Genomic DNA, 144,179 nt, shown 5'->3' with positions numbered 1-144,179 from the left:
CGCATGTGTTCAAAGACCGAAAATGCGCAAAAAATAATGCAAGAACGCACCATTTATTATTATTATCCATAAAAATAACTTTTCAGGGAAGTATTCCAGACAGCTGTTGTATGTTTGAAATTGAAAATGTCTTTATGTAGCCTATTCTCCGCGTGCGTACATTAACTCTCGATTACCAGTAGGAGGTTGACTGAACTATCTGGTGTTTTGGAACCGACATGATTAGGGTTTCGCTGATGGTAGGTTAACCACGCTTTCTGTAATACACCCATGGTGAGATACGTACGCAAACTAGACTTATCCTTCGTGAATCTAATTTTCTATATCACCTTCATTTATAAAAAAACAAGTTTCGGTCATAAAAGTTTGCACAGGGCGCGTCCTTGCATTCAGTCTGTTTCAACCTGTTTAACTTGACCCATGATGTGCAAAACGCGTCCATCAGACGCATGTGTACAAAGACCAAAAAATGCGCAAAACTAATGCGCAAGAACGCACTCAGACGGCACACTTTCCACAGATATTACCCACTTCTTGTTTTACACAAACGTCACTTTTTATCAAGTACAGTCAGTTTTTAAGTGTTAAGTGGTCGTGATTTGTAATGTTGTGTTTGTCTTTCTTCCGCGCACGCAGGGGAGGAAACACGATAGAGGAGGACAACGAGCCGCTCTCCAAACGCCACTCGGACGGGGTTTTCACGGACAGCTACAGCCGCTATCGGAAGCAAATGGCAGTAAAGAAGTATCTGTCCGCAGTCCTGGGCCAAAGGTATAGACAGAGATATAGAGGCAAAGGACGGCGGCTTGCCTGTTTGTAGCGCTTATCAAATAACTCCCTATATTATAATAACCCCCCTGTATGTACAGCACCTGCTGCAGAACAAATCAGTCAGATCAAATCGCACCTGTGTCCTTTAAACATGTATTTATGTATGATGAAGATATTAAAACGAATATTTTGATAATGATATTGTTTTTCTTTTGTACTGAAGCACCTGAACAACACAATACAGTCTGCTTTGTGGACCATGCAGTCCACAGTTTAGTTTGACCAAACGATACTTACCTGTTTGTTTGTTTGTGTGCTTGCTTGCTTGCTTATTTATTTTAATAAAGGAATTGATTGTACCCAGTAGGCTTTGATACCTTCTCTTTTAAAAACACATCAGTCTAAATAAATAGATGGAAATAAATTGAATGTTACTCTCATTCCTCAACTCTTGACATTAAGAGTGTAGTGTTTTTATTTACAACAGCCCTGAAGACTTAGATTTGCATCAATTTCTACAAGACATAGACTTTGGTGCACTCCCGGATGGGGATGACATTGAGGGATTTTTGTTGGAATGGCTGAAGAAGTTCCCTTCTGAATTCTCGGTGAGTTTACACGGCTCCGAGGGACTCTCGATCTTCCCACTGTCATCTTACAAGCCGCTTTATACGTTGATCTCTCTTGCACAAACCTTCACTACTTTCATATCTCCTAAAAAATCTCAGCCTTACACTGTTAATGTGTGAATTTCTGTTTTCCCAAACTCTGTCCTGATGACGATGAACACATCTTGTCTGATTGAAACACTGCTGTGTCCTACTGAGCATGCACCTTTTCCTACTTCTCAAATCTCAAGTTCATGTCTGTGTTATGTTTATCAGAACTTATTAAAATCGTTTGGCACAAATCCATATGGCATTCAATCTGTTTCTATCAAAAATGTCTTTCGTAGCCTTTCTCTTTTTGTAGGAAGTATAGATTTTCTTTTCATAATAATGCTTGTTGTTTTTGACCATACAGCTGTTAATATAACACTATCATGACATCCATTAGTGTTCATAAAACATATTCAGAGGTATGACTGTTATAATCCATAATAGGTCTATTAAAAGTGTTGTTGTATGGTGCACATAACTAGGCTTTAAAAAAGAAAGAAGTGTGTGATAAATAACTTATAAGCGTAGTGAAAGCATGCTTAAAACGTACAAGATATATATGCATTTTGTGGTGTGTGCAAGTGTGTGTGTGTTAAAGGGTTGTGAAATCAATCTGTTTAATTCTGCATTCTCCTGCAGGCTTTGTGACACAAGAGGACGGCTTGGGTGCCTTTTCCTCGTCTTTAAAATGGCCACCAAATTCAGATGGTACATTAGTGGCCCTTCAATGCTGCAATCACCTGCTCACACGTCTCCTATTTCATTGAATCATTAGCGTTGCATATCTTTGCTGCCCCTGTTATTTGAAATCGACTCCCTGCATCATTTTCTGTGTTCTGGTTATCTGTATGGCATTCATTAAAGATGCTCGCCTTTGAAATTCATGTTGTGTGTAGAGACTGACAGTGCCCAAAGCCTTACTTAACCGTTGAGATAAATCTTTAGATGAATAAATCTGTGTCTTGTGTTAATCATTAATACAATAACGTACTGCACATAAATGTCAAAAAACACAGTGTTGTAAGATTTGTCTGAATAAATTTTTGTAAACAACACAATTTTGTCTAATTTTTGAAACTGTACTCAGTCACAAAGAAACCAATGTGCCAAATGAAAATTAAATGAAAAATGTAAAATAGTCCCAAAGTTACAAGAAACTTAATAAAATACAGCCACAAGTAATGTAGTCAATAGGGAGGAGACAGCAATGGCAAAGTCATGGGTTCAAATCTCAGAGAATCCATGAATGAATAAAATGTACTAATACATCAAATGTACATTCAAGTCACTTGCTCATTAAATAAATGCAAATAAAGGTGCTTTATATAAATATATATAATAAATGAGAACTGTAGGAAAGATTACTATACAAAAATAATAATATGAAAAAAGACAATAAACTATAATCACACACAAATACATAAACACACACTCTCTGAAAAAAGGTACAAGTGTTGTACCTTTATGTCACTGGGACGGGACCTTTGAAAATCTTCCCTTCAGATGGGCGTGAATTCAAAATAGCTATGTGTGCGGCGTGTCGTGTGTGTTGCTTTTCATGTCAAGATATGTTTTTGTTGCATCATGCGAACCATTTGCATCAAGCATCATGTCAAAATACGTGCCTGCTGCACACACGTCAAAACGGTTTATGATAAAAGAGACGCTCATGTTCACAAAATACTCGCAAGACACTAACTTAACACTAAACTCATGAAATTAAACAAGGATCTGGCAAAAGCGAGCGTCTCTTTTATCATAAACCCCATTAAAGGGTCTGTATTTCGACATGACGAGCTTTGCATCGTGCAACCTCAAAAAAGAAGTCACCGGTCACCACTGGGTCCTAGTATAACATTTAGGTACAGATATACCTATAAGGTAAGAGTACATGTACCATTGAAGGAACAATATACACATTTTAGATACAAAAGTGTACTTTTTGAAAAGGTACCACCAGAGCGACAACTTTAATTCTGAGAGTGCAGCCTGTCTGTGTATATCAATCTGTCTGTCTATCAGTATGCTAATGTTTGGAATGAAGTGAAATATTAGCGAGTATTGTCTGTGTGTAATCTGATATCAGGCTGTGACTGTGACAGAGAGGACAAGAGGAACCTTTAAGTGTCCGTCAGAAGAGATCAGAGCTAATAACCTCACACCGGACCCCTACATCACTGAAGCATAGCAGGAGAAAACACTGACCTTTATTAACACACACAAACACACGCACACAAACACATGCACACACGACTTATCTCATCTACTCATGATGTTACTCTTAGATGTGGTTATCATATATCTGTTAAACTATGTGTTCAGACTAAATATTCAACACACTGCTTGGACACACAAGTGCTGCAGGTTTGCTGTTGAGGTCAATACGACGTTTATCTGCACAAATAAAAGCATTGCTACAAACTTTGTGACAGATTGATATCCATATCAAGTTTTGATTTCATTAAATGTATTTTTCTCGTAAACCAGAATGTAGAAATGATGCTAAATAAAATCCCTCAAGTTCTGCCTGTACATCCGAAGCATACGCACACAAGTACTGACCTCACTCAAGATGTGACTTGAATAAATTAAGCAAACACTTCTGAACAGTTTATTGTGAATGATATTGAATCTCATTTTCCTCACACACTGCTAGAGAAACTCCTATCACATCAGACTGACCTACAGTATCTCCAAGCTGTGCTTGTGTGCTAAAATTAACATAAAACTTTTCTGAAAGGTGCGTACTGTATGAAAATGACTCATTGCCACACAGCTATCACATTAAAATACTAAATAATAAATAAAGCTGGCACCACAAAACCCCATGGACTTCCTCAGATTGACTGTCTGTCTGTTGTGCCATCGTACATGGCCACAAACATTGATCATCAAGTCAATAAACAAGCTTGAACACAAATATTCAGTCATCACAAACATGACAAAAATGGCCAAAGAATATCAAAGATTTTCTAATTTTATATTTGTGCTTTATGAAATTATAACACTAAATTCTGGTTTAATTAAGCAGACATTTTACATTGTTTTATGTAATATAATTATAATCCTCTAATTAAAATATTAAAAATTAATTAAACCAAAGCAAGTCTTTCTAGAGGATTTATCAAGTTGTAGACCACTGTGAAAGGTCCAAATAATCTCTCATTGAAATAAAGCAGTCATTACCTTGTGATGTGATAAATACTAACTAAAACATTTGCACTTTGACAGACCATTACAAACTTCACACTCGATTTGTTAATGAATAGAAACTAAATTGATTTAAACATTTTCAGGTGTTGTGAAATGTGAAAAAGATCAACCTAGTAACTTAGTTTTTATAACTCATTTTTTGGTAAACCCAAAAAATAAGTGATTGAAATCTGGCTCCCCTTGTGATGTCCCAGGAAGTAAACTGTTGCCTACAATCCGAGTGTTTTTTGTAGTCCTCGAACGTTAGAGACGATAACTCTCGTCATCGTTTTCTTTGAGGTATGTACTTTTTGAATATCGTTAGCATGTACTAATACACACTTACACACAAAAGGATGTTTAAAAACGTGTATCCCATAATAGGTGCTCTTTAAAAGATTAGCTTTACCTTTAGTGCTAGCTTGCGCTGTCTCGAGCAAACATGTTATCATCTGTGCTCTGCTATAAGTTCCCAAACTCCCTTAAAGCAATGAAAAACATCCACAGGTTGAGAATCAGAGACACCATAACAGTTTTTTCCTGTACGTTTGTGGCGGAACATTCCAACGAGCATGTCAAGCATTATATATGCTTAAATGCAACTTCAATGAGGCTCAGTGGAGTGTGTTAACTACTGACGCCACGGGTGTTTAAACCAAGTCATGTGAGATAGAGGTAACGTTAGTGATAAACGCGATGTGCAAACATCTATATTTGTGTTGGCCAATTTTAATTTTGTGGCGTACTGAGAAATAAATAAATGTATGGGAATGTATAAGGACGCTCTCACTTGTATGATGTCACAGCAGTAGACAGCGCAAATATAACGACACGCCTATAATCCCTCCCACTGCGAAGTGATACCAAACTCGATGGAAAAGCTAACCATGCCAAAGTGAGGTGAGCTGACCTGACCCAAAACTAAACTAAACCGCGGGGTACTATGCAATGGAAAAGCGCCATTAGTCTGCCTTTAAAATGTTCACCTCCACTCAATTTATTATTTTAAATTAGATGCACCTGTTTGAGTTTGTTAGCTGCATAAAGACACATGTCCACCCCATACAATCAGTAAGAATCCAACTACTAACATGGCCAAGACCAAAGAGCTATCTAAAGACACTAGAGACAAAATTGTACACCTGGAAAGGGCTACGGGGAAATTGTCAAGCAGCTTGGTGAAAAAGGGTCCACTGTTGGAGCAATCATTAGAAAAAGAAAGAAGCTAAACATGACTGTCAACCTCCCTCGGACTGGTGCTCCATGCAAGATCTCACCTCGTGGGGTCTCAATGATCCTAAGAAAGGTGCAGTGGTGTAGTCTACGTGATACACAGGTATACGCCGTATACCCACTAGAAATTGTCAAGGATTTCCGTATACCTACTAAAAATAGCGCGAGGATGCGTAACAGCATGGTTTTGTGACATTTTTAAACTTTTAGTCATAATATAGATGTGAAGCACTGACCATTAGAATGCCACACTTGCTACCTTAGCGGGTTGAAATACATATTAAGCAATATACTTCCTGCCGAACTGCGCGATCCGATCGGCGTATGAATTTCTATGAAATCAAATTACTATAGTGACGCGAAAGTGACTGGGGAGCAGACTGGTGTTGCGCCACAAGCGAGTGATAGCAAAGTACCGCGAGAGAGACTCCAGTTATCACATGAAGAAATCTGCTTTGAATCGCTCTCGCGGTACTTTGACATCACCATGAGGTCTGCTTAGCGCCAAATGAAGTCGAACCTGCAGTGTAGCTGCTCACGCGACACTGTAAACAAACAGTCCACGTGGAGAAGAGAACGACGAGTGGAGCAGTGCACAACATAAAATCCATAGAGTTTACAACGCACATGTGAGTAAACAACATTTAAATAATCAGTCCAGTTTATTACTTTATCTGGAGGTAAGGCTCCAAATACAATAAAATAAGCCCGTAATTATATCCTGATGGTTTTAGCTTTCAGTATGTTTGCTTGTGCTTCACAGTGTTAAACTTTCTTTCTCTGTGTTAATTTATATATCTACGTTCAAGATGTATATGATCTTAAACTTCTGTGAGGAAATTCATGTCTGCGTTGATGTTCAGTTCAGACTTGCAAATTAAAGATCATTTTCTTCACTTTGGTTTGGGTGTCTAATATGCTACATTATGGTCTTGTAATAATAAAGTAAAAGCCTATTTTCATTTTTAAACAATGCTTATATTATATGCAAAAAAAGCTTTTATATCAATGACTATGCAAATGAGAGTAACTTCATGGTCATCTTAAATGTGTATTATGGTAATTAAAAACATTTACACCATTAAATTAAACATGGTAATGTTATCAATAGTTGTCAGATAATAGCTATTGAAAGAGTGGATATTTTTCTCCTTCAATCCAAGTGTTTGCCACGGATTGAAGATTGTAAACAGTTTATTTAATTTTAATTAACAGTTGAGTAACTTTTGGCCCTGGGTTAGATGTTGATTAACACTAAACCAGTCTAAAAATCAGTCCAGTTTCCCCAGCTGTAAACCCATTGGCTGTTAAAGTCTTTTTTTTTCTTATAATAAACTGACATGTTGATAACACATTCAGTTTATGTGTTTATGAGTACACTTTCAGAATGCTCTTAGTTACATGAATATCTATACTGTATGCATCTGTGAGTGTGGTGGTGCTTATGGGCTAGGACGAGTGAGCATAAGGGTGAGAGGGAAAAATCACAGTATACTCACTACAAAAATCTAGACTACACCACTGGAAAGGTGAGAAATCAGCCAAGAACTACACGGAGGAACTGGTCAATGAGCTGGGACCACCGTTTTCAAGGTTACTGTTGGTAATACACTAAGACGTCGTGGTTTGAAATCATGCATGGCATGGAAGGTTCCCCTGCTTAAACCAGCACATGTTCAGGCCCGTCTTAAGTTTGCCAATGACCATTTGGATGATCCAGAAGAGTCATGGGAGAAAGTCATGTGGTCCAGACCTACACCCAAAAGAGAATCTTTGGAGGGAGCTCAAACTTTGTGTTTCTCAGTGACAGCCCAGAAACCTGACTGATCAAGAGAAGATCTGTGTGGAGGAGTGGGTGCAAACCTGGTGAAAAACTACAGGAAACGTTTGACCTCTGTAATTGCAAGGAAAGGCTACTGTACCAAATATTAACATTGACTTTCTCAGGTGTTCAAATACTTATTTCCAGCTGTATCATACAAATAAATAGTTAAAAAAAAAAATATATTGTGATTTCTGGATCCCTCCATGATATCTAAGTGGAAGAACTTGCAAAGCAGGGTGTTCAAATACTTATTTTCCTCACTGTATCTATATGCTATTTTAAGCTAAAACCTCACAGGTACTCTGGGGACACCAAAGATTTATTTGACATATTAAAAGTATTTAATTTAAGGTGATTGCTTTATAGTTTTCCTCTCTGAACATCAATGTTCGCAGGTCCTCTGTATGTCTAAAGGTTTCTCTTTAAAGCATCATCTATTCCCATCTCTCTCTCAATTCTGAATTTCAATTTTTAATTTAAGTGTGCTTTATTAGCATGAGAAAAACTGCACATTTGTAATGCCAAAGCATTTGCAGCTGGGCTGCATACAAATAGTGCAAATAAAAGTAAAAATAAAGAACTACATTGTGCAAACATAAAAGTGAAATAGTACATTTTATTAAAATAAAATAAAAGAATGGGAACATGGCAGGCAAACTATAATTTATTATCTCTCTCATCCTCTTTGTCTTCCTCTCTTCTGCCATTATCTCATCTCTTCTAATCACCAGTTTAATGAGAATTTTAATATTTAATGTCCACAGTCAGTCTGTGTGTTTGTGGGTGCTGGTGGGTCTTGAGCACTACACTATAATATTAGGTACAAGTGTAAGTGTATGAGATGTCACTCGCGGTCAAACTCTTCACTTTGTATTTTAATCGAGCTGTTTTGGGTATACGAGAGCAGTTCATTCAGACCTGCGGTGTTCACATCTCTTTAATGACAGTTATGTGGTTTTACTTCACTTTGTGTTGGTCAGACACAACCAATCAGTGTTATTTATTCATATCGGCTAATGCACTTGATTTGCCTGATATCAATTTAAGCACTAATATTTAATGCATTGAAATATTTATTTTTAAGTGTCTATAGCATCGGTCCTTGAGAGCCGCAGTCCTGCAGAGTTTAGCTCCAACCCTGATTAAACCTCACCTGTCTGTAACTTTTTATCAGGTGTGTTTGATTAGAGCTGGAGCTAAACTCTGCAGGACTGTAGAGTGGTACCCCTGGTCTATAGTAAGACAAAAAAAGCAACCATTTAAAGTCACAGAAGTTATTTGTGCGGTGGACAATGTGTGTCAATGAAAACTAAAAACTCTTGTTCATAGTTTAGAGTTTTGTAAGCTTGCTTCTGTCTGCACATGAAAGTCATCAACATTTGTTATTTAAACAAGCATACATTTATCATTTTATTTAAGTACACATTGGAAAACTGTATTAACAAAAGGTAAAGATGAGCGATTTAAATATGCATTCCGTTTGCTCGTCCCGGAGATTGCGGCTCATGGTTGCTTAACTACAAAAGACGCCATGCGTTTTATAGGAAAGCCTTTATCTGCTTTCATGCGTTTTTACACGTGACATTTGAGCGGCCACGAGACGCCGTAATGTCTCTATCTATCGAAATACCAGAAATGCGTTTAGAAACCATATCACCATTATAGAAAAATATTATACCGTGAGATATATTCATTGAATTATTGTCCAGCTCTAGATGCACTCAAAAAAAGTATTAATTGGATTAACTCAATACAATTGTGGGCAGGATTTCCATCCAATATGAATGTGTACCCTTAACTCATAAAAAACTGCTTTACACAATAAAAATATATTGAGTTAGCCCAACTCAATTTAAAGTAAATGGCAATACTCAATTAGTTGCCTCAACTCAATTTAGTGTGGTTTGAATAACTCAATTCTATTATTTTATGTAAATCATTTTTATATCATACTAATTAGCTTAAGCACATGTTAGCATGCTAATAATAATAACATATGATACTTTGCCAAACAGGCATTAACACAGTTAGTGCTCATTGAGAGAAAAACGTCACATCCACAACCAAACCACAAGCGGCACTTTTCTGCACGATGGTAACCAAACAGTTTGAAAAAATATAACACAAACGCTTCTAAATCAATAAGATAAACGGACATTAAACACTATTAAGTCTTTCTCTTTACCTAAAAATGCATAAAACTATAAAAAAAAACTATAAAAAAAATAGCACTTAATTAAGAAAATTACTCTCAAAAGCAGTTGCAACTCCAACTAATTGTGTTAACGCAATCGAAGATTTGAGATCTCTCAGATTAAAATTACAAATTTTCTTCCCATTACATGCAAGTAGTTTGTGTGTGCGTGTGTGTGTGTGTGTGTGTGTGTGTGTGTGTGTGTGTGTGTGTGTGTGTGTGCGTGTGTGTGTGTGTGTAGGTAGATGTGGATGGTGTTATAGCACAGCTGTCAGTCTCCTTGTAGATTTCATTGGTTCTGAGCAGGTGGTCAGACACAACACCTGTTATAGTGTCATGTACCTGAACATATACTCCTTTATTTCCTTCATCTTCTTCTCATCTTCAAACAATAATTTTGATAAAGACAGGACTCTGCTTTTCTTGAACAGTACTGTACTTACAAAGTTAAGTAATCTTGGCCAAAATGTAGCTTTTTGTATCCATAAGTTAACTATCTTTGTTCATTTAACTTATTGAGTCCTATTTTACCCAATATATGAGTCTGAAGGCTTTGAGAAAGGTTTAGACTGAGAGGATTTGTGTTGAAGAGATCAAAGGGGTTGAATGCATGTCAACAGCCCCACCTGAGGGTTAAATGCAGATGAATGGCACCAACCAAAGTTTTATTGTTTCTCCTTTGTTTTTTATTTGTCTCTCCGTAAACAAAATCTAAGTTGACTGTTTAACCTTCTGTCTTACAGGAGACCCATTACTTAATTCAATTTAGAGAACGAGTTTACTTAATCAAATGGGTTCGGTCAACTTCTTAGGGTTTTTGTGAGTTCACAAAGCTAATTTCATATGAACTAATTTACATTTACATGTATTTATTTGGCTTTACCCAAAGCAACTTAGAAATGAGCGAACAACATTTTGTCTTAATACTCAACAATAAACATATACAGAAAGCTGTTTTAGGAATATTAGGAATAGTAATGAGGCAATTGGAAAAGAGAAAGACATTAATTGCTCTATTTACAGATGTGTGATACATTTGCTGGTTCCCTTGTGCAGCATTGTGGGTCCTGAAGTCCACCATCATACATCAATGCTTTCAAAGGTCCTTTACGAGCTGCAAAAACAATACACACATACACACAACAGTTAGTCTGCACAATAATATTTGTGTTATTTTAATGAGGACACATCTCACAGGAATGCTGATATTGATTCAGTAAGATATTTTAATTGACACTTTCGCAGATCATATCATCACTACAAACAACAACGATCTTTGAATGAGTTTAAAAACAAGCTGATGGGATCATCAAACAACAATCAAGCTACAAAACAACACAGTTCACAACTAATAAGACACGTCCTGTAGTGTATATATGTACTTAAATTGTTTTTATAAACACTTGTAGCGTCTCTAATGTTCATGTTTAATGAGGTGAAGGGATCAAATAAAAGTGGTGATGCTGTTTACCAAAACAAAATAGCTTTTCCAAAAAACAATTAGGCATCATATCAGTTGACTCAGAGTTGTGTGTTATGGCCTGAGTGAGATACTGACACACTGGCACGATTTTTTTGTCATTCTTCATGTACCAAAGAGCCAACAGATGGTAGTGTAGAGCATTGCCTAGCAACAACATCTCAAACTTAACAGTACAACGAGACGACTCTGTCCAGAGTCAAATAAAGTTCATATTAAGAAATGTACAGAAGACAAATGCTCTCCATATAACACAAATAAACACCACTGCCATAAGGAAAGAGGCTGTGTCCAAAACAAAACTGAGATGAAAATCGTTGTTCGCGTCGACATGCAATTACGCATGCAGATCACTGAAATGTCCACGGCATGTTACAGTATCAAGTACAGTATCTTGTCATGTACATTGTTGGAGAGGTATCAGCAGTGATGGAGGTAAACTTTCATTTGGATTTAGCATTTTACTTTTGTATATTTCTAAGTTTGGTTATACTGTTGGTTAGTGTAATCTACATCAGCGTGTCATATGTTCTGGAAAAAAAATAAAAAAACTGGTTCCATATTTATTTTAAAAAGTTAGAAGACTGAGTCTGCATCCTCTGAAGGATCCATCCTTCGAAATGGGACACAGCTTGTGTGTCCATCACTGTGATATGAATTTATTTAACTGTATTTTATTTTAAGAACATCATTTTGTGCTCCTTATTATCTTTTCCAAAACACTCTCAACACAAAAAAGTCATCTGCATTCGACAATCCACAATGGAGATTATGATACCATGCTAAATGGTCCGCTATGCTACCAAAACAAAACATTCGGGTGCGCAGACTGCGCACACATGTCTCTGCATGTGTAAGCGTAGAAGTAAATTTTACTGATGTAAGTTGAATCCTTGTAATAGTTTCATGATTGGTTACTACCCCCATCAATCAAAACTTTGCTGGATAGGCAATGGCTGGTTTCATTTTGGCTTCATCTAGTCAAAAGCGAAGGTGTGCAAAATGACACCTCGCTTACCCAATGTGCGCTTCCAGGACATTTTAAGTTCTCAAACCTTATCTGATGGGCAAAACAGAAAAATAAGGCAGAATATTCATCGGAGCAGTCTAACGAAGCAGAAAGAGATGCATTTTCAGTGATCGTGAAACATGATCTTAAGCGCACACGTAAACAAAGGAGGATCTGGCGGGATTTTTTTGTTGTCTTGGATTAAAATGTGGGATAAATTTTGAAGAGTGGACAGTTACATTGCAATGTAGGCTGAAGTTTTTTGGGTATGTCAGGAATGATCAGAATCATATGGCAAGATATGTGAGTACAGACATTCGTATTAAAATGCGTTCCATCTGCATTTCATTTAACCCTTTGTACTCCAGTGTTTTGATAGCAAAACCAAGCTCAGAACATGAATCGTGAGTTTTTTAGCTTTCAAATAATGCAAAGTTTATGATTGAAAATTTGATGTAAAACAAAGTACAGAAACAAACACATTAGGTGTGTTCGACTTCATGCGCCGCTGCGCAGACCGATCGGCGGCTGACTTGAAGCAGTGCATTCCGGTTAGTAATCTTTTCCGACTTCAGCTGGCGCTGCAGGCACGTGACTGTGTCATATGGTTTTTAAGTACCGCGAGAGCGTTTCGAGAGTAGCCGGCTAGCTCAGCCGGTGCAGCTTCTCCAGAGCGGCTGCACGGAGTTGTGATGACGTAACAGCTTTACGTGATTGGTCGCCTCACTGATGACAACGATCACGTGCGTTTCAAGTTTAATCCAACCTTTAGTTCCACTAATAAACATTATAAATTCATGTTTTAAAACAGGAAAAAACACTTTAATATGCTTAAATATGTTATATTGTGTCGTGTAATAAAATAAAAATGAAAATAACAAACTCTATTGGTATTTTAATAATATAGGCTTGTTTCCCGTTATTTTCGGGTATACAGTATAAGCAGCAATTAAAATATTCGATATAAAATGTTTCTGGTTGCAACTTTTTATTAAAAGGTTTGTTTTTATCAAATTCAGCATCTAATTCACTTCATTTGCGATTACAAACAAGGAAACACGGCGCACACTTCACTACGGCAAGCAGCAGGTGTCCGGCTTGACAGCTCTGTCTTCAGTTCCTCCCTCGACTGCAAGCGGCAAACCTCGCCGATCGGTCTGCGCAGCGCCGGATGATCTCGAACACACCTATAGACTGACGTATCGATCTTGCCGAATCAGGTACTCAAGATGGCGGCAGACGAGTTTGAGAAGTGAGTGAGGTATGCTGTTGACGTCATCTGATATTCATGTATATTGATGATCGTGCTGCTACTGTGGTTACACGCGTGGATATTGTATACCAGCGGTCTCTGCATGTGTGTTTGCATGTCGATGCAATGACGACACAGAAGTATATATGAAAACTTATCCTACGCCGTAGGACGTATGCACAACTATAATGAGCCCTTTAGAATCAAGAGGAACCTCCCAGGATGACACATAAAAGCAAAATGAGGTAATGGTTACATTTCTATACATACTAAATTTTATTTCAACCGTTAGAAGAAATAGCTTAATTCCCTGGAAAATCAACATAACCACGTTGTTCATAATTTATTTTAAATAAATAAAAATATTTGAAAAACATCCCCTTCTGATTTTTTCACAAATCGCACTATATATTATATATATTAGAGAGAGAGAAAGAGAGAGAGAGAGAGAGAGAGAGAGAGAGAGAGGGAGAGACAGACATGTAAAATGAGAGACTGCAGACTGAATGAAAAATGGAAGTCTGTAAGTGTCAGGAGTAAACAACATGACGTCTGCGCAGACAGGGAAACAGAGTTAATTAGCACTCCAAATATAGAGCAGGGTGTTCACACTGTGTGTGTGTGTGTGTGTGTGTGTGTGCGTGCGTGCGTGCGGCCGGGTAATTATCACGTTGGGGGGACCAATTGTCCCCACAAAGATAGGAATACCAGTGTTTTTGTGACCTTGTGGGGACATTTTGATGTCCCCATGAGGAAACAAGCTAATAAATCAAACAGAATGATGTTTCTTGAAAATCTAAGGTATCAGACAGTTTCCTGTGATGGTTGGGGTTAGGGAATGGGGCAGGTAAGGGGAATAGAATATACAGTTTGTACAGAATAAAATGCATTACGTCTATGGAATGTCCCCAAAAAACATGGAAACCAGAATGTGCGTGCGTGCGTGTGTGTGTGTGTGTGTGTGCGTTCACAAAACATCAAGTATAATAAAGTTTCAAAGGAATGGCAATGTCAGAATTCTACAAGTGGGTGGACTTCTGCTTGCTCTGTGCCGACTTACTAATTTTATTGTGAATATATAAAATTAAATAATGAATGTAAGCTTTAATGAGACAAATGCATAATTTACAGTTAACTATGACACTCAATTAAATCTATATAATATTCTTCATTGAGAGGTTCTCGGTCTGTAAAAGGTCAGAAAAATCCCTGGGTAACAATGATGGTGATGAGGGCAGGGTTCCTGTTCCCAGCATGCACTGCGGTATTAATAAATGATGGGAACTTCTGCTCTATTGTTCATTATTTCAGTGTTTATGCACTAGTGTAGATGTGTTTGGTGCTCTTTCAAATAATGTTGCATCTCTGTCTTTAAATTTTTTATTGTTGAGTGTCAAACACAAAAGTGGTTTGTGTAAAAGTACCATGCTTGATCTCATCTTTTTAACAGAGACTGTAAAGGTTTTACTTTTTTTTTAAAGTAAAATGCATTATTGTAATGTCATAAACAGTGGTGTGGGTAGATACCATAGGTAGATACTAGATTGGGTAATCATTGCTATCTGTCTGGGTTCATCACAGTTGATGGTATATTGCAAATGTAAGGTTTACATATGTAAGGGTGGATTCACTACAGTGGTTCAGTCTGTAGGAACGCCGAAATGACTGAGAAATGTTAACAGCAAGATATTATAAAACTGTGTATTTCTGGTCAATTTTCACCCTTCTGCAACCTATACCAACGACGGAAATAAGTGCAGTTATAATAGCAAAATATGTGGGAGAGCATTGCTAGAATATAAATATATTGAATTGCAATATGTAGCGTTTAAGTATTAACACTAAATCAAAACTAAACAACAGATTTGTTAATTAAAAGGTTTAATAACAGTACTGACTTAGTTACAATTGAAATTGTTACACTATAAATGCATTAAAATGGTACTTAATACAAACAATTAACTGTTTCCAATGTATGTGAGATATTACCTGATAAGATAGAGAACAGAGAAAGAAATAAAGTTTAGAAGAAAGAGAATCACCATTAAGAACTGGAATCTTGGCCTAAAGGCCTAAACCCAAGAACTCAGGTAAAGAAGAAAAGCAGAGGGCAGAAAGCAAATGGCAAATGCCAAAAGGCAAAAGCCCAGAGCTCATGAAAACCAAGACCTTTATTCTCTATCCATTGACCATGTGACTAAACCTAACATGATACATTCAACTGACCAATCAGAAGACCACACCTTAAACCCCCACTGTATTGAACAAACAGCTGTAACAATAGTCTTTGTAAGCACAGGAATGCAGATGGTACAGTATGGAAATGGGGGTTGTGACAAATTGTAACGAAGTAATAAATTCCTATATTTTTAATCCTACACATAATAAGAATAAAATGAATAATTAGACGCTGTTGTTAATTTTGGTTTTGAATATGGCGATGTCATCGGTGACGTATCACAGCAACGAGCCAAAGCTGTAAATGCGGCGCCTGTTTTCTGCCACTCAACAGGTCAGTAATCATTAAACATCAGATTATTTGTGCAATGATATACTAAGAATAGACAATACATTCTGAAAAAGTTGATATTATTAAATGACGATGTGTACTCGCGGGACTTATGTCTAACACTGAAAGAAGAGGATTAAGTAAGTTTACTCACGGGGTGGAGTACAGGTGTGCTTGCGTCACAGTTTTCCCTTAGCCATAAAATATACTGTATGTTCATATATTTCCAAATAATGTTATGTAAACTTTAAAATAAAACAGCATAATAAATGCAAACGTTGATGTTGTTGAAGCAGTTGAAGCTCCAAGGGCCGTGACTCGTGTCTACACAAGCACTCTCTTAAAGGTGCAAATGTAAAAATACTAGTGATCGAACGCTGCTGAGTTTTTATAAAAATACTTAATATTTGGATGCTTAGGTGTTCAATAACCGATATGCTAAACTGCTTTTATTTACATTTATACTTCTGTTTTTGACACAACTACAACTCTACTGAACAAACCCTCATAATAATAACAACAATCACTCCCTATTTGCATACAAAGTAATAAATAGAGGGGTCTGAAAGAGTAAAGAATAATATTAATTTAATGAATAATATCGCTGGAATAAAACATGGAAAGTAACAAACAAAACAGCTAGTATATCATTTTGGTATTTTATGTCAGTATAATTCATATTTTGTTGATATTGCTGTTGACAAAGTGCTGTTTATCTATGGAGGTATTTTGAATTTTTTTTTTTCAAAAACACCAAACATGTCTAGTCTAGTCACATGACTAGACAAAACAGGCATTCCCATTTACAAAGATACCTGGATTTTAAAAATCCGTTGAGGATTGAGAAGTTATGATATTTTTAAGATTAGAAATCAGAGGAAAAGTTATATATAGATGTCAATGGAAGGTGTGTGACCAAAAATGCTGCTTATATTTACATATTTTTGCTTGTAACTTTCTCATTTCATCAGATATTTGCATGAAATTTTAACAGACAGTAGACTTTTGTTAGTTCTTTTTTAAATTAAAACATTTACTATTTTAGTTGGAATGGGCAATTTAGTTGGAATCAGTTTGTCATATTCAGACTCAGACCCATGGTTTTTAAAAGGATGCCTGCAGTTCTGATGTTCTGACAGGAGGTTCGCTAATCTACCACCACAAACGTGACTACCAAATTTCCACAATCTCGATGAAATTTTGTCTGAACCAAGATAAAAGAGATATATTTTTTCACCCCTACCTTTCACTAATGCCCAGTCTAGCGGGAGCACGCTGACCGGTTGAAAGTGACACAAATTTTCAAACAGTTGCTGTAAAATAAAAACGCCTCAGGACTGAAAGCTCAAAATATCAAACGCTTCTGGTGGTTCTTCTTCACATATTTATTGTAGTATTTAGTGGCCTCAAAAGTATTTAGTTGCCCAAAAATTGCAACGTATCATAAATGTTCCTGAACACACCTCGTTGTTAGACCAAAACGCCCATGGGCGCAAAAATGTATTTGCTATTTAAACAACGTGGCGCTGAACATAAAAATGACAAAGGCGCTGGGCTGAAACTTGCGTTGCGTTTTGCGCTGCATTGCACCGGGTGTATGATAGAGCCCAATTTCTTTAGTGAATCGGGTACTAAAACCACTCATACTGCCTATAATTATTTGTTCTTACCGAATTTAGCCCAGAAATAAACATGTCACCACCCAGATTTGATATGTATCTGGATATAAATGCCAACTTTATAAACATAGTTGTTCCTTTGTCTTAATTTTGTAAACCTTTCCCATATTTTGCGAAAATGTCCTGTCAAAGCCCTCAATGAAATATTGTCCCCATTAAACAAGTGTTTATTTGTGTTTTGATCATGTTCCATTGCATAAACCTGTCATGCTTCATCTTTCTGCTGTTCATTCTTTCATCACAGAGTAACATGAGCATCAAAGAGCAGCTTCATACTCCAGAGATCTCTGACGGATGGATGGTGAGTGCACAGAATGTAAATTGTTTCATCTCAAGCCCTATTAGTGTGAGTTTGCAGTTGGCATTTATAAAATTGCAGATAAAATTGCAAAAACATTTCAACACTTATTTTTCAGTCATTACTTGCAGTGTGATTAGAGGAAGATCAGAATGTTCAGAAGGTTTTCTGATAATGAAAGCAGGACATTAATGCCGAGATGTTTACTTTTGGTCTGTAACAGTGGATCAGTTTATATCATGAACCATAAGGTTGCTCCACAGATTGGTTCATCTTGGCTTCATGTGATCCAAAACCACCCTGAGCATCACATCAGACCCAACACGATACCGGTAATGAAACTTCATTAGTCTACTGATGAAGCAAAAGCTGCTTGTTCGCAGATTTGTTTTTGTGATGGACTATGCAGCTAATAGGAGATTCTTTATTAGTCTTTGTCCCATTATATACTTCATTCTTTGCCTGTTGTTGTTTTGTATCATTTTCAGAGTTCTTTTGTAGGTATTTTAGTATTGACTTGTAATCGGCACCATTTACTGGTGGAACAATCGGCCATTGGCAAAAAATCCATGGCGATAGTTTTTCCTAGTGCATCGGTTGCTTCATATCATCATGAAGTAATTATGAAGTAATTATGAAGTAATGTAGGCACGTGTTGACATGCACTGTGCATTAACAAATATTTTTTTCTTTAAATGATAATATTAATTGGCCATAAATCCTTCGGTTAACCGGTCAATATGAAAATCCCTACAAAAGTTAGATCTCAAAAATGATCTGCAAGAACCAAAAGATGAGAACTTAAATTTGTGAAAATCTTAAAATGATACAAAACACAACCGTCAACTCAATGAAAAATTAATATATGGTTAATATTCGTTAACAAGCTGCGGTTGTTGGTAAGGAAAATTAACTGAAATAAACATCTCTAGATCTAAGATATGAAACATTTAGAAGCTCTATCTCTGAGGTCACCTGAGAAAACACATCAATCAATAAGATTCAAGTGAAACGTACATATTAGTGCTCAAATTAAACTAGAAACGCAATTGTTTTTTTTTTGTTTTTTGAGGGCGAGAGAGAGAGAGAGAGTTAATACATTTAAGAATTGGCTTCTTTTACTTTGCTTATTTGCTTTGAAAAAGGCAGAAACTGTTTGCATTTCATTGAAAATGCCTTTTTATCTTCAATATTTATGAAAGTGGGTAACCACATCTTTATTGTCCAATTTCTCTTTCTTTGGTCTCATTCTTGTTTTATGTTACTGATGGTTTGTTTCTTGAAGTCTATGTGTATGATTTTCACTATTTGTACAGACAAATTTTAAAATGTAAGTGACTTCTAAGTAAAAATGAGTAAAAATCTTTAGCAAATCATTTGATGGATAGATGATGAGGGTTTTGATACAGGTCACTTAGTTCAGTACTCATATCAGAAATCCTAATATTTAGATCAAATTGGTTTACACAATGAAATCTTAATGGAAGTAATGAAAGTAAATTTACTTAAACTCTTTGTATTGCTGAATTCAATGATCAAACAAGTAGTGAAACACTGTGACATTGTGTATGGTTTATTGCACGTATATGAAACTATTAATGTCACATTGACTAAATGGGAAACTACTAAAGAAGCACTATGACATTTTTACTCTCTTCACACCTCATTTATCATCAGCAGCACTTGTATTTTTATCTTTCAATGTGATTAATCAAGTGAATTAATGTTGTAAACAGACTATCTTTGTAAAAAGGGCAGTGAAAACCACATTGTCGTGACTGGAGTAATGAATGGATGTAATACGTATATGCTGCTTTACATAAAAAAAGAAAAGGGCAACACAAACACGCATACTAAAGTTTCCTTTAAGGTGTAGCTGCCTAAATGTCTTATAAATAAATGGATTCAGTAAGTAAGGATTATTAAACATTCTTCTCTCTAAACTTGTACATAAATATTTGTTTTAGAAGCTCTGAATTTATTTTTTATTGTTTTCAGCAATGTTTATCCACATACAAACAAATGTGTGTAGTGTGTATAGGACAGTGTTAATGAATAAATGAGATAAATGAGACACACAAACCTATCATACAGTACTGATGACTTGTTCTGTAGCATATAGAATCACATTATAACTTCATGGTGCATTTATGTCCTGTTTGAACATTAACATTAAAGGTGCCAAAGAATGCATTGTAATAATCTGTTAAATTGTTCTCTGATAGAAGGTTTGTGGCTTTATTAAGTGCAAAAATGATCCAGAGTCAGTTTTACATGTCTATTTACAACCCTAGGATTTGCCTTAGAATGAAATGATCTATTATTACCTTATTTGAAAGGGTCATGAATAATAATGTTGAGCTCTGCTCTGATTGGCTGTTTCTTCCTTCAGTAGCTCTGTGTGTGTGTGTAAACAGATCTTATGTTTGAGTCTGTATCAGATGAAGATACAGATTTTAAGGAATAATCAATTGTTTTGAGATTGATAATGGACGCTTCTGTGTTGTAAGTTTGTGTTTTTTCAGTATGGAAAATGTAACGTCAATAGTAGAATTTCAGTCTAAACGTTAGCATATAGCATTAACTCAGCAGTCACAGCTTTGTTTTTAGCATTGTAACAACATTATACTTAATTTAATGTGTAATTTAGTGTTGGGGCGTACAACAAGTAACGTCACAGTTGGTGCCTGTTTTCCAGCGGTCTTTTGCATGCACAAGGTTTACATAAGAAAGAGGAAACAATCGTGTTTGAGGCTCACAATATGTCATTACCATGTACACAACTCTTATTATTCACCTATGCTTAGATAAATACAGTTTTACATTCTACAGCACCTTTAATATTCTTGGAATTGGAAGATAGTTTTATACAAAGCAACTTGCAACAATGCATTCAAGCTTTACATTTTATTGGTACATCATTTTTACACATCAACAATAACAACATACAGGTTTATTAGTATAAATAAAGAATTTTTATTTGTTTCTTAAAATGTCTTTATTTTTTTATCGGCAGTCTTTCTCACTGTCATCTGTCAGCAGGTGACATTATTAAAGTTATGACACATATTTGAAATAGTGATGTGCATTTAATCCAGTCGGCCTCAAGGTTCTCTGAAAATTCCCACATTTTAAAACATATGAGGATTTTAATGTGCTAATAAGTTTCCAATTACATCAAATAAGTCATATCAGAGATGTGTGAGAGAGAGAGAGAGAGAGAGAGAGAGAGAGAGAGAGAGAGAGAGAGAGAGAGAGAGAGAGAGAGAGAGAGAGAGTATTAACCTTCAAGGACGGAGAATTCTGCTACTATTATTAGAAAGTGCTGAATGATGCAAGATTTTAAATGATCACATTTACCACAGGCTATTGCGTTATACTGTCTATGACAATATAAATAAAAGTGAATGATAAAATGGTCGAGGACAGCACCGGAAAATGTTTCATTTAATCACATTTAAAATATTATAATATTTCAAAAGATGAACAGTACATATCAATAATAAACTTTATAGCATCTATAACTGGCTATTCATGTGTACACAGCAAAGTTACACTCGGTCTCAGTGTACACACAGAGTTTTTGAATATATCTAAATGTAATATCCTGTTGTAAGAGACATTGCGTTCTTTATGAGTTCAATAAAAATCTCTGAATCAAAGCTGGTCTTTATAAAGAGTAAACACAAGATATTGATGCATGCATGGACTACACACATAAACACTGAGTCTAATTGCACAGTGGTTTCATAAACGTACATGCAAAACAAGTGAGCTAGCAAAGGTTTGGTGCATAACAGAGATGTTTACAGCGCAAGTGTTTGGTAGCATTTCATTGAATCAAGTAATTTGGCCGATAATATTATACAGCAGATCATTCATAGGTGTGCAGAGAGACGTCACTGAAGCTTTGTTATAAAAAGACAGTTGATTCAGGAAATTTAGGGGGAAGATTTGAGACTCAATGGACTAGTTAACCTTTAAAAGGTCATTATAAGTGAATAAAGACTCATTCAACTGGAAATGTCAATGCAATGAAACATTGAAAGCACAGAAGCAGAACTCTAATGACCAAGACTGTACGCTGTAAAAACTATTCTCTCTTTCTCTCTCTCTTTCAGCTAAATGTTTAGCTTTCTATTAATACTTTAAAATATAAAGCCTAAACATGAGATAGGTTATTGAAGAATTTGCAGTGTTTTACTTCACAATCATTAATCTAATAGGAGGCTGATATTTGTGACGCTTTCTGTGAATGAAAGTCTTGTAATGTATGATGAGATTTAGAGCATCAAAGTCTGATTGCACTTATTGAATCTTTCACATGATCTCAGTCAATATTAAAGATGTCAAGATTATGCGCCCTATTTTAACGATCTAAAAACGCAAGTGTGAAGCGCAAAGCGCAAGTGACTTTGTGGGCGGATCTTGGGCGCTGTTGCTATTTTCCCGGCGGGAGAAATAACTCTTGCGCCAGGCGCAAATCAATAAGGGGTTGGTCTGAAGTAGGTTCATTATTCATAGGTGTGGTTTGGGCGTAACGTCAAATAAACCAATCAGAACGCTATCCAACATTCCCTTTAAACGCAAGGGCGCAAGTTCCATGGCGGGTTGCTATTATTATGACCAGTGCCGGCGCCAGCCGAACGCTGATGAGGGGGCGTCTAAAATACCAGAGGGGGCGATCAAATGAATGCATATAATTCCCCCAGCTAGAAAATACATAGGTTTGGTACATTAAGTTTTAAAGTGTTATAAACAAACATCTCTGTATACAACCACAAAAACTACAGCTATAGTGAGCAACGTACAGAGCTCTGAACAATACAACAACAACAAAAAAACGCATACCTAACGTTACATATTAGCACAACACTACTCATTTGAAGTTCAGACCCAGAGGTAGAAATAAATTTTACGTAATGGTGGGGGGCAGTGTTGGCAAATAGAGTTGATGGTTTTCAGCCCAAAAACAGTCCAAACGCAACATTTGATCAACATTTTGGTTCAATTTGATCATATAACGTAGTTATTTTAACTGCCACAAGTAATGCACCATAAGCTAGCGATTAAGGAGCTACAGAACCACAATAGCAAAATGACAATAACTCGTTTACATATACAGCTATGCTGTAGGATAGGCTAATTCAAATTTGTTAATTATAAATTTAACAATGTCTGTTTTTTATCTATTTACTCCTGATAAACAGGTGTGTGTGAGAGAGAGATCGAACAGGCTTACCTTTAACGTTAAATGCAGAACAATAATAGGCTGTTGGTTGTATGTTGACTTGCAAGGATGCTGAAGAACATGAACATCTGAACTTTTCAAAACTATGTACAGTCTGGCTGAAGTTCATGGTGCCCGAATTGACTTAATGACAGCCGAATATTTGGATCTTTGCACCTGAAATGCTCCGATAATTCATCCACGCCACGGCATTAATTGATGTGTGACAATCCGGAGTCCGGTTTGTAGAACTTCCAATGCTATTTTCCATATATCAATTGCTACAGGGCAGGCCCAGGTCACTCTCACACTCCTGTCTGTAAATTTTTATATAATTTCCCACTTCGACATCTTGATTTCCCTCTGAGACTCAGAACGCGGGCTCATTGTCGGCGTGCCTCAAGCCGTCAACACAAACTTGTTCAACTTCAGGCGCGGCTGCAAGAACCAACAACCACATGACGTCAAAGTACCGCGAGAACGATTCGAGAAATCATACTAAGTGTCGTTTCGTCTCGCTCTCGCGGCATTTTGACGTCTTCGCCTGAAGAATTCGAACAAGCCTATAGGCTACACATGAGTGGGCGTGTGTCACGGTAGAATACATGCACACTTGTTTTTTTGTTTTGTTAAATAATTAGACTTTAAAATTCACTTTAGGAAGACAATACACAAGGCAAACGTGATTTTTAAATAGCACATTTTATCATTAAAATCCCATTCAACATTAATGGTGATCTAAGGGGGCGGGATAGTGCCAGTGAGGGGGCGACGCCCCCTCACGCCCCCTCGTGGCGCCGGCCCTGATTATGACAGATTTACCAGGCGTACGCCAGGAGCGGTTCACAGCCGAGGAGACCGACGTTCTTGTAAGAGCAGTCAAAGACAGAGAAGTTGTTTTGTATGGGGATGGGAGAAACCCGCTCAAATCAGTGTCGATAAATAAAAACTATCACCACAATGATTTCCCTTATCTCATGTGTTAATATTTTTTATTGTAACCATTTATGATTTGCAAAAATAACTGTTGCATCTGTGTAGATTAGATAAGCAAAGTGTGTGCGCGTTGTGCACGCTATACATTATGGTCAAGCATGCGCCCTTAAAATAGCATAATGAACCACGCGCAACGCGCCACTGACTTTAGACTAGTTTTTTTTGGTCAGTGGCGCAATTGTTTTTTGAAACTGCAAAATAGCATCAGGGATGGTTTGCGCCGCAACACGCCTTCTTTTTTGCGCTGAACCGCCCAGGGAACGCAAGTTCATTCCCTAGTTTGCCAACGTGCGTCTGTGGAGGGAAAAACCCGCTTTGCGCCGGTGCAAAATACGAATGATACATGCGTCACTGACAAAGTCAATTGCGCTGGGTGCAAGATAGGGCCCATTATTTTTACAGAAGGTTCTTTACATTATGTATGGTGATTTTATTCATACTTTGTATGTACTTTGTTTAGCAATTTTTTGTTTTGGAGAAACTGTTGTCTGTGTGATAAAAATAAGAGAAGTAGGGTTGAAAATGTAAATCATCATCTACTGTCGGAGGTCTGTGGTTATGAGAGAACGGATGCATGCACGCACACACACACACACACACACACACACACACACACACACACACACACACACACACACACACACACACACAAACCTCATCTGACTGACAGCCTGGAAGTGCAGAGCTGTCAGCCTAACAAATCCTGCAAGAGGTCATACTTTATAGTGAAACTATTTAGAAACATTTATTTATCAAATGAATCATCCTGCATGCTGAGCGCTCGACAAAACAGTGCTATAATGTGCTAAGAGAGGTCTGGCAGCCGGTTTGTATACCTTATAGTACACATTTTTTACACAGCAACATTATCTCAGTGTCGTTTTTTATACGCTTTAGCTATGGTCTAAAGCGCACGGCCTTTGTGCCTTTAAGGCGTGTCCGAATCCACTATTGCTAGTATAACGACGGGAAAAACGGTTTATGCGCCTGGTGCACAGTCTAAAAGGGTTGTTCTTATTCTTATAATGAGCAATGGGTGTAAAGTGTAAAATAAACCAATTAAAGTTTCATCTCTCATCCCCTTTAAAAGCCAACTGTGCTAGCACCAAGGCAGTTTGCCTATTTACATGGTGGAGTTTGTAAATAATAAAAATTAATAAAATTGTCCTGTCATTTTGAAATACAATAAATTTATTGAAATTGTTATTCTTGTAATTAAAGCTTTGGTTCTCTTTAAATGTATATACAATAAATTTATGGGGCAGCATTTAAAAAAAATTCTAAATGAATACAATATTTGCACTTTAAAAAAAAAAAAAAAATCTGCCTACAAGGATACATGCGAAGCAGCTCTTTAAGCCTTCTAAAGTCCTATAATCGGTCCTCATTTATGTCCAAGAGATTCAATAATAATTTTGCAACATGATCTCATAAAGTTCCGTGGAATAGTCACGGAATTTTTTGCTCATTTTTCCGTGGCATTCTCATGGATCTCCTCAGTTTTCCATGACCCTGCCACAGATTTTCTTTTCCGTGGCATTCTCACGGATTGGTTACTCAACTGTTTTGTCCTATTTTCTTACCATTGTCGCTTTGGTTTAGGGTTAGATTTGGTGTTTGCGTTAGGATGTCACTTTAAGTATTGGTTTACACTATTTTTTCTGATGTATTCTTTTATATTTTCTAAACTTTAACCAATTGTCGCCTGGCGTTGGGGTTAGAATTTGGTTTGGGTAGGGATGTCATTTTATGTAAATTTATGAGATTTTTCACATTTAAAAACTTTTATGTGCTGCTGCGCATCCATGTGTATAATAAACAAACGCATGTTGTCATCTTGTTTATAGGTGCATATTACTAACGTGCTATTTAAATAACAAAAACAATATTGTGCCATTAACTTTAGACTTTACACCAGGTTTTAGTTGATCAAAGGCGTAGTCTATTTCACACAACAATGTGCCTGAACACCTCATTTTCAGACCATGGGTGCAAATGCATTTGCTATTTAAACAATGTGACGCTGGACGTGAAAATGATATCTGCGCCGGGTTGAAACTAGCAAAAACATTTGCATTGTGCTTTGCGCTGCCACTTTTTAACTTGACATATTTAAGAGTCAATGCTTTATATGTAGATTCTGTCGTAAACATTAATGTAACATATGCATATTTTTTGTCTTCATGTCAGGACTCTAATAATAATTTTTTTTAAATATTATTTTAAACTTGCACTATTGAATCTAAGCCATAAAGCCATGGGATCTGACTTTTGTAATGTTGTAATGAATGTGATAATACTCACACAGCACAAACTCAAACACACACTGCTGTAATTCATCCAGCTTTGACACAACTGTTCAATAAATTCCCTTAGATGTGAGAAGATCATTCTTGATCTTTGTATGAACCAAGAAAAGGATTAGCAGGTCAATGATAAAGATGTTTTGCTCTCTCAGTTGACTACAGTAGCAGTTTATTCTAGACTTACAGCATGCAATTCCCAGCATGCTCTGCTGCTGATGTCACATTTTGTTTTTCAGTATCCCACAGTGCATTGTGTTCATCAGCTCATTGTGAACAGTGTGTTAAATGTCATTAGCCAATTAGCCTCCCATGGGCAGATCTTGCCGCAGTTACCCAGTGTGAGGTTATAACAACACAATCGCACACTCGTGTCATTCATCGAGTTAAAACACAGACTTACACCTCATTTAATGAGCCGGGGCAGGAAAGGGCGAAATGTAACATAGCAGGGTGAAGACAGACTCATTATTTTAAAGAAGAGTTGAAAGGTCACCATAACTCAAGAGTACCTATGCATCACCTCAATGTGAGTGACTTTAAAAAAAAAAAAATATTAAAATCATTTTAAGACAATTTTATTAAAATTACAAGAATAAACTGCTTATTAAAACAAAGCAAACTAACTGTTTTTAAAATAGACTTAAAATGACATTTTTAACAAAACGAACTGTAAAAATAAAGTATTATTTGCTGTAATTTAAATGTTTTTGTTATGGTGATATATAAAAATAATTTTCATATAGGCCTCATTATTCAGTATATTATTAATAATATTGAATACTACAAATAATATTGACACAGAAAATAGACAAAAAAAACAAGTAAGGTTGCATTATTTAACATTAGTAAATGCATTATCTAACATAAACTAAAAATGGACAATAGCCTGTCGATTTAAATTTGTTTTATTTTAAATTTATTAATGGTAGTTAATATCAGTACAGTTGTTCATGTTAGTTCATTTTATTAAAATTACAAGAATAAACTGCTTATTAAAACAAGCAAACTAACTGTTTTTAAAATAGACTTAAAATGACATTTTTAACAAAACGAATTGTAAAAATAATAAAGTATTATTTGCTGTCATTTAAATGTTTTTGTTATGGTGATATATAAAAATAATTTTCATATAGGCCTCATTATTCAGTATATTATTAATAATATTGAACACTACAAATAATATGGACACAGAAAATAGACAAGAAAAAAAAAACAAGTAAGGTTGCATTCGTTAACATTAGTAAATGCATTATCTAACATAAACTAAAAATGGACAATAGCCTGTAGTTTTAAATTTGTTTTATTTAAAATGTATTAATGGTAGTTAATATCAGTACAGTTGTTCATGTTAGTTCATTGTTCATTAACTAATGTTACTAAGAGTTATAACTTATTGTTTTAAAAACTTATTGTTGGCTGATTAACAAATGTTAACAAATACAACCTTACTGCAAAGTGTTACCATTTTTCTTTCGTTAAAAAATAAACTTTTGATTTTAAATAAATCAACTTAAAAACTTTATCATGTGTTGATTCAACTTAAAAAAATTATTTATATTAAAGAGAATAAACTGTGTTTCATGCAGATTGATTGGTGTATGACATCAATGTAAACCCAAGAAAACATACCAGAATGTCCGGCCTGATCTCACAAGAATTTGTACATATTTTACAAGTTTGCATATTCGTATGAATTACATACAATTAATATAAAAAAACTTAATAACGAAACTTTGCCCCTAACCCCAACGTCACAGGGGATCAATGCAAATCGTACAAAAACTTAACGAATACAGTATGGTCATAAATGAATACAAATTAGCCACTTCGTGAAAATAAGTACGAATTGAGATAGTGTTGGAATGTCTTATAAAGATACCTGAGTTTTTTTTTTTCTTTTGACCTGGGCCATGTAAGCAAACACTTATTGTATGCCAACATTGCACTTTGTGCCAGGCATAACACATTGAATCAACCAGTGTCAGATACTGTGAGATATGAAGAATTATAGACGGCTGTCTGCTTCACTGTTTCTCTCTTGTTGATGAAGTTTTTTCTTGCTGTAATATCTCAGACAGCAGTCTTCATCTTAGGTGGTGTTTGCAGTCCTGCTGGTTATTTTGGCATTTGATTTGTGACTCATTTCCTACGTCCCGTGATCATACAGCTGTCTGTCCTACAGGAGGAGAAATATTACTGCTAAAAGTATTTTTAGTCGCTTTTTAGTGATTACCAGTCGTGTATTTACGCTCGAAGCATATGTTCAGTGTTAGACTCGGCTGTTTGTGCTATGTGTTTTGTTAGTTGTATAGCTGCTTTATTCATCTGGAGATCTGTTTTCTACAAGTCTATAACATAATGGACATTAGTAATGACACATACTGTATATTCAGGCATGTAGTGTGAAGTATTGCATCAGAGATTTATTACAGGGAGGTTTAATAAATAAAGAAAAATGTCAGCTTAATCGCAAATTCAAACTTATTTTTCGAGTAGGCTAGTTCTAATTTGTATGTAAAAAAAAAAAAAGATTATCATTAATAAAACAATAACAAAACCCCAACCCCAATGTCACTGGGGCAAAATAAATCGTACAAAAATGTTAGAATGTGGTCGTATGAATTTATACAAATTAGCCACCTCGTAAAATACAAACAAATTACCATGTGTTTATGGTTCTTTTGCAGTTTATTTTTGTTCATGATAAACTGTCGTCAAATGAGAGGAGCTAAATGAGATGCTTCAAACATTTTTACAATAACATACGTGTCTGGAATGATGTAAGGGTCAATATGCGTATGGCAAAAAATGGTCCAAAAAATATATTTGCTGAAATTTATTTTTAAATATGTTTACAAAAGTGTATTTTTTACCAATATATTTTTGTATATTTTAAAATATATTTTCTGTAAAGAAATGCAGCATGAGGTTAAGACAACTTCTATTCAATTCAACCTATTTTAAGTTTGGTTAAAAAAGTTGACATAACTTATAAATTCAAGTTGAAATTGTTTAACTTATTTTTTAGTTAAAGTAACATAACAATATGTGTTAATTTGACAAAAATGCTGTAAATTGTTCACAGTGTAGATATTTTAAAGCATTTATATTTACATTGCATTGGAAGAAAACTTTAACATAACGGGGTGGTTTCGCGGACAGGGATTAGTTTAAGCCAGGACTAGGCCTTAATTTAATTAGGAAATATAACTAGTTTTAACAAACATGCCTTACTAAAAACATTACTTGTGTGCATTTTGAGGCAAAACAAAGGGCACTGATGTATTTTAATATTTCAGTGCAAGTTGTTTTCAGTTTGGAAAGCTCTTATATTTATTTGAGTCTAGGACTAGTCTAATCCCTTTCCGGGAAACTGCCCAAACAAGTTTAAAAAGATTAAAATTAAAAATATTTTGCAATTGCAAAAATATACTTATAATTTTATATTTTATATATACTTATACATTTTATACTTATACTTTATAAATTTTGTACAAACTTTTTGCCGTATGTTGTAAAATTAGAAATGTATTTGTTGCCCCTGAAATATATGTTTAAGCTTTACTTTCTACAAAATGTATTTAGCATATATTTAAAAACATATTTTTGGCCAAAGAAATTTATTTTTCACTATATATAAACAAAATCCTTTTTTTTGGCAGTCTGAAAAAATAGTGTGTATTTCTGTATGATACACTTAGGTTTTTGAAGTAGGATAAAACTCACGTACGCAACCGTCACAAATCATATCAACTAGGGGTTGTGAGAAAAGCAAGAAAAGATGGCAGAATGGGATGAATGGTGGAGGTTTGATGTTATTTTGCAGGTGAATGTTGAGTTTATTGGATATGGAGCAGATGGTGGATGAAGAATGAATGATTACAGCCCAACATCACTCCATCAAACCTCTACAAACACAAACATACACACAATCTTACATGGTTTTATAGTATGTGCCTTTAAATTACAGTAGGGAAATCAAAGCTCTACAGCACACACAAACATGTTTTTCTTTATTCATGTTTCATTCTGTGATGTCAAACACTATTTGCTTATTTTTATATCTTGGTGAATTTTTGATCTCATCAAGTGGAAACACTTTTGTAAACGCCCGCATGACATATGAACTATTATATGGTATATTTATTGTGCTTTTTGGCATTTTGTAGCTTAACAGTCCCAGATCTCGTTCACACATGGTAAGGTATTGATACAGTCAATCTTCAAATGAGATGTTTCTATCTACCTTCATGAGTAACACCAACTTAGTTTTTCCCGAATCCCAGTACGATGTTCTCATGACCTGGTGTATAAATCTCAGATGCTGTGTAGGGTTTGACTATAAAGCAAAGGTCACACAGCCTGCAGCTAAGATCCAACAGAGATTTGATATTTCTCCTTGAGACCTTAACAATATCATGAGCTCCTTCAGGCTGTCAGATAAGTATGCCAGACACTCGTAAGTCAGACACATTAAATATAACAACCAGTAATGAAAAATAAATCATACAGAAATATAGATAAACTGTTTTCTTTAAGTTCAATATGTCACTCAAATACTATTCAGCCTTAAAAGGGACATATGAAAATGTGACTTTTTTCAAGTTTAAGTGCTTTAATTTGGTCCCCAGTCCTTCTAGAAAATGTGAAAAAGATCAACCCAGTAACTTAGTTTTGGTAAACCATTCTCTGTAAGCATAAAAACTAAGCATATGAAATGTAGCTCCCCTTGTGATGTCAGAAGAGGATCTTATTATAATAATACCGCCCCTTAATCTGCACTGTCCAACCACGGCACTGCCATTTAGTGCAGAGAGAAAGAGAGAAAATAATGGACAGCACAATTGAATTTTTCAATTTCAACAAACAACCATTATGGTGATCAGTGTTTGCATTTTCCCAGTTTATTTGCATTTTAAAAGAAACACCCAAAATGGCACAATTTTGCTCGCACCTACAAAGTGGCAATTTTAACATGCTATAATAAATTATCTGTGGGGTATTTTGAGCTAAAACTTCACATATGTACTCTGGGGAGACCAAAGAGATATTTTACATCTTTAAAAAAATCTCATAATATGACCCCTTTAAATTCTAAACTTTGATACACTTTCACTTAGACTTATAGAAATTAGACCATTGCACCATGACCTTTAAGAATAGTTGTGTTATGTGTGGTTCCTAATTTCAAAAGTTTGAAATGATGCTGATCCATAGACTTGTTTCAGTGTTTTATCATCTATGGCGGAATATTTAAAGTCTGATTGTTTAATAAAAGTAAATGAAAGTATTCAAAAACCACATGACTTGATGATATTTCATTTATATTCATCCATTGCCCAGACACTGCATGGTAAATTACGTGCTGAAAGTTTCACAGTAAGAGACTTGTTCATGTGTTTTTCTGTTGAAGTGGGTGGTAAGAGTTTGGAAATCTTTGAAGAGAGATGAAGTTGAGAGGCTAACTGGAGTTTAACTTTCTTTCCTGTGGGAGTTGAACGATGTCTGTTCTATTTTTAAACGTTTGCTGGTTTGTTTGATTTTCTGTCGGGCAAAGCGATCAATATGAAACCAAAACACTCACCTCAGGAATACTAACAACACCGAGAAACACTTTGAGAAATCAAAAATGAAACACAGAAAAGGACAAGTTTGGAGAAAGTTCAGGGTCTTGATTTAAGTGCATCATCAGAGAATCATCAGTTTTCTAGTCATCATGATTCTTGGAAAATACATCCATTCCTCTTTTTTGCATTAAAGGGGACATATCATTAAAATCTGTCTCCAGTGCTTCTATCAACCTAGAAAATGTGTAAAAGATCAACCCAGTAACTTAGTTTTGGTAAACTATTCTCTGCAAGCCTGTGAAAAAATTGCTCATTGTAATTTGGCTCCCATTGTGATGTCAGAAGGGGTCAGTACCACCCCTTAATCTGCACTATCCAACCACGGCACTGCCATTAAGTGAAGAGATCAGCTAATTTGCATTTATAAGGACACACCCAAAACTGTGTCAATTTTAACATGTTATAATAAATGATCTATATGGTATTTTGAGCTAAAACTTCACATATGTACTCGTGACACCAAATTTTTATCTTAAAAAAGTCTTGTGAACTGTCCCCTTTAATAAAGTAAGTCTGTTTATAACTTCTGAGGCAACGTCTCCTGGACGTCTCCTTTCAGTCATCCGAGACTAAATTCCTATCTACTTGAATGGGGAAAGACAGATATATGTGTTAAAGTTACTAAAAAAAACACATATTTATGACCAACATTTAATCTTTTGTTCCCCTTCGAGGGAACTCGAGCTGCGTCGCCGAAGCTACGCTATGGGAACGCCCTCTGCGTGATTGCGTCTGAAGCACGTATGTCAAATCAGTCCAATGGTCAAGTGACACGTCATAGGCGGGTGACGTGGGAACCAGGAAGCTATAAAAAGAGCACCCAGCAAGCCAACTTCAGCTCTTTGTGCCTCAGCAAGCGAGTGTGTGTCATTATCATGTCTAAGTCCAAACAAAGTTTTAAGGAGTGTGCTTCCCCGTGTCCTCGTTTCATTACGAGCGAGGACTCGCATCATCTCTGTGTTATGTGCCTCGGGGCACAACACGCACGATCATCTCTTGAGAGGGGTGGTTGTGCACATTGTGATAGGATGCCGCTCCGTACGTTGCGCTCGCGGCTCGCACTCTTCGAGGAGGGTGGGGAGCCGCGTGTTCCCCACGGTTCTGGCCCCGCTGCTGCCGAGGCAGAGCGGAAGCTGCGATCGTGGGGATCACAACTAGATCTCGCGGACGAGCTTGAGACGGGTCTCCCCCTTTCTCAGCCTTCACCCGCGGGATCTAGTGCCCCGTCTCTGGATTCGGAAGCACGCGCTGCGGTTTCTTCCGCCCAGGGTGGGAGCCCAGATTTGCATTTATCGTCGTCCGAGGAAGTCGATATTATGTCTGTCGACGTGGTGGACGCTGAGGAGCCTTCTCATTCGTCCCCCGCGTTCGATGATTTGATGGAGGTTGTTACTAATGCCGTGGCTCGCTTAAAATTAGACTGGCCGGCGGAGACTCAGAGCGCGCGTCCTCAGAGTATGTTAGATGAGCGCTTTTTAAAACAGAAACCTCAACCTTCGCGGCGCAACATGCCTTTCTTTCCTGATCTCCACAGCGAGCTGTCGAGATCATGGAAAGCTCCGTATTCAGCCCGTGTTCATACCCCTCACGCCACCATGTATTCCAACATTGTGGGGATGGGTGAGCACGGATATTTAACGATGCCCCGGGTGGAGCAGACGCTTGCGAGCTATCTCTCCCCCGCTGCGGCGTCATCATTAAAATCGCCTTCGCTTCCCACGAAACCGGTTAGGTTAACCTCATCTTTAGTGGGTAAAGCTTATAAGTCTGCAGGGCAGGCTGGGGCTTCACTGCATACCTTAGCTGTCTTACAGGCGTACCAAGCAGAACTACTTAAAGATTTGGATACCGAGGCGGGGGGTACGTCTGATGTTTTTAAAGAGCTTCGTCGAGTCACTGATGTGTCACTCAGAGGGCAGAGTGAAGTTAGGCCAGTCACACACTGTAAAACAATTTCAGAGGTTGTTGGGCCTCATGGCAGCAGCATCCAATGTGATACCCCTTGGGCTGCTTCACATGAGACCGCTACAGTGGTGGCTCAAAACCAAAGGGTTTTCCCCGAGGGGCAACCCGTTCCGTCTGATCAAGGTCACGCGCAGATGTCTTCGTGCCTTAGATCTTTGGAAGAGACCATGGTTTCTCTCCCAAGGACTGATGTTGGGGGCTCAGTTCCGTCGAGTTACGCTGACAACGGATGCTTCCCTCACAGGCTGGGGAGCAACTATGGGGAGCCATCTGGCTCATGGATTATGGGGGGCCAGACAGCTCAGCTGGCACATAAATTGCCTAGAGATGATGGCAGTGTTCTACGCCCTGAGATGTTTCATCCCTCACCTGCGGGGCCATCACGTGTTAGTCCGGACAGACAACACGTCGGTAGTCGCGTACATCAACCACCAGGGGGGTTTGCGTTCACGCCCTTTGTACAAATTGGCGCGCCATATCCTTCTGTGGACACAGGGGAAGTTGCTGTCCCTCAGAGCAGTGTACATTCCCGGGTGTCTGAATCAGGGAGCAGACGTCCTGTCGAGACAGGGGCTGAGGCCCGGGGAGTGGAGGCTCCACCCTCAGGTGGTGGAGTCCATCTGGGCGAGATTTTACCAGGCGGAAGTGGATCTGTTTGCGTCCAGAGAGACGACACACTGTCCGCTATGGTTTTCTCTCACACTTCCAGCACCGCTGGGACTGGATGCCATGGTTCAGCCGTGGCCGAGGCTACGGCTGTACGCTTTTCCCCCGATCGCTCTGCTCCCGGGAGTTCTGGAGAGGGTTCGTCGCAACAACGTCCGCTTGTTGTTGGTAGCCCCACTCTGGCCGAACCGGATATGGTTCTCGGACCTGGTGGCCCTCCTCGACGGCTCACCTTGGGAAATACCCGTCAGGAGGGATCTCCTCTCTCTGGCGGGTGGCTCGATTCTTCACCCCCGCCCAGAGTTATGGAAACTGTGGGTCTGGCCACTGAGGGGGCCAGACTCATAGAATCTGGTCTCTCAGCTGAGGCTGCTGAGACCATTCTTCACTCCAGAGCTCCCTCCACGAGGAAGCTTTATGCCTTTAAATGGAGAGTCTTTACTTCCTGGTGCAGCAAACACCTGCATGACCCTGTGAACTGCCCAATTGGTACAGTCTTGGAGTTTCTGCAGGAAAAGTTCACCGCAGGGTTATCTCCTTCTACACTGAAGGTGTATGTGGCGGCCATCTCGGCTTACCATGTTCCTTTGGTCGGGCAATCCCTTGGGAGAGACCCGCTGGTGGTTCGCTTCCTTCGTGGCACTCGGAGGCTGAGGCCTGTAGTCCGACCCAGGGTCCCAGCTTGGGACCTGGCCGTTGTGCTGGAAGGTCTGTCCATGGCTCCGTTTGAGCCCATTGAGACCGTTCCAGTCAAGTTTGTGGCACTTAAGACAGTACTTCTGTTGGCAGTCACTTCTCTGAGGAGAGTGGGTGACCTTCAGGCCCTGTCGGTTTCCCCTACGTGCCTTGAATTTGCGCCGGGGATGGTTAAGGCTTTCTTGTACCCAAGGCCCAGCTATGTGCCTAAGGTACCGACTAATGTGCCACGACCTGTCGTACTTCAGGCCCTCTGTCCTCCCCCATTTAGGGATAGGAATCAGGAAAAGCTTAACTTGGTGTGTCCAGTGCGAGCACTGGATGCCTATGTTCACAGATCTTCTTTGTGGAGGAGGTCTGAGCAACTGTTTGTGTGCTTTGGCTCGCCCAAGAAAGGCCTGCCGGCGACCAAGCAGACACTCAGTAAGTGGATAGTTGAGACTATCTCTCTGGCTTATGAGACCACTGGACGGCCTTCACCTATCGCCGTCAGGGCTCATTCTACCCGGGGTATGGCAGCCTCTAAGGCCTTGTGGCTAGGGGCTTCAATGCAGGATGTCTGTGATGCGGCAGGCTGGTCCTCTCCGCTCACATTCGTTCGGTTTTACGAGTTAGATGTTGGTGCTACGCCTGGAGCCCAGGTGCTCATGTCTTAAGCTGTGCGCGTTTTTACACACAGACAGGCATTTGGTAGTATGGTGTTTTGGTACATCGTTCCCATAGCGTAGCTTCGGCGACGCAGCTCGAGTTCCCTCGAAGGGGAACGTCTCGGGTTACGAATGTAACCATTGTTCCCCGAGAAGGGAACGAGACGCTGCGTCTCCCTGCCATACTCCCTGCATCCCTGTCTCGCCTTGCTTCGGCACAATTTAGCTGAAGTTGGCTTGCTGGGTGCTCTTTTTATAGCTTCCTGGTTCCCACGTCACCCGCCTATGACGTGTCACTTGACCATTGGACTGATTTGACATACGTGCTTCAGACGCAATCACGCAGAGGGCGTTCCCATAGCGTAGCTTCGGCGACGCAGCGTCTCGTTCCCTTCTCGGGGAACAATGGTTACATTCGTAACCCGAGACGTTTCTTAAACACCTTAATAAAAACACCTTTATTCACAGTCCTTTAAGTTACTGCGTATGCCCACAGGTTGTGAAGCGCCTCACGTGTCTCTGTACAGAGCTCCTCCCACAGAAAAATCTTCATCAGTCTTTATCGATGAATGATTGGTTCTTCTAACTGGAAGGCAGGACTTCCCATCGCCAAAGTGGCCATATTGAGCCTTGCATTCCCCCCTCAGTAATAGCAGTCCCCAATCTTGTTATATCTATTATCTTTGGTTATACTTAAGGTTATTGAGCTGTTCGTGCAATTGTAATGATGTTTTAAACATCAGTATTTAGATGGCTAATTTGGGTAGATACTGAGCTGCATGTGTGTTTGCATTTGCTTGCATGCCTTTCCACTGTGAGAGGGTGGAAACATGAAGTGATTAAAGCAAATCCCAGCAGATTTGTCTGTGTGTATCAGATCCGGATCTTCTGTTGTACAAATGTGGATGAAACGTTTACAGTAGCTCTCTCTCCTCACTTGGAGGCGTCCCAGCGGAAACCACATGTCCTGAATCGCCACACCCGACCTCATGACAGTTTAATGTGTTTGTGTGAATCATTTCATTGGAGTTGTAACATACAGTCAGTGAAGATTTGTCTGAATTTGCATGATAAATGAGTTTATTAAAAGCGCAAGAAAGGAATACTAAAATCTGAAGATGTGTGCGTCAAGATTTGTATGCTTTGATTTGTTTTAAACACTGACGGCTGACAAATATGTAAGGAATAATTGACGGCGGGCCATTGAATTATAAGAAAATAATGCACACCCAAGGTGGTAATGCGTCGTGCCGTTACACCGCGGGTGTGCATTATTCCGCTTATACCACTGTTACCACAAACATTGTTCTGGTGCCTATTTTTAAGAGATTTGAAAAGTTAGGTGTGCAGTTATCAAAAAATAATGCATACACGTGGAACATTTCTCAACCAATCCGAATAGACCCGTGGTATTAGCCGAAATAAACGTCTGTGGTATTAATGTCAATGTCTCAGGCTGAATTACTGTGATCCTTAATGTTTGTTATAAACAATTTTATAAACAATGCAAACAAATTCACCCTGCTTGCACTGTGTTAACTATTTCAAACTATAAATGAAGCTTTATCACACATCAGTGACAATACTAAATATCAATATTAATATTTTTCCGCTGTAGGTCGATGTTCTGTATGACCCCATGGGTAAGGTTTATGTATCACTATTATATTAAGGACCATTTTCAAAAAAAAAACCCACTGAAAGTCACTGATGTTGAATAGAAGAACCATAAGAAAATCATGGGAGGATCAAGATGATGATGATGATGATAGAATCCATGAACTCAAATTCCCCCAAAAACCAATTAACACTGAATGTGATGCCAAGTCTTAACAGAAAGTGTGCGTGTGCATGTGTGCATGCGTGTGTGCGCGTGTGTGCATGTATGCATGCGTGTTGTGATTCTTTGTGGATTAAAGATGACAGTTACTTACAGTATAGTATTGTTTTGTACATTAATGCACATGTTGTACATCAGCAGATTCAATGTTCTGACAGGATTATATTAAAACTAAATGAGAAAACATTTCTTCACTCCGGCCGTTGAGTTTTAACTCTCGCCATCAACACTCACCAATTAATGACTTTGTCAACACACAAACATTCACAGTTTCACACAGATGGCATCAGAAACATTTCATCTGTCATCTTGCAACCAAAAAGCCTGGATAGATCAGAAGAAGAGTTTGACATGTCAAAGATTTAGGCTAAAATAAAATATACATTGTCTGACATAACCTACTGGTTTAATGCATTTATTTTTCATTGCATCCTTTTGTCATCTTAATGTATGCATTTTTATTTCTATTTTGTGTAAAATGTCCCATTCAAACAAAAGGAAAAAATTATAACTTAATGAACTGTAAGTTGCTGAGGATAAAAGTGTCTGCAAGATGCATACATTCTTAAATGTAAAATATTGATGGCTTTAGTAAGATCTCTGGAATACTTGATTCTGATTGGTCAATTCAATGTTATTCTCCATTCAAATATTTTTGTAAATTGAGCATTAAATTGACTGCTGTGCTTGTTTCTTATCTCTCATATAACTCTTTGCTCTTTTTCTTTCTTTGTGGAAATGTGAAACAGGACCACAGCCCGTCAGATCTTCAGTGCTGTGTTAGAAGAACATGATGATGTCATGCTACACGTAGATGTAAGATTCAGTCCAGTCTTAAATGCCAAGACTGAGTCTGAGGTCTGTCTGTGTATCTGTTTGTCTTAATATCTTTAATTGGACAGGTTAACCGTCTCAGTGAGACTCAAAGAGATTATAATGAGACAGAACATGAACAAATGACATTCAGGAACATGATGAAAATGAAGAGGGAATATACAGTATAAGTTTAGTGACTTTGAGATTCTTCCTAAACTTTAAAAAATGCTGGGTCAAAAAGGACATACCTAGCAATTGTATTAAATTAAAGGGACAGTAAGTAGGATTTTAAGTGTTTTATTAATCAAAATCAATGTCTTTATTCATAAATATGTCCTTGTTGGTATCAAATGACCTCTGCCAATGATCTGACTTTTCTTTGTAAGCTTAGAATTTCTTCTCTTTATTTACATTGAACGGTTAAGTCCAAGTCGTTCCGCCATATTGATAAACTATAATAGCAGAGAGGGACAAAAAGCACTAGCCTACCAACACGTTTCCAGCTGAAAAGGACAAGGAGATCAGTGAGTTCATAACGGCTACCATAGTTGCAACACGCATTTGGAAAAGCGAGGCGCTAGAGAGCACTGTTCGTTTGAATGCAAAATACAATTTCACACCTAGATGGGGGTAAATCCTACTTATTGTCCCTTTAAAGAGTAACTAAACCCTAAACCAACTTTTTTTAGTTAATGATCTGTAAGAATGATGGTTTATTAGTGCTGTTCATTGATTTTAGTAATTTTTTTGACATTTGGATATAAAGTGTTTCAATACTACAATATATGGTGTAAAAACGGCTGAGTGCTGCCCTCTTCAGGTTGAACGGTGGCTACTGCAGTTGAATTTTCCCATTGGATGTTGGGTCCAAAAAATGACTCGTGACGTAAGCAGGTTCAAGCTCACCACGCCCTTGTTACAATCTCACCACACACTTGATACGAGCTTAGTTCGTCCCCTCTATCTCTGTTGGGATCTGCCCACTTTTCTTGCATTTTTCAAATATTGCCAGTGGGTGGAGTCAGGCTCTGACCAGGGGTTTAGTTACTCTTTAACCCAAAAATGTTTATTTTAATAATGGTTATAGACCAGGGGTCTTCAACATGGTGCCCGGAGGCTGTGACTTGCCTCCCAAAGTAAATTCTATTAATAGTCTCAATTTTAATATTTATTTAGTACATAATTTTCATATTGGCTTGGATTCTTTTATGTATAATAACATTTTAAACAATGATAAAACATATCAACAACTAAAAGTTAATATAATCAACAAGTAAAACAAACAATTTTGAGTAGACTATATGGAAAAAAGCCCTCCAGATTGTTGCTCACAAAATGTTGAAAACCCCTGGGTTAGACCAACCCAGCATTTTGGGGTGAAGCAACCCAGCATAGGTAGATAGGCAGTGCTGACACATGTTTATCTACATACTGTAAACTACAAAAACACCGGTTTTGTTTTCAGATCTTGCGACTATGCCTGTAAAAACCCACATTTTGTAAACCCAAACCAAGGGCATTGATTTGTGTACACTGTTAATGATTTCCCTGTATTTTTACAGTACGGTACTGGAAGTGCAGTTGCCAGTAATTTACTGTATTTTGGTTTAACATTACTGTACTGTACTACAGCTTTTTAGGACACAAATTATTACTATATACCTACAAAGCAGTACTTTACTGTATTTTTACTAAATCTATTTTTATTTGTCTAGTTCTACTGTATCTTTACTATACTGTAATTTACTGTAATACCTATATTGACACAAGTACTATTTATTAGCCTACTTAATAATATATATAATTACAAATAATATATTCTAGCTATATCATGTCAAAGATTGAAATCAATGATTGAAATCAAACTTTCATGCTTCAAATCAACCAACATATAATTTATTATAAACAGATGCTTGAGGTTCCAGTGCTTGATGCTGATTGGTCAGTAGCTGTGGTTTATCTCTTGACTGAGCCTCTTTATCACTACACAGCACCAAGACCTGATCATTGTTTATATGTCAAGAGATTATATTTGAACAGATTTTTTTATTTATTTGATGCTTTGTATTGTATCCTACAATGCCCTCATTTCCCACCTTAGAAAAATCACAATAAATGAAACCGTTTTGAAGCGTTCACCTAAAAGTTTGTATTGTAAACTCTGTCTAAAACTCTGTTTGTATCTACAGGATTAAATTGTGGCCTTGCTGACCTGAGCTCAGTGTGAGACAACCGACCAATTATGCACTATGTAAAAATTAAACCCTTCACTTATCACAAATTAAATTATTGCAAATGTGCTCTTCACAACCGTCACAATTCATTACGTGTATCATTCATCAGATCTTAATTATGTCTCAATTAAATCTAATTGAAATGATCCCTCTGTGTTTCAGACAGTCAGAGTCCATCAGGTCTGAACAGAGATTCATATAACACGTGACAGACGACATTATACAACGAGAACGAATCCATATTATCATCAAACCAGAGCTAAAGTTCCTGTTGAGTTAAACCCATCCAGATTCAATAATAAAGAATCAAGTGCACATCAGATAGAGCTGTCAATCCATTAAAGATCCAGTAAAGCACCCGAGACCACAATGAATGAATCAAATGAATCATTTATATGAATACTGGCAGAGAAAATGAACATAATGAGTATATAATTGAAAAACATTCATATGTGTGTAAATGTTTATTTAATTCTTTATTGTTAAATAATATGGGGTCCGGTGAAGCTCGGATGAATGGCATCAGACATTTTGAATCCCTGCGAGCATCAGGTGACCACGAAGACAAGCTCATCTCTTCTTTACTGTGAGGTATTTTTTCTCTTTTGTGTGTATTGTATTGTAAGTGTCTTACTAGAAAGTGACTGAGATATTCAATGAAGAGATGTGTGTTTGACCTCGAGCGCTGTGCCACAGGGACACGTCAGACAGAGTTCAGAGCCCAGATGACTTTTATTCTGTCAGATGAAACAACTCGATGGGTTCAAAGGTCATCAGGACTGACAAGCATGTCTTACTGAGAGACATTTGGGATATTCGCCCTTTTACACAGAACCCTGTCATCACCGTTGGTAGAAATACACATGCATTAGAGCTTATTTAACACATACTGTATCATTCAAAGATTTCAATTTCTGCTTAAACTGCACACTTGGCCTGAGAATGACACGTTTAAACACCCAGTCCGTCTACATCTATGGTCTTTTAAAGAGTTTACTTCTTATTGATCTTCCTTCATATAGTGACTCAACATCCCACGGGTGAAGTTGAACTAAGGGCTGTCCGTCAAAATCCAATCAGTGACTCAGTCGGTTATTAACCCTTCAGCCTCACAGATTTCTAATAAACTTTATTTGACACATAAACAGTCAGTGAGTATATTGTGCCGCTTAAGAATCTCACTGCTGTAAATCTTAACAGAGAAAAACACATCTGTCATTGTGGAATGAATTACAAATAAAACTTCAAATGGACTGTCCAAGTGTTCCCTAAAATACAAATCCATCTCTCTCTCTTTTTGAGTGTTAAAGGTGCCAAAGAATATGTGCCACTAATCTTTATCTATAGCGTCATTGGCATGGCAGCCAGAGCGGGGTTTTTTTGGCATGTGAACGTACAGTTATTCATTTACGCGTAGATAAATACAGCTTTCCATTGTACGACATCTTTAATATTTTAAAGGCACAATATGTAGGATGCAGTCTTGTTTTGTAAATGATTAGTTCATAACTTATAAATGATTTACAATTTATTATTATTATAACATATTACTGTATTTAATTATGTCACAAGGTGACGGTCTTTTTAAGGGCGAAACCAAAGTTAGGGAAGTTTTGGTTCCGCCCGGAAGGTTTCCCCACCGGGCCACATACGAGGACGGACCTTCTCACTTCCTGGTTTCCAGGACAACGGAATCAGGGCTTGACGAGCCGCAGGTGAGAGGAATTAAGCCAGCGAAGTATGATTGGAGGCCGTATGAAATAAATAGCTCTGCTGAAACACAAAGAGGGGAGTTCGGGCACGAGAGGGGATCGACGCGGGGAAAGCTCCTCTGCCTAGGGCAGAAAGTAGATACGCACCTTTTGAAGAGCCCGCAGGCTCTGTTGATCCGGGCTGCGCTTGGAGCGCGCGGAGAGAAGACAGGAGCTGCCTGGGGCGAAAGAAAGGCGATACGTGGATGGAGTAAAGGAGCACCCCGAAGAGAGCAGTGTGTGGACGAGTTTAGTGTGTGCTGAGGTGCGGAGCTGTGCTCGTAAATAGACATTGGTGGCTGTCTACATTTTCTCTCTCTCTCGTTTGCAGTCTGCGGTGAAAACGCTGGAGTTAAAGGAAAACCCTACGGGTAGAAGAAACATTGGTCTAAGTGGCACGTTTAAAGGAGTAAAGCAGGAAGGAAACAGACTTTGTTTTGCAACGTAAACGAAGGCAGACCGCTGTGAGTATCAACTCTTGTGTTGAGCAACGTGTAAAACTAACCTGTGAAATTGTTGGATACCTCCAGGAGAAGGAGGGCGGCCCTACCCCTGAAACAGCGTGGTCACCCATTTTCACTGAGCAAGGGACGAAGAGGCTAATGACCCTAGGAATAACCAGCTATTATACGCAGTGTGCTGTTTGGAGTGTGAAGTGACGCAGATTAGAAGCTGTCAGCGAGTGTGAGTATGAAATTGGATTATTTGCATTGAAAACTTACCTGTGTATGCCCTTGTCGCAGAGTCAGAGGCGAAAGAGTTCCGCCGCCCCGTGGTCTCTACAAAGGGGCGCCCCTGTCCAGCATTTGATCGCCCTACGGGTAGTGAGGATAGGGCAGCGCTCGACCCGGTGAGACGGTGTGTCATCTTCGCCCCTCTGCTTGACCTGTGGAGTGAACATTAGGCGGACAAACTGTGGAAAGCTGAACCTACCAAGAGCTGTAAACAGCAGAGCAGGTGAGAAGCATCTAAAGTCCAAGATAACGGTGCTTGTGTGTCCAAGCCGCCACCTGTGGAGAAACAGGAGAACGAGAGTGAACATTAGGAGAACAAACTGTGGAGAGCTATACCTATCAAGAGCTGTAAACAGCCGAACAGGTGAGAAGCATCCAAAGTCCAAGTTAACAGTGCTTTTGTGTCCAAGCTGCCGCCTGTAGAGAAAGAGAGAACGAGAGTGAACGTCAGGAGAACGAACTGTGGAAAGTTATACCTACCAAGAGCTGTAAACAGCAGAAAGGTGAGAAACACCCCAAGTCCGAACTAACAGTGTCTTTGTGTCCAGCGGCTGCCTGTGGAGAAAAGGAGAGCAGTAATGAACGCTAAGAGAATGGACTGTGTGAAGATCCAGTTGGTGGTGAAGGAGGAGAGCCTAAAGTGGCCGTTATTTTAAGTTCCCCTTTTTCCCTTCCCTATTTATTATTTTAAGTAAATTAAATAAAGTACATTTTAAATTATGCTTACCTTGTGTGTCTGGTCATTGGGGTGGCTTTGGGAATCTCCTCGAGGTGGAGAAAGGGGCGTGACCTTATTTACATCTGGGTCCACCCCTACCTGTGACAATTACACATGACCCAACACTGGTTTGAAGTTGTCAGCGAGTCATTGGAGGGAGGTCCCTGACTCTGTAAAGGTTAAATATCAGAGAGAGCGAAAGAGAGTTGTGTCCAGCAGGTTTTGATGGATCAGCTCTGAAACTCATTTTGACATGATGTGTGTACAGTCATAGCTCAGGTCTGATGTGTGTAGGTCAAACCATGTGTTCATTCTCATCATCTATACTATCAGTCTGAGCAATTTTATAACCCACATGGTCACGGCTAATTTACTTAGGCAAGTTCTTTTACTTGAATTCAAGGTCAGACAGATGCTTATGTGAAGTTAACACCTTAGAGTCATGAAGAACAATTGAAAAATCTTTGAGATTTGACATCTATGATGAACTGCAGATGAATTCGGTTGTTCTGATTGTAAAATGAACATTACATTTATTCAATGCACAAAACTGTTAGCAAGGTTAAAAATGAAATATAATTTTCATAAATCATGACCATTGTATCTTTCTGTAAAATACACAATGACGATCTAAAGCTGCTGGTGCTTTTCTTTTTCATGCACTTGAAGGTTAGTCTTTAATACTTACATCTCAATAATGTAGTAAAAAAACGAATGTATTAAATAAATTCAATGCACACAGGCTAAAGTACTTTTTTCAAGTTGAAAGTATTTAACCCGAGCAAAAAATTTGCATGACACAAAGTTAAATCCTGCAAGTAATCTAGAGCGAGTAACGTGATGCCCCGCGTTTGGTGTGTACGTAGCATTAGGGGCGATTCACATTTCGCTTCTCTTGCGTGCTCAAGTTCGTTATTTCAAATGTAGGCATGTGGTACGCGTTTGAGGCATCAAATTTGCGTCTACCGCATCTAGTAAACCACTTGAACATTTTGGGCCCTATTTTAACGATCTGAAACGCAAGTGCGAAGCGCAATGCGCAAGTGAGTTTGTGGGCGGATCTTGGGCGCTGTTGCTATTTTCCCGGCGGGAGAAATAACTCTTGCGCCAGGCGCAAATCAATAAGGGGTTGGTCTGAAGTAGGTTCATTATTCATATGGTTTGGGCGTAACGTCAAATAAACCAATCAGAACGCTTTCCAACATTCCCTTTAAATGCAAGGGCGCAAGTTCCATGGCGGGTTGATATTATTATGACAGATTTACCAGGCACACGCCAGGAGCGGTTCACAGCTGAGGAGACCGACGTTCTTGTAAGAGCAGTCAAAGACAGAGAAGTTGTTTTGTATGGGGATGGGAGAAACCCGCCCAAATCAGCATCGATCAAACAGACGTGAGAGGAAATAGCCACAGTCTCATCAGCTGGCATCCCCACCGTTGCGCCAAGCGCTACAATGATGTCAGGAGACGGGGAATCCCAAGCTTGCCAGCATAAATCGAGCCGTGTAAGGGGATGTGGATCTGCCTCTACACAGGACCTGACGCCAGCAGAGGACATCGCTGCGTCCACCCTCACCGCTGAAAGGGTTTGGGGGCTTTGAAATCGGAAAGAAACGCAAGCAAGGTCCAACCCCAAAGTACTCTTACAAATCCAGTTCATATACATTAAGGTTTCTTATGAAAATATTTTAATCGTTATTTGCATGAGAAGTTTTTAACGCAGCCACACAATAAATAAAAATGCTCACCACAATGATTTCCTTTATCTCATGTGTTAATATTTTTTATTATAACAATTTATGATTTGCAAAAATAACTGTTGCATCTGTGTAGATTAGATAAGCAAAGTGTGTGCGCGTTGTGCACGCTATACATTATGGTCAAGCATGCGCCCTTAAAATAGCATACTGAACCACGCACAACGCGCCACTGACTTTAGACTACTTTTTTTGGGTCAGCGACGCAATTGTTTTTTGAAACTGCAAAATAGCATCAGGAATGGTTTGCACCGCAACACGCCTCCTTTTTTGCACTGAACCGCCCAGGGAGCGCAAGTTCATTCCCTAGTTTGCCGACGTGCGTCTGTGGAGGGAAAAACCCACTGTGCGCCGGTGCAAAATATGAATGATACAAGCGTCACTGACAAAGTCAATTGCGCTGGGTGCAAGATAGGGCCCTTTGAGTTTACTTGCTTCATTCGTGTAGATTCTACTTATCGAGACATTTATGCGGGAATTTGCGTCATGGGAGGGGCTTCTGCGACTCCGCTTGCTTCCTGTAATCAAGTCACTACTAGAGCAAGCGCCTGATTGGTTAACACGGTGCGTTTTTCTGCCAAAGTTAAAATTTTTCAACTTGCGCATTTCCAGCGGCAACGCTCAATTCGCGTGAACTAGAGAGACCTACAGAAACGCTTCACCGCGTTTTCACATTGACTTAACATTGAAATCACTCGCACTTGACGCCTCTACCGCGGCTGATGTGAACGGAGCATAATGGAAGCGACGCTAATTTTTCTAGGCGTGTCTGCACCGCATCGAGTTACAAACATCTCAACTTTTCAGAATGCTGCTAGCACACCGCAGGTCATGTGACAAGAACCAACCAACAGTCGCTTGTCAAGCTATTGATTCAAGAATTTTGGGGTGAACTTCACAAGGAGTAGCCACCACACACAGACGTGTCAAGAGATTTGGCTTCAGTCGTCTTATTCCTCTTGTTAAGCCACTCCTGAACCACAGACAACATCAGAGGCGTCTTACCTGGGCTAATGAGAAGAAGAACTGGACTGTCGCCCAGTGGTCGAAAGTCCTCTTTTCAGATAAGAGCAAGTTTTGTATTTCATATGGAAACCAAGGAGTCTGGAGGAAGGGTGGAGAAGCTCATTTTTCAAACCTTTGCAGATGATGGCCTATCACTATATTCTAATTGGTTGAGATTGATGGATTTTTCTTAAATGTGAACCACAATCAAAATCATCACAATTAAAAGAAAAAAGCCTTAAAGCTTTTCAGTATGTGTGCATTGTATTTTTAAAGCCACAATTTTAGTAGAATTACTGAAATAAATGAACTTTTCCACGACATTTTCATTTATTGAGATGCACCTGAAAGTGCTTATATACAACTATGTGAAACATTCAAAATCCACTTTAAGGTTAAGCAAGGCCATCTTCAAAGCGTTATTATTTCACAGATGAAGGAGTTTCATTATTTAAGGTATCCACAGGTCAAGTGTCTGTGGTTGCAGAAACACATTTGAGTGGTGCAATGTTTTCAGATCTTATCTTGTTTTTAGGGTACTTGTGGTTGTATGGTTGTAAACCTCACAAATGAAGACTTATGCACAGTCACACAGGGTCAGACCTTTATAATCCTCGTCATTCACACCAACATCTTCAGAGAGACATGAAGAGAATATAACACTTTTATTTTCATAATGCTTCATCTGTGGAATAGATTCAATCGATTATGTCAAGTAAAACTGGTGTTACTCTTTTATTTTTAGTGGAAATTAAAATGAATCATCACAGGCTTTTAAATTCTGCTGAGATTTTTGATGAAGATCTGCACATGTAGTCTGTCAGGTTCTGGTGTTGAAAATAACCCAGCATTTTTTGTGTGTGTGTATTTAGGGGCGATTCACATTTTGCGTCTTTTGCATGCTCAAGTTTGTTATTTCAATAGGTGCGCAGTAGGATTGTTTTTCCAGGCGTGTCCACAACGCATCGAGTTAAAAACATTTCAACTTTCTAGAATGCCGCAAGCGCACCGCAGGTAATGTGATTAGAACCAAGAGACGGTCGCGTTTTCCACGCGGATTTAGATGTGAAATGTGAACCGCCCCTTACTCCACATTCATGAAAAATAAATCCTGATAATTTACTCACCCCCATGTCATCCAAGATGTTGATGTCTTCTTTGTTCAATTAAGAAGAAATTAAGATTTTTCTCCATATAGTGGATTTAATTGGACCCAAACAGTTTAACGCAGCTTCAATGGACGCTAAACGATCCCAACCAAGACATAAGGGTCTTATCTAGAAAAACAATCCTCATTTTCTCCAAAACTTCTCGTCCTGCACTAGCCGTGTGAGGCGTCAGTGCGACCTTAGGTATTACGTAATCCTGCTGAAAGGTCACAGGTTGGGATCATTTAGAGTCCTTTGAAGCTGCACTGAAACTGTTGAGGTCCACTAAAATTCACTATATGGAGAGAAATCCTGTTATGTTTTCCTCAAAACAGTTTATTCTCGACTGAACAAAGAATGGTCTTGGATGACATCGGGATGACTAAATTATTACATTTTTTATGAAAGTGTAGTAATCCTTAAAGTCTGTCTGTGTTTGTATTCTACTTGTATTGTGATGTAGTTTCATTGATGTTTTCTTTTAACATGTTTGTAGAGTCTTGGCTGATCCTCTCTTCACAGGTCTGTGTTAAAAGTCTTTAAATATCAGTAAATATCTGCTGTTGTAGGTTGTCCATCATCCCTGGCTTGTAAGTTTTTCTTTTCATCTATCTCTCCTCCTGATGTTACTCTTCACATCACGTTTGTGTTTTGAGAATGAGATTAAGGCTGATGCTCTGGATCTCTGATCTCCACAGACGGCTCTGTGTGCAATGAATATATACACACATTAAACATCAAGCAGAATTAAATAGTGCATCTTTTTTGGCATGCAGTAAAATGTGCTTGCATGTTCTTGCATGTGCGTATGAGTTTGCATGTGTGTGTGTTTTTGTGTGTACATGTTTTGTATTTTTTACAAGAGCCAAAGGTGATGTTAAAATATAAAAACAATGCGTTTCCATGCATTTCCTAATATTTACATACATGGATAAATAGACAGAGGAAATAAGAAAGTCTGATTTAAATGAGTAAAGTTTTACGGCCCTCGGATATTTATTGCATCATATTTGATTTATTGTTTGCCCTGTCCTGACGCTATACACGACTGTGAGAGAACAGATGGTGGACGAGAATAACACGAACACATCTGTGTACATGGAAGAACTCTGACTTCATGAAAATCTACTAAAATTATCATCGCAGATATTTTAACATTAACTTTAGATGCAAACAGTCTTTGTCAAATCAGCATATATTTTTATGTTACTTTAACTTAAAAAATTAAGTTAAACAATTTTTATGCCAAAACTTAAAATAGTAGGTTGAATTGACTTGCAAAATACTGCATCATGCATTGCAGTATGCATAAATGAACTGCTTCTGTTATATGAGTGTTGTTTTGTTGTTGTCTTTATTTCTACTACTGCAGTTGTTCTTTGATTAAATTGTTGCTTATTAGTTTTGTGATGAAGTTAAGAGCTCATCTGTTCACTTCATAAGATTTGATTACTGTTACCATTTCTGAGACTTGTGTGTTGAGGTCTCTGTGAAGTTGAAATTTTTGCTTTACTTGATGTTACCAGTTCTCTTAAAAATTACAGGTTTTATAAAACTATATAAAAATAAGACGTGTTTAAAAAATTCATATTGTTAACTGACCATTTGTAGAACAGGAAATGTTTTGTCAATCTAACAAGAATATATTGGTGGAACGAGACATTTTACTTTCAGTAAATGAAACATTTAAACTGCCTGTTCAGCAAACTTAACATTACTTGTTTGCTAATTTTTAGGGCAGCAAGTTACCCTGGTTTTTTAAGTTGAATCAACTGGTCTGGGCTTACAGTATACATCAAGTTAAAGTGTTTGGCATGGCGTATGATCTACTGATTGACATTCATATGTTTACAGTACAGTGGGGACAGTGAATGCCTCTTATATTATCATACTGTATGTGTGTGTGCGTGTTGTTATGTTGCCCTTTGGCTGAATCACATCCTGTGGTTCTTTGTCATCATGATTAAAACATTTGAAGCGATTGACTGCATCTCCAGAGAGAAAAGAGGCGAAAGAGACAGAATGAGCTTTAGAAAAGAGCGAGACTGAAGGTCGACTCTCAGGAGCCCACATGACTGAAAAATAACAGCCAAAAAACTTTCATGAAGAAAGAAAAAGTAGAGAAACAAAGCAGTTGTTAGAAACAAAAATGTGACCGTTCAGAAACGTGACATTCAGAAACAACCGTGTCAAAATTTTATGGTGTCTGTGGGTAAAACACTAGAGTAAATTATGTAAAACAGAGGTCTTCAACCTTTTCAGGACAGGGACCCCTTAATGGATAGAGAAGAGGAGCAGGGACCCCCAGAACATACAAAAAATGTACTTATAATACATACTTTGTTATTATGGTGACGTTACAAAGAGACTAAAATAATCATTTTGGGCATACTACATTACATTTTAATTTCATTATATTGTGGGTACGTTATGCTTTTCGTTTAAAGTTTTGTTTTGTTATCAGCATATTAATCAATTTTTGTTTGATACTTACTTTAATTTGACCAAAGCTATTATTTTGCATTCAAACTGAATTTCGAGGACCCCTTGTAATACCACCACGGACCCCCAAGGGTCCCTGGACCCCCTGTTGAAGACCCTTGATGTAAAACATTTATTTTATTGAAAACATGAGTTACAACTCTCACTAAGTATTTATTTTGGAATTTTTTTATTTTAAACCTAGAAGTGGAAATACTGTGTGTTTATTATGATTAAGGGATGAAAGAATTGAGTTTGAGGGGAACGTGTGAGGCTGCTGTCAGTCAAGCATTTATCAGGATCTTCTGGCCGTCCGTTCATTTGACATTTATTGTTGTTCTTCTCCAGATTAATTGACAGAATGTCAGACGTCACAGAAACACAAACATTAAGCACAAACGTTTCCTGCCTTCAAATGAACGGTAAATGTGTGACATGACTTTCATAATACAGAGCTGCTTTCCTGCAATATTTCCACCTTTGTGAGTAATATAATACAACGATCGATAAACATCAGCAACAGCAAGGTTTATTTATATGCATGTCCACATTTATGCATTTGTTAGGTAGGGATTTGTCCTAAGTGTGTATGTGCGTGACATAGCATAAGTGCCTAAAGAATTAAATGTCAAATAAACATGCAACATACACATGTTACCTTTCAAAATCTTCCTTTTCATATGCATGCAGTTCTCAAAATAATGTTTAACTTCTATACCACTTTACAACTAACACGAAACCCTGAGCAACATACAAGACGTTTTCAATTAAACTAAATGTGAGATGTTTAAGCTCTAAATTAAAATTTAATGCATGAAATAATTTAACCCTTATGGGTTGTTCAGGCTGTAAGCAGCCATGTTGGGGTTTTTGGGTCTTAATTTGGCCACAACGTTCTCTGTGTTTTAGCAAATGGAATGATTTTTGGTGACAAATCTTTTATTGACACATATTTGGGTAAAATGCTTTGAAAATTTTCAAAAATTGTTTGCAAATTCATTACCCTTTCTTGTTGTTCAGGATGAAAACATCCACTAAATAATTTTTTTTTGGGATTGCAAAGCCATGACACCATATAATTATGCATTCTTGATTGTTGGTTTATTTTCCCTTTTGCGAAGAGGTAAAATTTGTTCATAAGTGATGTTAACATATGCAAAAGATACAAATCCCAAAGAAAACGATGACGCGAGTTATCGTCTCCACTGTAAATCTCTTTTCTTGAACTACAACAAACACACAGATTGTAGGCAACAGTTAACTTCCTGAGATTGGTGATGTAGTAAAGACCGACATTATCATAATTTCTCCCGCTTCTGACTCACAGCCTATTAAATTAACTCCTGTCAGCATTGCATTGTGAGCGAAGCTTTCAAACATGGTAAGGAGCGTCACATTTCCTGCTGATGTCAGGCCAAATTATACAGATTAGCTGGCCAATCAGGGACACAGAGCTTTTCAGATCGATGAGTTTGTACAAAATCAATGTGCTTGAGGATGGCAGGGATATCTGGAGCTACAAAAATGTAAGGTATGTGGAAAATAATGTGGTTCTTTAACCATAAACCGCGCAAACACATTGTATTATACCAAATACACAAAATAACATTGTTTTAGCAATGAAACAGGTGCTCTTTAATGTTCATTTAACATTGAACACACTGCTGCCAGTAAATAACATACATTTAAATCTACAGTAAGTTATAGTAAAAATATATTTTTTGTCGTATGAGACGTGACATTCAGTCCTTTTCCTGAAAGGAAGGCCATCGATTCTAGTTTCCTTGAAAAATGTGTGGAGAGTAGAAGTCCATTTTGTTCTATGATTTGTCGCATTTCAGATATCCATTGTAAACTTGAGTCAACTAGTGTACAGGTGACTTTTGGCTTTTTTTCTGTAGAGTATCAATAAGAATGTGAACACACTGGGAGTTCCAAGGTTAACATGAAAGACAAACCTCTGTTTCCATAGAAACACACAAAGATGTGGAGGTCCCTGTTACCACCAATAGGGTGACATTCCAACATGCTTTCAAAAAGATCAATATACTGTATTTCCACCCACAGTATGGCAAGGTTGTTGAACATTTGTTATTACAGTATTTCACCTTTGAAAGTTAATGGCTTGTTGTAGACATTTATCTTCCGGCATTGCTAATCTTTCATAGCTTCCATGACAGGTGTGTATTATATCCTATACAGCAAAAAATATATTTTAAATATAATTCAAAATATACAAAAATATGTCTACTGAATTAAGTTGACAAAACTCTATTTTTTGTATATATTAAAAATATATTTTTTAAATATATTTTTAAATTAATATATTATAAAGCATTTATATTCACATTGGAAGAAAAACTTTGTAAGTTACAAACCTGTAAACATAACATGTTTGACGTTCATTAAAATAAAATATATCTTCTACTGCAAAAATATAATTTCATACTTATACTTTATACATAATGTACAAACTTTAATATCTGGGCCTGGAAAAATATAATTTTTGCCGTATGGGTTGTAAAATTAGAAATGTATTTGTTGCCCATGAAATACATTTTGAATGTTAATATATGCTTAAATATAAGGTTAAAACTAAATATATTTTAAAATTCAAACATATATTTAAAAAGCTTTACTTTCTAGAAAATGTATTTAGCATTTATTTAAAACATGCATTTTTTTGCAGTATGAGACAGTTTGTGCTCTTTCACAAAAACTTTTTCTATAAAATTTGATATTTAAACTTGTATTATTGACTTTATGCATTAACTTTACTGACGCCTGTGTTGTGTATTAGCTGCAAGCTTAACATTTCTCTCTCTACAAATGTTCAAGATGGATAGAAATATCTTTATAATAATTTATTACCTGTTGCATCAGCTCTTATAACACCTGAATGCCCAGTCATTGAACAGTATACATTTTTAAGATAAAATTAAATAAAGGTCAAGCAAATATCTTTTAGGTCAGAATGTAGTTATCTTTTCTTTTACTTTAGATATAAAAACAATGAACCAGAGAAATGGAGACCAGTCAGATATTATAACATACTTGCACCATAAAACCAGCAGATGGAAGCAGAAACCATCATTTAACAGCAGTCAACAGGTCACATCATCACTTTTGCAAACCAACATTAACCTCCTAAGACCTGGTGTGTTCACATACGTGGACATCACATTTTTTTGTTTTTTGCACCATAATACTTAATGCTATGTAACTGGAACCTGTTGTACACAAACGTGGACAAATACACTGCTTCATGCTCAAAGAAAAATATTTGGTTATTATATTTATTGGTTTTTCCTAACCCCAAATAGCTGGAAGGAGACAAATAGTAAGAGGAGAAAAACTGATGGGTTTTGAATTGCAGACACATTAACCATAAATTACAACACAGTCTGAAACTTGAATTAAACAAACAAAAGCTTACAGACAGGTCATTTGTATAAAACTATTTTATTTACTGTTTACAAAATAATACAAATACAGTATGTACAATGATGCAGTGATGCACACATATTCAGTCTCACTGCTTATGTTAAAAAATGGCCTAAAACAGACCATAATGTCTACTATTAAATGTGCAAATTACATTTACACAAAGATGATATCAAATTTTAATAAAAACGTTATCGTGGAAGATCAAATTCTGATGCTAATGGTGCATGATGTCAGATTAAATGCAAAGGTGTGTGCCAATAATAATTGACTTTGCAAGACACATGTATCTTCCTCTCTTATAATTTAATTCTTATTTCAGTCTGTGGTCTCAGACACGCTGGACGAATCCTCAACTTTCTCTCTGGTAAAATAACTGCTGTGCTGAAACTTGATGACCTCATTTCCCCAGCTGGTCCAATCAGATTGGAGGCTTCGAGCAAACAACTCTAAACACTTAGGATCAGAGCGTATGTACGGCTTTAGCACAGCTGAAACAACAAAACAGAGAATCCGCTCAAAAACACACGTATACGTTCATAACAACAGAGGATTGATTTTATTTGTGTGGAGTTCACTGGACGGTGATACATGATCTATATGAAACATATGGCTGAGGGCGAGAAGATAAAAATAGGAGAGCTTGATGATGTCAGCCAAAATGCTTTTATAAGACTTCAAATACTTATTTTGGCAATAAATGAAGAACTGTTCACGAAGTTAACAGGGTCTGTTCATACTTCATTCTGACTTCATATGTCATATTGCATATGTAATAAATAGTACCTGTGTCATTTGGCAACTCATTTTTACTTGGTGGTTGTTAATTTTGGACTTTAGGTGTGTATATACCTGACAGTGAAGGCTTATGGGAGTGAAGGATGGAGGGGACGCTTAGCAGAAGTCTTTGATGTGGTAGCTCATCCTGTGCCGGGGATCTAAAACACACAGTCAGTCAAACACGATTAACACGATTCGATAGTAGAAGTCTGATTCGACTACCATGGGTGCACATCCATATAACAGCTTTTTCCCAATATATTAATATACAGCCTATTATGATAATGCATTCAATAGATATTTTTAATCTGTGTGAATAAATTCCTCAACCCCTGTGACGGGGCTACACGTCCATGGGAAGAGGTTTACAGGTTAATAAACCATTGTGAAGCAGTTGTCTCTTTGTTTCTGCAGTTAAAGACAAAGTTTCAATTCTGGCTATACTTTCGTTATTTTTGTAATTTCTTTATTTTTATTTTATTTATAGATCACTCAGGGATATCTGTTAAACTATTTATGGCTTGTGTTTGGTTCCCCTGCACTTTAGGCATTTTGTTACTTGATTCTGACTTTTTTAAAAATTGTATAAAGGTAAATTCTGATCTGTAAATTTTGGATTGGTTTTCGTTGTATGAATGTTGTTCTGTTGCAAGCTGACACATGCAACTTAGCCGAACACGCAAGGTGCTCTGCGTTTCATATTTAGGAGTTCATCAAAGAAGTATAAGTATTAAACTGTATTTAAAAAAAGGATGGTTATCGTATCAAAAGTTGAGATACAAAACAGGTAAGCTTCCTGACCGAAAATAAAATGAAAAATATCTGCTCTGGACCTACATTTATGCCTGACACGATTGTCTCTCTTGTGATTTAATATTACGGCGAGTGTTTGATTTCAAATTATAGAAAAATGATTCCTAAAACAAATAATATAAAAATCATCAGGTGTTTCGGTAGCTAAAGTGAATAAAGAGATGATTACATTCAAAGTAAGCAAGCACGTATTTCTATGCAAAATAATAAAGCGTAAGTGTCTAGAAAATCATTAATTTCAGTGTTTTTCTTGTTATAAATTGATGTTTTAGGAATTGTTTATAAAGCTTAGTTTTTATTATTTACAATAACAATGTCATTTGTGGTTTTTTTGGATGAGCTAAATCTTAAACTAAATAAGATTGTAACTGAATTGTAGCCGGGGCTTCCCAGGCTCACATTTGTTATTTTTTTAGGTTTAGATATCTAAAAAGTTTTTTGTTATATATATTTGTGTGATGATCTGTACATCGTGGCTTTAAAATTTTATGAGGAATCATTTAACAAATGTTTATAGACTGTTTCATCGAGCGCACGTCTGGTCCGAACTTTACATCCGGTTTCTGTTTGTTTAATGGTCTGACTAGTTGCTGAAACTGAACTCTTAAACAAATACCTCGTCGAAAAGCACAAATGTTTTGGGTTCCTTTGTTACATAGGAACATAATGTAATCTACGTGTTGTTTAGTTTGCTTGTTATATAAATAAACTACTTTAAAAGGACTTTGTTGTTATTTATTCTTCGCAGAGTTTACCGGAAGTTACGTGATGACCACGAAAGCCGCGTGTTTATGTTGTTACTGCTGAAACCGTCTATACACATTGCCTTTTGTTTTAACTTAAAGATAAAAAGCATCGTAAGTTTCATCTACGTTAATCACTTTGGTCACTTTATCAGAAAGTTGTTTCTGCGTGCTGCTTGTAAAAGAAAATAAAAGTTACCCATTTGTCGACTACCTGGTTTGCCCCCCTCACAACCCATGCGCACACACATAGATTATTCGACTATCAGTCAATTCTGATTAGAATATGTAAATCCTTAATCTGGAACACATAATAAACAGAGATAGAGGGACAGACAGATAAATGAAGACATAAACGCATTACCTGACTGTGTGCTGAGTGCGACACCTGCCGAGCACCAGCACTTCATAGGGCTTCTTGTGTTGCGAGTCCAGTGGAAACACAAACTCACCCCTTTGGGTCACCTACGAATACAGCCAATCAGTTGTCACCTCATTTCGAGCGATTTAGGTTAATGTTGCTTTAATAAGTAATATCTGTGTGTGTTTGTACCTTGACCCAAAGCCATTCTGCCAACACTTCCACACCCCAGTGAGGGTAAAGCTCCTCTCTGACGAAACGCAGGTGCTGTGCCCGGTTAGTTACCCATGTAACCACCACACAACCCGGGGAGGCCAACGCTGGCACAGGTAGTTGTTTGATCTCAGAGGATGGAAGTGAACTGTATCTGTGAAATACAGATGTGTTCAGCTTATATAATGTTTACATTTATGCATCTGGCAGGCGGTTTTATCCAAAGCAAATACATTTTTGTCAGTATGTGTGTTCGCTTTGTAATGTAACAACTGAATACTTGTTACCTGTTGCTTCTTTTGACCGATTTATTCTCCCATGGTGGGTCAAGGACTATAAGGTCAAATTTGTCTCCACCTGTAGATAAATCGTATTAAACTCTGACAGATCAATGCAACAAAAGTTAAAAGTGAAGGGAACTATAAATGTACAAGGCTATTTAGCTGGCCTACAGGAAAAATAAATAATTAACGTTGATGAAATAGACTGAACTCACTGTTGACTAGTGGTTGTATGCGTGTGATGTCAGACAACAGGAAGCGGCTGCGGGGGGGCAGCAGATATCTCTCGCTCATTAATGTGACCTCATAAGTGATGTCATACGGGTTCTCTGTGATGTAATTGAATAAGTCAAGCGGGGCGTCTAGATCATCTCGGTTCAGTGTCTGTACTGGTGCCAGTAAAGACTCATCTGTTAATGGGAGCTGTTTGGCCATGTCACATAATGCAGACAGTAGGCACTCCTGTACTGAGATGGGTTCAAAGGTCAAGGAGGGTACAGCTTCTGTCCAGTAACCACAATGACGACCGGCTTTAGCCAGAGCCTGAGAGCCTTCCAGGACCACAAACTGGATCTGTGAAAATATTAATATGTGTGGGAAGCTCTAATTAAAAAATCCCAGTGGATTCCTATTGGATTTTAACTTATCCTTTGGAATAGAGACTTTAATAGGAAACTGATCGCAGAAATCCAATGTTCAAATGTTATACTTCCATACCCATAACTGCTTAAAACAATGTGTATGTACAAAATCCTTATGCTACAATTTACATTTCTGTAACCTTTTCATGATATTCACGTGCATCTTTCTCTCCAGTATTGAGATCACGTTGTTTTCTCTTGCGCTTCTGCAAATTAAAAGAAACAGTGAAGGAAAATAATATCCAGATTGTGAAAACAAATCATTACAGTAACTTCACGTTATATAGGACAATAATAAAATATGCTAGATGTGTCTGTTGTCTACCTTTCGTGTTTTCAGATCAATCTTCACATGTTCGCCATTCTCGGCGCTTTGCGTATCTGTGCTTGTCAAAACATTTTGTTTATCTTGAATGTGAGGCTTTAATAAATTAAAATATTGCCTTTTGAATCTGCACGTGAAGTATTTTGGCGTTGTAAGTCCATCACGTGCACAAACACAGCGCCGTGCACTCTCATCTATATATGAACAGGAGTCTAACAGCCAGCCATGACTGTTAGATACCACGATAGACATTTAAAATATTATATATAAAAATATATGTATTTCGCCAAAATTTCTGTTAATTTATTGGACAAGCCTAACCTAAACCACTGAACGCCGCCATGTTTTTAGCTACGTCACGGAGCTAGTGTTTGTTTGGTTGTTCGATTCGACTCTCTCAAACGGTTCAGTTAAACGAATCAGTTTGGCCGTTTCTCAATCCGAATGCTGCATCCTCCAGGTCGCATTTGTAGGCTGCATACGTCATGTACGGTCTCATTTCAGAATATTAACTATTATAAATTCACTATTATTCTTAGTTAATTGTTAATTGTTGTAATTTGCTTATGACTTGCGAATCTTAAGCTCAGTTAACGTAAATAAACCAGGCTTGATGACGTATGCAGCCTGCATGTGCGACCTCCGGAGGATGCAGCCTTCCGTTTGAGAAACATCCCGTGAGTGCATATCCTAGCATTTAAAGCAATGTGTAATAATCTGAAACATACAATAATACATTTTTAAAACAGTAGAATAATGTAGAATTATTCTCACATTACCTTACTTTAATTAAAATGTTTTTTTTTTCAGCAAACGATGTCCATATCATTCTAATAATAAATATATCATTCTTGTAAGTTAGAATTTTTATATAAAGAAAATGTTAAAAGGGCCAAATGGGAATTATAACAGATTAAACATTGACTTTTCAGAGATTCAGAGACAAAACGTAACATTTTGTCAATAAAGAATTTGCTGAGTAAAATGAAAAGATTAAAAATATACTGAATACAATATTTAGAATTATGATAAAAGAAAAAAAAAGTGTTAATAAATATTTCAACATGTGTTTTTTTTACTTTGAATATATTTATTAAGAGCACTATTACAAGGGTAGCATCTATTATGTTTTTGTATGTGAGTCCTTTAATCTTGTTTGACAATAAATATTTGTGTGGAAATGACCAAACCATCTTTCAATTATATCAAATAGCATCATCCATTTAAAAGAAGATGCTGGAATACATTTTGTTTATTTATGTGCATATACGGACAAAAAAGATCAAATTTGTCAACAAAGCCCCTATAACGAACAAGCCTATTTACTTCACTTGCATTCTTTCTGCGTCATCCTTACTGCAGTGCACACTTCAAAGATAACACGAGTGGTAGCAGCGACATGCGACACGCCCTGTTCTCGGTCCGAGCGTGGTTCCGGTGTCAACACTCGCATCGGGGGGCTCAAGCGTTGTGACGGAATTTGATGGCGCCAAGTTTTTAAATTCATATGCACACACAAAACATCGTGATTCGCGTACGCAGAGTTTGATAAACGCGAGCGACAGATCTGCAACTGTGGATGAAGATGGCAGTGGCGCGGCGGGAGCGTTGAACGCGAGTTTTGAGATATCGCTGGTTACTTGCTGTGCATCCCGACGAACATGGCGGAGGCCGGAGCGGATAATGTTTCCGTTAACCGGGAGAAAAAGCATCTGAAATCGGTGTGTGTGTACGACTGTCGCCCTGGCAGCAGCGAGGCGGTGGCGCGAGCGATAGACGTCGCGAGCCTGGACTACAAGGCATTTCTTCAGGCGGTGAAGCGGGTACGAGCGGATACTATTTACACTAGTTACACGTGTATAATGTTAATTTGAGTATGAAATCTGTTTATGTGAATTTATAAGCGTTTAAATATCTGAACATAGTGATGTCGTGGCTTTATCTTTATCGCAGGAGTTTTCACTTTCGGTAAACGAAACTTTCGTTATCAGCACGACTGACCGGAGACCGATCGATGAAGAGCTTTACAGTAAGAAACCTTTATTTGTTTACATTACAAACGGTACATAAATACAAAAAGACTGAAAAACAATACAAACCATCACACGATTTGATAGTTTTAATGGGTATTGTATTGGTTTCAAAGATTTTTCCTGAAATGTGTTGGGTTTGTATAAGTAAAGTAATGTTTGTCATCTATTGTGATGTTTCAGTGGAGATACAGGATGGGAGGACCCTTCACCTGTTGGAGTCTGTGGACCAGGAGCTGTCAGTGGCCACTCAAGAGCGTATTGAGTATCTGCCCCACTATCACACCCTGGTGCAATGTGGCATGTATGAGTACTATGCTAGTGAGGGACAGAAAGCATTGCGTAAGTTTTAAGTGTTCACCCTTGACACCATACATGCATGCTGTACTTGCGGTCAGTTTCATGAGGACGGTGTTTATTTTGTTGGTTTGCAGCCTACGCTTTTGCAGAACTCATTGATAACGCGTTGTCAGCCACAGCAAAAAACACTGGGAAAAGGTCTATTGAAATCCGATTGGTGAGTTATATTAACCCCTTGATTTTTTTCACGTTTTGGCTTTGTGATTCCTAATGTTTTTTTGTAATGTGTGTTTTTGTGATGTAGATGTTTGATGAAGCTCAGGGTGGACCTGCTGTTGTGGTCATGGATAATGGATGTGGAATGACATCTAAACAGCTGAATAACTGGGCTGTTTATCGTCTGTCCAAGTTCATACGAAACAACAGCACGTTTGAAGAGTAAGGCTTAAGCTAACGGTTGCATGTTTTCTTATTTGGCTATGAGATTTTGACTCTATAATAACCGTAAGCAAAAATATTGCCATTGCAACACTACAATGTGTTATGTATAAATGTCTGGTTCATGTACACTTTTCAACCAGTGATGGCCAGTGACTTCTTTTTCGAGGGGGCACGATGCAAAGCTCATCATCAAAACATGAAAGTAGCCCATTATGTCAAAATACGTTCATGCTGCAGGCACTTCGAAGGAGTTTATGATAAAAGAGACGCTTTTATTAAAACAACAATATTATCGCAAACGATATATCTTGCACATCCCTACTTCAAACTCATTTTTTGACTTCGCACCACTTGGTAGAGAAGTCACCGGCCGTTTTCAACTGGACACAAAATTTTTTTTTTAGGCAACATACCATGCCAGGTAAAATTAAAGCCTTTAAAATATAATATTGTTTGTAATATATATTGAATGTAAACATCAAATCAATTACATGACTTAATAATTTAATTAATTTTGTGTGAACACAGCTCGTAGCTTGGAAACGGTATCACAGAAAATTATAGTGGTTTTTAAACCTTGACTTTTTAAAACGTCCGTATATACTAAATTATATGGATCATATCAGACCACACCGATATAGATGTTACAGTGTTGTCTTATCTCGTATCCATCTAGGAAGTATAGTGAGATATTACCAAACCTCGATATACGGCCCAGCTCTATTTCTGAAATGATTCCTGCTGGCATTCATAAACTATTGGGGCGGCAGTGGCTCAGTGGTTCATGTTGGTTGTCTACAAATTGAAAGGGTTTGGTGGTTCAATTCCAGGCTCCACCTGACCAAGTGTCGAGGTGTCCTTGAGCAAGACACCAAACCCCAGCCGCTCCCGATGAGCTGGGTGGCACCTTGCATGGCTGACACTGCCGTCGGCGTATGAATGAGTGCGTGAATGTGAGGCAAACTTGTAAAGTGCTTTGGACGGTCATTGGTCTGTGAAAGCGCTATATAAATGCAGTCCATTATTGTATAAGCTGGGATAAGTGTATGGTTAATGGTGTTTTTAGCTTTAAATCTGCTGGTCATATGGAGTGTTTCTGGTATTAGTAATGTAATCAGCTGTGTTTTCTTTCCTTTGTTCTCATTGTAGTGATCACAGCGGTTACGTTCGGCCCAGAGCGGTTCCACGCAGCCTGAACAGTGACATATCCTATTTTGGAGTGGGTGGCAAACAGGCAGTGTTTTACATTGGCCAGTGTGTCAGGGTATGTGCATGCTACTTATTCAAAACTACTTATTCAAATACCAAAGCTGTACTTGAAGAGTTCAGATGCAAAACCCTCTAATGCTGCGTACACACCAAACGTGAAGCATCGCGTTCCTCGCTCTAGATAACTCGTGGGACTTAACTTCGTGTAATGCGAATTTTTCACAATATTTTCAATTTTCGCATGTTTTTGTGGCCATCGCAGTGTCCAATTCACGTCTTTGCATCGACTTCTGTATGTAGTCTTCTCGCGCAAATTGTTGAATTTGTGTTTGGTGTGTACGCCCCATTAGTGCATTTGCCATTTTTTCTTGTAAATTAGCTTTTTTCATGCTCTTACGTTTAGTTTCAGTAATTTCGCTTTAATGCCAATGAAAAAGTTATTAGTCAGTAGTTGAAATGCCTTATTTTTGCATATGTCACTTTGGTAATTTCTTGTAATTTAACAATGCATGCAACCTTTTTTGGCAAAAACTTAAAGGGGTCATATTATGAGATTTTTTTTAAGATGTAAAATAACTATTTGGTCTCCCCAGAGTGCATAAGTGAAGTTTTAGCTCAAAATACCCCACAGATAATTAATTATAGCATGTTTAAATTGCCACTTTGTAGGCCTGAGCAAAAGTGTGCCGTTTTTAGGTGTGTCATTTAAAATGCAAATGAGCAGATGAAGTGCAAACACTGCTCACAATGATGGTGGTTTGTTGTAGTTAGGGATGGGACGGTATGAACATTTCATATTATGATTATAGTGACCAAAGTTATCACGGTTATCAATATTATCATGGTTTTGTTAAAATGAGATGGAAATGTTCAAAAAGAACTGATACACACACTGAAAACATTTGAACAAGCTTAATTTTTGAAAATCACAATTTACTATTTCATGTCCCTGAAATTATTTCTGTAGTAAAAAAATAAATAAATCTGTCTAATAAGTTTAAAGTGATATTATCCCTTAAATGCCTTCTTGTGCAAAAAAACTATGTTGCATGTGCACATCTGCGTCAAAGTGATGCTGGCTGGACAGGATTTACCGTGATTTTAAAATCACGGTAATCAAACACGGTTGTAATGATAATTACATTTTAAACGATAATACTTACCGTCAGGACATTTTATCGCGGTTAATCGTGAAACCGGTAATCGTCCCATCCCTAGTTTTAATTGAAACTCAATTGTGCTGTCAAGTATTTTTTATTTCTCTCTGCACTAAATAGTAGTGCTGTGGTTGGATAGTGCATATAAAGGGTGTGCCTTGCTACCTATCTCACAAAACAGGCGAAATCTGAACGACCAAATTTTTCACATGCTTGTAGAAAATGGCTTATCCTAACAAAGTAACTGGGTTGATCATTTTCACGTTTTCTATGTTGATAGAAGCACTGGGGAACCAATTATAGCACTTAAAGGGACATTTACCCATTTGCATTAATCTTTGTATAGTTAGAACCCCAGTCATGTGTTTGAATGGTAATGCATCATTTCCTCAGTTGCCACTGAGACAGGAGAAATACAGATTTCAGTGTTGCACTTCCTTCTTTCAATGATGTAAAAATCATCATTTTGCATCATTGAAAGAAGGAAGTCCAATATCTTTGTTGAGGGAGTGAGACTACAAACACCCCATTTCTTGGTCAAATAGGCACCAAATTCGAAATGTATGTTACATTTCGACTACAAATATGACACACTTTCAATAAAGATTAATGTTTCTATGGGTGAAATGCTCCTTTAAACATGAAAAAGTCAGATTTTCACGCCATGACCCCTTTAAAAAAAATCCACTACTTTGTACAAGACATAGTAAACAATTGCAAAATCAGTAAAGATAAATCTAGAAACATTGACTGAAGCACACATTATGTGACTGCCACATACGGGTTGTATTTAGGTCCAAGTACTCTCAAATTTGAATCTGATCCATGTTTGTTTTGCATGTCGTCATTGAGTTGAATTAAGAATTAATTCATTATAATTAAGAAATTAATTCTTGGAGAACAAGTGCACAAGGTCATTTTGGCGTTTAGCGGATACTGACAACAACGCAGCATTTTTTGAATAAGATTAGGTGGATTTGAAGTGAAGGTATTTGAGGAACATATAACACATGCCGAGAGTATTTCGGTCAATATTATTATCTCATTTTTAACAAAGGCGTTTAGGGGCATTTTGCATCTAAGTTCTCCACTTGTAGAGTAATAGAATGGTTTGTTTCCTTTTGTTTTTCATTAATGTGTGTCCTTTTGTCAATGATAAAATGTTTTTAACTCAATGTGCAAGGTTTTTGCATTTGTAAGATGAATTCCATGGGTTCTTCTCATTCGTAATTGTGCATCCTTGCTTGCATCTTAACTTTTAGAAGCGCATGAGGCGAAACATTTAATTTCATGTAATATTTGTGTTTCAGATGATAAGTAAACCCACAGATTCTCCATACGTTCATGAATTTATCATGTCTAAAGAAGACTTTGAGCGCAAAGAGAAGAACAAAGAAGACATTTACTCGGGCTTTATCAGGAACAGAAAGGTCAGAGGAACACATCTTCTCATCTTTTATATCATCGCTTTTTTTCTGGATTTAGCCGTCATACTGTATCTTCTTTCTCTATCTCAGCCTGGTGACTGCACTCATCTGAATGTAGGTGAGGAGCAGTTTCTACAGTCCATTGTTCTTGAAGAAGAAAACAAGAAGAGTTTTACAGCCGTCGTCATAACTGGAATCCAACCTGAACACGTCACGTACCTCAAACAGCACTTTAGCCTGTGGACCCGAGTGTTGGCGTACGTCTTGCATTTCTCTTCATGAATGATACTTCATTGTCAACCTACATGATTTATTTAAGGGGTTATTTGGGCAAAAGTCTTGACAGATTGTTGTACCACAGAAAGTCCCTAAAAACCATTATCTTTGGCCATTAATGTTGTTTCCGTTGTTACAGGCACACCTACCATTACTATATACATGGAATTGATGGAAACGACAAGAAAAGTCTTCGGCGCACTGACGACTTAAACATTGACATTCAGGTAAAGCAATGTGTGTGTGTTTGTGTTTGTGTGTGTGTGCAGATGATGCTGGATTCAGAATTTGAATGAACCACATGAACATTTCTCTCATCAGATCAGTCTGTTTGAACGCTCCACACGGATGCCACGTGTGATGAATCTGAGAGAGGTGGATAATGACATGCAAACTCTCTATGTGAACTCCAGCGTTTCAACGTTTGAGTTTAAAGCCACTGGCGCTGGAGACTCTTTAGTTGAGGGAATAATCCGGTTTCACCCGTTTCTCTATGATCAAGAGACTTATCCAGTGGATCCGTATGCCACATCAGGTATTGAATCTTACACACCAATCTGTGCTCATAATGTCTACATCACTTCATCCGTGTGGTGGGTGATTGCCGTGGTGTGCAGGGTGAATATCGGCCTGTAGCAACTCATAATGTAAAAACTTGTAGATAATGTAATAAGTATTACATTATTATTGCAATTAAATGTTTATAAAGTAATATTCTTCAAAATTTAATTAAATCTTGGCTTTTTACATAATGTAATTATGATAGATTTTGAGTTAAAAGAGCGCACACACATATCTCTACGATGTTCTGATTCAGAGATATAGGCCCTGCTAAACGATTGCTAGGGTATTCTGTTGGTTGCTAGGTTCAGTTCAACTTTATTAGTTTCCCAAAGGCAAATTTTTGTTGCAGCATGCAAGGATATTGCATAGAACATAAAAACAACACAAACACAGTATTCACAATGAAATGAACTTTAGCTTTTATTTAAAATCTTTACAGCTGAGGGGACAAATTATTAATTAAACCTGTTTGTTTTACTAATATTCATTCTATATCTAATACCAAAAGGGAGAAGGTCAAACTCATTACACATGGGGTGGGAATCATCTGATCATATACTTTTTCCCAAAACCTCTCTGCAGTATAACGTAGACATCTGCTTCCTCCCTTTTATTTTTACTTCCCTGTTTTACTATGGTGGTTGCTATGCTATGCGTTTGCTAGGGTCCCAAGGTGGTTGTTAAGCTTTTGCTACACGGTTCATAGGGTACCTGGGGTGGTTGTCATGCTATTGCTATGTGGTTTCTAGATGCTTGCTTTGCGGGCTGCTAGGGTACCTGGGGTGGTTGCTAGGCTGTTGCTTTGCAGTTATGTACCTATAGGTGGTTAGTGTGTTGCTATGCGGTTGCTAGGGTACCTGGGGTGGTTGTCATGCTCATGCTATTGCTATGTGGTTGCTAGATGGTTGCTTTGCGGCTGCTAGGGTACCTGGGGTGGTTGCTAGGCTGTTGCTTTGCCCTTGCTATGTGGTTAGTGTATTGCTATGCGGTTGCTAGGGTACCTGGGGTGGTTGCTAGGCTGTTGCTATGCAGTTGCTAAGGTACCTGGGGTGGTAGGGAGTGAATTGGCATCCACCAATGATTACAGTCTAATGTCTATATGATGTATAATAATAGTGATGCATAAATGCAAGCACCACTAATAATAAGTTTGCCATGTCTGAAAAGCCTATTACAGTTATGACAATATTTCTGATGAGTTTATAATTTAATACATTTCTCATAAGGTTATCATTTTTTATTTATTAAATTATCATTTAGTTATTACACTATGAATATTTCATTGCAATAATAATGTAATACTTATTACATTATGTGCAGTTTTTACATTGTGTCGTTAATACATTGACTACGTTTACATGCAGCCAATAACCCGTTAAAATCCGGAATATTAGCAATAACCCGGTCACGCACGGCCATGTAAACACCGGCAAAAACACGAATATGCTCATATTCCTGTTTTTATAATCCCGAATATTAGCCCTGGGTTACCCCTTTTCTAACCCGAAATTTTGGTCATATAAACGCATATCTGCATATCAATCAAAAGGAACATAGATTTGTGTACTGTGCATGTTCTATTCGCAAGGAATCTTGGTCTCTAGAGTTAGGGATGCACCGTTACTGGTATCGGGTATCGGCCTCGATACCACATTTTCTAAAGTACTCGTACTCGTTAAAAGTCCCCCGATACCTGGAATCGATAAATGTCTATGTCTGAGCGGCGTGTAAGGGGTTAATGCCTCTTGTGTTGTCCAAAGTGGCAGAGTTTACAACAAACTGGAAAACTAGTCTTTGTTTTTTTAGTTAAATTATATGACTAAAGCTGTTACCTGTAAATTTAAATCATGTTTTTTTATTAAGTACTCTGTATCGGTATCGGCAAGTACTGAAATGCAAGTACTCGTACTCGTACTCGTATTCCAAAAAAGTGGTATCGGTGCATCCCTATCTAGAGTAGAGGAACTTCTTGTACTGTACTGTTGTAATGCGCCAGAAAACCCGCACGCAGTAGCCTATACCAGAAGTAAACAAGGAGTAAGTTAGAGGTAAACATGGCGAGATGCAAGCCGTACAGCACCACACTTAGAGCGAGGAGGAAACCAATCGCAAGATCAGCTCTTTTCACTTTAAATTCATATATAGCTATACCCTTCTTGTTTTTCATATCATACATGTATAATAACGGCCAAAGAGATTCTCAAGGGTTAAGAGATTAACTTGTTTTTTGTAAATTTCAATTCAAAATGTAATACTATGCTATTCATATTTCGTTAAATCATACAGTGAATGTGTGAAAAAAGCGGAAGATGACAGAATAGCCTAATTGTAGTGTCGTCTGCATCTAGATGCAATTTTAAAGATTAAAATTACTTTAATCTCTGTTTTAAAAAATCTATAAAAAACAAAGTAATTTTTTTTTTACTTTAATCTAACTGATCAACACAAATACAAAGCGACATAATATAACTGATGGCTTACCAGCATTAAAACCAATTAAAATAAAAACCTTTATAGTTTTTTTCTTTGTATATGGGTCCGCTCCGAGGATAAGAGGAAGCTGCAGCCAATAACGCCGGTGGCTTTATTATTAACTGACTGAACACTTGACTCTTACCTGGACATTTAGATAGGAAAGTTTTTCATCAACAATATCTGCGTGAAACATTAGAAACATTGATGATAATCTGTCGACTCGACTGTTTCTGCACATCCTCTAGAGAGTCCGCTTCATTAACGGCTTTTCGTTCGATCCGCGTGAGCTAAACATTTTTGTTCTTTTTTTTTTTTACTCGCATAGGCTATATTTCTACATATCTTCGAACAAGTAACACTCAGGATATAATGTAAGTTGTTTTAGATAGCATTTAAGCTAGTTCTGAAATGATGACAAATCAGTCTGACTAAAAATTATCTATCCAGCTTAATTTAGCCAAAATAATGATTTATTCGTTTTCATACTTTATAGATACACATTTATCTACTAATATATTATTGAAAATGCCATGAATAAATATTCATTGCCTTTTTGAATTGCATTCGTTTTGTACATTTACAGGTGCATAAATACTGTCTAATTTATTATATGTCTATGTTATTACCTCAACCTAGACAAATTAATACATATCTATCTTTTTTCAATGCGTGCACTGTACAGCGCGTTGTGAATGTGTTAGCATTTATCCTAGCCCCATTCATTCCTATGGTACCAAAAAAAAGTTTTATTTTGTGGCACCATACTTACTGGTATAACTCCTCATGTAACAGTCTTTAAATAGGGAAAACACAGAAGTGTTTGGTGGCTTCCCTGTTTGGTACCATAGGAATGAATGGGGCTAGGCTAAATGCTAACACATTCACAACGCGCTGTACAGTGCACGCATTGAAAAAAGATAGATATGTATTAATTCGTCTAAGTTGAGGTAATAACATAGTTTAATATGGCAAAAGGGTAGACTATTCCTTTAATCTTTTTCTCATAAGGGGAAAGACATGTAACTTTATTTTAGTAAATGAAGACTGTAAAACCGCATAGCGCGCTAGTGAGCCACCGGGATATTGCCAATCGATGACAAATTCTATGTATACAGGATTAACTCTCTCTGCATACACATGTAAACAGGTTATTCCGAATGTTTCAGAAACCCGAAACCCAACCTTAACCTTAAAAAATATTTAAAGCATGTAAACGTAATCAGTCAAAAGAGCCCTCCGTGTATTTTTGAGGCACAGGTTCCTTTTTCTTATTTATTAGGTGAAAACATCAAGTTGCTATTAACTGGAAAAGTACACATCCCTTTCGTAAATTCGCAGTGCAGATGTCATTCATGTCCATAGCACAATCTGCTGAACAAGTTATTTTCAGAGGTTTAATACTTAGTGATATGAAACTTTTACTCTGACTATGGACAATAGTGATAATAGCACTTGCCTTGGCACACATCACTTATAATGATTAACTCTTTCACCGCCAGCATTTTTAAAAAAAGTTGCCAGCGTTTTTCATGATTTTCACCAAAGTTTAATGCCTTCCAGAAAATGTTCTTCTTTAAATATATAAACATACAATATACCAAATGAAAGAACAGACCCTCTGCTTTCAAACTAAAAAAAACGTTTCATCCTACCTTTAGTAGTTCTTTTGCAATCAGCTTTTGAATATGGGTAGGTTTTTGCAAAAACACCATATTTTGAGCAAAAAGCAGAGATAATTCAATTTTTATGACGGACTTTTCATAGAGATCCCATTCAGAGCGATCTTTAAAACAGACACGGACATGCAGCAGCTTGCCATAGGGCAATACTTCCGGTTTTAAAAAGTTGTGCAAGGGCGCCACCTGGTGGATAATAGCGGTATTGCGGAAAGACGGAAAATCTCGTCATTGGCGGGGAAGCGTTTTCTCTTAATTGACGAGATATCTCGTCAATGGCGGGGAAAGAGTTAAGACTGATGCCAATAATTAATCCATATGACATGAATTTCTAGAAAAGTTTTAACGGTTTGGTTTGTGGCTGCATTTCAGCTCCAGAGGATGAAGATGAAGAATGTGTGGTGTTGAATCCTGAAGGTCGAGGGAAGAGACCGATCTTTGAGTGCTTCTGGAATGGCCGGCTTATTCCCTACACTACTGTCTCAGAGTAAAACCTTTTACTATCTCACTACTGCCTCACTAGTCTGTTAGGGGGTGTGCACACCAAAGCATTTAAACATGGCTGAAAATGGCATATGTACCCTGACTGTAGGTGCTTGCCAGCTTTTTGCAGCTGTGCACTTTGATTACTATGTCGTTGAAAGATGCGCCGGTTGGTTGTTGTGATATTTGTCTCTACCCTAGATTAGGGTAAAACCTTTTATTATCTTAATACTGTCTCACATTAAAGCGTTTTACTATCAGCGTTTCCATTAAAGATTTGCGCAAAACTTTAGCATAATTTTCTGAATGTTGACAATTTTCTATGTTCTACTATATTCTATTTTCTAGTGTTTTTTTATGAACTGATGTTATGTGACTTAAACATCATTTTGTGTTCGACTTCATGCAGCTCAGTATCGGCTGACGTGCGGACAACATAAAAATACAGCGAGAGTGACTCAAAAGCATACAGAGCAGTCGACTGCCGATTTTCTGATGTGGTATTTTGATGTCATGCGCTTGCCGGTTCTTGTGATGCAACATGAAGTCAAACACCTCATCTTGTCCTCCAACCAAACATAGTGCACCATTTTAAAAGAATAAGAGTGTGACTTTTATGCACGTCATGTGACCTGTAATTGCGAAAAATCAGTTTCCATTGCAACGTACGTGTTCGACTTCATACGGCTCAGTATTGGCTGACATGCGGACAACATAAAAATACAGCGAGAGTGACTCAAAAATTGCGAAATTGCAGTGTTTTCATTTGCCGAATTTTCCATTCTCTATTTAAATTTTTATTTAACATATGATACCGTTAACATAGACAATGCACAGCAGAGAACAGATTATTAACAATATCCATGAAAATCAACTAAAGGCTCAACTATAGATTATAGTCTTGGTGACATTATATACTTTTATTAATTTACACACTGTGTTTGTGCAAGGTTTGAGTGGTGTGCAAGGCCGAAGAAAGCAGGTGCCGTGCCTTTGGAGTGTTATAACCGAATTTCAGGAGTTCTCTTCGCAAACGATCGATTTCAGGTCAGCACCAACAAACTGACCTTCATGGACCTCGAACTTCAACTGCGTGACAAAGACACCATTTTTACCAGAGTGAACAACGGTCAGGTACAGAAACGCTCGGCAGGATTCTACTGGACAGACTCATGTGTTGTGATGTGTGTTGTTTTTAACACGATCTCTCTTGATTCATTCAGGAGCAGCGAGTGAGGATCCAAAGAGAGTTTATCAACTGGTTAAAGGATTGTCATGAGCGCTTTGATAAGCAAGTATGCGTCTAAATAACACTACGGGGTGGTTTCCCAAACCGGGATTAGCTTAAACCAGGACTAGGCCTTAGTTTACTTATTAAATATAACTAGTTTTAACAAACATGCCTTACTACAAACATTACTGACCTGCATTTTGAGGCCAAATAAAGGGCACTTATGTATTTTAATATTTGTCAGGGCAGGTTGTTTTCAGTTTGGACAGCTCTTACATTTATTTTAGTCTAGGACTAGTCTAATCCCTGTCCGGGAAACCACCCCTTAATTATTTTATGAATTTTTGATCTAGGATTATCTATCAAGCATAGATGAGATTAATTTTAAAGAGCGGTTTAATGCTATTTTATGCATTCTGACTTATTAAAACAGTAAATGACTTGTAATCATCATGCTAAACAAATGCAAAGTGTCAAAAAGACAATTGAGCTTGTGACGGAGTATTTCTGGGCCAAACGCCTCCTCTTTTATACAAGTTTCAGAAAGTTTTTTTTTTTTTTTAACATGGGTACCCATTACATATCAGTGACCCCATATTCCTTTTATGGGCACTTCCCCCGGTAAAGCAAGCTCACATGTCAATCAAAGTGAGAGCAAGGACACTCATTACAGTGCATTGAAAATGCGCTGTACTGTTCTTACTGGGCTTTTTATTATTATTATTATTATTAGTGGTGCTTGCATTTATGCAAAGCATCACTATTACTATCTTGCATACTTATTATTATTATTATTATTCTTCTTTTTCTGGACACTTTTTTGGCGCGTAACTCGTCCCGCACGCTTTGTCGTAGACCCATAAATTAGGGCTCAAATCGACCGGCTTATTGAGGAGAGGACTGCTATGACTTTTATAAGCGATCGGGTGCAGGATTTCCGAAAGGGGGGCGAAAAACCACCCAAAAAATCCCATTGACTTAACATTGCGCCCAACTTTGACGAGTCATAGCTCTGCTCGAGGATTTTGTAGAAACATGTGGGTTACAACATTTGAAGAGGGTGGTAGGCTCTTTAAGAACATGGATCACAATGGGGTGTAAGTTGTACCCCTGGGGTGTAAGAGGTGCCCAAAAGTGCCCCAATGAAAAGTCAATGGGGCAAAATCCCATAGACTTACCATTGCAAAAATTTTGACGGGTCATAGGTCCGAGCCAGAATTTCATAGAAACATGTGGGTTACTAAATTTGAAGAGGGTGCTAGACTCTGTCAGGACGTCCCCCACAATGGGGTGTAAGGTTACCATAGCAACCATTTTGGGCACCCTAGCAACCTATACCATAGACTGCCATTATAAAATGCCTGGATGGATATCTTTGCACCACAGTGTCATAGAGACATGGGGGTGGGCTCATTTTACTCAGGCATCCAATCAGTCTCTCAGGATCCTTACAGACTTACTAAGCCACGCCCCTAGCAACCACTTTTGAGCACCCTAGCAACATAAAATACAAACAGTTATATCTCGGCATCAGAACATCGTGGAGACACGGGGGTTGGACCGTTTTACTTGTGACTAGGGGTGTAACAATTGGGCACATCATTGGCCACTCCCAAGCCACGCCCCTAGCAACCAAATTTGAGCACCCTAGCAACCGAATAAACAAAGCCTTATATCTCCGCATCAGAACATCGTAGAGACACGGGGTTTGGACCGTTTTACTTGTGACTCGGAGTGTAATCACTGGGCACATAATTGGCCACTCCCAAGCCACGCCCCTAGTAACCAAATACAGTACCCTAGCAACAGAGTAAACAAAGCCTTATATCTCCGCATCAGAATATCGTAGAGACACAGGGGTTGGACCGTTTTACTTGTGACTCGGAGTGTAATCACTGGGCACATAATTGGCCACTCCCAAGCCACGCCCCTAGTAACCAAATACAGTACCCTAGCAACAGAGTAAACAAAGCCTTATATCTCCACATCAGAATATCGTAGAGACACGGGGGTTGGACCGTTTTACTTGTGACTCGGAGTGTAATCACTGGGCACATAATTGGCCACTCCCAAGCCACGCCCCTAGTAACCAAATACAGTACCCTAGCAACAGAGTAAACAAAGCCTTATATCTCCGCATCAGAACATCGTAGAGACACGGGGGTTGGACCGTTTTACTTGTGACTCGGAGGGTAATCACTAGTGGATGCCATTTTTTTCCCTAGCAACCAAATACAGTACCCTAGCAACAGAGTAAACAAAGCCTTATATCTCCGCATCAGAACATCGTAGAGACATGGGGTTTGGACCGTTTGACTCGTGACTCGGAGGGTAATCACTAGTGGATGCCATTTTTTCCCCTAGCAACCAAATACAGTACCCTAGCAACAGAGTAAACAAAGCTTTATATCTCCGCATCAGAACATCGTAGAGACACGGGGGTTGGACCGTTTGACTCATGACTCGGAGGGTAATCACTAGTGGATGCAATTTTTTCCCCTAGCAACCAAATACAGTACCCTAGCAACAGAGTAAACAAAGCCTTATATCTCCGCATCAGATCATCATAGAGACACGGGGGTTGGACCGTTTGACTCGTGACTCGGAGGGTAATCACTAGTGGATGCCATTTTTTTCCCTAGCAACCAAATACAGTACCCTAGCAACAGAGTAAACAAAGCCTTATATCTCCGCATCAGAACATCGTAGAGACACAGGGTTTGGACCGTTTGACTCGTGACTCGGAGGGTAATCACTAGTGGATGCCATTTTTTTCCCTAGCAACCAAATACAGTACCCTAGCAACAGAGTAAACAAAGCCTTATATCTCCGCATCAGAACATCGTAGAGACATGGGGTTTGGACCGTTTGACTCGTGACTCGGAGGGTAATCACTAGTGGATGCCATTTTTTTCCCTAGCAACCAAATACAGTACCCTAGCAACAGAGTAAACAAAGCCTTATATCTCCGCATCAGAACATCGTAGAGACACGGGGGTTGGACCGTTTGACTCATGACTCGGAGGGTAATCACTAGTGGATGCAATTTTTTTCCCTAGCAACCAAATACAGTACCCTAGCAACAGAGTAAACAAAGCCTTATATCTCCGCATCAGAACATCGTAGAGACACGGGGGTTGGACCGTTTGACTCGTGACTCGGAGGGTAATCACTAGTGGATGCCATTTTTTTCCCTAGCAACCAAATACAGTACCCTAGCAACAGAGTAAACAAAGCCTTATATCTCCGCATCAGAACATCGTAGAGACACGGGGTTTGGACCGTTTGACTCGTGACTCGGAGGGTAATCACTAGTGGATGCCATTTTTTTCCCTAGCAACCAAATACAGTACCCTAGCAACAGAGTAAACAAAGCCTTATATCTCCGCATCAGAACATCGTAGAGACACGGGGGTTGGACCGTTTGACTCGTGACTGAGAGTGTAATCACTAGTGGATGCCATTTTTTTCCTTAGCAACCAAATACAGTACCCTAGCAACAGAGTAAACAAAGCCTTATATCTCCGCATCAGAACATCGTAGAAACACGGGGGTTGGACCGTTTGACTCATGACTCGGAGGGTAATCACTAGTGGATGCCATTTTTTCCCTAGCAACCAAATACAGTACCCTAGCAACAGAGTAAACAAACCCTTATATCTCCGCATCAGAACATCGTAGAGACACGGGGTTTGGACCGTTTGACTCGTGACTCGGAGTGTAATCACTAGTGGATGCCAATTTTCTCCCTAGCAACCAAATACATTACCCTAGCAACAGAGTAAACAAAGCCTTTTATCTCCACATCAGAACATCGTAGAGACACGGGGGTTTGACCGTTTGACTCGTGACTCGGAGTGTAATCACTAGTGGATGCCAATTTTCTCCCTAGCAACCAAATACAGTACCCTAGCAACCGAATAAACAAAGCCTTATATCTTCGCATCAGAATATCGTAGAGACATGTGGGTTGAATTGTTTTACTTTTGGCTTGGAGTATAATCATATATTGTCCCCCGAAATTTGCCACGGCAAGCACCACTCACATTTTCTTCAGGAAATGTACCTATCTAGTTATTATTATTATTATTATTATTCTTCCAACCAAATTTCCGCAATTAATACGGCTCGAACCGTTTAACTTAGAAACTTCATTCAAACTCTCAAACGTGCGGACTATTCGGGAATAGTGTGCTATGACTTTTATAAGCAATCGGGGGTACGGTCTACGCCCCAGGGGCGAAAAAGCAGCCGAAAAATCCCATAGACTTAACATTGCGACAAACTTTGACGAGTCGTAGCTCAGACCTAGGATTTCACAGAAACTTGTGACTTGCCACATTTGAAGAGGCTGGCAGGCTCTGTAAGAACATACCTCACAATGGGGTGTAAGTTGTACCCCTGGGGTGTAAGAGGTCCCCAAATTTTCCCATAGACTTATAATGGGGCAGGAATCGTGCCCATATAAGGAACTAAAAACGTCCCGAATGGGATATCTTTGCAGCGCAGTGTCATAGAGACATGGGGGTGGGCTCATTTTACTCAGGCATCCAATCAGTCCCTTAGGATCCTTATTGAGCTATCAAGCCACGCCCCTAGCAACCATTTTGGGCACCCTAGCAACATCTCCCATAGACTGCCATTATAAAATGCCCAGATGGATATCTTTGCAGCACAGTGTCACAGAGACATGGGGGTGGGCTCATTTTACTCAGGCATCCAATCAGTCTCTCACCATCCTTATTGAGGTATTAAGCCACGCCCCTAGCAACCAAATATGAGCAGCCTAGCAACATAATAAACAAAGCCTTATATCTCTGGATCCGGACATCATAGAGACATGGGGGTCGGGTCTTTGGGTCATATTAGCTTCATGCTAGCTTCATGCTAAGTCATGCTAGCTTCGTGCTAGTTTCATGCTAGCTTTATGCTAATTTTATAATAAATCTTGCTAACTTAATGTTAAATCATGCTAGCTTCATGTTAAATCTTGTTAGCGTCATGCTAAATCATGCTAGCTTCATGCTAATCATGCTAGCATCATCTTAATCATGCTAGCATCATGCTAATAATGCTAGGATCATGCTAATTTCATGCTAAATTCATGCTAACTTTATGGTAATCATGTTAGCATCATGCTAGCTTCATGCAAATTATGCTAGCTTCATGCTAATCATACTAACATCATGTTAGCTTTATGCTAATCATGATAACATCATGCTAGCTTCATGCTAATCATACTAGCATCGTGCTAGCTTCATGCTAATCATGCTAGCATCGTGCTAGCTTCATGCTAATCGTGCTAACATCGTGCTAGCTTCATGCTAATCATGCTAGCATCGTGCTAGCTTCATGCTAGCATCATGCTAATCATGCTAGCATTATGCTAATCATGTTAGCATCATGTTAGCTTCATGCTAATCATGCTAACATCATGCTAGCTTCATGCTAATCATGCTAACATCATGCTAATTTCATGCTAATCATGTTAGCATCATGCTAGCTTCATGCTAATCATGCTAGCATCATGCTAGCTTCATGCTAATCATGCTAGCTTCATGCTAATCATGCTAGCTTCATGCTAATCATGCTAGCATCATGCTAGCTTCATGCTAATCATGCTAGCATCATGCTAGCTTCATGCTAATCATGCTAGCATCATGCTAGTCATGCTAGCTTCATGCTAGCTTCATGCTAATCATGCTAACATCATGCTAACGTCATGCTAATCATGCTAGCTTCATGCTAGCTTCATGGTAATCATGCTAACATCATGTTAGCTTCATGCTAATCATGCTAGCATCATGCTAGCTTCATGCTAGTCTTGCTAGCTTCATGTTAGCTTCATGGTAATCATGCTAGCATCATGTTAGCTTCATGCTAATCATGCTAGCTTCGTGTTTATCATGATAACATCATGCTAGCTTCATGCTAATCATGTTAGCATCGTGCTAGCTTCATGCTAATCATGCTAGCAACGTGCTAGCTTCATGCTAATCATGCTAGCATCGTGCTAGCTTCATGCTAATCATGCTAACATCGTGCTAGCTTCATGCTAATCATGCTAGCATCGTGCTAGCTTCATGCTAATCATGCTAGCATCGTGCTAGCTTCATGCTAATCATGCTAGCATCGTGCTAGCTTCATGCTAGCATCATGCTCTTGCTAGCATCATGCTAATCATGTTAGCATCATGCTAGCTTCATGCTAATCATGCTAACATCATGCTAACTTCATGCTAATCATGCTAGCATCATGCTAATCATGCTAGCATCATGCTAGCTTCATGCTAATCATGCTAGCTTCATGCTAATCATGCTAACATCATGTTAGCTTCATGCTAGTCATGCTAGCATCATGCTAGCTTCATGCTAGTCATGTTAGCATCATGCTAGCTTCATGCTAATCATGCTTGCATCATGCTAGCTTCATGCTAATCATGCTAGCTTCATGCTAATCATGCTAGCTTCATGCTAATCATGCTAGCTTCATGCTAATCATGCTAGCATCATGCTAGTCATGCTAGCTTCATGCTAGCTTCATGCTAATCATGCTAACATCATGCTAACGTCATGCTAATCATGCTAACATCGTGCTAGCTTCATGCTAATCATGCTAGCATCGTGCTAGCTTCATGCTAATCATGCTAGCATCATGCTAATCATGCTAGCATCATGCTAATCATGTTAGCATCATGTTAGCTTCATGCTAATCATGCTAACCATGCGTACATCATGCTAGCTTCATGCTAATCATGCTAGCATCATGCTAGCTTCATGCTAATCATGCTAGCATCATGTTAGCTTCATGCTAGTCATGCTAGCATCATGCTAGCTTCATGCTAGTCATGCTAGCTTCATGCTAATCATGCTAGCATCATGCTAACGTCATGTTGAATCATGCTAATCATGCTAGCATCATATTTCATCATGATAACTTTTTTAAATCATGCTAGCTTCACACTAAAACATGTCAACAGCCAGGTAAACTACTAGACTAAATTTCTTTTACATTTCTGTCAATCAGCTTTTTGCATTTTCATGCACTGGTAATTCCTTGGGAATTGCATATCTAGTTATCATTGTTCCTCCGCTAGAGCTGATCTGTCTTTTATAAATCTGATAAAACTAAAGACTCTTCGTAGATATGAAGGATGTAATATTACTCTATAGGTACTTAAGATTAACATTAGATGAGCAGAAAAAGCCTGTGTTATGTGAGCTTTAATGCATCAGTCAGAATAATTAAATTAAAAATAAATCAGTAATTTTTGCATCACTATTATTTTGTACTTCTGCTTACATGCCCGTGGCTGAAACATTTTCATTTGCAAATATAAATTATTTAATAAAGTAAATTTAATTAACATTTAATTAAATGTTAAATAAATTTAATATAATTATTAAATAATCATGAATTATTTTTGTTATTTGTGTCTAAATGTAAATATATATACAAGCTATTTTTCTGACACTGTGTTTGCAGGTGATGTTTCAAGGTTTTTTGGGTGTGACAACACGTACAGATGTGACCACCAAGCGCATGCAGTCTCCTTGGGCTCAATTTAAATCTATCAAGTGGGACGGCAAGACTTATGAGAAAGGACAATTTGTAAGCTTTGATCATTCTCACACAGACAACATGCATATAAAAAATACCTTACCTCTGTTTATTGTTTGAATTAGTGCTGGTCGATGATGTTACCGAAATCTTATGTTATAAATTTCTGCTGATGCTCACTGCGTTATGTAGAGTCAGCATGTTGAATAGTGCCAATGTACAATAATGAATAAAAGAGGTTTTACTTTATTGTTTGTCTTCCTCAGGTAAAATCTGTCAGAACTCAGCCTGTCATGTTTGGATCTATAGTTCAGTTTCTGCTGTATGGAGATTACGAGGGAGATGTTTACTCTACAGGTGGACACGTCCAGATTTCTCTGGTGAGGAAATGATCTACTGTTGCTGTTCAAGAAATTAGGGCTGCAACAACTAATCGATAAAAAGTTATAGTAAAATTCGTTGTTAATACCAGCTTGTTTAAACGAAAAGCAGCGTTGCCAGGTCCTCTGCCTTTCTGCAGAGTTCTGAATTGGGCTACTTTTAAACTGTTTGGGTTAATTTTTCTGCGGGTTAGAGATTGAAGAATTTGGTATTAGTTGTTGGTATACATTAATTATCGGGGACGTATCACCTGCGATATGTATGCGATATGGCCCAGCTTCTCAGGGAACTACGGCTCTGTGCAGTTAATGTCGCGCCATCTGAAAACAGCTGTTGGCGATTTAATACTAATCAAGGAACCGGCATTACTGACGTGGTGCACGTGGTATCGCATGCAATTTATCGTGCAGCCCTTATTGGGATGCTTTTGGACTCATTTTGAATGGCCAGTGGGCTGGTTTTGTTTAGCGGATCTGGCAACCCTGACAGGACAAAGACTAAAGCAAAAGCGCAAACGAATGCTGGTTAATGAAGGTTAGTGAATGGGAAGCATCAACGCGTACGCCCCGTGTGAATTAGGGTTGTTGCGGTGACAGAATTTTCCCACCGGTTAATCAGCGCGTGACAAACCCGGTTATACCGGTTTCACCGGGTGGGAAGGGCTTATAAATACACAGAAGTGCGCATTTTACTTTCACTTTTGAATTAGATGCAACTGTTGTTTAAATCCAGCGCTTGCGTACGCTGCGTTAAATCGCGTATGAATTTGCGTGCAAATGTGAGTGCAACAGCTGGTTTAAGTGCTCGAGTCAATGTGCGCAGGTACTTCTGACAGAAACCCGCCAGTCCCAAGCAGAGCAACCGGCTATTCCTCCATAAAGCGCTGCTTGAATGATGGGTTTATTATTATTCTTAATGAAAAACACAACAACAAAACGATCTCGCCTATATTAAACATCATATATGTATCTTATAACAAAAACGAGTAAGCACGCGGCTTCTGCCATCGTCTGCTCGCCGCAGTCTGACAGGAATGAAATCTGACACCCGCAGCCGCTGCTCTGTGATGACGCGCGTTCAGCTCCGCTGGATTCAGACAGCAGACACATACAGTTGTAAGTGTTTGCTCTCTCTAACCAAACTAAATGATTTAATTACAAGAAAATATCAAAACGCCGGTGAAAGACGGTGTCGCGGTGGGCAAGCGATCTAACCGGTGAGAGGCTGAAGCACCGGTAATCACCGTTTCACCGACTATCGCAACAAGCCTAGTGTGAATGCGCCGTTACAGTTTTCCGAGATGCACTTGACGGCCTTTTGTGCATCGATTTATTTTGGACGACCTAGTTAAGGCGGTAGTGTTTCCAGGCTTAGGCGCGCCGCCTTAACTGAAACATGCTGCGGGAAACCCTGAAATCGTAATTGCATCGAAGAAATATTTATTGTATAGATATTAAAATAAGTTTATTTATCTGTGACAGAATTTCGTGACAGAATTTCCTGACAGCACATCCCTGAAGACTCAATTCATTTGGTTTATTTATATTCTGACATTTAAATCTTTCCCCATACACAATATATCAAATGAAAGATCAGACCGTCTGCTTTCAAACAAAAATCGTTTCATCCTACCTTCATGAGTTCTCTTTTTATCACCTCTCAAATATGAGTAGGTTTCTTAAAAAACACAAAGTTTTGAGCAAAATGCTGAGATCATTCCATTTTTGTGAAGGACTTTATATAGCGATCAGATGCAGAGCGATCCTTAAAATACACGGAGCTCTTTCTCTTTCACGTGAGATGCAACTTCTGGCTTGTATAAGTTGCGGAAGTGCGCCTAGTGGATAATAGCGGTATTGTTGAAAGCCGGAAATTCTCGTCATTGGCAGGGAAGCGTTTTCTCTTAATTGAAGAGTTAGTGGGGAAAAAGATTTTTTACTATTTTAAAGCTGCACAAACATTTTTTATTTAAGGCTTAAAATATCAAAATCAAAAAAGAGTAGTGTGTGGCTTTTGCACTTTTAACTCTTTCCCGCAAATGACAAGTTTTTCAGGCAATCCGTATTTCCGCTATTATCTACCAGTTGGCGCTCTTACCCAACTTATTAACCCCTGACGCAACCTCTCAGGTCAAACAGTTCAAACTCTGAGTATGTTTTGATCATCGCTCTGAATCTGATCTTTATCAAAAGTCCTTCACAAAAATTATCTCAAAATTTTGTATTTTTGAAGAAACCTACCCACATCTGAGAGGTAATAAAAAGAGAACAAATTAAGGTAGGATGAAATGTTTTTTGTTGTTGTTGTTTTAAGCAGAGGGTCTGTTCTTTCATCTGATATATTATATGTTTATATATTTAGAGAATAACTTTATCTGAACGACATTAAATTAAATTTTTTTTTAAAAATTATAAAATTACAGTTTTACACGTGAATACCCTAATTTAGTGCCATATTTGGCTATAATAAGTGAAAAATGTAATTGAGCAAATATTTATGTTTTTATCCGATAAGTCGATTAATCGAAAAAAATAATCTGATTAATTGATTATAAAAATTTGCGGCCCTAAAAGAAAACTTTCACTATGTTTGGCAAAACGCGCAAGCTGCTTATTTCCATTACAACTTCAAGAACAGACACTGTTATTGTGAAGCTGCATAAACGTGGCTTATAAAAATCAGCACATCTTTGTAAAATTTTCTTCTTTCCTTAGGAACCAAAGGAGTTGTATGGTGAAAAGAAGATCATTCCAATCTGCAAGATTGACCGACTGGCCACGCCTGCAGTCATTAAGAAGAACATTGAGGATGAACTTGCCAAGTAAGATCTGATGTTTCCATCATTTATCCTGACTAAAGAGAGACAGAGTAATGTGTTTTCATCAGCACTGAGAACACATCCATCTCATAAATCAGCTTTATGTGTTTCGACTCAGAGATCAGATATGACTGACATGCATGTTGTTGTAATCAGACTTCCGGATCGGTTAAGGCTAACGTGGCCTGAGGAAAACCCATGGGTTGACAAAGACGTGAGACCAGCAGGCACACCCATGGGTAAACACAGTCACACGCATGTACATTTAACTGTATATTAAAGAATATTAATCAGTTTAATTCAAAATCTGATCGTTCAGGTCCCATTAAAGTGGAGATTTTGAACAAGAAGGGAGAGTCGATGTCTCGGCTGCCGCTGGCCGTCAATGCCAAGAAACTTTCGATTCGCCTCAGAGTCATCTGGCACTGTATGTGACCTTATACAAGCTTTTTGTTCTCATGTTTAAAACATAAAAGTTGATAGTGTGTAACCATCTTTGAGTTTGTGCACAATTTGTTTTCTCTATTCAGCTTCTAAAGGAGACGTACAGACAAACTCTCACATCGCTGTATATTCAGCCAAGTGGGAGTACTGGTTTAAAACTATGGGTAAAGAAACAAGACATCCTTGTGTGCTTTATTATTATTTTAATTGTGGATTTGTTGCTTTGCCTCTCTTCTGAAAGAATAAGCCAGTTGTCTTTTCCAGGGAATTTAAGTAAGCTGGGCAAGTACACGCTTAACCTGCAGACAGTGATCAGCGACAGCTTGGCCGATGAATGGGCTGGAAAGAGATTACCTCACCACAACCTCAATTTCACTATTAAAGGTAAAACACATATAAACAGTAACCATACAGCTACTATCAGCCAGCAGTGTAGATAATCCTAAAAAGTAAAAAATAAATCACACATTATGAAACTTGTAATGTTGCGTTCACACCAGCCGCGGTAGAGGCGTCAAACGCAAGTGATTTCAATGTTAAGTCAATATGAAGACGTGTTGACGCGCATCTGGAGGTCTCGCTGCGCAAATGAGGCGTTTAGCACGGCGCGGTACATGTGATTCCGCCTCATTTGCGCGTGTAGTTCACACAAATGCCGCAAATTGAAAAATTTGAACTTTGGCGGAAAAACGTGGCGCTAACTAATCAGGAGCTTGATCTAGTAGTGACGTGATTACAGGAAGCGAGCGGAGTCGCAGAAGCCCCTCCCATGACGCTAATTTCCACGTCTCGAATGATTAGAATTTAATGCACGGCTTTCATGCGCAAATGAAGCGAGTACAAACTAGATGCTGTATACGCGAATTTGACGCCTCAAAAGCAGCTTGTGTGAACCCACGGTAACATTCACAATGTATATATATAATACTCTCTCACTCTCTCCCTGTTTTTCAGAGGGTGAAGCTGTAGCTTTTGCATTGGGTTTAATTTCCTCTCCGGTCCAGATTGGAGTGCCCTTCAGTATTCCTCTGGAGTTTAAGGATGAGTTTGAAAATTCTGCCCGTCCACCTGCTGACATTAAACCCCAGCTGGAGTGCAGGTAAGTGTATGCACACCGGAGCTCTGCTCCAAAACCTATTGGCATTTTACCTGTAGGATTTTTTCCAGCTGTGCCGCAGGGGATGCTGATGGTGGTTAAAACTCCTGACCCAAGAATCAGAACCTAAACGGCTCATAAATCATGTTAATGTTGGTCGGGCCAGTTAAGATCGAGTGCACAAACTATTATAATTTACTAAACGGGGCAAATTAGCGCAAGGAGGCAATTCCAAAAAAACCCTGCCAATGGAAGTGATAATATCTGCGGGTTATTTATTACAAAAGCTGTTTTCCATAATGACCAACACAATCTACTAAGAGCAGCATAAGTTAGTTCAGGATCACAAATAAGCAGAGCTGATGATGTGCGGGTGATCTACTTACGCCTGATTAGCTTGAGCTCAGCCCCGCGGACATCACAGCTAACGAAACCATAGGACACTGAAAAGAACTGGAGGACAAAATTATATGACTTCTCCTAGTGACTCCTCTTTTATTTCTTCCAGCAAATAAAAAATAACATGGCTTAGCAAACAATATTTTTGAATAATATGTTAAAAATCATTTAAAAAAATCCTTTGCATTGTACCACACGCTCTCTCTCGCTAATTTGCCCCGTTTAGTAAATCTGGCCTCTGGTTCAATTTGGAGCCTGGGGGACTCAAGAGTTTGGAGGAAGAGGCATGAATAATACATAATAGTGACATGCGAGTAAGAGCATATCTATATAAGCAGGTCCAGATAGCAGACCATCTCGGCTTCATTTCTCTGACAATAAAATCTCTCTTTTGGCAATAGAGCACGCTGCTTTGAGAATTATTCTTCATAGTCAACGCTGCTATTCTCTTAAATCTTTTTAATGAACTTTATTTTTATAGTAGTCATTATTGTTCGTAGTGTGAACTGCTCTTAAGAAAGAAATGCTTGGTCAGTAATTCACAGTTTTTTTTTTATAGTTCACCAGACTTGAATTTTGAGGGGACGGCTTTTGGGAGCATCATCAAAGATGTGAAGGCCAGAGGAAACATAGGTCGACTGGGAAAGGTCAGTATTGGCTTACATTATTATGTTACATTAATTACATTACTTTTTAAGTTAGGGATAATGTCAGCTTTGTGTCGGGTCCTGATCACACTATCGGGGCTTATTTCAACGATAAAAACCGACTACCTGTACATTATCTCACACGTTTACCTCATAAGTAAGGTAAGGAACATTAAATATTGATTTGATATATTTTATATACAGTACAGACCTTGCGTGAGAAAATATGTTTACCTAATCATTTGGTTAATCATTTGTAAATAATGCGTCATATATGTCAATGTTTTCCAACCTTTCTTCTGCCACGGCACAGTTTTGATAAGTAAAAAATCAGAATAAGCATTAACAGAACTGCACAAACCCGTATTGCAATGCTTAAATGACTTGTTAAACTGGAATATTATAATGTATTAAATGTAGTACTCACATGTTACAACACAACACAAAGATGATGTCCTGGCTGGAATTAATGAGAAAGACACATGCAGATGTGACCAACTCAGCAACCTGGTATCTAGCTTCGAGTGCTTTTTCAAAAACTGTGCCGTGCTATTGGGAAGGGAAACACTGATATATGTTATTAAAAGACATATTTATATTTAATTGTTGTGTATTATTAAACTGTACCTGTCAAAATGATTCGCAGCATTCGGGTTACTGTGTGTTATAAATTTATTTAACTTTTTTTATTAGTAGTAGTAGTAGTAGTAGTAGAATTCATAGTATAATTATTATTATTATTATTATTGTCTTTGTCAGTATTATTGTTGTTTTTATTCTTTTATTTATTGAATATTTTAAAGAAACTGAATAAGTAACAATATCACCACCACCAGTCCTAAATTTTGTTAAAATGACAAACTTGTATTCATAAAGTTTAATCATTGTTTGCTTATAAAATCATTTTATAATGCTTGACTGGTTGATGCTAACTGTGCGTGCACACCACCAGCGACTTGGCGCTGTGTCCCGCTAGTCTCTTTCAATGAGGTCATTGGAAAGCTTTCCTAATTCTGGTTGTCCTAATAACAACTACTATACTTCTCAGTTAATGACGATAGATGGATGACGTGAACTCCACTGCTTCACATGCATTGGTAGTTGCTCCTGAAAGTCGTGTGTCATATGCATAAAATTGAACTGTTCGCAGCTTCGTCATATAGCTGTACTTCCGGTTGCAATGGTCTTTGTCACTTGTGTCGCTGGATGTTGCCAAGCTTCCACTAAAGTGAACCAGATTGTGTTGCTCTGCCGTTGCTAGTCGCCAGCGATGTGCATTTGCAGCAATGGCAAGCTCACACTACAGGATTGGAAAACTACCTGAATCACTGCGTAGCTCACACTACACAACAAGGTTTCTTCACAAGATGTCACAAGTTGTCATCATCTTTTTATATCTGCATGCATACTACACAACACAAAGCTGTTGAGGTGCACATAGTCACATACTGCAAAACACTCAATAAAGAGACGTTCCCGACCATCAGCAAAAATACGATTTTTCGCATAAATTGTCACGAGTAATTACAATGATCGCCCTTTAATTGGTCGACCTCTCTCCCTTTATACCATCTGCACTGTGATTGGCTGGATGAGTTACAACTTGTCATTGAGTGCGTTCACATGCAGTCTTACGACGATTATGCTTAATAAACTGATAGCGTGTGGGGTCATGTAAATGCTTAAAATGGTTTTCTTTTTTGGTTGATGAATATGTATGCATGCATGTATGTATGTATGTACCGGGTAAATATTTGTGTTAAATATCATTTACCTGCGCTAACCTTTGCTCTTTGATGTTTCTTATGTGTGTTGTTTTAACAGTTACATACAGTGAAGGTTCAGATCCCAGGGCTGAAGCCGAATGTGCAGTCGTTTCAAATCGCTGTGCAGCCTGGTATGAGAAACACAAACACCGACATTATAATCACAGACAGACAGTAGATGGTGTAATCCTGCTGTTGTTGTGGTTTTTAGTTGGGTTCTTTAAGAATCAAACTAAAGCAATTAGATCCATTTTCAAAAGACTTTAATGTCAGTAGACTTCAATGTCAGACATAAAGTCCAGCAAGTCCTGCAGATTCAACTGCAAAACCCACTCTTTCTCCCTAAGATAGTTTGCACCTGTAACTTTTTATTATATTATGATGTTCTTTGGTCCTTTAATTCAGTCAGGATATTCTTCCAGTGGGTCCTATGACCATTACTTTAATCTCATTGGTTCTGGTTTCAAACAGGATCTTCTGGTGGGGCTTTAGTGCCTCATTATCTCAAAACCATATGTTAAAGTTTAATATGTAGACAATCATCATGACATGACCAGACCCTATGTAAAGATTATTATGTAGACAATAATCCATTCTTCACAGAGCGAAAATATATGCACAGGAAAACTAAAATACGTAATGGTAAATTATTTGTGCATATAAATGGTTATATTTATTTACATAGATTAAACTTGATTACTTGACTTAGTCCTTGTGTCTTCCAGGCCTTCCACACACACTTGTTGTCTTTCCTGAAGATGATGTGATTTCTGTGGAGAACGGCACACCGGTAAACATCAGAGTGGAAGTTCATGACGAGTATCACAACATCACCACTCATCCTAAACTCACAGTCCGATGTCAGGTATAGAATACCAGACACAAAGTCCTTTTATCTTACTACTTTCTTTTTTATTTTGTGGGTCTTGCATTGGTTGTGGTGGAAAAATCTGTGATATTTTCCAGAATTGTAGTGTAGTTAAGAGGAGATTTTTTTTAGGGGTGCACAATATCGTCCGATGATGCTTGCTATGCTTTTCGATGAATTATGGTGAAATGCCGCTACATCCAAAAGCTAGGGGGCGCTCTCGTGCAGAAACTCAATGTGCGCTGCAGACGAGTAACTACAATACACACGCAGCTATGAGACGCAGCTCCAGGAAATTGCTTAAGGATATATTTAAATTGCTGTTTTTTATGATAGTAAAGAATTTGTATAATGATTATTCTGTTATTCATGTTATGAACGAGTCAAACTAACAGTGATTTCAGATCAATAAGGACATTACTGATCAAAAGTCGTAGTACATGAAATAGCTGTGAATATTATCGTCTGTGCGATTCAGAATAGTTATCGGCCACATATTAGTGTGTATGGGCATTTATTTGTGGTGTCTGCAGATGTGAAACTCTGCTGTGGTTTGTGTTCGTAGCTGCTGGGAGCTCCTGATCTTTCTGTAGATGTGGTGGACTGCAGTCTCTCAGGATCTGGACTCTTGTTGGCCAAACCTCTTCAGCTGAAGACCGTACACACTCAACAAAACCTCACTGCCAAATTCAGCATTCCTGTAAGACAACAATTAAGATCGCTTGTTGTGTAGTTTATTTCTGAGTCCTGTCAGATTGATTCCTCTTAGGGCTGGATGATAAGGCCAAAATTTCTAAAACCGACATACTTCTAAGTTTTGGTCGATATTCTATGGAAAATTGCATAGCAAGCTACATTATGATATATTAGATACTAGCATACTACATTTTATACATGGGTGATTCTCACGAAAACTTGGTTTTAAAAATGTCAAGAATGAAAATGTAAAAATTGCTTAAATTTACTTTTTTTCCCACCAGACATTGAAAAACAAAGTCTGGAGTAAATGGGAACATTAATTTAAACACTCTTACTTATCATTTAACACTTTTTGTAACATAATTAAAAAAATTAGTCCTAAAAATCTCATTACCGCAACAGTCAGAAAAAATCAACACTGACATATTTTCAAAATGACATGTCAAACCTGAAAGAACATAATTTGGAGATTCTGCACATGCATTTAAAATCAAAGTATTCTGCTTCTATTAATTAAATTAACATTTAATAAGCATCTGTTGCGGTAATGATAATCAAAATGTCGTGTAAACATTCTGACAAGACAATATTTCAAATTAACTGTAAAAAAATTATCTTACCTGGTAGCCATCTTGAAGTGACTGGTCCATGTGCTTGGTCACTCAAAATCAAACTTTATTAAAATTCTGTATGTGTGCTTAAACTGTTCTCAAAAAGTGTTGCGGAGGATGAGAACATCTGGCATGGACACATCATTTTCCTAATTTTTCTTCATTATTATTATACATGAATATTCAGTAAATATTTTTTCTGTCACCTAAAGTAGTCTAGCAAAACATCCATTTATTTTTTTTCTAAATATTTTTGTGTTAATTTGATTAAATTACAACATAACGCATGTTCAAAAACAGCCGGACACATTGCGGTAATGAGAATTTCAGCAGAAAATTAGATAAAATTGACAAATTATAAATTCTTATGTTGAAATCACACATTGTGCAAGGTAGAACATAGTATTGTGTTAATTCTGATGCTTTTTAATATAACTATATTACACATTTTATAGCTAAAATCATTAGTGCCGTGGTGTTTCAATGGTTTCGTGAGAATCACCCACATATTATACTATGCCATAGCTGCATACATACTTTTGTCTTCTGCACATTCCTCCTCTTTCCTCTATTCTAACGCACCTGATGGCTTAAGCCTATTTTTCTCATCCGTAATTCAGTTTGTGTTGTATTACATCTCCTATTGTCCCTCCCTATATAGTGTCACCATTGGAAGCTATGACTTGATGTGAACTAACCCTGCCCCTCTTTCTCGTACTTCTGAGTGACAGCTCTTCTATGGGCAAACACTCCAAAGTGCCAACGAGATTAATTGATCGCATATTAACAATGATATGATTTGACGCAAGATACAAATGAGCGATTTAAATCTGATCAGGCATGCCGTTTTCCTCGCTGTCCAAGAGAGTGCAGCTCATGGTTGCTTAGCTACGAAAGACGCCACAGGAGCACACTTTGAAAGGAAGACCCGCCTTCACCCACGTTTACACGTGCAATAGAGATCCTGCAGCGCGATTCATGCAAATAAGGCGGCGCAAATTGAGCGTTTCGTTACAAAAATCTTAACCGCGTTAAATTCACACCGCGTTAACCAATCAGGAGCTTGTTCTAGTAGTGATGTGATTACGATGTAGTGAGCGGAGGCAGAAATATACGAAACAACAATGAAGGACAAAATAATTTTTGCTGTATGTGGACACCCGTGGCTGTACGTACTTTTATAGAAACAGGGATTAAAAGGATCTTGCTTGGAAGAAAATGAATGAGGAGGTCGAACAATCTGGCGAATTTCACACGCTAATGAAGCGAGTTAACTATAATTTTTAAGCACCCAACTATGCACCAACAACACATTTTATTTGCTTTATTTGCATCTGGTATAAACGCAGTTAACCAGTGGTTCAGAGATATCCCTAGGTACCATAATCTGATGTTTCACACTGTGCATTCTTAAACCCTAGGATAACGTTTTCATTTGCATATATTACCGTGAAATATATTGATATTTAATTATTGTCCAGCCCTAATTCCTCTTGACAGTAAAGGTGAAGACTATAATTTCCATCATTCCACACTTTTTCACAGCGTCATTATGCTATTGCCGTTGTTTTTGTTAGGGTTGGGCCGATCCACTTTTTCCATTACCGATACAATTTCGATACCTGTATTCTGAGTATCGACCGATCCCGATCCAATACTAGTATTTTTCTTGATCCATTTAGAATTGTGTGTATAAACACATACATATATATACGCACACATATACACACAAAACATGTTGCACAAAATCAGGAGAATATCATGTCAAGTGAATTTTTTTAAATGAGCTACAAGTTAAAAGAATGTTAGTGTTCTTAAATATTTAATAATTGTTTTTGAGTGGACATACCACTGAGCATATAAATAGTTCAAGTACATTTTACTTAATTGCGCAAACTGTCACAACATGAAAGACTTTTTAATCAGATGTTTAAAATACGGCTTTTGTGTGTGTGTGTGTGTGTGTGTGTGTGTGTGTGTGTGTGTGTATGACATATTTAATTCACGCTACTCCAGTGTATTAACTCGGCGAGCACCAAACCATTCAGTTTTTGTGACCTTAAATATCTTCATATATGCATTTGTTTTTCGCATAAGGCTGTTGAATATTTTAGGAAGATTTTGAATATAGTGTATAATAACATTTATGGTGCTTTTATAATAGTTTGACTTTTCTGTAGCATGACAGTAACAACCACAAGTAACGCACAGTATTGGATTTGGATCGGCCTTGTTTTTCCAATACCCGATCCAGCAAAAAAGGTTTGGATGGACCCGATATCGGGTCCAAAGTATTGGATCGGCCCACCTCTAGTTTTTGTTTAGGGACCTCTATTAGTGAAAATTACACATTGTGCCTTTAATATTTTTTCTATGCTGTTATTTAACAGTATTAGCCATTTTCTTTCTCTTGTGCTATACACTGGGTCGTAACAAAGCATAAGTAATTTGTGAAGTCAGTTTTATAGTACTTTGTTTTATGACATTGCTTCTAATATTAGTAATCAACCATAACATCAACTATTGAAAATAATAACCTTCTTAAAAAAATCTTAATATTAAGTATTCTGAGTGCTATAAATGAATATAAAAATGTGACTTTCAGTAAGCGGTCTAATCTTTTCATCTTTATAATTTTTGTATGCACAGAACCATAAAACAGTGGCGTGTGTGGAACGACAGCTGTGTGTGTTGCCCAGCTCACGTGTGACCCGTCTGGAGGTCTACACACAGGATGAGGGCTCTGATGTCATGGTGCTGCAGGATACAGAGCGCATTGATTGGACCGCTGGAGATACGCTTGGAAGTTTGTACTTTAGACTCTATGATGAAGGCGATAGGCTGGTTTCCCTGCCGCCAAAACTTACCAGCAAGATTAAGGTGTGGGTGAATCATTTCATTAATGTGATGAATGTAATTGTCTAATGCAGGTTTCAGTATATAACAGTTTATGTTTCTGGCAGGTGAACTGGACAGCAGAGATAAATCCTGAAGAGCTGTCGAAAGGAAAACTGCCACCTCTGCTTGTTCCCACTCAAGCACAGCGAGAACATTACTACAGCGTGTCTTTCCATGACCAGCAGACAGTCAACACGTCCTTCATCATAATGTAAGACACAAACATTATTGGGCTTTTCACCCAGTTAATGGAATCCTAGGTTATCTCTTTTTCATTTCACACTGTTCATACCAGACGCGAATAAAGCGTTAAGCGCGAGTGATTTACATGTTAAGTCATTGCAAAAATGCAGTAGATATCCTGCTGTGCAGCGCGAATCGAGCAGTCGAATCAAAATAATTTTATATCAGTTATTCAGATTCAATTTGAGCTATATATATATATATATATATATATATATATATATATATATATATATATATATATATATATATATGAAGAGTTTGGTTCCAAAACGCAATAAACGCCATTTTTGAAAAAAATGAGTTACTGCCAAAATCAGTATTATATCAGGTCAGTAGTTAAAAGTAAATAATTAATTTTACGCAAAATCCAATACCCGCCGTGATATTCTGTCATCTTTTCTCCCTTTGTTCCCAAAATGCGACAAACGCCACTCCTCCTTTTTTACAGAACGCAATAAATCCATTCCTGATATTACAGCGGACCATTCACGCAATGTAAACAAACATGGCGGCGCGCTGAGTACACGGAATCCTAATTTTCCTCATCTACTTTGTACTTCGTGATCAACAAACAAAACAAAATAATACTTTAATAGCATTGCTAAACCTGTGATGGTTTTCTGTGACGGGAAAGAAACGTAAGCCATCAACATCTAATAATTTCCGCGAGAGGCACTCGGCTGCTTGTTCTCCAGACAGCATCAAGCTTCTCATGCGTAAACATTGACCCCAGAGGATCTTATGAAAACTTTACATTATTTTACTCAAAGTCAACGAAAATCAAGCGGGACCAAAACATTTTACAGCTGATCGCTGTGAAAATGTAAAGAGACGACGTCAAATATAACCGCAGCAATGTGTTCTTAATATAACAAAGTAAGTGTTTTGGTTAATGCCATTAATGTTTATTTTTAATCATTGTATACCACTAGTCAACTAAATAAATATAAAATGGTAAAGATGAATGCACATTTATACATTGATTTAATAGATTTATAGCATTTTGAAATAAAAAACTGTCATGGATTTATTGCATTTTGTGGAAAAAATAATTAGTTTTTATAATAAATCTTTGAAAATCAAGTTATGGATTTGAATTTCTTATGTTTTTATAACCTAAAGATGCTATGTGAAAGTTTGTAACAGAAAATAGTGGTTTTCATCTTGTCACTTTCTTGGTATGGAAAACACGTTTTTACCGAAATTTGTCAAAATGGATTTATTGCGTTTTGGAACCAAACTCTTCATATATATATATATATATATATATATATATATATATATATATATATATACATATTGAGATTACAAGCTAGCTAAATCTGGCAAATCTGAATTTTACGTGAGAATGACGCGAAACAGTAATGATATGATAAAAACAGCGTCAAACTGAATGAAGGTGTATTTTGTAACTTTGAGAGGGATTTCTTGACAGAAATGCAATGTAATCTACATCACTATATTATCAGTGGTGTAAAAAGATCTTACATAATGAACTCTATTGTTTTTATTACCTTAAAATGAGCCGTTTTTCCTCTTACATGGAAGTTGCAGTCATAATTTTACAGTAGCCCTAAACGAACTTGTTTTATAGATTGTGTTTGGCCCCTACGTTGTCTCAGACGACAACTTGTTTGTCTGTGGCGGCAACCATGACTGCATTCCACTGTTTTAGACACGCACTCGTGAACGTCCCTAAACACTTCCCCTCTGGGGAATCCCTGTCGCCATTTTGAAGTGCGTTCCACTTCGTCAAGTGGACAAGGGAAGTTTGTATGGACAGACCCTCGCTCCTTCGATTTTGACCTTTAGGTAGCTCCATATCCCACAATGCAACACGATTTTGACGTCACTTCAGCAACTCTCGCTTTGCACAGTTTAAATGATGGAGGGGCGGTCTCCACTTTTCATGTGATCAAGGGCTTAGGGCGATCCATTTGAACCCGCTTCAAGTGTTTCAGCAGTAGTGGGCACTCGTACAACGTAAGCAATGACGTACATCCGAGTGAACGAGACTGAGGGAAGTTAGCGAGGGAAGGTCATAAAAAACGAACTGGAACGCAGGGCCAATGCGTTTTGAAATTGAGGGGTAAGCTGCAATTCGCAATCTCACCACTAGATGCCGCTAAAATGTCACCTTTAAGCCTCCTGAGATGTCACTTTTACTTCAATTACACGAATGGTGATATGAGGTACATGCTCTTTAGTTTCTGATTGGCTGTCCATTGCTAATTATCAAGTCATAACATTTGGAGCAGGGTTTCATAACCCTAGGTTCATTTCAGGGATAACCCCGCTTCTAAATTAGAAACGCTCCTTAACCTAGGGTTAAAAGTGTGTTTTTTACCTGGGGTTAAGCACAGTGTGATAACCCCTTTTGTGTTCATTTCTATTATATGCTCACACACTTGTAGAAGAGGGTTAAAGCGTCACTGACCCTTTTGTGTCTTTTCTACAGCTAGCTATTTTTTAGATTCATTGTCATTGATCAATAATGATGCTGACTTTACATTATCTGCTCTGCAATGTACAATTCCGTTATAAGGTTAAAGTGCCCCTATGATGGATTTTTTACAATTTTATTTCATGTCTTGGGTAATGTAGGTGTAAGTGAAACCATCTGCACAAAGTTTGTAAAGCTGAAAGTGCACCCTAAATAAAGTTAATGTCTCTCAAAAGAAAGAGTTGACTCTTAAAATGAATCGTTCAGAGTTCAAAACCTATTTCCATGACCCACCTACGTTCTAGATAGTATAATGTAAATACATCAACCGCGTAGATAACGTCATGTCAAGAAGATAGTGTGCTTGTGAATTTGGTTAATTCTGTGAAGAATCAGTAGTTAAAATTCATCTTTAGTTGAGACCACTTCATCAGCAGCATAGCATAATAGGGCCAGGAAATTGTGCTATAGTAAGTTTTTGATAGAGAAATAATCATTTTTGTTTCATTTGTGTGTGTGCAGGACTCGTCCAGACGAACCAGAAGATCTTCGAGTGAATCTCAGCGATGTGATTGTCCAAATGGGTGAAACTCTGTCACGAGACATTTGTAAGTAACATCTAAACAGCCTGAATCTGTTTATTTCAGTTTGGTATCCACTATTAAATCAGAAACATCTGCACATGCAGATGCCATTCACATCTTCTGAGTAATCTGCTTTCTGATGAATAAATCACTGTCTTAAAGGGCGGTCACACTGCACTTTTCGTTCCACTGACTTTGATTCATATGCATGTGAATGCATCAGACCGGAAAGATATTTCACTGCGCACCAAAGTCACGTACCAAAGACGCTTATTCGCCTCACATAAAGACGTTACCATGAGTCACTGACCTTACTCGACTAATAAGCAAAGATGGATGAAGTGCTCCCTGCCTATTTTTGTGGGTTTTGGCTAGAGGGGATACAGCTATGGCCTAAATCAATGAAATGTTGAGTTTAGGGTTAGGATTAGGATGAAAACAGCACTCATTCGGTGAGATTTGAGAAGATTTTGGCCATAGCCACAACCCTTCTAGCCACAATCATATTCGCAGCAAAGTTCAAAAAGTATTTGCATGCTCAAAGTCTAGTGAGACCGCCCCATTAGTCCACATGATGGCAGTATTGTTAAGGAGGAAAGGCACATTTAAGCATTGATGTGTGAGTGCATCAATCTGTTGAAATGTACAGATTGTACACAATCTATGGTGGCAGATTTGGATTTATTCAGATGTGCTCTTCTTAGATTCAGATCTCTGTCAATTAGTCATACATGTGTTTGTCTCTCAGATGTGGACGTCATCGATCAGTTTGGGAATAAAACAGACAGTCTGAGCGCTGATAGCGTGAAGGGTTTGAAAGTGTCTGCAGATGATCTGGATAAAAAGTCTCTTCTCATAAATTGGCAGGTAAACTCAGCTTTCTGATTCAAATTAAGCTAAAGTAAAAAATATTTGACTTCATGATGCAAACCTTGTGTTTGTATGTGGATTTAATAAAATGAAGTGTTTGTTGGGGTGGGTGCTAAAACAAATCTTAAATCACTTTATGAATCATTTATTTGTCACAGTGACAGTATAAGATCACAACACTGGTCGATGGATCTGTGCTGTTATACCATCACGGTAGAGATGCACTGATCAATCTTCTGGTTTTCAATTAGTTAAAACTAAATCGCTTTAGTAATGACCAGACCTACAGTAGTATCTCTTGCATCTGTTGAATTGTCCAAGTGTTTGTATGCTTTTGTGTAGGCCAGTACAGCACAGTTATTGGTACGTGGTGTCCGGTTTGCATCAGGACCTCCTGGACCAAGAGAGTTGTGCTTTAGGTACCAGAACATGAAGAAATTTGTGCGGATCAAAGTCACTGCTGGACCTCCATCGAATCTCATTCTGCTAAACAAACCAGAGTTGGTACGTCACATATAGAGTACGCAAACGGGTTTGCATTTTATGGGTACAAATGTTTCAGTAAAGTGTTCCTGGAATAACATGTTAATCTGATATTAGCCTTTGCTTTAGAGTAGTCAGCCTGTTGTGTCTCCTTTATACAAGCATTTCTCTTTAGCTTTTAGGAGTAGGTCATAGTTCAGAATAAGATTTTGTTTTGTTGACTAGAATTTTACATTTGCATTGATGTTTTTGGCACACTTTTTTATTAATTTATTTAAGGCAACTTAAACGTGTTTACTGGATCAGAAAAGAAGAAAAAAAATGTTCCTGGTTCGTTTAGCATTCACACTGGCATTTTAACAACCTAATCGATCAGGTTTTATGACATGTATTTTGAGACAGATTTTGCTGATCATCCAAAACAATGTTATGTGCCAACCAAGCGCCAGCTGGTACACGAGCACTGATCTATCAAACAAACATTAAACCAAACAGTAGGTGGCAGCATGTGCTTATTTTATGCCTGCACATATGAAGGTATTTTTATTAAACTCATGAAGCACTTATAAAGTGCTTAACCCCATTTTAAGTGGGGGATGTACACCTTAAAAACAATATTGATTTATATTGAAATGAGTATTGTTTTAAAGAAGACACTTTAAAGTTTTTATACGGAAGTGTCTGGAGGTGGAAAATTAAATAATTTTTTTATTGCAGTTTACATTTATTGAAAAAAATAAAAATAGGCAATAAAGTACATATTTTATAAGTAAAGTTATCACAAAAAATTTGGTTTGTGTTACTGTGTGTTCACACCAGACACGAATAAAGCGAATAAATCGTGCTACTCACGCGTAGTTGGATGCTTGAACATTTTGAGATAACTCATTTCATTCGCGCATGAAATTCAGTTAGCTTTAGTTAGCTTGTAGTCTCAATATGTATATACAGCGGCGATGATTTTGTCCTTCATTGCTGTTTTGTATTTCTGCCTCAGCACAATACGCCGTAATCACATAACTACTAGAGCAAGCTCGTGGTTGGTCAACACGGCTCAAAGTTCAGATTTTTGAACAAAATATTCAGATTTGCGCAAATCAAACTGTGATTTTGATTTGCTTCAAACGCCCAAAACGCTCAACTTGCGCCGTGCCATTCACACAAAATGCATAATTCGTGCCGCACGATGACTATCTGATCTTTGCATTGACCTAACATGTAAATCACTCACTCACGCTTAACGCTTCATTCGCATCTGGTGTGAACGCACCATTACACTTTTAGTCGTTTTACCAACAACTGCCACTAGGTGTCAACAGTTTGCTGCATACTCTTGTCACAAATTAATAAGTTACTGTCATTGCATTATTATTACTGCTAAAATATGAAAACTACATTCTTCGACCTTTCCAAGGATATATAGTTTGTTGTGATAGATTAAAGTTTACATGCCAAATACTGAAGTAAAAACTTATTCCTATGTTATATTTTAAGTAAATTAAGTTATAATAATCCAGTGGTCTTCACTATTTTTCGTAGGAGAGCTACTTTTACTGCAAAATATCAAAATTTACAATACAATACCTACAATATGCAATGCAATATATTTATAGATGTTGAAGTTTGATTGTGGCTGTGTGTCTTTAGCCTCTGCAGGTGTTAAATGGTCAGGGTTTGGACACGCCCTTCATTCTTCAGTTGTGTGACGAATGGGGAAATCCATCTCCAGATCAGAGGATCAACATTATGATAAAGACTCTCTCCCCACAGCTGAAGGTACTTTGATAATGACAGCTATTTATTTGTGATTACTTCTTACTGTAACAGCACTAAAAATCACAGCCAATCTGAGTTAAGCCTGGGCTCTATGCCAAACAGAGATTTCCTCTGACATTTTTGTAAGATGATGCATATCGAGTCATTCATCATCAAGCAAAAATAGAAACTGACAGAATGTCTCCTACAAGCACAAAAACCGAATGTGGAAAAGAAGATTTACTGCTTAAAGCTTTATCGAATGACATCTGGTTAAAATGACGTGTAAAGTGACCAAATTTGGGTGTATATTTTTGTGTGGTGGTCTCTTTTAGATCAAATCATCAGTGACGTCTCAGCCTGTAGATGTTGAAGGAAAAGCCAGTTTCACATTGGAAACTATAAGTGGTCCAAAGTGAGTATGCATTTCATCACGTAGAGATGTGTACTGTAAACATATGATGTATACGAGGAGTGTAAATCTGACATCTTACAGTACAATATCCATTCTCTCAGCGAGTGATTCAATGTTCGCAGATACATCAAAGATTTATTTTTTATTTTGGATATATCGATCAATTTATCGATCGGACACAAAGTTTTCTACATCTTATTTTCGCTGCTATCACCGCGTTATTGTTGAATTGCAATCTGACACACAGACCGAACGTAATGTCAGTTGAGCTGCAACAACTAAACAATTAAATAATAAACGATTTTGAAAATAGTTGTCAACGAATTGCACAGGGTTCCCACGGGTCCTTGAAATCCTTGAAAGTTTGTGAATCTGGGGGGGATTCAAGGCCCTTGGAAGTTTTTGAAAATATACATGCATGGATAAAGGTCAGATTATTTTATGCAAGAAGTTTTCTGGAAAACAAAATCCATATTATTCCCTGTGCTAAACTGTTCGCTTTTTAAAGCTTATATCTTTTGTATGCGAATGTTGATTCATACCAAAATGCTTTTTTGCATAGTTGTGTTTGACACATGAAAACGTCTCTGGTTACGTATGTAACTGTTGTTCTCTGAGAAGGGAACGAGACGCTGCGTCTCCCTTGCCATACTTCCTGCGTCCCTGTAACGCCGTCTTGGGCAATATTTCAGATAGTGATATACTTCCTGGCTCTCACGTCACCCTGTCTTTGTCATTAAGCCTCACCATTGGTTGAATTTGATATACACATTCAGAGGCACTTACCCCTGGAGGCGTCCCCAAAGTGTCACCGCAGTGATGCAGCGCAAGTTCCCTCGAAAGGGAACTGTAACAATGTATCTTAAAAGGTAACACGATGTAACCTTGCTCTCACTTGAAATGTGTCCCCATATTATTTCTTGAATTTGAGGGTATTGGACCTGAAAAGTCCTTGAAAGGTTATTGAATTTAAAGTTAACTAAGGTGTGGGAACCCGAAGAATTGGTCTGTGATGTCACATGCTACACATCACCGTTGTTTTGGACAGCGGACCCGTGTCCACTTCATACAGCGCGAGTTGTGCACTTATAATTAAAGTCATATGCATACAACACGAGCAGCGCACTCATACAGTAAAGGTTAGGGTTTTATTTAGCTATAATAAGTGAGTAAAGTTTTAGGTTTTTATCTGATTAAAACATAAATTGTTTGATTAACCGCTTATGAAAAAATCGTTAGTTGCAGCCATAATTGTCAGTGAATGAAAATACACGAGCTTTTTGAGTGGCAAAATGAGGTACACTACCTTGTATTGATATTTTATGTTTATGGTTGATGCATGGTATCGTTCAACATTTGAAGTATTGAAGTATTGTTACACCCTAATATACTGTATAAACACTAAAAGCGTTGTCTTTGTCATAGAGGGGAACATCGGTTGGAATTCCAAGGATCATTTAGCAGGAAGAGTATTCCAGGGCCTGTAGTGAAACTGAATGTGATTCCTGATCCCAACACACCTTTCACGCTTGATGTTGAATACAACAAAAGTGTCACATTATGTGCTGGAGAGATCTTCCCAGGTAATGCCCATAACGTTATACGTGTTTTCTGACAGATGATATCACGCTAATCCTGGTTAATTTGTGATGTCTTTGCAGTGTTTACAGTGGCCGTGTTGTCTGAGGATGGCGGTCCGGTTAAGAATATCTGTCCGGCCAGTCTGTCAATGTTGTTATGGCAGGGCTCGGCATCAGGATCTCCCCCGTCTTCTGAAGTGTGTGCATTTTTAATCTGTTTACTGGCAGTTTTATAATTATTTATGCGTTTGTTTTTGATGCTTCAGTATATTTAAACATTTCAGGGTGGTTTCCCGGACAGGCCTTAGGTTTAGTCCCAGACTTAAATTGATGTTTGATTGTCAGAACTAAAAAAAGTTTGCACTGTCATATCTTAAAATACATCAGTGGCATTGTTTTGTCACAAGATGCACAGCAGTAATGTTTTTTTTTTTTTTTTGTAAAAACAGCTTAAATGTCCTAATATAACTAAGGCCTAGTTCTTGTTTAATCCAAACCGTGTCCCTTAAAGCAGATTTCTTCTTAAATGTATTGAACTATGTTGTCAGTATTGTAGTATGTTTATGGCAAACAGCATCATGTATGTTTTTAATCAGGCATTACAAACAGATGCCCTTGAGTCCGAGGAGGTAATGATTTTGAGGGGGTTTGGATTTTGGGGGCCATTATGTGACCAACGCACCCTGGGATGCCCATAAGGGGAATACATAACAAAATGAATATTGTTTTGAAAGATTGAGTAATGCTGGTGTGTGTTGCATTAAATGTAGGCCTCCACTTTAAAGTGTAGTAAACGAGAAGACTCCGAAACTGACGGCTACTTCTGCTTCAGGTAACAATACATCTCTAAATATATTATATTTATCCATAATATAGACGATTTCTTGCATTTGTACAGTCACATAAGAGATTAGACGGCATGAATAATAGTAGGCACATGGGTCTAACATTATTATTATTAGCATCGATCTGTTTTCTCTCTCAGGGATAAACAGATTCCAGAGCTAGCAGGGAAATATGTTATCCAGTTTGTATTGGCTTGTGAAAAAAGCAAATATCTGTGGAGCCAGCAGGTAGGAGCACACATATATAAGTTTAAAGGACAAGTTCGGCATTTTAGACTTAAAGCCCTGTTTTCAGATTGTTTATGGTCAAATAGAATGGTTTTGACTGAAATTTCGACATTTTCGGCTGCCCTGAGAATTTTCGCGTGTTTGTGTTTCAGCTCAGACCTCTATAATGGCTTTATAGGTGCACTGGAACAATCCTTCCTAAAATGCATTAAACTTTCGTTTACAAAGACGTGAAACTCACCGAGTGGTCAGAGGTGTTCACTGATATGCTCACACAAAAATCGCTGCAAAAGACGCATTCCAACAGCTGTTTTAGCATTCGTTGTTAACTTGTGGACCTATTTCCCCAAACGCCTCACACCCGTACATTCTTCCGCTTAGAGCTTGAATAATAAACACTCCAGCCCAGGTGGTGGCGCTAATCCGCCTTTGCCAATTGCAAGAATAGAAACAAAGTTCCCGGCGCGGAGTAATACCGTACCTCACAGGACGTCTAATACAGTCAATGGAGTTGGTAAAAACTACGATAAAACCTGTTGGAATGCGTCTTTTGCAGCGATTTTTGTGTGAGCATACCAGTAAACAACCCTGACCACTCGGTGAGTTTCACGTCTTTGTAAACGAAAGTTTAATGCATTTTAGGAAGGATTGTTCCAGTGCACCTATAAACCCATTGTAGAGGTCTGAGCTGAAACACAAACACGCGAAAATTCTCAGGGCAGCCGAAAATGTCGAAATTTCAGTCAAAACCATTCTATTTGACCATAAACAATCTGAAAACAGGGCTTTAAGTCTAAAATACCGAACTTGTCCTTTAAGTATCTTATAGACTGCAGCATCATCTAAAACATTTCAGAGCAATGTTATTTATTGAGGTATGGCTCACTGTATACTATATGTGAGGATATTCTGAACTAGAGATATAACCATTACTAGTTTAATGTATTAACGTGTCATTTTTTTTTTATTACCATTTAACCGTGTCGTGTCATGGCTCAAAAACCCCTGTCCAGCATCAACCAACTTAAACAGTAACGTGAAACAAACACATTCATTCACATCTGCTCCCATTTGTTTGTGATGACATCACTTCACTGACTGAATTTAAATAATGTTTACATTTAGGGAAATCTAGTTGTACTGACACATGCTTACTTAATATTTCTTTAGATAGATCCATCTTTTCTATTTATTTTCTTTTAAATGATGTGATCTGATGAGTCTAAAGCCCCATTCTACTAGTGGTTGATTGATATATTTATCGGAAGATATTTGGACTTTTGGACCTACAAACTAAAACAAATTTACCTCACAAACAGTGACAAATCTCGCCACCGGCTCTTCCTCAGATTTGCTGTGGTTAACTTATAAACAAAACGCTCAATAACCAGCGTCACTTGATGCCCAGAAAGCTTTGCGTGTGTGAGGAGGACAAGACATGGTTCTGTTTTGAAGCTACATGCCACTATCTTAGCAAATATATAACTTAGGCTGTGCAGTTGTCTTGTTTTTGTATTGTTTTTACAAAGACAAAGCAGAAGAACATACTCTAATAATATCTTTTTTTTTTTTACTTTATGAAAGTGAAACAATCTCTTACTGAGTATAGTAACTTAATGCAATTTATTTGTTAATATTAAGGAAATAAATACTGTTTTTGTCATGAATTATACATGTTATCTTAATCTATGAGCATTTATTATTTAAACTCATTACAGTTTTTACCTCATTACAAGTTTTTTTAAATTAAAGGATTAGTCCATTTTCTTAAACAAAATCCAGATAATTTACTCACCAACATGTCATCCAAAATGTTGACGTCTTTCTTTGTTCAGTCGAGAAGAAATTATGTTTTTCTCCGGTCCTGTGATGCACCAGCGACCTCATGCAATACGTTATCACGTCAAGAGGTCACGAATGATGTATGCAAAACTACGCCCCACTGTTTACTAGGGATGCTCATATCAGTTAATTTTCCCGACCGACAACCGTAGCTTCTAAACCAAACATTAACCGTTAACTTATAAGATTTTAATATGAAATTGTCATTGAGTAAAAATACAGTTAACGGTGGTCTGTGAACTAGTAAAAACAAAAGATTTAATTTGAACGTGCAAACAGCAGCGACAGATCAAAAACAGAACCAGGATTCATACATTATCAGATATTCACGCAACATTACCTTATTAAAAAGCAGTTCAGAGGATTAATATCCAAAAAGGGCAGATTGTCTCCGTTTCATCTACCACAGTGGTCATTTCTAAAGCAGGACGCTTTTCAGAAAGTTTTGCTTTTGCGTCGTCTTTCTCCGTTTGTGCAAAAGAGAGATGTTTATGTTCAGGGTCAGAGGCCACCAGCGAACGTCTGTCCGGATGTGCGCGAGACGGACGGCGTCATCTTGCGCGGACACGCGCGCGTCTCCGTTCAGCTTCCAAACACGCATACAAATGATTTCTCATACAAATGACTACTTTATCAGATCGTCAGGGCAGCAATAATTTGTGTCATTTACAGGACATTCACAAATAAAAGTGGCGAAATGTCTGTCGGCTCATGACGACATGCACAATGTATTAACAAATATTTTTTTATTTTAACTGATAATGTTAATCGATCATAAATTCTTACCTTCGGTTAACGGTTAAACGGTCAATGTGAGCATCCCTAGTGTTTACAAGTGTGGAGAAAGAGGACCATTAATCCAACGTTGTTGTATGTCAAATGATACTAATTAATGTCTTTGTGTCAGTTTATTGTTTTAAATGGTCCGCAAATGTGCGTTTCATATATGTAACATGTGACCTTTCCACGGCATTACGCAATTAACGTGAGGTCGCGCTGGCGTATCACAGGACCGGAGATAGTTGTGATTTAAAAAGTGCATATTTTTTATTCTTTTTGTCAAAAATGATAATCGTTTCTAGATAAGACCCTTATGCCTTGTTTGGGATTGTTTGGAGTCCTTTTGAAACTCTGTTGAAAAAAAAAGTTAAGTGTTGAGTTAAGTGTTAATTGTTGGGTTCGATTAAAGTCCATTAAAATAAGAACATTCCTGGAATCTTATCCTCAAAAAACATAATTTCTTCACAATTGAACAAAGAAAGACATCAACATTTTGGATGACATGGTGGTGAGTAAATTATCTAGATTTTTTTCAAGAAAATGGACTAATCCTTTAAGAGAATATTGTATAAATATGCAAAATCAATGTTTATTTAGTTTCACAAATTGTATGTTTCTTAGTTACTATAATTAGGTGTTTTAAATATTGGCCACATTGCTTTCTTCATATCAGCATCAGCCATTAAAAAACCCATATCGATCGACCGCTACTTTCTACGCTGTTTTTTTGAGCACAGGTGTCATGCAGTTTAGTCATAAAGTACACCTTATTTCTCACAATATATGCAGATGGATGACTTGCTGATTTGTCCCGTGTTAATATGAAAATCTGATTTAATTACTTGTGTTTTATCTGAACTAGATGAACATTTAACTCATGATTAATGCTATTTATTTAAAGTTTAGGCAAACAAAACTGCTCTTACATGTAAAATAAATTTTACATTTGGTTTGCATCAGTACTTTTTACATTTCTAGAAATTGTTCACAAAACTCGTAGTAAATAGTTATTTTGGTAACTATTTGGTAGGGATGCACCGAATCCAGATTTTTTGGGTTCGGCCGAATACCGAATCCACTGTTTAAAGCAACACTATGTAGTTTTTTTACCTTTTAAATAATGTCTCTAAAATCAGCGTAGCGCAAGCCTAGGGTTCGGTGGGAAAAAAATCTAGGATTCGCCCGAACCCGGTCAAAAAGCCTAGTATTCGGCCGAATCCTAGATTTGGTGCATCCCTACTATTTGGTAACTATATTTGTGATGTAAAATTTTCACACCGTTTCATCTCCATTCTGGACTTTTAGACAAACAAATGCACATACACATCATCTTCTCAAGATTGTTATACTACAAATAAAGAAATGTCCTACTCATTTCTCCTCTCGTCTTAGATTTCAGTAAATGTTGTTCCCAATAAACCTGTGAAATTAGCCCCTGAGGCTCCGCCCCTAACTCCTGTTGTGTCCAATGGTAATACTCGAGGCAATCGCACGCTGCTTGACAGCCTGTGTCTGAAGATCATGGTGAGAAACAAGAGCTTGGATTTTTGTAAGACCAGAAAATAAAACATAAAATATTTGTCAAATGTTTATGATTTACCATTGTCTCAAATACTCATGATGAACCTAATTGTATATTTATTTCTCACTGTACAGGACATGTACAGTAACGCAGCCGGTGAGGGTTTGGATGGACAGGTGTTTGTTACGGTTATAGGCACAGGAGACGCAGAGCTTCCATGTTTTGAGAATGGAGATAGAGGTGTCTCGTATAGCCTCATCAATGGAGTGGCTCATATTACTGTGAGTGTGTTTGTTGTTAAAATCATCTTTTATTTATCTAGACTGACTTTGCAATGATTTGAGAATACAAAATGACTTCTGACAATCACCTCTAACATTAAAAGGCTCAGGTGTGCCCAGAAAGTTTACCCAAAGATCATTTATTACAGCATGTCCAAATTATGCCCCCATTTGGGTGGAAGCAAAAACACGCTATTTTTCGTGTATGTACCTTTAAATGCAAATGAGCTACAACTCCTCACTCCCTTACCAAAACAGCCATGAGCGCTTTCAGTTCAAATAGATCTGATTGCTGTAAACACAGTCTGAGAAGACAACTTACAACCTGCTGAGGGTGGAAACTTTTGTAAAGCATGACTGTCAGTCAGTGGCAGTGGGCGGGGCTTTATCAAAACGGCATCTAATGAGAATGCTTGGTGTAATGGGGATTAAAAAAAAAAAGTTTTATTGTTGGGTAAGTGTGGATTCTACATTATAGGTGTAAAAGAACTTAAATGATTTTTGTGAATAAATGTGTTTGTGTCCTGCAGGATTTGGCTGTTTTGGAGGACAGTCCAGGTGTGGATGGAGCTGAATATCATCTTCACTTTAATCCTAAGCTAAAGATGTCCAGCGTTAACATCACTTCATACAGTCTCGCGTTTAGATTCTGCAATGGTCAGTTCATATGTACAGCACACGTTCAGATTACTAGAAATAGGTTGTAGTGAAATGGTTCTGATGCAACACTTTCAAAGTAATGTTATTGTCATATCGATTTTTTGTTATATTATATAAGGTGTGTGGCTTTAGTAGGTTGTTGGTGTTGTTCTGTATTCCAGATGCAGAACATCAGAAGGTCATGTCAACTTTGAGTAAGAAGAAAGATCGTCTTTCTCAATCCGTTTTGATGTACAGAGACATCTTTGACACCAACGAGCAACTCAAGTCAGAACTCAAATGTAAGCATTGCATTTATTAACGGTTTTAAAGGCACAATATGTACGTTTTTGTGTTAAAAAATAAAAAAATCACTAGCACAGTGTTATTTATTTTGTTCACATGTGTACTCACATTATCCCAAATATTTATAATAGAGGTCGACCAACTGTAGTGGATTTTACCGCAACTGATAACTAGGTTACTTACCGCTAATGGATAAATCTAGCGATATAGTTTTTAAAATTAAAATTGATACTGGATAAACACAAACATAACCCTTAAAGTGAAACAGTGCTGAAATGTATTACACAAGTAATAAAACAACAGTACTGAACCATGAAAATCTGCTAAATTAAATAAATAAAAATATATTAACTATATTAGTTTATTATTCCGGCTTAAAATATTAAAATAAAAAAGATTATATTAGTAAATCTCTGTAGTAGTGTGTGGCTTTTGCACTTTTTAAAGTACACTTCTACACGTCAATACCCTAAATTTTTTCCATTATAAATTATTTCAGCAGTAACAACGTAAACAAGATGCTGTCGTGGTCCGCACGTAACTTCCGGTAAACTCCGCGAAGAATAAATAACAACAAAGTTCTTTAAACGTAGTTTATTTATATAACAGGCAAAAAAACAACACATAGATTACCCAGGAAACCAAAACATTTGTTATTTTCGACAAGACATTTGTTCAATCAAGATATAAGTTTAGTAACTAGTCAGACCATTAAAAAAAACAAAACCGGAAGTAAAGTCTCAGACGTGTATCGCTTCAGCGCACGTGAGTCCGATGAAACCGTCTATAGATATAATAAGTGAAAAATCTAAATGAGAAAATTTGTTTTTATTTGATTAGTCGGTTAAAAATAATCGTCTGATTAATCGCTTATGAAAATAATCGTTCGTTAGATGTTTTGAATCTCCTTAGATTTTTTTTTTTTTCGTCTGATGCATGCCGATAATTTGACCCTTCTGAAACAGATTAACATCTTTTCCACAACCAACATCTTTTCTTCCGATTTTTATTTAGCTTTTTGAGGACGTTTTTTTTTTGTTTATTTATTTTTCTTTTCATGGTAATGCAACACGAAATGCCACAACAACAATCCAACAAACATAACAAAAATACATTTGATGAAAGAAGAACAGGAGTAGGATGAAGAAAAAAAATCTTATAAATTCCTACCCCATTCTTATATTAAGAAAGTTACAAATTAGAAATTAGATGACCTCACCAACATAACAAAAAATAACAACACCAAAAAATTTACAAAACCTGACCAGATTTAATCTGCTTTCAATTTTAACAATTTTCATTTTTTAATTCATTTTTATTTTGTTTTTATTATAAATTTAATTTAGCCTTTGCTTTACATTTAATATTTTCAGTGTGTTTTTAAATGTTTGACTATAAATGTGCAGTAATTGCTTCTTAATAGGGCTGCATAACGAATAATCGCAATTAACTAATTAACATGTGTATATAATTGTTTTTATATTTATATTATATATAAATATGACTATTTAATATATATAAATGATATTATTATTAAAATTATACATGCATGTGTATTTAAGTATACAGAATTATTATACAAAGTATACACACACACACACGATATAAACAAAAACTTTTATTCTGCAAACGATTAGTTGCGATTAATCGTTATCCAGCCCTACATCTCAATATAGATTTTAAAGTGTATGTGAGATTTTTCTTATCCATTTGTCTTTCCCTTTAGGTCAGGTGGAAGATGCTGCTAACAAACTACGTGAACTGAAACCAATCATGATTAAAAATGAGTTTAACATCTCAGAATTAACCACAGTGAGTCTGAGAATGTGTGCATACTTATTGAACCCACTTTCATTTTTTAATTCAATGTGTTAATTTTGTGAAGAAAAACTTCTATTTGAAATCTGTGTGCCTAAACCTTTAGATAAAATGTTGGTTTTTTTAGATTATGAGAAGCATAAATGCAAGTGTGTCCAGACTTTTAACTAGTAGTGTATAAGATACCGTTTAACTCCTATTTGCACATCATTCATGTGTAAGATTTCTGTCAATCTTACAGAGGTTTGTTTCTTTGTGTCTGACCAGATTAAAGCAGTAGAGAATGCAATAAATGTGAAAAAAAATATTTTGACCAAGATAGAGAATCAACATCGGCGGAAATGCACCATTTCTGATCCTTTTAAAGGCAGCCCAGATGTTTTGGGAAAGGTGCGTGTCTGTTTTATGTTTCTGTATTTCGACATCTATATACAGTACAGGTGCCAGAATGAAACACATTGATCTGAAGAAGCAGTGTTCATGATTCGTGTGTGTGTTTATTTTAAAGATTGGTCATCTAGCACATGTTGAGGATGATGATGTAGCGAAGGTCATCTCCTGGCATATTTTGGGTGACATGGACTGTGTGGTCACTGAAACTACAGATGCTGCCATGAAGATTTATAGTGATACAAATGGACGACAGCAGGTGATTCCTCTGGAGACGGTCTTCTGGAAACCTAACAACAGGTGCTGATCTTTTCTAACATGAGATGCTGAATTGTTGAAGTTCTTTAATACCGCTAATAGAGATTCGGATATCTGTTGTATATATTGTCATGTATTTCTTATGTGTATTGTAGACCGTTGCCTCACATCAGGAATGGTTCACCTCTTTTCCCGCCTCCTGGCAATCCAGTGTTTGTCAAAGATCTTCTCATTTTTCCTCAGCATGCGGAAAGTTGCAATAAAGGTGAGTGTTTTTAACACTGTGCACCACACAGAAATTAATCAGGGTATCAGACACAAATACACTTTACATATGAAAGGGGGAATCTCCTCAACCACCACCAATGTGCAGCATCCACCTGGATGATGCGACGGCAGCCATATTGCGCCAGAACGCCCACCACACACCAGCTTATTAGTGGAGAGGAGACCGAGTGATATAGCCAATAAGTATATGTGGGGATGATTAGTAGGCCAATGGGCAAGTTTGGCCAGGATGCCGGGACACACCCCTACTCTTTTTCTAATGACCTCCTGGAATTTTTAACGACCACAGAGAATCAGGACGGTGACTGAAGCTGAGGTGACCGGTTGCTGAGACCACGCCTGGCTAGCTCAACTCCAGTGACCGCAGTGGCTGTTCAACCATCAATCAAGTGGCCACGCCCCTTAATTATGCAGAACTTTAAGGCATAATATAATTTAAATGAATGAGTTACAAAGAATGTTACCCCCTCACAGTTGTAATGAAGGGCAAAATTAGCTTTACAGACCAAAAACACTTTTGTACCAGGCTGTTAACACATTATTTTCTATTGTAATGTTGGGCATTTTAACATTGAGGTCAATGGGGTTGACTCCCTTTTGGAGCCTCTAGTGGCCAGTTGATGAATTGCAGTTTAAATCACTTCCGGATATTACACATAAAGAAACCGATTATTAGTTGAAGTAGATTGATCTGTTAAAGGTAGGGTATCACATTTTGAAAAATGCTAACGGTAGCTGCCTAGCAATGAAATCACGATCCCACCCTCAAGTCAAATCGCCATCCAAAGTCACGCCTCTTTCTAAACACATGAACACGAACAGATCAGAGGGTCACATCTCATGTCTCATTCAGCAGTGAGAAAAGTTTGCAGTACAAAGTGAATAACATTTCCATAATAACCAACATAAACAACTGGTTTACAGCAGAATTAGTTAAAGCACACTTCCGGTTGTGTAGAGGTAGTAACTATATCGTTACGCTAATCCGTAAACGAACACAAATTTCCTAAGCAACACAATGTTTCATCAAAGTAGAATATCTGAATCCATCTCAATACAAACATATCGCGTACCTACCTTACCAAAATAAACAGTGCAACGACCCTTTCAGACCCTTTGCCTCCTGCAGCTGTTTGTATCTCGTGGTAAAGCAGTAAAGTTACCGATGTTAATTTGGGTTTTTGCTCTTTGCTGATCCAGACAGTTTTTGCTGTTGTTGTTATAAAAGATGTCTTTCATTGTGTGCCTCCTGTGTAGGTTGTCAATTCAGCAGAAAAGTTTGCTGTTCTCACTGTTTACAGACAGGAGGTGAGCGCACGTAAACGCACCGATGACGTATGGTGTCTGCGTGGACTCGCTGAGCGGTGGGCATTCAAATTACGCTTACGTATGAGGGACAAAAAAGGAAACGCCCATTCGGACCGAAATCTATGATTGGTTGAACATTTTTTGGTCCTTCGCCTTTCACAGATGACATAAATTTCTACAAATAAATTTAAACAACTTAACACAGTGATTGCTATCAGGATGTGAGGAGACTTTTAACCAGCATAACTAAAAATGTTTCAGGATCAAATCTGTTACCCTACCTATAAAGTAGGGTTTTGCCGATAGACGATAGTATCGTGTATCGACGATTTACATACATATCGGCAATGGCAGGCTTTCATGGCGATAGTCATGACGATAGTTGGCGAATGGTTATTATTATTATTATTATTATTATCATCATAGTTTTATATTAACACCCACAATTCATGCTTTTCCTCACATGAGGGTTTGTGGGCTTCACTTTACGTGGAGAGCTTGTAAAGAGAGAATTCCTTCTTGCACGTACCTGCACTTAATGCGCGCGTCTTGATCTCCTTCTTCCACTCCAGCGCGCCCCGTCATTAGCAGCTGCGCTTCTCTCTGTCACACGTGCACGCGCTCTCGCGTCTATCCGAAGTCTAAACATAAACTAAAGTAGTAATCCTTATGTATTTGTTCAGTTTAATGCGTTTCATGCGAGCTGAGGCAAACTTTACTTTTTGTTTAAAGGACAAGTTCGGTATTTTAGACTTAAAGCCCTGTTTTCAGATTGTTTATGGTGAAATAGAATGGTTTTGACTGAAATTTCGACATTTGCGGGTGCCCTGAGAATTTTCGCGTGTTTGTGTTTCAGCTCAGACCTCTACAATGGGTTTAATGGTGCACTGGAACAATCCTTCCTAAAATGCATTAAACTTTCGTTTACAAAGACGTGAAACTCACCGAGTGGTCAGGGGTGTTCACTGGTATGCTCACACAAAAATCGCTGCAAAAGATGCTTTCCAACAACTGTTTTAGCATTCGTTGTTAACTTGTGGACCTATTTTTCCAAACGCCTCACACCCGTACATTCTTCCGCTTAGAGCTTGAATAATAAACACTCCAGCCCAGGTGGTGGCGCTAATCCGCCTTTGCCTATTGCAAGAATAGAAACAAAGTTCCCGGCGCGGAGTAATACCGTACCTCACAGGACATCTAATACAAGTCCATGGAGCTGGTAAAAACTACGATAAAACCTGTTGGAATGCGTCTTTTGGAGCGATTTTTGTGTGAGCATACCAGTGAACACCCCTGACCACTCTGTGAGTTTCACATCTTTGTAAACGAAAGTTTAATGCATTTTAGGAAGGATTGTTCCAGTGCACCATTAAATCCATTATAGAGGTCTGAGCTGAAACACAAACACGCGAAAATTCTCAGGGCAGCCGAAAATGTCGAAATTTCAGTCAAAACCATTCTATTTCACCATAAACAATCTGAAAACAGGGCTTTAAGTCTAAAATACCGAACTTGTCCTTTAAAATATGACCCGCTGCATATTAGCACCTCTCTCTCACTCTCGCGTACGTGCTGAAAGCTGCGCTCTGTCCGAAGTCAGATCACTAGGTATTAATCCTTTTTATGATATGCATTTCAAGGAGTTGTAGCAACACGTCCCTCGTGTTTAATATATGATTGTGTTTAAGATATGATCGCGTTCCGCTGGACCGATGCGTTTAAAAAGGCACCTCATGAGAGCACCACTGCTTCACACGTGTAGTCTTCTGCAACAGCACTAAACGAATGCATTGAATTGTTTGTATGTGCGCGCACGTTTGTGTGTGTGTGTGTGTGTGTGTGTGTGTGTGTGTGCGCGCGCAGATGCATGTTTTTACAGTTAAGTAATCATGATAGGGTTTTAATGACGCGCTCGCATTAATGGCCTCAGGTTTAAGAAGGTTGCGGTCATGAAGCTGTTGCTCTTGTTTTTTTTGTCCACCCATCAAGTGACTTGTTATGAGTAAAAAATTAACAAATAAAAAAATGAGTAAACGTCTGCCCCGCCCCCCGATAATATCGTGTATCGCCGATCTCACAGGCTGACGATAGGACGATCTGAAAATAGGGCATATCGCCCAACACTACTATAAAGGTAAAGAATGATATTTGTTGATACATGTTAGTGGAGCATGTGTTGTGTATCATTATAATGAGTTATTGTGTAAATTTTATTTACAGGCCTCTAAAATGCTGGCCAATCACTCGCACAACTAACCAAATTTTGCTAGGTGACTAAACATGTTTATATTTAGCCAATGGCTAGTAAATTGTCAGATTTTTACTCACCCGTGATTGAATGAGAGGCAAATAGTAAGTTTACACAGATTTAATTTAAAAAAAGTTTCAAGAAAAGTTCAAATTAGGGATGCACTGAATATTCGACCACCAAAAGAGCATTTTCGGACGAAAGACTTTTATCACCGAAACAATACGGCCGAAATGTTGTGATGACGCAAACCACGACATGCACGTGCTTGTCTGAAGCAACATGTCTGCGGTGTGTGTGATTTCAGTAGGTTATCCCTGTGTCTTAATTCGTTCCCTAGCTCCCGAGGTCGTGAATTAGTACGGATCACAGATCGGATCGCATGCAATTCGCGGATTAATACGGAAATTTGAGTAGGGAAAGTTTGTCATTTGCGCGTGTTTCAAACAATTTAACAGCAAAAAGGCTCTAAAGTGAGCAATTTTCTGTACGCACATGCTGCTGAATGTGTTCGGTCCGGCTTCAGTCAGATGTGATCATGCCCTTCAAAGATCAGAACTCTTAATATGTAAACTTTAGAGCGATTGGGCTATTGTGTCTCATACTGTAGGCCATTAACATACATTTGGCAAATAGAGCAATGAAAAACAACGTAAAGTTTTTATGTGGAGCAACTATTTGCTGCACTGTTTGGAATTCGCCCTCCGTCTGTGTGTGCACGCGTGTGTTTAAGTGCCCTCAGTAGTGTATACATGGAGAGACGAGTTTCCAAAAGTAATCGAACATAAAATCTTTCTGTTCTTGACAGGGCACATATAAACAAAATGTTTATGTCTTAAGTGAATGTATAATTACAGTCAGAAACCAGTCTGTGCTTATTTGTTCTTAAAGAGACAGTAACCTCAATTAACCTACTTAAGTCTGTGTCATTAATATTAATCAAACGACCCAAGACAAAGAGAAAATCACTTCTGTAGCTCTAAAAATAATAATATTTAATTTATACAAAGACAGTGTTATGATTCATTTAATTTGATTTCTGTACCTTATGCTAATTTCAGACCTTATTAATGTACAACTTTTTTCTTTTTTATAAATGTTTGTAATTTATTTATTTGTTATTAGATTTTTCCCACCCCCTTTTTTGCTGATCCGAAAAATAATCTGATGCGTGCCTCAAAAACTGTAATGTGATCCAAACCGTGAGTTTTGTGATCCGTCACACACCCTTAGTAAAGTTAGTATACAGTGATAGCCATAAATGCAGTTGTACTAATAATTGGCATAATAATTTCTTTCGGTGTTTCGGTTTCCGTTTTTCGGCCTTGGTTTCGACCAAGAATTTACATTTCGGTGCATCCCTAGTTAAAATATTTTAAACTCGTTGTGGCACCGACGTGCTTGAAAAAAGCATCTCGCATCACATTGAGACCGCGCCGCTCCCTATTGAAGCACGCTTGCATCACGTCTAAAATAATGAACTTGCGTTAACGTGAACGTCCTATTATGCAGTGTGTGAACACATTTCCAAACTCAGACTTTTATGTAAATCCTAAACACTGACCGTGGGAAGAGAGGCTTACGAATAACACATAAAAAGAAATCATTACGCAACTTGTAAGGGATTTTCTTTCTTCATTGTGCATGGGTTTTGTTGTTGTTTTTAGAAAAGTTAAACACTTGGATAAAGAATCATTCGAACAGTTTGTTTTGTTTAAGGTTTTTTTTGTTGCATTGTTCTTTCTATATAAAAGGTCTAACCAGTAAAATAAAACGTTTGCTAGCCAATGGCAATGCTTCGGTGTGTCCGTAGAGGGTTGAATCACTTCATTTGAGTTATTTATTCTTTATTTTAAACATTTCCAGATGAAATGACCAGCTTAACGCATCATAAAATTATGCCATGGAATTTCCTTTTCGGAGAAAAACTTTTGTTGTGCTTCAATACAGCTTCTTATCCTGCGCTGTTGGAATAAACTATAAACTAATGTTGTGTGTGTGTTATTTTGTATTGCACAATTATTTTTGCATGTAAAGTTTGGCAGCCTGCAGATGTTGGCAGCGTGACATGCATTGTTTTCGTCATGTTGAAATGCATTCACAGTGAAACTACGAGGGAGTACTGACGTTTTCTGTCTCTCCGCAGTGTTCACGAGTCTTCTTGGAGACACAATCCTGGTGGACGATTTAGATTCTGCTAATGATTATCGCAGGGGGGTAAGAAAGAGATCGTGCCAGTGTGTTTGTAAGAGTAGTTTTATTCCCACATGTTCACATCTGCATGTCTTTGGGAATGTTTGGCAGGTGGTCCAGAATAAGACGCAATGTCCGACGATCTTAACGCGTCAGGGGGAGAGGATACGCAGCAATGGGAAATTCGGAGGTCTGCAGAACAAAGCGCCGTCTATAGAGAAGCTCAGAGGACAAGTGTTTGGAGCACCATTACCAAAAGAGCACAACAACACCCAAGCTCAGATAGGTAACACGCTTTAGGACACATTTACTAGCAGCTTTGGCTCTATTGCATGAGGTCTTTCACCGCTAAAGCTGAGTTTAATTCAAGAACCACATGCAAACGAGTGTACGCAGGCACATGCGCCGCTATTTTGACATTCATTTCCATGCACGTGTTTCCTTTCCAAGTCAATTCTGCTCATTACAGATTTTGCATTATTCAGAATGATTGCTGTTTTATAGTTGCATGGTCTTTGATTTGTGTTTGTGTGTGTAGAGTTGTTACAGCAGTACTTGGTTGCGATGCAGAAGTCTGCTAAAGTTCAGTCTGAATATAGCAGTCATATGCAGTATCTGAAGAGTCCTGAGATGGTACAGAAACAAAAAGAGCTTCAACTGCAGGAGGAGGAGTTGAGAGGAATCGAGAAGACCCTTGGTGTGTATAATAAAGTATTAGTTGCATCCATTTTTTTATTGCCGTAGGGGTGGGACAAAAAGTCGATTCTTAGATGCATCGTGATGCGGATGTGGTCGATTCTGAATTGATTCACAAATGTCAAGAAATGATTCTTAAATGTTAGTTTGCTAAATAATAATGTGACGTTATCAGAACCAAAGGCGAAACTCAACTGGGAGAGCGGTGATGCACATGGACAGCTTGATAACGTTTATGTATATAAGAATGACATCATTAATCACTTAGTTGCATTGAAGTACAGTATATGACAGTTCAGAGACCATTAGCAAAAACGCAAACACTAGCCTGGCTTTGAGAGAAAATGTGAAGTAATGACATCACAAATATGCAAATTAGTACGTCAAGAATCGATTCTGAATCGAAACGGGATGCTAAAAATCGATTCATTAGGGTCCAAGCGATTCCCACTCCGAGATATACGGTCACTGAATGATGAGAAGCCCAGACCATTACTATTGACCCTTATAATTAGTGTTGATGGAGTTGGCACATTTACAGCTATCTGAATAACACCACACCTTAGTTTAATGGGACAGAGAGCAGGGAGGTCTGTCACCCCATTGACGTTTTGTTACACCACAGTAATGAACAAAGTGGACTATTCCATGCAAATGTCAACCTTAATATGAAAAGTAAAATTTTTAACCATACTGATATCTCAGATGTCAATATTTGGTTGTTTAATTACCCATGCAAAGTCTCTATTAAAGTTTTTAAAAACTTTAAAAATTGTTTACTAAAATCGTTTTCTAGGCCTGCAACTAACCTTTTATTTTCACAATCGATTAATCGGGTGATTATTTTTTTTAAAGAAATGACTAATCGGAAAAAACAAATATTTACTTAATTTTTTCAGTTAGACTACATACCCAGCATGCAAAAACCAAGACGTTGAAATGACAGCTAACTATAGACCCAATATAGACTGGCTATGAGTAACCCACTTTTACCGTAAATAGCTTTGAATTTGGTTACATGCCATTTTTGCCAAAATAACTTGAAGATGTATGATATTCCAACATGTACGCAAAGTCAACAGGTGTTCAAGGTGTTTGCTTTCATTTGTTTTAAACTTATACGTATCGTCTATTCTTGGGCTATGGTAGACGACTAGACGTCTATTAGATTTTCACTGACAGCCCAAATTTAGCCTGGTTTTAGCCCAAATTGCTTGCTGGGATAGTTTTTCTTATATAATTTTTTTATTTTTATATTTTAAGCCGTAAATAAAAAATTTACTTTTAAATAGTAAACCATCTTTAAATGTCACAATATAAATAAACAAAAAGAATTGAATCTTCAGGGATGTGCGGACGAATATATTTAGACACAGAATAATAAACTAATTTTAGTCTTTAACTTTAGACCTTGATGAGTACTAACATATATATATATATATATATATATATAAAATATGTATATTTAATATTTGTTATTAACAAATTAAATAAGCTATTATGAAATGAAAGTGATATACACTCGTTGTTACAGTAATAAAAACCTGGATTTCTCCCTTACTTTAAAACGGATGCTTAGTTTGTGGTTCATTACTATTTTTATGAAAACCCAACAACAATTAAAGAAATACTAACTCGCTTATATTAAAGCATGAAATGAAACCTTTATTAACCAGCGTTTGTTTGCGCTTTTGTTTCTGTCATTGTCCTGTCAGGGTTGCCAGATGTGCTGCTCACGTTGTAAGAAGAAAAGTATCTAACTTTGAGCTCGTGCTGCTTGAAGAAACCGCACCTGAGAAAATCATGAGAAAAAATTTGGAAGTTATGACTTTAAAAATCATAATTAGGAAATTAAAAACTTGAAATTCTAAGATTAAAAGTCATTATTATGAGATATAAAGTTGAATTATGACTTTAAAAGTTTGACTTTTTATCTTAGAATTTCAACTTTTAAAGTCATAATTCGACTTTATAAGATAAAAAGTCATCATGAGATGTAAAGTTGAATTATGACTTTGAATTTTTGACTTTATATCTCATAATTTTGACTTTATCTCTCATAATTATGATTAACCAGAGCATGATTTTTTTCGTATGTGGCGGAATTGGGCTTCCATACACTTTTTTTCAAAAATGTTTTTCAAAAAACTTTACATTTAAAAGACTTTCACTAAAAGACTTTCATTGCAGTTTTCGTTATCATACGTAGTTTTTTTTTTAAGTTATTAACTAGTTTTCATCATTGAAACCGTAGTTGAAGACAATTGAAATGAATGCTGATGCAAAGAATTAAAACATGCAGTTTCTGAATCAGATTATACTATATAATGATGCTGACAAATGTTTTTTGTGTTTGTTTGCAGCAAGCACTCCTCAGCGCACGCCTCGTCCTGCGACAGTCAAGCGGAGTCTAGAGACAGAAACACAAGAGCACTCCATCCCGCCTAAAAGGTCTCGTCGAAAAACACGCAAACTTGGTACATTTGTATCTGTTGCTATTTCTCCTAACTATCAAGGGTTCCCATAGTCATGGAAAACATAAAAAAATTATATTGTGGATACAAATTCATGTGGTTAATGCATGTACAGGTAACAGCTAGCATTTGCTCTTGGTCTATGTAATGATTTTAATCAATCTTCATTTATTAATGACATGTATGGAAAAGTCATAGATGTTCAACGGTGTGGGAACCCTGCTGATCATTTCATGGATCTAAATTCTGCGTGTTGCTTTTGTTTTCACTTGAGTTATTTTCCCTGTTTTTCTTTGCAGATTGCTGATGTAAATATGGAGCTCTCACTGCTGATAAACTTTCTCAAATGAAGGAAACTTTGCTTTTTTTCTGAGTTTATTTGGAGCGTCAGAAACGGACGCATTGTTCCAGTTTTTGCAAAAAAATGTTATGCTAAGGGCAGCTACTGGACTGTGTAATGTTTTGTATCTGTCTTTAAAATAAGATAAAAATGTTTTATATTTTAAAATGAAGTGTTTCTTTACGTGGGTCTTGTTCTTGTCTTCCAACAAACAGACTTTCAGTTAGTGATATAAAACAAAGCCTGGGGTTACAATAATCTAACCAGTAATTGTTTTATGGCAGTAGGCCGTATGATGTCATAGAGGAGGGGGGTAGCCATCAATTACCACCCATTAAAGAAAATTACTGTCTTATTTTTGTTACTTTGTTCTTCACTTTTGCAGCTGTTCGGTGTAATAAATCAACTTAGTAGTTAAAAACATTTTCTTTTAGTTTAGAGAGCCATGCCAAAATCTAAAATAAATGTTTGGGTATGTTAGTCAGATTCCTTTGATTGATATGGATAACTTGAGAGGTAACCCTAACACAATATACAGGTCAAAATATATGATGATGTCTTTTAAAGTACAGTTCAGCTAATGGGCAGCTTAAAATACATGCATATTAAAAGAGTAAAACAAATCCAATAACGGCTTGGTGCTAATCATGTAGTTATAAAACCATATGGTACATTACAAAGTGTATTATATGTCATAATGGACACGTTTATATACATTACACTACATGTGCTAGTACTGTAGTCTCGTTTTAGTTATTTTGTTTAAAATAGTTTTAAATGTAGTATAGCAGCCTGTCACAATTCGTGGCATGTCAGGTTAACTACCCAATCATCTCTTGCGCGTTCACATGGCGGTCCAGGACGCGTTTTGCGCACATTCTTGTCGCGCCCGGAGCAAAATAGACTGGGAAAGCATCCGACTTACGGTTGAAATTAGCGCTATAACTCTTTTTGGGATGCTTTTAATGATGGCAAAGAGCTCACGTGGAGAGAGCGCGTCCACGCAGCATCCATCACAGCGCAGAGATTTCCATACATGCAACTAAAATTTTAAGTTTTCACACGCAAGTTTAACCAATTGTGCCACAGGAACACATTCTAGGTATAATTTATTAGTATTTATATTTATTATATGAACATAATAGTCTGTTAAAAATTAGTTTTTATGTTAAGCTATTTTATTCCTTATGTAACGGGATACACTTGGTGTTGACCTTCGCTATGGTAATATGCTAGTGGTTTCTATTGAAGTAGGAAATCGTAACCACTAACAAACAGAAAGTTTCTGAGCCTAACCAGTTTGTCATGTGAAGTTTATTGGAAACCATAAAGTATTCAGCAGTAACGAGAACCTGATCCCACAGACGCGCGTCCACCGGAGGAGAGCTGCGCGCCCACTGGAGAGCTGCGCGCACTGACGGGGGCGGAGTGCCAGTCTCTCCACTTTGGAGACATCATTGAAACTCACACAGTGTTCATGAAACTTTGATAAAACAGCATTTCAGTTTGTCATTAATGCTTGCATGCGCACTCCTGTGAGTTAATTAAAAATGAAGCGCGCTCTTGCAGGTCACGCGCACCTATGTATTGGAATTATTAGTTTTCTTACCTTTCCACTGGTTTATGGAACCTTCAGTCTGTTTCAGGGCAATGCATATTCAAACTCAGTCCCACGACAAAGAAACAAGTAAGTAAACTTTTTTTATTGTTTCCTTTCACTAGGAAATACAGTTTTAAGTTTGGTTGTGTATTTTTATTTGTGCATTGTTTACGGCTGTAAATTAAACTTGAGCAGTTTGTTCTGAGAGGATGCCACACTTACATACAGTCTATTAACTTGTTTAACTTTTTAAAAGCTCTTTAAAAAATATCAGGTGCACTGTCAGGGGTTTTCTCTTCATTAAATGAAATTGATGAGCATCCGCATCTCGATGCAAATCTTTTGGTAAAGTTCATTTAGTACATTGTAAGAGCTGTAACCACGCCTTAGGAGTTACGCATTCAAAGTAATTTATCAAAGAATATTGATCTAAAACACAATTAATGCATTTAACAAATAAATATATGACTCATGGTCCATGTGTAGACGTCATTTTATGTTCTTATTACTCTGCAACATTATGCAATTAATTGGAAAACAACAAAATTGTGAAGAAAAGAAGTAATGCGCATTTTAGTGTGTTTTTATTATTTGTATTTTTTCTTTTAAATGTAAACCATACAGATTATTTAGACGTGTACATATTTTACTGTTTTGTCTTTATTGTTCTTATTTTATTCCTTGCAGAAACTGGTGTGCGTTCGTAGTGCACAAGACCGTGTCGTGCGCTGTGCACGCGGCTACCGAAAGCGTCGTGGATCCGCAGCTCGCGCCCTGCCCGCCGCATCTGCCGGAGTGTGCGCAGCGGATGATGTAAGTGTCTCTGGGGGGCGCGCTCTGGGCGGAGGTGTGCGCACTATGAATGGTCAGCAAGGAGTCTGTCCGGTTGTGTAATGAATCAGGCATGGGATCAAACCTATTATAATGCTGGAAAAGACAAGTATGACATGCTGTTGAATCAGCTTGGTTGTGCAAGTCAATTACTGTCAGTGTTTCACTCCAAGAACGTGCACAGCACATGCACACACATTTTCCGGTGATCTGTCCGCACATACATCTAGTCTTGAGTATTTTTATTGGAGGAAGTCACCAGAGATCAGATTAGATAAAATTGTGAAATTGGGCCTTCTTGAAAACTCGTTCCAGTTAAATTGGTCTCAATAACTGTCAGGTTACGTTTGTCTTATCAGTATCCAAATTATTTATGACACCGGAATGCCAGAGGTTAAAACCAGTTAGTTTGTGTAAATTTGCCTGAAACCATGAGATTCATTCACAACTGTGTGTTGTGCGAATTCTGTATAACTGTTATGCACATTTGTTTTATTGCTTATGTAAGTTAAACGTACATACCCTAACAGTTGTGTGATTGTAGCTGTAAAGTGCACACATAGCCAGGCATGTCCGTACCCCTCACCACCAGCACTAAAGCTGCACTCCAGATGTGTGTCACCGAGTAAATCATAATAAATTATGCACATAAATCTACACTGTTATTTTGAATGTTATATTACACTGTTAAACTGTCACTGACATGTTTGTTTACATGGCCCGGGGACTAAAGGATACACAAATTATTAATGTCCAGATATACATACTGTACATAAACTACAAGTACAGTATACTATTCACTGACATCTCTCAAGGGGGAAGCGGGGGAGAAACTACGCAGGGTTAATTAGAACTTTACATACTTATACAGGGCCGAGCAATCTGTGCTCAATAGGAATATAAAGTATTTCTAATTTTGCAAAAAGGAATGCATTGAAAATGAAGTTTTGTTTTGACTTTTCTCCAAAAGGACTTCAAAAGGACAAAATAGTCATCAATAAATAACCCTTATGCGACTTGTGCATATTCCAAGTGTCTTGAAAGCATACGAATGGGTTTGTTGAAAAACAAGTCAAATATAATTTTTTGCATAATGAAATGATGGATTTCACAATTGTATGTCTTCAGGACACTTTAAATATATGGCATGAGTTGCGTGGAGTTATTTTATGATGCTTTTGTATTATTTTGAACTTCGAGTTGGTCACAAACAACGAAATCAGGGATTTAAATGACATGAGGGTAAATGATGAGTAAATAAAGAAAACAATTTCAATTGGGGATGATCTGATCTTTTAAACTCTAGCTCACAAAGCTACTGTGTAGCTGTATTATTAGTATCCTTAATTTAGTTTTCATCATTTGACTGGCATGTGCCCGATGGTTTATAATGTTGCAATAAATGACATAATTCCTAATTGTCTTTCAAGGTATCATACTCGCCTGGTGCCACTATACAAAGTAGCTTACAAACAGGTGACTGAGCTGGAGTGGAGGTGTTGCCCAGGTTTTCAGGGTCATGACTGTACTGATCTGAAAGATGCACCGCCGAGACCTCACGTCCTGCAGGAATCACAGCAGGATCACTCGATGCACACCAACCTGCAACAACAAAGTGTACTGGGTAAAGATCTGTTTTTATTATTTTGGAATAGGAAACATCTCCAAATAAAATTTACTAAATGTGTCCAGCGTTTGACTCAGTATGTTTGGCTTGGTTGTTCTAGGACATTCTGGGACGCATCCTTCGACACATCCAGGGCAAACTGGACAGAATACGGATCCCTCAACACAGGCTGGTGAGCGCCAACAGGAGAGTCGGCGAGTTAAGGCTTTAGAAGAAGAAGTAGAGCATCTTTCTCAGACAGTCCTTGACTTGCAAGCTGCCATGACATCGGCTACTGCAAACCTGCGGGTAGAGTTACAGGAATATGCCAGCAAGATCTTTGGAAACATGTTGGGGAACTTGCCACAACCAGATAATGTCAAGACGGGTAAAACCGAGAGCTTCGTGCTCCCGTCTGACCTTGGTGGATCACAAGTTACAGATGAGCTCCAGAACCAGGTCACCAACCTTTCCAACACAATCAGCACTAATACAAATGACATCCAAGGTCTGAACGTCAAGATCCAGAACATCGATGAACAGCTGCATCGGCTAACAGAGGCATCCAGTACTGGTCCACTTCAACCTCCATCCACAGCATCAAACAGCGAGTGTTCGTGTCAAACGTACATAGACGAAAAGATCTCTGACCTGCGTATGGAGCTTCTTGAAGGCATGGACATCAAAATTTCCGATATGAAGAATGCATGCAACTACAAGATCTCTACAGTTCAGGAGATGTGCGAGGAGCAAGAGATTATCTACTCAAGCTTGGTCGAGCTCGTCGAATCCAAAGAGGCTGATCTCCGCAAAGAGATTCAAGATCTGCATCTACTTTTACCAAATGCAACGTCCCCAGGGTTGGACAACCCTGAGGTCCAGAAGCTTAAAGACGACCAACAAATCCTAACCAATGCCATTAGTCATCTGAATACCACACTTGCACAGATTGATGTAAAGGGACGTGCTCTGGGCGTGAGGGTAAGTCTTGCAGAAAAAAATGTAGAGAACTGCTGCAAGCTTGAAGCGAAGATGAGAAGCGAACGGCACAAAGAGCAACAAAACATTGTGTTTGATGAACTGTTCAATAGTGTGCAACCTGACAACAGCAGTTCACTCTTAAAGTATGAGCAACGACTTGAAGTCCTAGAGAAACACACTGAGATCATGCAGGTCAATATGGGCTCTCTTTCTCACCAGATGATGATGATGGAGATCTTAGTCTCAGAGCTCAATCACTCCAAAACTTTTGAGAGTCACGATGAAAAGCTGAAGATTGTGAATTGTGGGCAATGCCAAGAGCAAGTGACGACGATGAATGACTTGCTTAACACGCTTGATAGACGTGTGGCGAACATCGAGAACGTCTGCGGCCGGTTTGAACCGATGTCCGACAGTCTCAGAAGGATTAAAGATGGACTCAACAAACATGTTAATGGCCTGTGGACCTGTGTCCGACATCTGAACAGCACAGTACTCACACATACAAGGGACATTAACACTTTTAAAGACTCTTCACGCTTCTCAAAGGACCGGCAGGATGGCATCACCACACAAACATATACAGGTAAGCAATGCTTTATTACTCATCCTGATGAATAGAGGAACTATGTTGCTCTTACTCATGAACTCAGAGAGCCCTGTTTGCAAGAGTGGTCCTGCTAGAAGAGTGTAGCAGTGATATGGATCTCTAATGTTTTATTACCTTAGCTTAAACTTGTAACTTTTACATGTGTCAAAACAAGTCTCTCTGTAGTGAAAATCAGTTAAATCCAAAAGCATTGCTGAGGATTTCCTTCATAAAATTGCAGTTTTCCAAAGACAGACTAAAAACAGCTGTTTGAAATTGTCTCCTACATTACAAACACGTTACCAATCACATCATCACAGTTACAGCCATAGGAGTATTTACTGTACATTGCATGTTTTAAGTGTCTCAATTTAGATTTTTCCCTCATGTGGCACAGATCGGATATGACCCATGAATGAGTATGCGGGAAAAAAGCGAATAGATTCCGATATTCTCTGATCGGTTTCAGGCCTCATTCATATGTGGAAATATATTGGAAATGATCCGAAAACATGCATTTGCATCCGCAGTGTAAGCAGACAGATTGGATATACCCATCTCAAGACGTGTCATGCATCATTGAATATGTACCGTATTTTCCGGACTATAAGTCACACTTTTTTCATAGTTTGGCTGGTCCTGCGACTTCTAGTCAGATGCGACTTAAGGGGATCGCACACCGGCCGCGCAGCTCAATGCCGCGCAGCGCTGCGCCATTCTAAAAAAATCAAACACATTGTTTTCTATGAGTATACGCACACCGGTGCTGCCAGTGACTCAGGAAGTTGCTCAAAGCCCTGTAGCACCACACAACGCCCCTCACATAGTTTAACATTAAATAACATCATATTTGTCCTAAATCATTAACAATTAACATTGGCTGGTAACGTATATTTTGCATTTTGAAGTAGACGCTATCTGACGAAGGTCGCACTATTTAATGTGCACTTCCGGTTTACGATACCTCAGAGTTGTCCTAGACGCAACTCGACGCGACGCTGAGATGTGCGGCCGGTGTGCGACCCCCTTTATACGTCAAAATTATTTTATATGAACAAAGAGAAACAATTACCATCTACAGCTGCGAGAGACGCTCTGTGCTGCTCCTGTATTTATGTAATTCAATGGATTCCGTGATGCGGAATGACTTTAGGACCTTTGTCGTGTTAATTTAGCCTATACATGTTACTTTAACAAGTTCGGACACCTATTCAGCCTGCTGTTCTTTGCTATTGTTTTGTCAAATATCTTGCCTTTCCATATTAAATGTGTGTTCTTCGGCTTGGATTTTGTGAAATCATTTTCCAAATAAACTTGATGTATAGTCCAGTGCGACTTATGTATGTTTTTTACTCTTCAAAACGCATTTTTGACTGATGCGACTTATACTCCTGAGCGACTTATAGTCCGGAAAATACGGTAAACGGGTGGTCAAAAACAAATCAGAATTGGGCACTTCTACTTCTGTGTCACGAGCACTGTAAACGCTCCTATCAGTAGCGAAAAAAGATGTGCTCCAAACACGCAACTCACATTTGCATTGTATAAAACTGGACTATGCATCAAAAACTGCCAAATAGAGCATCTATGTACATGTATATCTACGGTCCAAAATGGTGCGATGAAGTGCAGGTTGGGACGATTAAGCATATTTATATCTGTGCTCTGATCTAGTGCGAGGACTGGAGGTATTCTAGGGACCAAAGGAATGTACTAGGGATGCACCGATAGGATTCTTTTTGGGCCGATACCGATTTAAAAAGACAACTTCTGTCTGATGCCGATATCGATATTAAACACTTGTATACAATCCTATACAGTTGGTCTATTAGCTAGTTTATTTCTGCAACAAATTATTTTTACTGAACATGGATTTGATCTAATTAACATTCAACTGACCAACATAATAAGAGAGGCACAAATTAAGCTAAAACAAATATAATAAGACAGCATGACAACCTTCAAAGGTGGTTTTTGCTATTCAGCATTTCTTTTATTAATAACACTAACTAATTTTTTACATATAATGGATTTCTTTATGCAGTTAATTAATAAACAATCGGTATCGGCCTTTATCGTGCTATTGCCGATATGTCGATGGTTTCAAATTCGTCAAAAATTGGCCGATAAATATCGGCGGCCGATACATCGGTGCATCACTAGAATGTACCCTACCCGAAATTACCTGATTAACTTTTTACCCAAACCCGACATGCATTAATAATGTTTTTTAAAGAAAGACCCATCCCGGGACAAACCCGAGAATTGCACCCGAGTCTGACCCTTACCTAGGGGCAATTTTTTTGGTACCCGAATGAAAACGCCCGGGTTTGTAGCCCGGGTTCGTGTGTGTAGCCCGGGTTCCATCAGTCAGACAGAAAATTATAGGTTAACTTTTACATATGCTATTACGATGCTCGAAGACAAGTTTTAAGTGATAAAATGATCGACTACAGAGGGAGGTAAGAACTAAAGATAAAGCTGAATAGGGTACAGAAGTATCTCATAAGTTATCTTGATTGTTTGACCTAGTACTGTACAGTATTCAGAAGTCAATGATAAACCACATGCAGTTTTCCTGCAACAGTCCAAGGCTTCACAGAAGCATTTGCCTGAATGTTTCAAATACTTGTATAGTTTTTTTTCAGTGGTAGCACATCTGCTCCTGACAGCTCAAGTCTCTCCAGAGATAAATCGCTTCATTGCACTGTCCAGTAACTGGATTACATTTATCTTCACTATAGCAAAAGGTCTGTTTGTGTTAGTAATACTAGTACAACATATTCACAGTTATGGCACAAAACACATTTTTTTTGTGGAAGCGTTGGTCTTCCTCTGGATATTTGAAAGTTTCTCTCAGCAGCTGTACGCTGTGCACGAGGTTGTTTTACGCAATCACTTTTAAACGGTACTGTTTACAAAGGGATTTCCTTCAAATACACAAGAATGTTCAGGTAGCCCCCGGGGGAAGCAGTGTTTCCCTTCTGTCTAGTAATTGTACACATATGTCACAAGTGGACCAGCTCCAGAATTGAGCAATGTCTGGCCTTACATGGGACAACATTGTGTGTGTGTGTGTTCATGTGGGCATCTGCTTCTCATTTGGGCGATTTTGTGTTGGCAGTTTTTAAGATGTTCTGGATGCATTAGTCAGAGTTCCACCCAGCATAGAGAATAATGCAATTCATACTGTTGCAACACACACAGTCAGAGGGATTTTTTGGGAATAGTTAGTGCTTTTTTAAAATAGTTTAATGTGCAGTAAATCCAAAAGAACTGATCTAATGGCTCTTGGTGGATTATGTTTTTTTGTTTGCATGTTCTCAGTATAGAAATCGTATCATTTATGCATCCGAATTGGAAAGCTTAGATTTTACTGTTAACAAGCATCAAAACTGTGGGACAAACAAACATAAACAGTAGGGATGCACCAATATATCAACCTATAATCGGTATTGGCAGAAAAAAGCTGGGTGTTTCAAAACAGCGGATTATCTCCGCAGATTATAGCCTAGCAATCAAACACATGCCAGATCTCAAACTGTGTGATTATTTTGAATTGATTTTATGTGCATCTTAAAGTATTGTATACGAACCGAGTGTTGGAAACCCCAAATTTCAAATTAAAACCCCTAATTTGCAAAAATGTTTTTACACTTGCTTGAGCTGGTTAATAATTTAGGTGAAAAAGTGTAAATGTGAATAATAGGAGATAGAAGTGCATTTGCCGAATATATTGTGATGTAGCAAACATTAAACCCATGTGACTGACCGTCATTATCTTTATCATATATGGGGCTTAACGTCGTCGTAATGCCTGCATCATAAACTCTGCATTCTGTGCACATTATTTAGTTTGGCAATTACAAGGTGCACTGCTAGTTAATTTATAACTTGGCCAATCGTAACTAAATGCAGTCATGTCTCCATTTTGTAAGTGTGCCTTGTTTTGTTTACTGTTGGTTACCAATATCACCATCATCCGCTTGAACAACTCGAAGAAAAAACCCTAATTCACATTTCTTTGTTTTTCTTTTTTTTTTTGTGAATTTTGAAAAGATTCGCTACATGTTTGGATGGAAACCCAAAACAGAGTTGCAGTTTGTACGTTCCGCACTTTTAAGATTTCATGACGTAATGATTTCAAGTTGCTAATAATTGCATTACTTAGTTACTTTTCATGGAAAGTTATATTTACATTACTTTTAAGTTACTTTTTCTTACTTGGCTGAGGCTTGATCTTTGATCTCCATTTCTGACTCAAACTGTTCCCGCTTAGGCGTACACGCATAAAGTTTGCGTAATTCTACATGACTATGACTACGCATAACTTTTTTAAAGTAACTAAAGTAAGTAACTCAAAAATGTATGTGTACATTTAAAAAGTAATGCGTTACTTTACTCGTTACTTCAGAAAAGTAATAATTACTAAATGCACGTTACTGGTAATGCGTTACCCCCAACACTGATTATATAGTACCTACTATCACAGTATGCCATTTCGGACGCAGCCCATTTTTGAAGCCCAAAGTGGGTGGAGCTGGCCATCACTTTCTTGGCAGCTTGTCACTCCCGGGTATCCGAAAATGGGCAAAGAGATGGAATGTGGGTAAAGCTTTGGTGCTTTGTTGCTGAAACTATGCCAGCCTAGCTTGACGTTAGGGACAGCAGAGGCAATTCACCTGTCACTCAAGTGGTCACGCCCTTAATTATGCAACACTTTATGGCTTAATAAAATTAAAACTGAGTTGAAAAGAAATTCACCTCCTCACAGTTGCCATGAATGGCAAAATATGCTATATAGACCAAAACCCCTTTTTGTACCAGGCTGAATTTTTTTTTCTGCTATGAAGTTTTTTATACGGACATCACAGCCACTTCCATATAGATTCATGACAGAGACCCGAAGGCTGCCATTTGGTATTGGCACAGACATTTTGTTTTGGTGCATACTTTATAATTAAGTAGTTATTTACAATGGATTGAATTGGTTTATGCTTGTTTTCCAGTTAATGTTATCATATTATGGATTAAAATAATCTGATAATCTGTGCAGTTGTTCCACCAGATACAGTAGAGCACATGAAACACAACTGTGGTCTCCTCAGATTTTAAATATTGCTAAGGTAATGATGACAGGGAAAAAAAATTATTTACTCTTATGCCATCTTGTATGTTTGCAGAAAGCTTGTCTTAGTAAATTATGGGTTTCCTTTTTTCTGAAAGATAAAAATGTAATTCTGGAAATCATGAATCGTTCCAAACCTGACTTTAATTTTTTTTTTGGAAGCTGATAAATATCATCAGAATATTGACATTTGGGTAAACTTGGGTGAAGCTCTTTTAAAATGTTGCCTATGTAGGCCGTGTGTATTTTTTTGTCACAGTCCTTTAGTGTTCATTCAGTTGTTTTCTTGACCTATGACATTAACCTGTGAGATGAACTTGTATTCAGTCTCATCTCTCACACATAGATGTATTTATATACATTTATCTATCTGGAGGTCTCATTCTGGACTCTATTCTAGGAGACTCATTAGTTTATCATCAAAGAGCTGATATGAGCTCATGCAATATTGTTTGACATCCCATGATCTCTCTCTCTCTCTCTCTCTCTCTCTCTCTCTCTCTCTCTCTCTCTCTCTCTCTCTCTCTCTCTCTCTCTCTCTCTCTCTCTCTCTCTCTCTCTCTCTCTCTCTCTCTCTCTCTCTCTCTCTCTCTCTCTCTCTCTCTCTCTCTCTCTCTCTCTCTCTCTCTCTCTGCATTCCTTTCTTAATATAAACATTTTTACGTGTGTCTGTGTGTATTATTAAGGTTTAGAATATGTTTGTCCCAGGTTGGTGTTGTGTCCACTTTCTCTGTTTGATTTAATAAACATGAATTTAAATGATATCAGTCATTAGGTTTATCAGTTGTCACATGGCTTCATAATGCGCTAACAAGCTAAATTCATGTACCATTAAAAAAATTGCTGGGTTATTTTCAACCCAGTGTTGTATCCAAACGGGACGAATTCAATTCAATTTTATTTATAAAGAGCTTTTCACAATTGTTAATTGTTTCAAAGCAGCTTTACATGAATAGATGTAGGGAAAAACACAGAATAATCTATAATATAAGAAGAAGACAACAGCGGCTAAGAAAAAAAAAACGTCCAAGCGAGCGTAGTAATAATGTAACGTATACAGTAAAGTGCTAAGTTAAGCCGATGTTGGCTGACTTTCCCGGGGATGAAAAAACCCCTAGGAAAAAACCCTGTGGGAAAAATCCTAGGAGAACAAAAACCCTTGAGAGAGATTAATATATATTTATATATATAAACACGATAGGGATATGAAACGGGTAAGCGGAACCCAGCTGTTGGGTTGAATTAACCCAGAAAATGTTTATATTTGATCCAAAAATATTTATTGTTTACATTTGACAACCAAGCATTTTCAGGTTAAAAAAACCAACATAAGGTTTGATTACAACCTAACGCCTTGGGTTGAAAATAACCCAGACTTTTTTTAAAGTGTGTTTTCCCCACAGATCATCATTTCAAATCTGTTCAAGTTCATTTTAATGATTTAATTTGATCCGATTCCTCCCTGAAGAAAATGCTACTCATCTTTTACTGTGGACAAACCCTGGCATGACTTCTGTATGAAGTATGAATACATTTGTGCATTGATGCATTAGTTGTGTATATGCATGTGTGTGTGATTATTGTGTGAGGAAATGTTGTTCTGTGCCAGAAGTTTGTCACTGCTTTATGAGTTGATGAGATCATGTGAACAAACTCATGTAGGGTGGAACACATAAATTATTTGTAATGATTTCCTGGTCAGTTTTTTCTTTATTTTCTTTATTCTTCATGCCATTTCAGCATCTATGGCTATATTTATTAACAACAAGCTGATCAACACAAATTGATCCATAAACAGGTTGGGGGGCAATTTGGTATCTCCAATTCACCTAACTTGCATGTTTGGCCTGTGGGAGTAAACCGGAGTCCCCGGAGAAAACCCACACTGACACAGAGAACAGAACGTTCAGTCTTTTTAAATGAATAAGGTTTGCGACCGTTCTCAAAAAAAAGATATACATTATATACACATCAAAATATTTGAAGACCACATCTTCAAACATCAAGATGTTTGAAGATAAAGCTTTCAGCGAGAAACAGACTGAAAATGAAGTTATCATTCATTTAAAATTTGGTTTGATTTTGCGTTCAGAAAATTTGGGTCAGTTTGTCAAAAACCCAAAACTTGCTGTTTTTATCTGCAAAACTTTATGAACAATAAAAATGATTTTAACGAAAGAGGTTCTTTTGTATGACCTGATAAACCTGGGAGTTTGTTTTTTAAAGCAGCTGAAGTTGTATATCACACCTGTCAGGCATTTATTTTTCTTCTTACTCTTTCTGTCTGTCATCACTCTTCTCCAGGTGTTCATGAAAGTAAACCAGCTGTAAATGTGTCTATGGAAGGAGATCTATCACAACTAGAGCCTCCTGTGATAATGTCAGGGGAGGCGGGGCCTCCAGGACCCAAAGTCACATCACAGTCCCCTCAGGGGACACCGGTTACCGGCTACGCGGGAGCTCCAGGTAAATTCATTCAGATACATTCTTTATTACACTGGTAAGCATTAAACTGAAAGATTTGTTTGCTGATTGGTTGTTGTTTTTTACAGGTTATCCGCTGTTACAAAGTCAGGATTCTGTGTCCGGTATTTAACCCTTTTGAACACAATTACATTCTGTGGAAGTTTAATCCTTGTTGAGATTGTTCAATGATTTAAAAACCCTCCAAGTGCCATACAAATGCTGATCATACAGTCAAATATTAAAATCATATTTCCCTTTAATTTATCCCATAATTCTGTTATTTTTTTACTCGACTTTCCTGCATCCCTGTTTCACTTAAAGGGGACATATGATGAAAATCTGACTTTTCCATGTTTAAATGCTATAATTGGGTCCCCAGCGCTTCTATCAACCTAGAAAATATGAAAAAGATCAACCCAGTAACTTAGTTTTGGTTAACTATTCTCTACAAGCATGTGAAAATAAGTCAAATTTGACTCCCCTAAGTCAAATTTGACTCCCCTTGTGATGTCAGAAGGGGATCTTAATATAATTATACCGCCCCTTAATTTGCACTATCCAACCACTGCACTGCCATTTAGTGCAGAGAGAAAGAGAGAGAATAATTGACAGCACAATTGAGTTTCAATTTCAACAAACCACCATTATGGTGATCAGTGTTTGCATTAGCAGCTTTTTTGCATTTAAAAGGACACACCCAAAAAGGCACATTTTTGTTCACACCTACAAAATGTTAATTTTAACATGCTATGATAAATTATCTGTGGGGTATTTTGAGCTAAAACTTCACATATACTCTGGGGAAGCCAAAGATTTATTTTACATCCTAAAAAGTCTTGTGAAATGTCCTCTTTAACAACCTCACAGGGATTTTAGAGGAAAAGTACAAGATGACCGTATTTCATATTTGGCTGAACTGTAACTTGAGTTTTCATGTACTTCAAGGAATAGGATCATTTTCATTTTGGGTGAACTATAATTTACTCACCCTCATGCCATCCTGGGTGTATACATGACTTTCTTTCTTCAGTCAAACACATTTACATTCAAATTAAATAATATGCCGCCTCTTCCTAGATTTGTAATGATTTGGAATGGTGACAGGTTCTTGAAGCATTTATACATCATCCATATGACTAAGATGGATTTATACACAGTACTATGCAAGACTCTTAGACCACCAGCTTTGTTGATTTAGCAAAGTTGTAATGTCCATCCATTTTTTTTGTTCACCCTTTTAATTAAGATACAAACAAATAAATACAGGAAATATGTACATAAAATTAAAAACTAAACGGAACTAAATGTCTTCTGCGAATTTTGAAATTTACGTTTAAGAGATCCTGCAGTTTCCTGCTATTGCTCAAGTGGAAGTGGAGTTTATCCTTAATATATGACACTTCAGCTTATACTTTTATACTGTTTTAATACTGCACGCAAATTTCCTGTATTTTCTGAGAAATAATTATATACAGTATGATCACTATGCGAATGATGCACGATGGTGCGATTGCCATAAATACGCGATTTAACGCAAGTGAAAAATTTGCATGACACGAAGTTAAATCCCGCGAATCTAGAGCGAGGAACGCGATGCTTTGTATTTGGTGTGTACGCAGTATAATGGGGGGTTCACACCAAAGCAAATTCAACGTTTTGCGCGAATAGATTACATGCAAAGTCAATGCAAAGAAGCAAATAGACACAAACTCGCACGGGGCGATGCAAATAACGCGAATTTTGTGGCAAGATTTCCGCAAAAAACACAATATTTGCCTCAGACCCGTTTTCACGCAAGTTAAAAATATTCTATTTGAGGAAAAAAATCACATGACACGAAGTTAAATCCCGCAAGTAATCTAGTGCGAGGACCGCAATGCTCTGCATTTGGTGTGTACGCAGTATAATGGGGGGTTCACACCAAAGCGAATTCAACATTTTGCGCAAATAGATTACATGCAAAGTCTATGCAAAGAAGCAAATAGACGCAAACTCGCACGGGGTGATGCAAATAATGTGAATTGTGTGGCACGATTGCCGCAAAAACACAATATTTGCCTCAGACCCGTTTTCACGCAAGTTAAAAATATTCAATTTGAGGAAAAAATTCACATGCACAAAGTTAAATCCCACGAGTAATCTAGAGCGAGGAATGCGATGCTTGTGTTTGGTGTGTACGTAGCGCAAGACTTTTGCACAGTACTGTATGTCTTCTAAAGTGGCATTAATTTAGTTGTGTAGTTACGGTACACTAGCTGTTACTCAACACTAGCTAAACATTATTCAAAGAATGATTTGTATGAACATACTTACATTTGAATGCATATATATTTTGGATTAATGTGGCCTTTATCTGTACCCATTTACAGCACAGATTCCATTGAGGACCGTTCAGATGGCCAAAGGTAATAAAGCTAATGTATATTTCACAGATCTATATTGTAATTGTGTGAAAGTAAAGTGAATATGTTTGCGTATGTGCGCAGGAGATGGGCGAGGAATGACGCGCGTGTCATTTTCAGCCGGTCTGACACTTCTGCCGTTTCCTGGTGAAATCGCCATCATCCGATTTAACAATGTCCTGTTAAATGATGGAGGACATTATGACCCCAAAACAGGTGCATTTACACTTTCTCAATCTTGTAATTGTTGTGCAAACATTACAGTATAAATACATTTATTAATAAAAATGTATACTTTGTAAGTCACTTTGGATAAAAGCGTCTGCCAAATTTGCATAAAATGTAAAAATCTATTTGTAAGATTAGATGAGGTGTCACTCAGATTCATGCAAACAAGATTTCTGAATTTTCATGTTCGTAGGTGTGTTTATTGTGCCAGTGGATGGGCGGTACCTGCTCAGCGCCGTTCTAACAGCTCAGACTGGAGAACGAGTCGAAGCTTTTCTCTCAGTAGCCAATCGCAACATCCAGAAGCTCTACACTGCTGGAGTAGGGGGCGGAGCCAGTGAGGGGTGTGTCTGTGGAGGCTCCGCCTCTGTAAGTCTTGCACTACATTTAAAGCGAGGCCAGAGGGTAGGGCTTGTGCTGACCTCAGGGAAACTGGCGTTATCAGCGTCCAATGAAATTCTGTCTTCATTTAGTGGAGTTTTGCTTTACCCAACGGTGGCCAAACGATAGCCAACACCAACATCAGAGTCATTTACATTTGCAAAAAGCCACTCTGAGATTTAAAATCCAGTTTTAAACACTGATGTGAAGATAACATAAATCATCAAGTTTGGTTCATACTGTACCAGGTCAAGTGCAAAAGAGAGATAAACCAAAATACATTTACAGTATTTATAATGCTAGTAATTATACTCTTAAAAATAAATGTATTTTTATTAATGGTCTCAGATTTTTGGACGCCGCCTGTATTTACCTTCCAGAAATCAGCTGCTCAGTGGATTTTCATTTGAGAAAAAAATATTGTAGGGAACTAAAATATCTATCTGTTCATTTGACTGCAAAGTTCATTTATTTGTTGACTGTGATCCAAATGTAAACCCAAGACTGTATGTGCACAGACGCTCCGATGTTATGTTGTTTTAAACATTTCAAGAAAAAAATGCATGTTGTAAACGATAATATTTTACAGATTTGTAGTTGTACACAGACACGTCTACATCGTATTACTGTTCATAGACATCACTTTTACCTGTGTGTACACCATCATCCCAGTGAGACAATGTTTTCTAAAAGTTTACATTTTATTTACTGATGCGTTTTATCTATCATTTATTTTTACTGTCGTCATAATAATGTAATATATTTTGTGCAGAATTTGTGGATAAGAGCTTTACAGTTATGTACATCAGCTAAGGCATTTATAATTAATATGATTTACAAAGTGCTGAATGTCAGAAGTTTCACAAAAATGTGCAAATAAGTTTCTGTTACAAAAATAAAGCTGTTTTGACAATCACATGTTTATGGTTTTTGTAATTTAGAAAAGACTATTTCAATTAAATTTTCAATTTAATTTATTTATATAGCGCTTTTCACAATAGGTAATTGTATCAAAGCAGCTTTACATTAATAGAAGCAGGGGAAACACAGAAAAATCGACAGACAACATAAGTAGCAAAATACAGCGGTTATGCATAAGCTTTACAAGCGAGTGTGTTGATGATGTAACGTATAGAATAGGGTGCTAAGTTAAGCCAATGTTGGCTGACTCCCTGGGGTTGAAAAAAACTAGGAGAAAAACCTCCCGCATTAGCCAGGAGGAAAAACGTCCTAGGAGGAAAAAACCCTTGGGATATATATATATATATATATATATATATCCAGTATGTAAACTGTTGGTCAGGCATTGGCAGGGCATCACGTTGATACATATAATTCATCACAAACCTGTAAAATATAATAGTATATATTATTAGTGGTCTTGTTGTTCAAATGAACATTTGCGTACAATGTCATAAACATCTGCAATGTCGGCTTTAAAGGCGCATTGTGTAAAGTTTAGGAGGATCTCTTGACAGAAATGCAATATTATATTCATAACTATATTATCAGTGATGTATAAGGACCTTACATAACGAACTGTATTGTTTTATTACCTTATGGGGCGTACACAACAAACGCGAATTCAACGATTTGCATGAGTAGATTACATACGAAGTCAATGCGAAGATGCGAATAGACATGAACTCGATTGGGGCGATGCTAAAAACGCAAATTGGGCAAAACACACGATATTCACCTCAAACGCGCCTTTGTGCAAGTTGAAAATAACTCCAGCGAAAAATTTACATGAAATGTGGCAAACTTATTTGAACTATATTGTATGGCAGAAGAGAACTTAGTTTGCAAACCTCAACCTTGGTGCACAGTAACATCATCACTCCTGACTACTCCCCCTCTCGCTTAAACTTTCGTCAATATAGACCGTTTCATCAGACGTACGTGCGGTGACGCGATACGCGTCTGGTCCGAACTTTACTTCCGGTTTCAGTTTTTTTTAATGGTTTGACTAGTTGCTAAACTGAACTCTTGAACAAAAACCTTGTCCAAAATAACAAATGTTTTGGTTTCCTAGGTGATCTACGTGTTTTTTATTTTGCTCGTTATATAAATATACTACATTTAAAGTCCTTTGTTTTTATTTATTCTTAGCGGAGTTTACCGGAAGTTACGTATCTACCACGAAAGCCACTTGTTTATGTTGTTACTGCTGAAACCTATAGAGGGTATGCATTGATGTCACTTTTTCACGTGACCACGCCGTCGAGTGGCAAACGTTCAACAAAATGGCTGGTTTTCATAGTGGCTGCTGTGAAAATGCCAGTTAAACTGACTAATATCAGCTTAAATTGAATTTAGTTGGACTTGATAGCAGAGGTGGACAATACTTAGTTACATTAGTTACATTTTCCAAGCATCTGTGCTTTATTAGGATGTTTGTATTGGGGGAAAATTTAAAAAAGCATAGAATTATACTGCGTATTCTTTAATATTGCATACTAAAATTGATTTAATACCTAATTACATAAGTAAGTTAATGTACTTAAATATTAAATGTAAAACAAAAACTTTACTTATGAAATGTAATAGAGTAAAAATTATGATAATATGCTTTGGAATGTATGTTTTCCAAAGAAAAACATGGATAAAATACCAATAGTTGATAAATGCTTATATGTAGAAAGTAAAAACCTCTGCTTGATAGTGACCCTAGTACTTTATCAACCCACCTGTGGTCTGTGGACGTTGGCATGAACAATCAATTTACTTCTCATTTCTGTGTTTTTTGGCAGTCTGTAATATGATAGCTCCGAATTCTTGTTAATCTGTTAGTACAGTCTATCGCACAACAGCTGTTTCCCATTTAGACGCGTTTTCCTCATGTTTTCACTGATTTCACGCTGTACTCAAATTCTGCCGCTCTGTCTTTTGCCACTCAGTGGGCATAACCACAGTCATTTTCACTGAAGGTGACATCACGTGCATACCCTCTATATACTGTGCCTGAGGTCAAAATGCTGCAAACTAAGTCCCCTCCGCCATACTACTGTATATAGTTCTCATTTTTATTCACTTAAAAATCACCACGCTTTATTTTGTGCCACCATACTTACTGGTGTAACTCCTCATGTAAGAGTCTTTAAATAGGGAATACAGGGAAGTGTTTGGTGGCTTCTAAATTCATCCCTGTTTGGATCCTAAGGAATGAATGGGGCTAAGCTAAATGCTAACACATTCACGACGCGCTGTACAAAGATTAAGTGCACGCATTGAAAAAAAAATAGGTATGTATTAATTCGTCTAAGTTGAGGTAAGAACATAGTAAAATATTGAAAAACGGTGGTGTTTTCCTTTAAGTTAGTATCTTGTGAGTATTTTGTGAATGTGAGCGTCTGTTTTATCATTAACCCTTTCGACGTGTCTGCAGCAGGCACATATTTTGACATGACGCATGATGCACATAGGAATTTGTCATTGTCCGCCACTGAACATCAATATAATTAAAACACAGAATATGTAAAAGTGCATGTTGGAAATAAAGTTGCGGTATTCCTACAATGTTTTTGTTTTTACAGAGTTTCTGAAAACATTTCTTTGTGTGTAATCTGTATTTTCTCACAATCTCTGTACTGATAAGGGCTGTGAGTGTGAACATTTACTGCTGCTGAAAAGTTTAAAAAAACATTGTGTTAAAAAGAGGTCATGTATATTATTCTTTCTGTTTGTGTGTTTATTTAAGTTCAGGAGATTATTGTGAGTATATTCATGTGTTTGTGTGTTTCTCTGTCAGGCGGGCGATATGAATTATGTGGGTCAGTTAGCTAGGCAGGAGTTGTTGACAGTAAAGAAACTTTATAAAGGTTTAAATCAGGCTGTATTGATGTGGTGTTGATACAGCAGCTGGATAAGATGTACCCGTGCTCACTTTTCCACGTCCGATTCGGCAAACCAAAAGTCCTGCGTTCCAGAGAGAAAGTGGTGGTGAGTGTGTGCATCTCTCGACTTGTGTTTTATAAAAATGTGTGCACTTATCTAAGAAGCAGCATTAGACATTACACTGGTGGTCACATCCATTAGTTTAGTCAGGACTCAGAGGATGATAATATTTGTACAACATATATGTGTAATTTACCCAGCACTTATGAGCTATTAGACACTGTGTACTTTAAGTTGAAATTTAAAAGCTTGCAAATGAAGAAAAGATTTTGTGAAAATAAAACCCCAGATGTTCGTCTTTAACCCTACAGATTGACATAGAGGTGAATGATTCACCGGTCGACCTTCATACTAAACTTGGAGACAACGGAGAAAAGCCACCTTTGTACAAGAGACACTGCAAGACAGCGTACGTTGAATTTTAAATGTATGATTTTAAACAATTCAATTTTTTTCAATTGAAATGTATTTACATGGTGAGTTTTTACAATGTTGCACTGTTTTTTCCCTCCTAAATCAATTGTAATCCAATACACATTATTTACTACATTTAGTCAATTGATATAATAGACAGGTATCATAGTACATGATTCTTAAAAATAAACAATATTGACACCCTAAGTTATGCTAATGTCAGCAATCTGTCACAGTGAACAGATTCGGTTTAAAAAAAGCAACACTTTGTTTGTACCAATGTTGCCCCCATTATTCATGATATGAACTGCACCATTTTAGAGTGGCCTTTTATTGTGGCCAGCCTAAGGCACACCTGTGCAATAATCAAGCTGTCTTATCAGCATCTTGATCTGCTACATCTGTGAGGTGGATGGATTATCTTGGCAAAGGAAAAGTGCTCACTAACACAGATTTGTGAACAATATTTGAGAGAAACATTTATAGAGGGTGGAGTCACTGAGGATGACGGCACTTTGATGAAAAAGAAAAAACTGGGAAATAAACATAAAACGACAGAACAGAGGAAAGATGAGCAGAATGCTTCTGGAGCTAATCAGTATTTACTTCCATGTGAAAATAACCAAACACAAATGCTAACATCCCAGCCAGAAACATTCACAGACTCTCATACATTTTCAGTATTTGTTTGTGATACACAGAATTAAAGCGACTATACAGGGCGGTGCTATAGGAAGAGTAGGTAAATGCCTAGGGCCTCAGGCTTGGAGGGTGGCCTCCATAATCGCTAAATCCATGTGCACAAGTTCACCAATTACTGACAGCAATAGACAAATTTATAAGGTGAGTTTGACTTTATGCTGCGCCGCAAGAACAGCAGGCGGATAACATCACAGTACAGCAAGAACGATTGATAAGCAGACTCATCTGTATGATTTTTTAAATAACTCTCACGGTCCTTTGATGTCATCCGCCTGGTGGTTCGTGCAGCACCGCATGAAGTCGAAGAAGCCATATGATGAACAACATTCAAAAACTCTGCAGCTGACTGACTTAAAGTGAATTTAAATTTAATCCATTGGTTAACTTGAAGAGTAATGGGGAAAAACATGTTTGATAAATGTGCTTAAATGTTTTCTTACAGGGTAGGAAAACACTTAATGACACTTACATTTTTCTGGAAATTAGAGGGGTGCAAGGGGGGGCCTCCAACATAAATTTTGCATAGGGCCTCCAAATATCTAGAACCTATGCGTTTTTATGTTTTTTATCATCAAGCAGTAAAGTGAGACAGACCCACCGACGGTTCGATAGCTATCATCTCTCTCTTTGTCGTCTGAGGTTTTATTTTAAATAATATATTTACAAACAAATAATGTTGTCTATTTTTTTGTTTTTTGTTTTATGCCCAAAACTATAAAATCGAACCAACGCACATAGACACTTATGACACCTACTATAAAATACCCAACTAGTATACATGTGATATAATGGAGATCTCTGCCGTCACTTTAGGTGTTAATGTGAGCGCTGTTTAATGTTTTGGGGAAATCTTTGCTATAGTCACAGAGTTTACAGACATTTTAACCTCTGAACTCTGACCTCAGGACCATCACGCATGAGTGTAACGGAGATAAAGAAAACATTGGATTCAAATTCCTTCTCTGACTGATCAGCATAATTCTGAAAATCAAATTTAGTATAACTACTGATATAACTCACAGAAAATTAAAGCTTATCTGACCTCTGTTTTCATTTCATTCATGTAAAATAGTAATAATGTCAGTTGTTAATGTTAGTCAATGCCAATATTGATATTGTTAGTATTTTTATATTTATATTATATCTTCCTTTACATTACTTAATTTTTATTATTAACAGATGGAGACTGACACACAATTTTATCAAGTTTTTCTAAGTTCTAGTTTATTGTGAATTAACTCATGTTAACAGTTACAGCTTTTGGTTTTAGTAAATGCTAAAATTAACCAAGATGCTGTATAAAGTATTGTTCATTGTTAGCTAATGTATTACTAATGTTAACAAATACAACGTTGTAAAGTTTTAGCATTATTCAAATTAATTATGACAGATTAAAATCAGCAATTACTTGGAGCACAATGCAAAACCTCACATCTGAAAGAATGACTTTAAATAATTCATAATAGTCACTAAAATGTAAATGGCTGTGCAGATAAATAAAAAAAAATTCTGTTTTATGGTTATTTTTTAAAGGGTTAAAACACACAAACCTGAACATGATAGAGATATACACACTGTGATTTACAAACATTTGTATCTAAGTGAACTTTATTTATATTAAACAGACAGGTAAGTGTAACTCTTTTTTTGAAATATGACCAATCTTGAATAAAAAATTTGATGACTAACTTGTAAGACTAGCCTAATCAGTTTCACACTAAAAGAAGTCACTAAAAGAAGCTGCTTTATAGGGCTACATAACAATTAATCTCAACTAATCGTTTACAGAATAAAAGTTTTCATCATATATGTGTGTAAAAATATACACGTTTTTTTTTTTAATTCTTCAATGTGTGTGTGTATTTATATATGCATAATTATAATAAACAATACACACACATATGTGATGCAAACAAAAACTTTTATTTTGCAAACGATTAGTTGAGATTAATTGTTATGCCGCTTGAAAATGATTGACAGGACTGGATGATCAGGCTCCTCCTGAACCTACATTTAAAGGTTTATTTATTGCATGTCATACATTTGCATCTTATATAAGTGTCATTTTTTGAGTAATTGATTAAACCACTACATAATTATTCTAAATGATCATCATACTCAGTACTAAAACACACCAAATGCTAATGCAGGTACATTAAAACATCACTCAAAGTATAAAACAACCAAACAGTTTAAACCTCTAAGATAGATAGATAGATAACACAAGTTTGGATTATTTCTCTGTCACATTGGTTCATTCTTCATGTGCAGGAGAAGCTGGAGTTTCCTCAGGTTCAGGTTCTTCTGGTGCAGGTGAAGAAACCGAGATAGTGAGATGTTCATCTTCAACAGTCTCCAACTCTACAGCAGGTGCTTTCAGACTAACAGAGTCTATGTGAAACAAACTTACATCAGCAAACACTTTTACACACAATACTATGAGGATTTTTTATTTAACACACGTGTGTGTGTTTGTATATTTCTACACACTCACCTTTACACACTGATGTTGTTGTTTTTTCAGCCTTTGCCTTATTTTTGGATTCCTCACCTGGTGTGGGAGTGGACGGGGTGGACGTAGATGTTGGAGTAACTGAGGCATGTGTTGGTGGTGATGAGGTAACTGGGACAGGTTTTGTGGTTGGTGGGGTAACTGAGGTGGGTTTTAATCTGGATGGAGTCTTTGCTGAACGACTGGCAGATAAATGAGTTCCAGGTCCAACAGTCACATTTCCATCTGCATCAGCCAGGTATGACGTGACACCAAAATCCCCCATGTTCTCCGTCACGTTCACCTTCCAAGAGCAAGTCACACAGATTACACATAAGTCCAGAACCACTTCTCAAATCAATGATCTTATATGAGTTATAGCTGCTGTAGCTGCCCATTAAATATATGATATACAGAGATTTCTAAACATAAACTTACCTAAAAATATGGATGACATTATGTGCAAAACTTGTGTCAGATACTGTTCAAATACAATTTTATCCAATGTTGTTTGAAAACATACACGCAAAAGTATTTTTTAATGTTAAAATACTGTCTTGTCTACGGTTAACTATGGTGTTAGTCTGATTTCCCTAAAAAATTCTCTGCCTTCGGTGTTTACAGCTATAGAATATTGGTCTTGTGGTCACATCCTTTAATAAATGTCCTTATTAAGTTTTATATGCATTTGTATGTTTATAAATGCAACAACACTTTAACCCATACAGCAAAAAATACATTTCTCTAAATATTTTATTTAAAACAAAAATATTTTTAAAATATATGGTAAATAGATTTTGTAAAAAAGTAAAGCCTAATTAAAGGTGCAGTGTGTAATTTTTAGAAGGATCTCTTGATAGAAATGCAAAATAATATGCAAAAACTATATTATCAGTGGTGTATAATATAAAGACCTTTCGTAATGAACCGTTATGTGTTTATTACCTTAAAATGAGAAGTTTTTGTCTACAAATACTAAGGGTCCCCTTACATTGAAGTCGCCATTTTGTGCCGCCACGTTTCTACAGAAGCTATTAATGGACAAACTTTTTTTACTAAGTTTTCTCCCATGACATGTTTGTCCGGTGGCGGCTACTGTAGCTTCTCTATGTGATTAAAAAAGAGGGGTAAGCAGTGGACTGAGCCGTTGGTTGCAATTCACCAGCACTTCACCACTAGATGCCACTAAAATTTACACACTGCACCTTTAAATATATTTTTAAAATTGAATAAATGATATTGAATTTTAACATTCTTATATTAACATATATTTTGAAACGTATTTCAGGGGCAAACAAAAAGCAACATTCATAATTTTACAACAAATACGAAAAAAAAAATTGTGGCCAAAATATAAAAGTATATCTTTGCAGTTGAAAATTAATTTAATTTTAAACTTTTTAACCTCTTATGTTTACAGGTTTTTAACATACAAAGTTTATCTTCCAATGTGATTTAAATATAAATGTTTAAAAATATATTTATTTGTAAAATATATTTCAAAATATACCAAAATTGCTAAATATATTTGTGAAAACATATTTCTAAATATATTTCAGCACATATATTTTTTGCAAATTTTGTGTATATTTTGAAATCTATTTACAATTATATTTGAAAATATATTTATGCGGCAAAAAAAATACATTTCTCTGGCCAAAAATGTGTTTTAAATACATGCTAAATACATGTGTGGGACACCTAAGCTTACTTCAATATTTTTCATGTAAATGTTAATCTATCACGATAAACTATATATTGTTGGAAAGCTCTTACAGTCTAAAAATGGTTCTTTTTGACCCATAATGGGTAAATATTGGACAGAATCCATGCTGGGTTAAAAATTGACCCAATGCT

At 37.6% G+C, this 144,179-nt stretch overlaps 4 protein-coding genes across 7 annotated transcripts in view; 3 read left to right on the top strand and 1 right to left on the bottom strand.

Annotated features, from left to right (window-relative positions):
* Window positions 1–2,440, top strand: part of adcyap1a (adenylate cyclase activating polypeptide 1a) — a 4,022-nt gene extending 1,582 nt beyond the window's left edge. For 2 of the 3 annotated variants that reach the window (XM_065261460.1, XM_065261458.2), the window contains exons 5-6: window positions 637–771; window positions 1,259–2,061. In XM_065261460.1, coding sequence (XP_065117532.1) covers window positions 637–771; window positions 1,259–1,520 — 397 coding nt within the window. In that variant the 3' untranslated portion in view covers window positions 1,521–2,061. The other variant, XM_065261461.1, reaches the window with a different exon arrangement.
* A 51,624-nt stretch (window positions 2,441–54,064) lies between these two features.
* mettl4 (methyltransferase 4, N6-adenosine) lies at window positions 54,065–58,698 on the bottom strand. The gene is made up of 8 exons (XM_065261808.2): window positions 58,319–58,698; window positions 58,134–58,199; window positions 57,568–57,925; window positions 57,359–57,428; window positions 57,051–57,225; window positions 56,862–56,962; window positions 55,014–55,099; window positions 54,065–54,652 (listed from the first exon to the last, which is right to left on the bottom strand). The coding sequence occupies exons 1-8, from the start codon at window positions 58,568–58,570 to the stop codon at window positions 54,480–54,482; spliced, it is 1,281 nt and encodes a 426-aa protein (XP_065117880.1). The 5' UTR covers window positions 58,571–58,698; the 3' UTR covers window positions 54,065–54,479.
* A 971-nt stretch (window positions 58,699–59,669) lies between these two features.
* Window positions 59,670–118,961, top strand: smchd1 (structural maintenance of chromosomes flexible hinge domain containing 1). 2 transcript variants are annotated; one of them, XM_065261806.2, is made up of 49 exons: window positions 59,670–60,141; window positions 60,272–60,347; window positions 60,532–60,690; window positions 60,783–60,865; window positions 60,953–61,086; window positions 62,239–62,353; window positions 64,766–64,885; window positions 64,973–65,139; window positions 65,298–65,385; window positions 65,480–65,693; window positions 70,246–70,360; window positions 71,307–71,490; window positions 71,580–71,651; window positions 79,073–79,198; window positions 79,414–79,527; window positions 82,243–82,349; window positions 82,503–82,585; window positions 82,666–82,773; window positions 82,877–82,954; window positions 83,055–83,174; window positions 83,745–83,889; window positions 84,845–84,932; window positions 86,757–86,829; window positions 87,424–87,563; window positions 88,132–88,266; window positions 91,526–91,756; window positions 91,840–91,985; window positions 94,986–95,071; window positions 95,796–95,914; window positions 96,260–96,421; window positions 98,048–98,176; window positions 98,491–98,570; window positions 99,996–100,153; window positions 100,232–100,347; window positions 100,921–100,982; window positions 101,136–101,223; window positions 105,238–105,369; window positions 105,502–105,648; window positions 106,179–106,305; window positions 106,470–106,589; window positions 108,320–108,405; window positions 108,679–108,801; window positions 108,920–109,101; window positions 109,215–109,324; window positions 115,050–115,120; window positions 115,208–115,382; window positions 115,635–115,793; window positions 118,156–118,243; window positions 118,566–118,961. In XM_065261806.2, the coding sequence occupies exons 1-49, from the start codon at window positions 59,980–59,982 to the stop codon at window positions 118,576–118,578; spliced, it is 5,916 nt and encodes a 1,971-aa protein (XP_065117878.1). In that variant the 5' UTR covers window positions 59,670–59,979; the 3' UTR covers window positions 118,579–118,961. The 2 variants fall into 2 exon arrangements, with proteins under 2 accessions (XP_065117878.1, XP_065117877.1); XM_065261805.2 differs by having other exon boundaries at window positions 59,671–60,141; window positions 118,156–118,269.
* Window positions 118,962–119,889: 928 nt separating this feature from the next.
* emilin2b (elastin microfibril interfacer 2b) lies at window positions 119,890–135,734 on the top strand. The gene is made up of 9 exons (XM_065261807.2): window positions 119,890–120,293; window positions 120,894–121,019; window positions 122,468–122,661; window positions 122,765–124,210; window positions 131,646–131,807; window positions 131,894–131,929; window positions 134,177–134,212; window positions 134,294–134,425; window positions 134,631–135,734. Exons 1-9 carry the CDS (start codon window positions 120,157–120,159, stop codon window positions 134,945–134,947), a joined length of 2,586 nt encoding a protein of 861 aa, XP_065117879.1. The 5' UTR covers window positions 119,890–120,156; the 3' UTR covers window positions 134,948–135,734.
* Window positions 135,735–144,179: the final 8,445 nt, after the last annotated feature.

Source organism: Paramisgurnus dabryanus, chromosome 2, assembly GCF_030506205.2.
Source record: "Paramisgurnus dabryanus chromosome 2, PD_genome_1.1, whole genome shotgun sequence".
In the NCBI taxonomy this organism is placed as follows: Eukaryota; Metazoa; Chordata; class Actinopteri; order Cypriniformes; family Cobitidae; genus Paramisgurnus; species Paramisgurnus dabryanus.
The sequence above is the reverse complement of the archived record's forward strand: the minus strand, read 5'-3'. Positions and strand labels throughout refer to the sequence as shown.

Excerpts from the sequence above, each read along its gene's own strand:
- mettl4 (XM_065261808.2), bottom strand. The coding sequence starts at position 58,570 with ATGTCTATCGTGGTATCTAACAGTCATGGCTGGCTGTTAGACTCCTGT. Across the intron at positions 57,429-57,567 it reads CATACAACCACTAGTCAACA|GTGGAGACAAATTTGACCTT; the intron begins GTGAGTTCAGTC and ends ATTTATCTACAG. Across the intron at positions 55,100-56,861 it reads CGCACTCAGCACACAGTCAG|ATCCCCGGCACAGGATGAGC; the intron begins GTAATGCGTTTA and ends TGTGTGTTTTAG.
- smchd1 (XM_065261805.2), top strand. The coding sequence starts at position 59,980 with ATGGCGGAGGCCGGAGCGGATAATGTTTCCGTTAACCGGGAGAAAAAG. Across the intron at positions 65,386-65,479 it reads ACTTAAACATTGACATTCAG|ATCAGTCTGTTTGAACGCTC; the intron begins GTAAAGCAATGT and ends TTCTCTCATCAG. Across the intron at positions 95,072-95,795 it reads AACTCTGTCACGAGACATTT|ATGTGGACGTCATCGATCAG; the intron begins GTAAGTAACATC and ends TTTGTCTCTCAG.
- emilin2b (XM_065261807.2), top strand. The coding sequence starts at position 120,157 with ATGAAGCGCGCTCTTGCAGGTCACGCGCACCTATGTATTGGAATTATT. Across the intron at positions 122,662-122,764 it reads GCAACAACAAAGTGTACTGG|GACATTCTGGGACGCATCCT; the intron begins GTAAAGATCTGT and ends TGGTTGTTCTAG. Across the intron at positions 134,426-134,630 it reads ACATTATGACCCCAAAACAG|GTGTGTTTATTGTGCCAGTG; the intron begins GTGCATTTACAC and ends TCATGTTCGTAG.